Here is a 136,216-nt window from a genome sequence, read left to right on the forward strand (position 1 = left end):
ATGCCCTTATCTAAATCAGCCCCTCGGCTAGCACCTGCGATCCTATCCCTTCATCTACTCAGAGATATAGCGCTAGTATTTTCTCTCTCTGTCTTCTGCATCATCAGTTTTCCGTTCACTACTGGATTACTGCCAACAGGCAGAGAGAGCCACCATCCAGTGGTATACAAGGACGAGGGTGGGGGCAGGCAATTCTGGGTGCAGGTAATAATGGCCTGCGATTTCTGTACAGAATTTAAATACAATAATGGAGCTGACTAAAAGTAAGCTTTCTATAATTGCCATGTGCTGACAGTTCTAAGCCCTGTCTGAAATAAAATGCCAAGCCCACTCCTTAATTAGCATAGCGTTCTAAATAATTGCTGAATTACTTTTGAGTTTTAATAATGCACATATAAGCTTCCAATATCACATTTTAATTTTTCATCATTTAATAGACATTGTCATCTACGTATAAGTTAATTTGGAAACTCTCAGTTATACAGCTGAACCTAGGACATAGGTGGATTCAGGTACATGTGTTCATTTGGGGAATACCTAATGGTCCAGAGTTGTTCAGACTTGTTTCAGCTACCATTCTTCTCCCCATCCCCTTCATTACTACATGTTCCTGGGTTTAAACCATGGATTCAAAATAAACAATTATAAAGATAAGAAATAGAACCTGAGTTACCTCAACTCTGTCATTCTATGTTGCCATTTGGAGTTGTTATTTGTGTCTGTAAATTTTTAAAAAGTGAAATAGGATGTGAAGGGCAAGATGTAATACTTTTGCTTGGTAAGTTTTGTTTGGTTACTTTACACATGAAATATTTGTTGTATTTGAGTAATAATATCTTTAAAATTAAAGCATATTCTTCTATTTTAATCATTTTTTAAACCTAAAGGAGGAATCAAGAATATAAAACATTACCTTAGCAATTGCTAAAATTGTACCTTTTACATGTTATTTTATTAAAATTCACTTGTTACTGTGCAACTATTTATATAGAATGTGATTACAACAAACCATAACAACCAAAGTACAAACTGTTAGGTAAATATAAAGCTATTGAATAAATAATTGTGGTTTTCTCTTTATCCTGCAAAAACTAGGAGGAATTTGCAGGTGTCTGCAAGATTGTGAAACCAGCAACTATTTCATAATTATTCTAAATTTCATGACGAAATCTAAAGTGAGACTTTCCCACCAACAGGAAATGACATTGACCGGTGGAGCTCAACCAAGAAAAAATTTAAGAGCAAAACAAAAGGTGGTTGAAGCATTGGCTAAATTTGTAGTTAATGAAAACTCTGAAGATAAATACAAGTTGGCACATCCAAAGCACCTATGATAGAAACAACACAATATTCAGACAACTTGGGACAGAAAGATGACAAGGTCCCATTTTCTGTAATCGATGACAATGAGGAAGAGAAGGAAATGTTAGCAGGAGTCAACATCAATAAGATTAAAAGGAGAAAAGTGAAGGAGAGACACTAGTAAAGACCAAGACTAAGACTTGGGTCTTAAGCAGGAGAGGGTTGTTAAAAAAGATCTCATCTTCACCAGCTATTGTCCCAATGTTCATATTTACAATAAAGCTCCTCAAAAATACCATCTACTCGCTATCTCTACACCCACTTGAGTTGCCTGTCAAGGTCACTGATTCCCATGTCGCTGAATTCAACAGCCAATTTTTAATCCTCCTCTTACCCTATCAGCAACAGTTGAGACAGCTGATTGCACTTACTCTAGCTAGTTGTACTTACTCATCGTCAGTCTCCTTTATTGAATCATCCTCCTTTTTCTTGAGTCCAAAAACTCAGTTCTCAGACCACTTCTACTTTTTATAAGCACTCAGGTGAGCTCATAGATTCTCACAGTTTTTAGTACTTATATCTCTAAATGCTTCATCTCCAGCCAGGCCCTCTTTTCAATTATACACCAAATTGCTACGGCCGTCTTCCCTTGAATGTCTAATAGGCATCTTAAAATTAACATATCCAAACCTGAATTTCTGATCTTTCTCCAAAAAACCTGCTCCTACAACAGCCTTCCTCATCTCCATAAAAGACAGCTTGACTTTTTACTCGTTCAGGCCAAAAATCTTAGTCATTTTTGTTTCTCAAACCATTTTTCATCTCCCATCACAGTTCCTAGCTACCATCTCTTCTCACCTGAATGATTGCAATTGTTTGCTATCTGCCCTCTCTGCCTCTGGCATCGCACCCCTCCTATGTCCATAGGATCATCTCAACATGTAATTCAGTTCATGTCACTCCTTTGCATAAAACCTTATAGTGGCTCCCATCTCACTCGGAATAGAATCTAAAGTCCTTACCATAACCTACAGAACCTACATGGTCTGCTTCCCTCACCTACCTCTCTAATGCCCCCTGCAACCATCCTCTTTGTTCACTCTCTGCTCCTGCCACCCAGTTGCCAATCTGCCCACCTTGCTTTTCCTCTGACAGACGAAGTGCACTCCAATTCCAGCACTTTTGCATTAGCAGTTCCCTCAGGGAACCACTCTTCTTTGTGTGTCCTTGGTGGCTTGCTCCCTCACTTCTTTCAGGTCTCTGCTGGAATGTCATCTCATCAGAGAGGACTTCCCTGGCCACCCTATCTAGAATAGCACTCTTCTGCCATTCCCCCTGCACTGCAATGATCACAACTTGACATCTGTCTATTGTTTGACTCCCTCCACTAACATATCCTCAACAAGAACAGGAATTCACTGTTTTGTGATTGCTTAAACTGAGTGCCTAGAAAAATGTGGGTGCATAGTTGGCACTCGATGAACATTAGAATAAGCAAGACAATTTCAACAATGTACTTTAAGGTGATTCAAATTGATCAAATAAGGCAGCTAGTGTCTTAAACAACTCTATTCTTCAGGGTATGGAAGACACGTTTGGGAGTGCCTCAGATGTTTAGCCACGTTCAGACTTATTCATGCTATAACATTTTGGGAAATATATTGTTCTAACGGGCTTTATAAAAGAGGACAACATCCACGTAGAAATATTTCTGAGGAGAAGATAGTGCCCGTCTTTAGAAGACAATGCCCATTACTGATTTCTAAGGACTAAATAGGGTGAGAAGGCTCATTCCTGAGTCAAGGTCACATGGAATATTCTCCTGAAAGCATGTATTTGCTTGTTCTTACCTAAAAATCTGAAAGTACAATCCTAGGCTGAAGTTTTTTAGAGACCACATTGACCCTGATACATGCAACTGAAGCTCAGAAGTCAAACGGGATGGATTTATTATAATATTTTATCAATCTTTTAAAGTAAGCAGATTTAAAGTTTATTATCCTCATTTTAAAAAGTTTGTTTGAAATCTTTTAAGGAAGGAACTATTTTCCTGTTCCTAGTACTTAGAAATATTTAGAGATAAGCAAGGTTATTTAAATCTCTGGGATGTGTAAAATTGTAGTCAACAGCATTTTTAGACAAAGCATTAAGAATACTTTAAAATGTTTGTCTAGTGCATTAATTTTAATTATACTCCACTGAACTCACAACGCTTTGAGATGCTTTACACAATGCCCCTAAGATCTTGTATTACTCATAATATAAGCACCACCAAATTCAAATGCAGTTTCTAAAGCGAAGTAGCAGCAGCTTGCATGTGAGTGCCCTCTTCTGTTTCCAAAGTATACCGCGAAATGCCTTATGTGGAATTCACAGCAATTTTAGGGTAGTACAAAATGGGCTTCTCAGGATTATGCCCACACACACAATCAAATTCTTTAAATAAGTTGTCCTCCCATGTGAGGTTTGGATGGCTGTTCTGGAGCAGATACAGGAGGGGAAGATGATGGAAAAGTTGCAGTCTCAGAAGTCTAATGGCAATTTGCATTTCTTCCCCAGGAAATCTCATAGAATTTAACTTCAATCTTTTAAAACATAGATTTTGGGTGGTGAGCAAGAAACAGAATATACTGGCGATTTTCAAACAGTGGGCTGCAAGACATACACTGGTGTACAGTGAGAATTTTTACAAGATGCAACACCTGACTATTTAGTCAGGGGCACTGACCTCTTTTCCTTTAGATTGTCAAATAAAAACAAAAACAACAACAGCCAACACAATAGCCATCTGTTGTAAATGAACCAGATCAGCAAAAAATGCATTTTTTGGTGTGCCACAGAATTTTAGTAATTAGTTTATGTGTGCCATGAGATGAAAAAGGTTGAAAATTGCTGGAGTACACAGATTTTGTATTATAATGTCAGATCCCTGAAATTTCTAGTTACTGACCAATGCTATAGCAATAAATTTTTTTTTAAATGGGGCAACTAGCCTAATCTGTTTTCCTTTTCCTTACAAGGAAAAGGAAATAATATTTCCTTTTAATATTACCCGCAACTTTTATCTAAGTTATTTTTTGTAACTCAACTATTTGCTTTCTGACCAGCAATTCTGCTTTGCTTTAAAAATTAATTTACAGTCAAATTCATATTTAGATGCCAGTTCGAACTAGGAACTTTTAAATGCAATTGTAACAAGAAAAATCTTTTGTTTTATATACACTGGGGAAATATGCAGGTAATTGGGTTGTACCCCATCAAACTGCCATCAAAAGGTTCAGTCCAACACACCCAGCCCTGTGCTTTAGGACCCAGGTTAAGGACATAAAAGATCCTTGGAGTAGCTCCAGAGTGAGGAGGGTCAGGGAGAGAGCAAAACCTAGTGGAAACATCGTGTGCACAAAGAATGTGAAGTCAAGACAAAATAGAAAAGAACTGGTGGATGAGAATTTGAGGAATTTTATTACACATATGATCATTTGACACCTAATCCTTTACTGTTCCTTAGGAATTAGAGCCAAGCCCTGTTAATTCCAGTAGTGGCTAAAACAATGCTTAATGACCTGGACTTCTATGAAGTTTTATTTCCTGCTGTGGTTTTGAAATTTAACTTTAACAGTTTGGTAAAAGTTGAATTTCAATACTTGGCACTGAGACGAGCAGAGTTTGCCACCCCAAAACATGCCTTTTGAGGGGATGCTGATTATTTTAAGCTGGTTATTTTTAAGGCATAAAAGACTCAGGAACAACCTTTGACCTTCCCCCTACCTAAAATAATTTAAATAGAGGACCTGCTCCAAGAAGGAAACTATCATCACGGATAGCTACAGCTTGATTGACCTGAGTGTGATGGAGAGGGAGGAACCCAGCAAGGCCCATTTGATCCAAGTCCTCTGTCCACCATTAAAGACGGTCTAGCCAATATGTTTACAAACATTTGCTTTTCGTCTCCATGTGAATTACCTTCCTCCAGTTTGGAGTTACAAACCGCCACCTACCAGCACAACCCCCTCTTATGGAACCCCAGTATGCACATATGTAATAAATTTGGCTGTTTTCTCCTGTTAATCTGTCTCATGTCAATTTGATTAGAACTTAGAAGAGTAGAAAAAAATTATTCTCTCCCGTCTCCCCACAGCAGCTTTCTCATAAAAACAGTGGTTAGAGAGGTTGTTAGGTTGGTTTATATTAGAACTGATTTATCTTCATATCTTTTATGGCCTTTCCCCTCAACACATACCTTATCTGAAATATATTCTGTACAATTATATAAAAACAGTCTTCTAAACTTTAAAAAATTGTTTTAAATGCATATCATATCTATAAAACTGGTTGCCAAAATTTGAAAATTCCTTAAAATTCTCCTGCAGTTTGTTCTGTTGTCCAAAAAAAAAAAAATTGTTAAAACTTTAAGTAGTACGCATCCCATCTAGCTCATTTGTCCAGGTTATCAACACCTCTCATTGTCTTCACTTTATTTTACAACTCTGTAAGATTTAGAAAACTGATAATACACATAATACAAGTCCACACAAATGAAAATTAATAGTGGGGTGGTATGGGAAATTGATTACTGACTATTGCCCTATGGATGGACCCATTTCATATGTATTTGTAAATTAACTTCAGAATTCCCTATTTCCTACAATGTCTCTCTGCTCTTTGAATTTCCTTGGAACCAGCTGTAACATCTTAACGGTTCCCTCATTAGCTAATGAGTTAAGTAAAAGGTTGGGAACATACCACATTATTCCTTTTGGTGAGTAATGATTATGTCCTCTTTTAAAAGTCATCTTTTAACACACAAATTATAGTTTGGTGGTGTTATTCTTCCAGGACGTGTCAAGATGCCATGTTCACTGACTCAATAGTAAAGCAGTATACATTTGCCTGACAGAGAGTCAATTGTTTAAGGTTATTGAAATTGATTTCACACCTTTAAAAAATAGCCCCAGACCTTGCAAAAGAAGATATAAGTCCATCGCACAGCAAGAATCATTTGAAATACATCTTTAATTTTGAAAAACCAATAGGCAATCTACCAAATACTTTGTTACACGATTATTAAGGCTCAATCTGTTTTATATTTGTGTTGCTATGACATAAAGTAATATTTTAAGTAAGATATAATACTTCATCATTATTAAGGAAGGCCTTTCTAACTGAATTTATAAGAAAAGGGCATTCTCATAAGCACAGCTTCAGGATGAAGGGACTAAACCCTAGAACTGTCTAATATATGTCAGATTTTTTAAAAAAAATCCAGCCTTTATGTGCTGAAAAGTATTTTTTCATACCTTTTTAAATGAATAAACTATTTCTATTTCCATACAAAAAGGAAATGTCCTTAAATTCTGATCTGTACAATTGATCAAGTAATTAATCAGCAAGCCATGAATTCATTTACACAGTTAATATGATCCTTTGACTGGCAAGACAACCAGACTTGAACAATTAGAGCAGGACAGCTAGTCAGAAACTGGTCAAGTCCTTGGAAGCATGCCATGTGTCAATCAAATGACTGGTCCCTAAATGGTCAAACTCAGAAACGGTTTATCTAAATTACCTAAACTAAAATACTAGATGGAGTAGTTTGTCCTTCACTCACTTCCATCTTTCCTAACCTTAAAAGCAGGGGGTTATGTTATTGTAGTTTTTGTCTCTGAGATCGTTTACTTTCCAGCAAAGGAGAGTCTACTTCTTAATTTGTAAGTCTAAGTGGACCCTACCTGATTTTTCACTTACAGCACATTTGACCTTCTGCCATTTCTGAGGTCAGAAGAATTGTATTAAAAAGCCTCTCCATCCTCCACAGAATGTTAATTTAAAGCTAAGTAATGAATATTTAAGGATCCTAATAGATGTGCAAATTAACAATTATGCAATAGCACCCCGCTGTTAATGCTATCAACCTCTGCATTGCAGCAGAAACTTAATTCGGGCTTTAGTCAGTGGTTTATTACTGTGTTTCCAACAGTGAATCTTAAGATACTCCTGAAAACTGGATGGCTGGGAGGTAAGTGAACCCAGCGGTGAGGCAGCCACAGGTACTGGACAACCTGTGAAGCATGAGGGGCAATTAATGGAATCCTTTGCTGAAGTTATTCTGAGGTGTAAATATTCATTAAGTTCAAATGAATCAGGCTCTGAGTTGTTTATGGACAGGATGCCATATAAGGATTAGAAAGCAATGGCAGTAACTAACCCTACTGACTTCCCTGGGAGCTGAAGCAGCATCACCTACAGCCGCCTCCACATTTGTGTTGAGCAGACTGAAGTCACTCCAGAATGTGCTGCACCAGGTGATGCAGAAAGATGGTAGATTTTTTTTCTTAAGTAACGAACACACAGATGCGCCCTCCTGTACATCAACAGGGAGTCTCAAGCATATGATATTACGAGCAATGCATCAAGTGGCATTAAAAAGAGCAATAACAATTCATTTTAACAGTCAACTTTTGCATTCCTTGCTGTTACAGCAAAATAATGAAAAGCAATAAAATCTGCTGATTGATACAAACCATCATACATGTTCATTTTAATCTGGTTTTGGAACACAGTACAATGAATGTAACCCAATATTAAATAAAACATAAGACATAAACTCCAGGCCGACAAATAAATGTTGTTTGGAAGAACATTATTATATCGGTTTGATTCAAAACAAATCTGGTAAATGGAGAAAAATACCTCCTAATAATATTTTAGAGTCAACATAAATTGAAGGTGTATTAATACCAACGGGAGGACTTTGTTTCTCAGACTAAAAAATATCTAGAATATAGATTTCATAAATTTTTAAATTTGACCTTTTGCTGTAAATATTGAAAGGAAATTATAAACAGAAGTGTAACTGCTAATGCCATTGCATTTTCATTAGAAACCATTTAGCTGACTGAAGAATAAAAATGTCATTTCTTAAAAACCTAGGGAAAATAATCTAGTGTCTTTCATTTTGCCCATCTTTTAAAAAAAATACTCTAAATTTAGTATAACTAGCATAAAATAATCATAGTATGAGTTAGACTTCTAGTCAAGAGAGGCTTGTGTTAATCGCAAATAATAGTTTTTCAAAATACATTCTTAAGAGTCTGTACTTTGGGGAAAGATATTCATGAACTTTAAAAATTCATTGTTAATGTACATAAATATTTTAACTAGTGTCCAATACTGGAATTCCATCTTAAAAGAAATCTCTCTCAGCAAAAGGCAGTAGGTCTTAGTGACTTGTACTAAAATATATATATATAGATATATCTATATATATATATATCTCTCTCAACAGAAATAGCTTCTTTGCAACACACACTAGAATACAAATACATTTTTGAAAACAATAATACCATGGGGGAAAGACAGGTACCAAATACAGCCAATCATCACTCGCAATGCAGTAAGAGGACAGGAAGAAAAATAATTCGAAATCACAGATCCTGCCACATCTCCATTTTAGCCTGTGGTCTCATCATAATTCTACACCCAGCCACATTTCAGAGACGAGCAAGGCAGAAAATTAAGTATTTTGGTGTATGTTTCCTTTGATTGCCTCACCCTCCAGTACAGGTGCTGACATAGAAAGAAGAAAAAGGCACTGGAGGCTAATAAATACGACACCTGGGTAATCCAGAGCACAAAACAATCAGTGACTGAGTAATCAAAAATCAAAAACCCTTTAGCCAAACTGGCTGTTGGGTCACACATCGAATAATAGCACCTTTGAGTTTTAATAGGAAGCAGAAACATCACGCAAATTATAGACACAGTTTAGATCAAACCCTTGAGCACAAACATATCAAAAGCATAAAATGTAGATTGTTTGGTTTCTCTAAACACACACTGGACCTGTCCTAAGCCCTCTATTCAGAAGTCATTTCCACTCTACAGGAGCAGAACCGTGTGCGGTTTCTATAAATTACATATATGAAAAGGGGGTCGTCATCATTCACTCTTGCTACTACTACTGAGTTATGCAGTCACCGGCTTTATCTGGGTCTTCTCCATCAATTTTAATCCACTTCTTTTCTATTTCAACCTGTTAAGCAAAAGCAAAACATGGGCAGCATTAACAAATGTGACACAGCACTGGCCCCTGCTCAGTCCCGTTTCATATGAGGCAAGGCCTGTAGCCACACCGCCCTCTGCACACAGCCCTTCTTCCTTCTCATGCTAGGTCTACAGTGAGCCACTCTCCTCTACTTCTGGGCAACAGAGACCCCCGCAAATCCTTCCCTCTAGGGTCAAATCTTGAAAAGGACTAAAGCTCTCCTCTCTTCTAAGTCAAATACAGTATTTATAAAATGTATACAGAATACATGCATTGGTAAGACAGAGACCCGGCCAGGGATGCGATCAATGCCACATCACAGATGCAGGCTTTGACCCACCTGAGATTTGTAACACTCCCCAAATCATCTCTCTAATGAACGAAAACAAACTAGTAGTTTACAAACTAGTAAAGCAGCTGGGCCAAACCATCTGCCTGCTACTTATCTTTTCCATCTCACCTCAGCTATTACTCCCCAGGGAGGCCCTCCTGGGCCACTCTCAGTAAGGAAGCCCCCCAACACTCTCTATCCCATTTCCCCATTTTGTTCTCTCCTTAGAATCTGTCACTATTTCAGATTATATTACTTAACTGTTTACTAATTATTTTTTGTGCCCCCACTAAAAGGTGAGCTGCAGGAGGACAGAGACCTATCTCTTATCCACTTTTGTGTCCCCAGCATCTAGAACAGCACCTGGCACTTTGAACTTGCTCAATAAATACTTATTAAATGTAAGGTGACTTTGAAACTGACTGCCACCAAGTGCAGGTCAATCCGTAAATGCTATGAAAGCTAGAGACTTTGTTACATAATTTTAATCTGTCCTCAAAAACTATGAAACTGGCACATCCCATGAATAGGAAACTAGGTATAAATGAAGACTCCGTGTGCACTTGACCCACATTTCAGTCACACATAATACTTATATACCCAGTGATACAGGCAGGTTCCCCAAAATGCAAACTCTGAGATGGAGACCGGCATGCGGAAAGTTTACTGGGGGGTGCTGTTGGGGTCAACACTCATTGGGGAGGGGAAGGGAAAGAAGGAAACAGGAAAGGGGAGAAGATGGGCTGCAATGTGGTCACAATAAAGGCTTTGGCTGATCCCCAGGGACCCCTGAAGCTAGCTAGCTAGGATGGCTCTGCAGAATTGCCCAAGCTGAAGCAAAAAGGTCTTTATTCCCCTGCATCCACCAATCACTGGACAAAAGCCACCCCAGGAACGGGGCAGGACCTGGAGGTTTCTTCAGCCAGGACAGTTCCCAGCTGCTGGGGGAGCAAGTGCGTAAGTCCCCAAGGGGCTGCACAGGACAGACACCCATCATTAATTTTATCAATAGAAAAAAAAATCACTGGATCCAAACACACACACTTCTAAACAGACAGTCCAAAATAAAGAAAAATCCTCATATATGACTATATTATAGAACCACCAGTTGGTGTTTATGATATCGTGTATGATTACACTATTCTTGATAGGAATAAATGAGTAGAAAATCAGAATGGCATTAATCACAGCTGAGAATCAAGCAATTCAGATTTTAAAATGATATTGGAAAGTATAAAATGCTACTCATGTGCAAGACAAAAATATAAAGTCTGAACTGAACTGCCTCCTTGTTATTTGCTGTTTAATTGTTTGACTTTGGAAATATTTTCTAATGAAATAATATATTTGTAAACAAAACCACTGACATTTCACCATTTCAATATACTGTGGGAAATTTATGGCAGAGGTTAACTCTGTATCTACTAACTTTGAAGGTGACAAGGAAAACCAGTTTAGAAATAGGTACAAATGGATATTACTCTTAATTCACCTGGCCAAAAAATGTAGAAGCAATGATGGTGAACATTCAAAATTGTTGCAATAGAATAACTCAGCATTTCCAAGGGGTGCTTGACAGAATAAAACTCCAGAAGTTACTGACACATGTTTAACCTAATCAATAAGTTGGAAAAAAATGGGTTAAGGTTAACAAGTTTTTTTTATTGCAGGACTTCTCAGAGCCTTCATTTAAGATTAATTTTGTGTATAGCATTGTCAAACTTATTTTTTTCTTGGACACATGTTCCACAGAACACATATTGGGAAATATTATTCTAACATAATTTTTATTATAAATATGCTTCTGAAATATGAGTTCATTCTTAATACCCTCTTTTTCATTGAGAGATGAATTAGGTAGGTGGCACTGTGTGCTCAGGCCCCTAACAAACGAGGCTCACTAGTGACCATCAAGTTTCCATGGTCAAGCTCTTTTCTAGGTCAAATACTTACACACACACACATTTTCTCTCTCTCTCTCTCTCTCTCTCTCTCTCTCTCTCTCTCTTTCATATGCATACATAGTCATATAAGAGGACCATGTATTCAAAATATTCAAAAGCAAATATTCAAAATCAAATCAGGTCACAACTCTAGAAGCCCCAACACGAGCCAAAGGGGTTTGGGACACACCTGGATGTTGTAGCAAGCTCGCTGATGAACATGTTTTTGTGGCTGGACATCACTCTCTACCCCCAGAGACCTGACCTCTGTCTTTGAGGCACAGGTGTCAAGCATCCCGAACTGAACAGTAGCAAATGGGTACCAATCAGAGGGAATTTCTTGGTCTGATCCAAGTTCTAGTTTGTATGACAAACAATGGGGATGATCAGGACCTTGAAGGAAAAAATCACATTGTCAGTTGAAGTATTTCAATAGCCATTGAACATTTCTCTTTAATGTAAGAGGCACTCATCTCTGTCTTTAATAAGCAATTCTATTAGCACTATGGCAGTGCAAATTCCATTTGAACAAAATACCATCAAAACTCACAATCTGCACTAACTGGGGAAAATCTGAGATTTTTAAGTACTAGCTTTAAAATAAATACATCTTTATTACTATAAACATGCATATATTAACTCCTAAAAATATTTTGTTAGAAATATGCTAAGTCTCTTTTTAAAAGCTAAGTAATATTTATGTTAAGTATCATTATTTGGCTACAGTGTGTGTAGGATCTGCAAAAAAAAAAAAACAACCCCTCTTAGACGTAGACTGAATAAGCACTTACAATAATTCTTAATTTATTCATTTTCTTACCACTCTTCTATTGATAAGTTAATGCAAATATAAACTTCAGCCTAAATCAGGTCATATTATAAAAAAATTCTTATTTTTTAAAAGTTAAACATAATAAAATTTTTATGACATTTCAGAAAATATTCTAGGCCAGGAATTCCTTTTTCAGTAGGACAGATTATATTTTAATACATTCATTTCCACTCACCCATCTTAAAGCTTTAATGGAAACAGATGGACAGTGTAGAAGAGATGAGCATATTAGTTTTCAATGTTTTGATCTAATATTTGTTTTCACTTAATTCAATCTGTCATTTATTGAGCATCTACTCTGGCAGGCCAGGCTCTGTGCCAGACCTAGGGATATTAGATAAATGCAAAAATTTTAAGTGTGCTCATGTAAAGCGTGTGTGTGTGTTATAATGGAGTAAAAAATGTATGTGATTATTTTCACTGTTATCAATGTAGTAACTCTTTAAACATCCCATGATTCTATTGCAATTTTCACAGCATCTACATATCCAATGAAGCTATCTTTACTTCAATAAATGTATGAGGTGACAGTAATTTCAAAGCCAGATTAAATTACTGTAGTACTGACATAGCTTCAGAAAGAACATTTCCATCAGAATATAGCTTTAGGCACAAAAACAAGAGTTTAAAGGATTTCACTTAATTCTTAAAAGATAAATTGCCTTTCATTCCTTACAACCTGTTTCTTGTAGAGAGACTAATAGAATTCTAAGACTGTAAAAGGCCTTGAAAAGTCATCAATCAATTAACCAACAGAGGCTCATTACCATCTCCACTACTTGCAAGTAGGGTAGGAAAACAGCAGCCTCTGAGGTGCTGTAAGCTACCCAGATCACTGCAGGCCAGCGATAACTTTATTCACACACACCCCTCTGGGGGACATTCCACAATCCGTTACCATTTCTAGTCTTCTGCCTGCAGTGAGGATACAGTAAGTTCATTTACACTTAATTCAGAAACTCTTTTAACATGTCCTGTGTTAACAATACACAGTGTTAACAAGAATGCAAACAGTGGACCCAGGTTGCCCAGAGTCGAGTCCCAGCTGTGCTACTTAATAGCTGTGTAATCTCAGGCAAGTTACTTGATCTCTCTGAGCTTCCATTTCCCCATCTGAAAATGGGGGTGATGGTGCTGATAATAACAACAAAAACCTTACAGATCTGTTGAGAGGATTAAACAAAGCAATTGGCTGACCTAGAGCACTAGAGCCATGGTATACCGTAGAAGTGGTATAGACAAAAGTGGGGAATACATATGATTACTTTGCAAAGTACTATTAGATGATAAATCCAATTTATTATTTAATTACTATAATTTTGCTAATGAAGTGACTGTGAATTGTACATCTTTAGAACTGAAAATTATATTGGAGATGATTTAATTTGATATTCACATCTTAAAGGCAAGAACTTTTGGAATCTTTTGCAATCAAAATTACCCAAGTTGAAGACCTAGTATTCTGAAAAATATTAGAAACAAAACCCTTCTACTTGCTTTTTTAAAACAACTGTTCCTTTAAATTTTCTGGCATTTTTTTCCTGGCTTTTAAAAACTCTGAATACTCTAAAATGTTTGCTAACATACTCTCCCTTAAGACTCTGATCTCCATGAGGACAGCTATCATGTCTGTTCCTAGGACAATGTCTAGGATGTTTGGAGCTCAACCGATATTTGACAAATTTACAAGTAAATGAATAAACGACAGAGGAAAATCATGTAATTTATCTCAGTACTGACCAGCAGGGGGCAATCTCGGGCTTTGGTAATTGTCACTCTCTCACCGTAAACTTTCTCAAGACTGGGAATGCATGCATCTACTTTAGGTCTACAACAGTAGTTATCTGGTCCCTCTTGAACCAAAATATTTCACGTCTGAAACAACTGTTGAGAGCTGGAGGGTATGAATGGGAGAAGAATGATAAAAGTAGAGGAGGAGAAAGCAACCAGTATGCTAGTGACAGCAAAGAGAAAAAGTAAAGGCAAATTATAATAAAAATTGGTAAAATTGGGGAGGTAGAGATAGATATGTTAATTGACCCTCCACCACTCCCACTCCCCTAATTCTATGCCACCATCTGCACCTTCTTTGGCTAACGATGTTCTCATTCATTCCCTTGTTTTCTTCTCCTTCCTTTCTTTCCCCATCCACCTTTCTTTCCCAACCTCCCACTCCTCCCTAACCCCCACCAATGCCTGCCCTCTGGAAAGGCTCCTCTGATCGTTTTGCTGTCCTTACACCTTAGTCTGAATGAACTATCTGAGCTACCTGCCTAAGCCAACCTTTGCTGAAAAATGAAAGACCTGCCCACTGTTAAAGGAACATTATGCCAGGAGAAGAGACATTTAAGGGGCCAGGAGCCCTTCCCACTTTCCTTGAAATCACATGTAAGTGAAAAAGAAGTCAATCCTGATCTTAAAATTCTACAAGAAGAAAGGAATTTCTTTTTTTTAATTAGGGCCTATTAGACTAGCTCTTATACTCTCTTTCATTTTCCATGTTTAAATATTTTTTCTAAGAGTATAGGTTTTTCAGAAACTAACTTGGTAAGCGTAATATTTTAAAGACTTTTTAAAAATGCTCTGTTCTCTAAACACCCAATTGATTTAAAAATCATATAGAAAAATAGAGATGTATTCTAAGACCCTGTTATTTTATGCGTGGTCTGTGGGCGAACAGCATTGGCATCACCTTGAGAACATGCGGAGAAAACAGCTATCTGGGTCCCACATGTTGAATCACAATCGACATTTTAGCAAGTGATTCAAGTACACACAAAAGTTTGAGAAGCACTGCCTTCCGACAAAGATTTCCCCTCCACCCCAACCTATTTCTATGCTTCTCCAGAGGCAAGTTGCCAGGTACCCTCTCATTTTTTGCATTCACTCCCCCACCCGCACAATGGTGAATCCACAAGACGGGACCTCAAGGTCCCACCCACCCCAGAGCCACGCTGTGCCCTCCAGACTCTACCTGACACTGTCCACTTGCCTTTTCCCTGAGCCTCCTCTTTGCACACAGGCCTGACCTGAACAAAGCAGCTTTGATCCCAAAGGACATGTTCAGTAAATTATCATTGGAATGCTTGTAAAATGTTGTTCTGTGCGGGCCTGGTGCTATGCAAGTCTTCAAAAAGAATCCTGAAGACCAAGATCAAGGCCAGCTGCTTCTCTGGGAATACCCACTGTTGTAATTGTTCTTAGTGAGCTCAACTGCTAGTAAATACAGGTATGAGGGTAAAAACAGCTCCAGGAAATGGACAGACAGCACCAGGTGGGATGATCTCTGCCTAGGGGACCGTAATAGATTCCACAGGAGAGGCCCTCAGCCAGCAGTTCTCAACCCTGGCTGCCTGGGGGAGCCTTTTATTAGCGCCCATACCTGCGCCTCCCTCTACCAGACAGTCAGGGTTGGGAGGGAGCCTGAATATGGGTATGAGGTTTTTAAAGTTCTAACGATTCTATGGATTCTGACAGGCAGCCAGGGCTGGGAAACAGAGAGATTTTAAAAGAGTGATGACAAGGATCCCAGGCCACCCAAGCTAATGGTACCATTGAGCACCAATTCCCCAAAGCCAGAGAGCCTGCCTCCTCTCAGGCGCTCCCTTTCCCCTAGACCCACAGGTTATCTGTCGCTGTCCTGAGGGCACCTCCTCTGAATTTCCTCACCCATCCCTCACCTCCCCAGTGAAAGGCAGTCTTATTTCAAACAGCTTGGAGCAAACCCTAAGGAAGAAGTGGTACTGGCTAAGAATATGGATGACAGATCTTTAAAGGTTAATTAGGAAATCTGATGTCAAGAAGTCAACTACAAATTTTCCCTTGGTGCCACCACTGGCAACAAAACCCTAGCCTAGGATATTTATGATATTAAAAAAAATTTAAAGTTAACTTATCTGGTAGAAACAGGCACAAGAGGATGCAATAAGCCAGCTGTTTAACTAAATGTTCCACCTCCCACCCAGCAATGTGTATGTCCTCAGCTGACTGAAGTTACCATCTGTCTCAGCCTGGTTGCAATCCAAGGATGAGGGTGAAAACAATGAAGTTATTTCACATAAAAATCAACTTGGGGTGTTGAATATTTACTTGAATGTTTATCAGGAAGCCGGTCTATCTTCCATACCACGGCCCGGTAGGCACTCTCGTATTTTGCTGACCCCACAGTGACCTGGATGACAGGTTCAGATTCAGGTTCATGCAAACTCCCCAGACATGCCCGGCGGTTCATTTTGGCTTTCAGAGACTTCTGCCTCTGGAGGTTCATGGTCCAGAGAGCCTTGATCCACTGTGATGGGACAGGAAAGTGTATCATTATGTTGTCACAGGATCTCAAGGAACTGGCCTGGGATGATCTCTGAAGCAATGGGGCCATGTTGACAAAGGCCTGAAGCTCCACATATGCCCCTTGGACAACCACTACAGACTTCAGGGAAAAAGGGAGATCCTCCCCATGGTACAAGGTCTTGAAACGCATCAGCTCAAACCGGCAGGCATCCAGGGGCACAAACTTAATGATTCTCGATTGCTCAAATTCTTGTGCTTTCACACACTTATGAAAATGATACTCAAGAATATCAATCCCCTTCTTTTCTGGGTCTGTTTCAAAATAGTGTTCATTTCGTTTCTGCAGCTCAAGATCATTCAATGTTAAAAAGCATTCCGTGTTCCCATTCACAAAGCAGAGGCAAGAGATTTGAGTTATCACAGCACTTTCAACCAATTTTCCTTCTTCTTTGGTGATTTTACCCCAAAAATTGTCCACAATTTCAAGGGAAATTTCTTGTTCCTCATAATTCTTTTTTGGTTTTGAAACAGTTGGCAGCTTCACCAGCTCCTCCTCCACAGTAGTCAGAAAGTCAAGGAAGTCATGGTACTCTGTGGACCCCAACTTTAGCATCTGTTCTACGTCTGACTCATGAACTAGTTCTGTCTTAGAATGGTATTTTCTTTTTTCTGTGTAAGACACATGTTCAATCTTCACAGTATGGATTTTTCCTGTTACACTGAAGTTTTCAATTTTGGGTTCAGAAAGCCTGCATTGTGGATCAAGCTGTAACTCTTTAAATGGTTTTTCTAACCCTTTCTCATAATACATTTGCAAAATTCCTCCAGGTAAGACTTTTAAAAAAATTGGACCCCACTGACGGGAGGACATCATGTTCTTCTTCTCAGGAATTCTCAACATGAAAGACCATCCAGGTTTGGGCTGACTCCTGAAGAGAGTGTGGGGAACAAAGGAAGAGCCAGTGTCTTCAGCATAGAGACATTGCATAGACAAATTTCCAAATGAATCTTGGTTCTCAGCTGATTGGAGATGTTCAAGCTTCTTACAGATGTAGTTGAGTGAACACTGATTTAAGCTTTTCTGGTCAATTGGCATTTCTTTGTCTCTTGATGGGAACCCCTTTCTGCTCCCTGGAGGATCAAAGGTGAACTGGGAAACACTACTTTCTTCCTTCCAAAATGGACTTGAAAAGGCACAGTCCTCCCGAAAATACTGAAACTGGAGAGCATCACTTTGGAACCCTAGGCTTTCAGCCTGTGGAGAACTAACTTCATCTGGAAGACCCACTTTGGGAGCTGGACGTGTACATGAGTGGTCACTGGGTAAGGAAGCATGGGATAAACAGGTTGGTTGAGTAGGCAATAAGGAAGAATCTGCTCCAGGTATTGTGAGTGGACTGTTGAAAGATAATTCTGGAATAGGATAGAGCACATGAGTCCCTGCTTTGGGGATGCCAGAAATTCCTGGGAAGTCTTTAGTAGGTGTAGAAAGAGGAGAGTTACTTGGAGGTCCTGGACTGAAGTAAAAGTCTATGATGGGAGAAGGGAGAGGGGTACTACTGGTGGAGGAAGATCCACTGGGAAATTCTTTAGTACCAGAAAGGTTCAGCTTAAGTCCATTTGGCCTACAGATGCCTTGATTTTCCAGAGGAAAATTCTTTGACCTTTGAGAAGACTGAAACTCGGGGTCATCATCAAATGTAACCCAGCTGCCTGGGTTCGTAGAACACATCTTTGAAATCAGATTGTGATCTTGTCAATGAGTCAGATGTGTTTTCTCTGTGAAAGGAGAAAAAGAAAATAAGAATGTAAAATGAGGGAAATAATTCAATTAACTGGAGGTCTCAAGTAACCAGAGCAGTTAGGCAAGAAAAATAGTAAGTTCTGAGAAATACCTGTATTTAAAAGCACCGAGATTTACAGATTAACTGAGTTTAAAAAATGATTTAAAATAACACTTTTGATGACTGAATGAATTTAAAAATATAAGTTCTAACCACATACTGTCGCAAGAGACTCATTTTAGATTAAAGACACATGTAGGCTGAAAGTGAAAGGATGGAAAAACACTTTTTATGCAAACAGAAATCAAAAGAGAACAGGGGTAGCTATACTAACATCAGACAAAATAACTCTAAGTCGAAAACTGTCACCAAAAAAAACCACAGACATTATATAATAATAATAGGGTCCATAAAGATATAACTCACCAGAAAGATACAATGATTGCAAGTATATATAAACTCAACACCAGAGCACCCAAATATATAAAGCAAACATTAAAAAACTAAATGGAAAAATAGATAGGGACACAGTAATAGTAGAAGATTTCAATACCCTACTTTCAATAATTGATAGGACATCCAGACAGAATATCATATAAGAAAATAGAGAACTTGAACACTATAGATCATATTGATGTACCAGACATATACAGAACATTCCACATAACAGCAGTAAAACACACGTTCTTCTCAAGCACACACAAAACAGTCTCTAGGATAGATCACAGGTGAGACCATAAAATAAGTCTTAACAAATTTAAGATTGAAATCATACCAGGAAACTTTTCCATCATAATAGGGGGAAAAAAAGAAAAACGACTACAGGTTAATAGCAGAAGGAAAACTGGAAAACTCATAACTATGTAGAAATTAAACAATACAAAATGTGTCAAAAAGAAATCAAAACAAAATTAGAAAATATCTTGAGACAAACAAAAATTAAAACACAATATACCAAAACTTAGAGGATACAGTAAAAGTGATTCTAAGACGGAAGTTTATAGTGGCAAATGCTTACTTTTTTTTTTTTAATCTCAAAAATAAACACACTAACTTTTATTGCTCAAAGACCTAGGAAAGAAAACACTAAAGCCAAAATAGGCTGGAAGGAAAGAATAAAGATTAGAGCAGAAACAAATGCTACAGGCAATAGAAAATAGGAATAATATCAGTAAAACTAAGAGTTGAATTTTTGAAACAAAATTAACAAACTTTTAGCTGGATTGAGGAGAAAAATAGTCAAAATCGGAAATGAAAGGAGACATCACAACTGATATCACAGAAATTTTAAAAATATCATTATGAGACTACATGAACAATTATATATTCAAACAGATTGATTAACCCAGAAAAATTGGATATAAATTCCTAGAAACATAACATCTACCAAGATCCAACCATAAAGAAATAGAATATATGAACAGATCTATACCCATTATTAGTAAGGAGACTGAACTGGTACTCAAAAACCTCCCAAAAAAGAAAAGCCAAGCACCAGATGGCTTCACTAGAGAATTGTACTTAAACATTTAAAGAATTCTTAACACCAATCCTCCTCAAACTCTTCCAAAATATTGCAGAGGAGGGAACATTTCCAAACTCATTTTATGAGGTCAATATTATTCTGATAGTAAAGCCAAAGACACTACACAAAAAATTTTGAATATAAATGCAAAAATACTCAATACTAGCAAACAAATTCAGCAGCAGATTAAAAAGATCATATACCATAATCCAGTTGGATTTATCTCTGGGATGTTCACCATATGAAAAACCAATCAATGTGATGTATCACATTAACAGAACAAAAGACAAGTATCACACGATGCAGAAAAAGCCTTCGACAAATTTCAACACCTTTTCATGATAAGAAACCACTCAACAAGGTAGGAATAGAAGGAAATTATCTCAACATAATAAAAATCATATATGTAAAGCCCACAACTAATATAATATGCAATATTGAAAAACTGAAAGCTTTTCCTCTAAGACCAAGAACAAGGTACACAATGTCCACCCTTGCTACTTCAACATAGTACTAGAAGTCTTAACCAGAGCAGTGAGGCAAGAAAAATAAAATTAAAGGCACCCAAATCAGAAAAGAATTTACATTGTGTCTGCTTGCAGATGATATACCCTTATACATAGAAAACTCTAAAGAATTCACACACACAGACACACACACACATACACACACTGTCCACAAAGCTGTAGAATATAAAATCAATATGTATTACTTGCATTTCTATACACAAGCAATTAACAATCCAAAAAAGAAAATAATAAAATAACCCCATTTACAATAGCATCAAAGAATAAAATACTTAGGATTAAACATTACTGAAGAGGCAAAGGACTTGTACACTGAAAACTACAAACTATTATTTCTAAAAGAAATTAAAAACACAAATAAATGGAAATACATCCCATGTTCATGGATTGGAAGACTTAATATTGTTAAGATACCCATTTACCCACAGCAACTAGAGATTCAATGCAATCTCTATAAAAACCCCAATGACTTTTTTTTGTGTGTGGAAATAGGAAAGACAATCCTTAAATTCATATGGAATCTCAAAGGATTTTGAATAGCCAAAACAATCTTGAGAAAGAATAACAAAGCCGGGGGCCTTCTACATTCCCAGAAGAAAACATAGGGGAAAAGCTTCATGACATTGGTCTCGGCAATGATTTCTTAAATTTGACACCAAAAGTACAGGCAACAAAAGCAAAAACAGACAAGTGAAACTACATCAAATTGAAAATCTTCTGCATACCAAAGAAAACAATCAACAGACTGAAAAGGCAACTTATGTACTGGGAGAAAATATTTGCAAATCATCTATCTGATTAGGGGTTTAATATCCAAAATACATAATGAACTCCTACAATTCAATAAAAATAAAAATAAACAAATACCCAACTTAAAAATGGGCAACAGACTTGAATAGACATTCCTCCAAAGAAGACACACAAATGGAGAAAAAGTATATAAAGAGATACTCAACATTACTAATCACCAGGGAAATGCAAATCAAAACTCTCCTTACATCTATTAGGATGGTCATTACTGGGGAAAAAAAAAGAGAGAGAGAGAGAAAGCATGAAACAAACAAACAAAAAAATAACAAGTTATTGGCAAAGATGTGGAGCAACTGGAACTCTTGTGCACTGCTGGTAGAAATGTAAAATGAAAAATGGTATAGAGGTTCCTCAAAATTTTTCAAATAGAATTATCCATATGATCCAGCAATCCTGCTTCTGGGTATTTACCCAAAAGAATTGAAACAGGATCTCAGAGAGATATGTGCACTCCCATGTTCACTGCAGCATTACCCACAATAGCCAAGAGGTGGAAACAACCTAGATGACCATCATCCAATGCATGGATGAAGAAAATGTGGTATATATGTGTACAATGGATATTATTCAGACTTTAAAAGGAAGGAAATTCTGACAGATGCAACAACAGGGATGAACCTTCAGGACATTATGTAAAATATGTGATGTAAGCCAATCACAAAAAAACAAATGTCACATGAGTCCACTTACATGAGGTATCTAAAATATAGTCATGCAGCACGTAATAATGTTTCGGTCAACGACAGGTGGCACATATGACCGTGGTCCTACAATGGAGCTAAAAAATGCCTATTGCCCAGTGACTTTGTAGCTGTTGTAACAGATTATAACAGATCACTCATGTGTTTGTGGCGATGCTGGGATAAACAAACCCACTGTGTTGCCAGGTATACAGCACATACAGTTACAGAGAATAGGACATAATACTTAATAATAACAATAAACAACATTACTGGTTTATGTATTTATTACACTATACTTTTTATTATTTTAGAGTGTACTTTATACTTATCAAAACAAATTTTTATTGTAAAACATGCCAGCAGCAGCCTCATACATCTCATATTTACCATAACACTTGACTGCATCATTTTCTTTTGTGCTTGATTTAATCTTGTGTTGTTGTGTGCAGAAACGTGCCATACAGACTTGCAGCCTAGGAGTAATAGGCTGTACCATATAGTCTAGGTGTGTAGTAGGCTAAATCATCTAGGTATTTATAAGTACACTTTATGATGTTCACACAACAATGAAACCGCCTAATGATATTCCTCAGAACATGTCCCCATTGTTAAGCAGTACAGTACTGTATTCAAATTTATAGAACAGAGAGTAGAATGATGGTTTTCAAGGGCTGCGAGGAGTGGAAAAAGGGGTGTTGCCGTTCAGTGAATATGAACTTTTAGTCATGTCAATATAAAAATTTAGAGATCTGTTGTACAACAATATGCATATAGCTAACAATACTCTACCATACACATAAAAATCTGTTAAAATATTGTCTTGATTAACTGCAACACTTCGGAATTGCTTAAAAATCTTTATTTGAATGATTATCATGGAGCCAGACTGTGTTAGTGCTCTAGAAAATACAGGAGGAATAGATAAAACCCAATGTATGTGGAACTTCAAGCCATTGCCAGCCTCATAATATGTGATGTTTATATTTTAAAAGCATTTTCAAATTCATGACCTCATTCATCAAAACAGTCCTGAGAGGTGTACATCATTACTCCCATTTCATAGCAGAGCCTACTTGAATTTAGAGTCATTACCTAAAGTTGCCCAACTTGTTAAAAAGGCAGAACTAAGATTTTTTAAAAATAAGAGCTTTATTGACATACAATTCACATACATAAAATTCACTTAGAAAAGGACAATTCAGTGGTATTCAGATTCACAGAGTTGTGTGACCATCACCACTAATTCCAGAACATTTTTTATCATACCCTCTATAAACCTTGTAACTATAAGCAGTCACTCCCCATTTTCTCTCTCCCCTAGGCCCTGGAAACCACTAATCTACTTTGTTTTTCTGAATTTGCCTAGTCTGGACATTTCATATAAAGAGAATCTCTACAACATGTGGCCTTTTGTGTCTGGCTTCTTTCACTTAGCATAACGTTTTCAAAGTTCATCCATGTTGTAGCACATATCAAACAGTACTCCATTCCTTTTTGTGGCTGAATATTTCATTGTGAGGATATCCTGTATTTTGTTCATCAGTTGCTGGGCATTTGGCTTGTTTCTGTTTTTTTGGCTATTATAATACTGTTATGAACATTTGTTTATGTTTTCTTTTTGTGTATTGTTTCTATTGGGTATATACCTAGGTTTGGAGAGAACCCGAATTTGAACACAGGTCACTTCATACAAATCTAATACAACATAAATTACGGAAATTATTCTAATGACATCAGAGGTGATGAGCTGTACAGAACCCAGCACTGACCTGGGGTTGGGTATAACCGGAACACTGGGCAGGGCCCTGCCACTCACTCTAGACATTCAGTAATTAGACTAGAATCATCTCTGAGTTTCTCTCCAAATCCAAAATAACTCTGGTAATTAATATACAGTTGAATTTTCTTTAAAAAACAGAAATTGTGTTTCCACTGGGATTTTTTACCAAACTTACAAACTGGCAGGAAGCAAATCTCCGTAAGATCTACTGGTGTGAAAACTCAAAACCTGCTGGAATAAAGGCCATGAGAAAGGCTATTTTTCTCCCTCCAGCCTGCCTTCTCACCTCCCCTTGTGGATAATGAAGGCTCAACCAAGGCAATCATTCAAGCTTGGAAAAGAGCCAACACAAAGGGAGGGCTGGGGACAGGGCTCCCTCAGTGTTGTCATTTGCTAAATCCGCACATTCCTGAGGGCACAAAAACACACAGTGGAGAAGCAGCCCAGGCCAGCTGGCTCTCTGGAGGGCATTTCACTGTCACTGCCCTGGAGCTGGAGCTGCCATAAAGCACCTTCCCTTCAGGGCAGGAACAGCAGTGACTGAGGAGACTCCGCCAGCAGCCTCAGAGGCACGAAAGCAGCAGCAGCGTTTATTAACCCATCCCATCTCAACCTCTTCAGAAGGAATCAGCCAAAATAATTCTTCATACAGGGTGAAAGACCATGTAAATGTTTTCTTTAGTTGGGTTTATTAAAAAGAAAAAAAAAAAGAAAAAACCAAGAGAAGAAATAATTCAACTTCAGAATGACTCCTATTCTGATCCATACCAAAATTTGCCTCATCCGTTTTCCATTGGTAGCTTCAAAATTTGGGTTAGAAATATCGGTTTCTTCAGAGCTCTTGCTTATAATGGGGAAAAAAATGATTTCCATAAACCAGATAAATAAACCAATCTCATTACTTTTTAAGTGACCCCTGAACTTTGAAAAGCACAACTTGCAAAAATATCTCCTACCTTGAGTGCAAAAACCTATGCAAAGCACTCTTCCCCCTATGCAAGGCTTCCATAGAAGGCACCCAGCCAGTGTAATGTGAGTTAAATGCAACCGAACAGAATTCTGTATTGAGCCCAAGAGCCCAGACCTTTGTCCCTATTTAAAAGGCAGGACTTAGATGCTGCTCTGGAGTAAATGGCTCAGACTCCAGCTCCAAGGTTGAGGGCAGGGATATTTCTTGCTGTGCTACCTTTTCTCCTCTTCTCTTTCCCTCTTGCTGCCCACTCAAAAATGAGTGTCAATCCTTTTTACACTCATTTCCATTTCTCTTACTTCTTTTGCCCCTTTCCTTTCTATGACCTCCTCTTTCTAGTCTAGTCTCCAAACAGCAACCAGTCAGTTTTCCCAAAGTGAACAACTAGAATCAACTGTATCCAACATGGACAGGAATGTCCAGAGCCTTGGTCATCCAAGGCCCATTGGGTCTCAGGGAGGTAGGAGAAAGCTCAGAGTCAGTGGACTAGAATGTGTCTTCTTTTAGTCATCTGCAAATTCAACCCATCTACTTTAAGACTTTGGAATCTAAAAGTATTCAAGCAGCAGCATCTATTTAACAGCAGCATTTATTTTTTTTTCTGCACTGCAAATGGGGTAAGATCTAAATATGTATCTGTGCCTCCCAGGGGACCCCAAGTCCTACCAGATAGAAAAGAAAAATGTTGTATGGTAGAAATTTTTAGAAATCAGTCTCTGAGGTTTGAAGGTTTCTAGAGGTGTGTTTGCTTCCCCTTAAGACTATTAGACATTCTTTTTGCCTCCCTATTTTCAAAGCAGCAGCAGAATACATGAACTCAAGATCAAATTGAAAGTAAATGCAAATGCCTACTCACACTGGGAATAACAAGGATACAGGCAGACCATGATTTTCAATCTCTTACCTCAACACATGCAGCAGATGGCATCCCTAAGCTTAGCAACTCCCTTGGGTGTACCCAGAGTTTAACAGCCCCCGAAATGTTTAGGGAAACCTTAAAATAATTAATTATCCCCACATGCTAACTGTAAGGAGGGGCCCAGGCCACAGCCAACATGAGAAAGGCTGCACTTACATACAATCACTGCATTCCACCCCTTTTCTCCACTTAAGAAATCATACTGGAACTCTTTAAAAGTATTATGGAGATTATAATAAACTTTATTCTAAATTGTTTTAAAAATGAAATCTTTCACAAATAGCAACACCACAAATATTAATAATACTGCAGATTACTTGCAATAAACCTTGTGAATAAGAAGCACTGGTATGAAAAAAATGATCTCACCAAAGAGAATTTGGGGATAAAAATTTTCAAGTTACCACAGAAAAAAATTCATGTATTTCTTGAGAGTGAGAGTTTTTCAGGGTGGGATCATGTCTCACTTTAAGACATTTTCCACACTGCCTACAAATGCCTGACATGAGTATGCGGCTCAATAAATTTTTGATTGAATAATTTTAAATGGTCTATGTCTATTCAGTTTTCCATAAAGTAACTCATACTGCCCTCCGCAGTTCAAAGAATCACTGAACTTGAGAGTTAGGCAGAAACTGGAGGTATTCTGTTCTGTTAATCACACCAACAAACACTTACCAAGTACTATGTGTTCATGGTATGCTAAGTGCCATATGTGTTATGATCTCATTTAATTCTCACAACTCCATCAGGTAATAATATCACCATTTTGTAGAAGAAAGGCTCAGAGAGGTTAAGCTACTTGACTTAAGTCACCCATTCGTAAGGCAAACTTGGACCCCAACCAGGTCTGTCTGACCCCAAAACCCACATTCCACACCATTCATCACCCCAAAGATCCCAAAAGTTCTGATGATAGACTGTGTCAGCGCCCTAACTGCCACTTCGAAGTCCTTTTTACCCCTTCACCCTTCACTATGGAGGAAGCTCCAGGATGTAAGCCACCACTTTCTGTGCTGGAAACTTCTAAACTGGAAGGATTCTGTTCTCATCTGAGAAGAAACTGTTTCTCCACAAAACCTACCACATGTACCTGCCACTTGGACACCTCAGACTGTGGGAAAGACAAACTCTGAGACAGTGTTCCCCATGGCTGCTCAAGAAAAACAGCTCATTATCAATTTGGGTCAATTCTAAGACTGGCTTTCATCACTCAGCCTGCCCTATTTCCTGTTCCTTCTTGTTCGCATCCATTGGCCAGCCCACCCTTAGTGATGAACAATTTTTCAGACTTGCTGCCCAACAAATGCATTTCGGCACCACCTGCTCTTCGAGTGGCAGTTTTGGTAGACTCATTCCCCAAACTTTGTGTCTCTCCCTGCACTGTCCCTCATCCCATGCCAACCCCCAACCCACTCTATTCTCAAGTGTCTACTTCTGCTGTTTTTTTGCAGTTTTCCTTTGCTTTTTCTCCAGAAACCATTCAAATAAAGTATAAATATGAAGTTCTACCTTATCCTGCAGATTGTCAAAATCAGATTAGATGCACTTGGTTGCTGAATCAGCATTCCAGATTATCTGCAGCTGAAGACTGTCCCTCCTCATCATGTTCCCCGTGGAAAACACCACCCTGTAGGATGACCCCAGGGTCTGGCTTCTCTGCATCTGCTAGGCTGGGGAGACCCCGTGCTAAAGGGGTCTTCAGCAGACAGAGGTCAGGGAAGCACCATCACGCTTGGCGGTAGCCTCCTGTTATCAGCCCCACCCGGGCTGTCATTGTCGAGCTGACTCCTACTCAAGCCTCATGAACACATCTGGACCCTCAGCAACTCCCTCGCCTTTGCAGAGGCTGAATTTAGTCCTTTATGCCTGTGACTTTTTTGCTGTGTAACAATGCTGCATAATCTAAAGAAAGAATGTTTTCATGTCAGTGTCTGTGTAGTTTCCTTGGCTGTCCCCCAAATAAGGAATTCTCCGATTCTCCCCAGGGCTGGACCCCTTAACCAGCACATTCAAACTAGACTGAGCTGCATTTACAAAGCCTCCCTGTTGCTTTGTATGGTTAGAGGTCTGCAAAAGTTACCCTCTTTGTTATTATGGGATGTATACCTCAGAAACAAAGCCAAAGTCAGGACAGCCCAGTGTATACAATCCATCCATGAAGAATTTTCTTAAAGGTTTGCTATGAAAGTATTTAAACTATCATACCTATAGAGTGTTTTCCTTTAAAGGGGAAACTAAAAGTTTGAAACAGAAACAAATCATAAGGCAATACAAAACCCTAAATAAAGTGAAAACGCTTGCAAAGTATACACTCTTACCCAAGCTCATAGGAGAAGTGCCCACTACATGTACTGGATGTATTATTAACACATATGTCCTGCAATCCATAATATTTAATCACAAACATGTGTGGTATTTAGTTCAGCTATGCATCAGGAAATATCATTTGTAAAATATTAAACTACAGCAAAACCTACTCATGCCTTCAAATATTATCTCTGCTGGTTCTAGTGAGCTCCCCAATCTCTCTCCTCCCATGTGACATTTAACCTCCATTTTTCCAGGATGAATTTGTTTCCCAGCTATTATTGTAATTTTCTTTTAATAATCTGCTCATTTCCTCTTCATAACAGGTATTCAGTAGATAATTTTCCTTCCTCTTTCTCCCTCCTGTTTCCCCTCTCCCATTCTAGCCTTCCTTTCTCTGGTGAGAAAGAAAATAATGAGATTTAATTTAACTTATGGAAAGAAAAAAAGCAGATTCTGGAGTCTGCTTTTGCATCTGTCAACTTTTACAAATCCATTTCTAGAACTCTGTCTCCATTCTGCCTGGCGCATGACCATGCCTCTACTCCGCCCTCCAGATGTGATCTGTTCCTATGTAGTCCCATCCCTTGCCTCAATCCATGCTCAGCGCTTCTCCTTGAAGAAAGCATCTCCCAAAGTGGTGAGAAGTTAAGAGTATAGGAAAAAAGACCCATGGTCAAAGGCGTTTGAGAAATTCTGGTTAAACAAGGGTTTTACAGGACTCTTCGTGGCAGTCCTTCCCAAGGCTGCTAATGTTTTTATGGGCTCCAGATAAGAGAACAGGCAGCTTTTCTTATAGAAAAGTCCCAGATGGAGTATGCTTCAGAACATTCTGGAACATGCTATTCTAAAATAAAGTACCTGGGGCTAGAGAACACATAGTTCACCTTTAACTCTGGATATCTTGGTCTTTTCATTCTGTTGCCAGCTTCTCTGCTCTGACCATGAAGACTGGGCCAGACCTATAGGGGATGCTGGTGAGAGTCCTGCGGTGCCTGTCCAACCATGAATTGCTCTCATTCTCCAGCAAGAGAAAATCAAGGTGCAAGCCCTGTGTGCATTGAATTGAGATATGAAATGAAAGGCAATACTTAAGCAAGTCAGCACACCACCTGGAGATTTCAAAGGTAATCAGAAGAAAAGATGGATCAAAAGTGACATTGTCCCAAAACACAGTTTGCCCCCCAACACAATCACATTAAAATTACAACTAAACTATAAAGCAACCATCATTCATAATCATCAGCAACCAAGCTGGATAAAAGTCCTACAACTATAGAATTAAAGAAGAAACCACATCGAGACTGGTAGGAGGGGCGGAAACGTTGAATGAGCTGGTCCCACGAGCAGCGGACAAAAATTGTGAGGGATATCTTAGGAGCAAGGGGTCCAGCTACACATCAGGCTATCAGTGCCAGGAAAATAAGCCTCCATAACTTCTAGCTGTAAAATTCAGTGGGGATTGAGGCTGTATGTGGAGAGCAGGACTGAACTAAGATGGTTTCAGTCCAGTCAACTGAGATAGCATCAAGGGAAGCCATGTTTACAGCATCTGCATTAGAGCAATGACTCAAAGGGATGCCACAGTACAATGTGGTAGACAACACGTACCTACCTGAAGGGCACCCTCTTTGAGCATGCGCAGTAGAGCAGCGTACACCACATGTGCCTTTCAAGGTTGTACAAAACAACATGTGTTAATCAGAGGCTGATGCAACATTGCATCACACAAGAGTAGGAAAGCAAAGGTCTTTGAACAGACTGCTAAGACAGCTGAGAGGAGGTGAGAAGACTGAGAGATGCTCCGCAGCTCTGACTGACCCTCCTCTAGCTGACTCTGAAGCCACTATATAGACTTGCAAGACACTGACCAACTGTCTTCCGGACCTGTACCTGATTTGGATTCTTAAGACTCAGGTTTGTTAGATTGTTAGTGGATTATTATAGATTTCGATTGAATCTGCATTCATAAAAGTAGAGTGAATATGTAATCACCTGTGTTGACTCACTATTATTCCTTGATCGTGATGTTGCCTATAGAGCTGGTGGCTGTAGAGGCAGCCCGACACCTCTGGTCTGTGACAAAGGCTGGAGGTTGAATTATAGGAAACTGTATTATGAAACATTTGCTAGTGACACTGTATAAGACAGAAACTTCTGGAATCCCAGGCAGTTCCTCTTAATGGGCACAGGGACAGACTTACTCGGACTCACTCCCTCTGAGCTCCAGCACCAGGGCAGCATATGGAAATGCATCAGAGACATACGAGGAAGAAATAGATTGTCAGGCATCAGGGCAAGAGATGGGAGGACAGCTTTCTCCCAGACTGAAGTACTAACAGAGGCCATTGTTCCTTTTCTGATCTCTCCCCCAACAGAGCCACAGAGCCAGCAAACGGGCATCATATCTGAGACTCCATCAACCTGGTTCACACTGTTTACCCTAGTGATTCCCTGAGGCCTGGCCCTCCCTCCAACTTTCAAGCCCACCCAAGCTGTTTCTGGTGGCTTTTCCATACAAATGGCTTGCCTTGGCCTACACTTCAGATTTTCCTAACTTCTTTCAAACAAGCAGCATCTGGCTTCAGTGAGCCCTGTACATCTCACTAAGTTGCCCCAGGCCCAGCACTACCAATGGCCAGCCTTGGTTCACAGCTTGGCCTTGCCCAGGCACCTCCAAGCCAAGCATAAGAGGCAGCCTTCTGCAGATCACTTTGTAGCTTATGCTGTGAGACCCTGAACAGAACATAGGCAGTGGCGAACCTTGCCAATGGCAATCAAGGCTGAACTACAAAGGACGATGTACACAGCTCACATAGTGGCCACACCTTGAATACCCAGTTTGAGTGATAGGGGAGGCTGTACCACTGAACCCTACAGGACACTACTACATCAGGCCACTCTATCAAATCTGGGAGATGTAGCAGCACTACCTAATACATAGAAACAAACACAGGGAGACTGCCAGAATGAGGAGACAAAGAAATATGACCCAGATGAGAGAATAGGACTAAACTCCAGAGAAAGAACTAAACAAAATGGACACAAGAAATCTACTAGATGCAGAGTTCAAAACACAGGTTATAACAATGCTTAATGAACTTAGTGAGAACCTCAACAGCATAAAAAAACATCTGGCCAGAAACAAGGTATACACTATTGAAATAAAGAACAATTTATAGGTAATCAATAGCAAAGTGGACAAAGCCAAAAATCAAATCAACAATCTGGAATATAACAACCAATCAGAGCAGCGAGAAGACCAGAATAAGAAATCCTGTTTGTGGAACAGCAGTTTCAGCCCATCAGAGAGAGTTCCAGACTGCTCTGCCTGGCAGCCTTCCCAACAGATTCTACACTTGCCTAACTGGCTTCCGGAATCAGAGATACATTCTTGGAGAATCTCAGAAGTTTCCGTGACAGCAAAATAATAAAAGAGGCAGAAACACTGCCTACTGAGGACCCAGAAAGAAAAAAAATTATTCAGGGTCTATATTACATGTTAAAACATTGCATACCGACTTCTGGCCAAGATGGAGGTGTAGGTAGATACACTTTACCTCCTCACACAACCAATAGAGGGACAACAAATTTAAAAACAAAAAATAACCAGAACTGCCAGAAAATTGAACTGTATCAAAGTCTGACAACAAAGGAATTAAAGGAGAAACATTCACCCAGACCAATAGGAGAGGCAGAGGCAGGCAGCTGGGGCAGAGAGGATGCCCAGCAAGGCCGCGGCTGGAGGACTGGGCAGGTGAGGTGGCAGCTAGTGGACCAGGCGGTCCCACTCTTGTGTGCAGATAAACTGTGAGGAACAGCTGGAGAGCGAGACAGAATACGCAATCCAGGGTTCTAGTGCAGGAAAAAAAGCCTCACAACCTCTGGCTGTAAAAATGTGTGGAGGATACAGCAATGGGAGTAACTCCCAGCCTCATAGGAGAGTTCCACTAGAGAGACCCAGAGAGTACTAGAACATATATAAACCCACCCACCTGGGAATCCGCATTATAAGGGCCCAATTTGCTTGTGGGTATGGGGGGGAAGTGACAGAAAGTCGGCTGAAAGCCCAGCAAGTGGCACTGTTCCCTCTCGGACCCCTCCCCAACACAGTGTCAGAACAGAGCAATGTGAGTTGCCCCACTCTGGCAAATACCTAAGGCTCTGACCCTCCCAATGTAAAAGGTGTGCTGAGACAAAGAAATATGGCCCAAAGAAAGAATAGATCAAAGCTCCAAAAACAGAACTAAGCAATGAACAGATAGCCAACCCATCAGATGCTGAGTTCAAAACACTGGTAATCAGGATCTTCACTGCATTGGTTGAGTAAGGTTGCAAATGGAGGGAAAAGCGAAGGCTACACAAAGTGAAATAAAGAAAAATATACAGGGAACCAAGAGTACAGGGAAGGCAACCAGGACTCAAATCAATGACTGGGAGCAGAAGGAAGAGATAAACATTCAACTAGAACAGAATGAAGAAACAAGAATTCAAAAAAAAATGAGAGGAGGCTGAGGAACCTCTGGGACAACTTTAAATGTCCAACATCTGAATCATAGGGATGCCAGAAGGAGAAGAAGAACAAGAAATTGAAAACTTATTTGGAAAAATTATGATGGAAACTTCCCTAATTTGGCAAAGGAAATAGACTTTCAGGAGATCCAGGAAGCTCAGAGAGTACCAAAGAAGTTGGATCCAAGGAAGCACACACCAAGTCACATCAAAACTGTATTACCCAAGATTAAAGATAGGGAGAAAATCTTAAAAGCAGCAAGAGAAAAGTAAACAGTTACCTACAAAGGAGTTCCCGTGAGACTATCAGCTGATTTCTCAAAAGAAACTTTGCTGGCAAGAAATATTCAAAGGCATAAAAGACAAGGACCTACATCCAAGATTACTCTATCCAGCAATGCTATCATTTAGAATGGAAGGGCAGATAAAGGGCTTCCCTGATAAGGTAAAGTTTAAGAAGTTCATCATCACCAAGTCCTTATTATATGAAATGTTAAAGGAACTTATCTAAGGAAAAGAAGGTCAAAAACTATGAACAGTAAAATGACAACAAACTGACAACTATCAACAACTGAACCTAAAAAACAAAAACAAAAAGAAATTAAGCAAACAACTAGAGCAGGAACAGAATCATAGCAATGGAGATCTTATGGAGGGTTATCAGTGGAGAGGTGGAGGTGGAAGAATTGGGGGAAAACGTACAGGGAATAAGCAGCAACAATAGTAGGCACAAAATAGGCAGGGGTGGGGGTGAGGTTAAGAATAGCATAGGAAAGGGAGAAGCCAAAGAACTTATATGTACAACCCATGGACATGAACTAAGGGGGGAGAATGCTGGTGGGAGGAGGGGTACAGGGAGGAGGGGAATAAAAGGGAGGAAAAAAAGGGATAACTGTACTAGCATATTCAATAAAATATAAATATATTAAAAAGAAAAAGAAAACATTGCATACTGGAGTAAAACAAGCAAAAAAATATAGAACTACTTTTCTCTACTTACTAGTCCTTAGCAAGAACATTTGAGATCTTGCTTCCTGACCATGTCGTCAGGTTGGCTCTAATAAATTCATAAATATTAAAATCATCAAGAAGAAAAAAGAATTTAAAAAATGAGAATAGTGTAAGGACCCTCTGGGATAACTTCAAGTGACCAACATTTGCATCATGCAGGTGCCAGAAGTAGAAGAGACAGAGCAAGAAACTGAAAACCTATTTGAAAAAATAATCACAGAAAACTTCCCTAACTTGAAGGAAACAGACGTACAGGTCCAGGAAGTGTAGAGTCCCAAACATGATGAACCCAAAGAGGCCCAAGATGAACCAAGACACATTATAATTACATGCCAAAAGTCAAATACAAAGAATCTCAAAAGCAGCAAGAGAAAAGGGAAACTCAAAAAAACCCAGAATTTATTTATTAAAAATGTGTGTTTAACCTTCAGTCACCTTCAAAGTACTATCCATTTGATGCAATACACCTATCAAGGTGATTTTTCCACTGCTGAAAACAGTTTTAGAACTTGTTGATTTTGATGTCTTTTAGTGCTTCTGCCAGTTTTTGTTTCACCTCTTCCACACTAACAAAACGTTTCCCTTTGAGGACTTTTTTCATCCAGGGAAACAAAAAATAAGTCACTCAGGGAGAGCTTGGGTGAATAGGGAGGGTGGGGCCTGGGGGTCATGCTGTTTTTGGTCAAAATCTGCTGAGCACTCAGAGTAGTGTGAGCAGGTACGCTTGTAAATCACCCATCATGAAATGGGTAAATGCATTGAAATAGTCTTCAAAAAAATTCACTGAAGTTGAATGCAGCCTTTCACAACAATTCCAGCTGGTATGCTGACACAGATGGGTTCCTAGAACACTATCTAGTGGGGAGAGCCTGTACTCCAAGTGGCCTGCCCTCCAGAAGATAATTCTGGTTTTCTCGGGGGAACCCTCATAGTTACCTATAAGGGAGCTCCCATAAGACTGTCAACTGATTTCTGAAAAGAAACTTTGCAGGCTAGAAGGTATTGGCAAGAAATATCCAAAGTGGTGAAAAGCCAGGAGCTACAACCAAGATTATTTTACCAAGCAAAGCTATCATTTAGAATCAAAAGACAGAGAAAGAGCCTCTGAGACAAGAAAAGCTAAAGGAGTTCACCACCACCAAACCGCTATTATTTGAAATGTTAAAGGGTCTTCTTAAGAAGAAAAGCAACAACAAAAATATGAACAACAAAGTGGCAATAAATACGTATCTATCAACAATTGAATCTGAAAAACAAAATAAACAAGAACAGAAACAGAATCATAGATAGAGAGAACATTTTGATGGTTACCAGATGGGAGGGAGGTTGGGGGTGAGGGGCGTGGGCAAAAAAGGTGAAGGGAAAGGTGAAGAAGTACAAATTGGTAGTTACAGAATAGTTATGGGGATATAGAGTACAGTATAGGGAACAGAGTAACCAAAAAGCATATATACATGACCCATTATCTCTACCACTGGCTCTCAACTGGAGTGATTTCACTCCCAGGAGACATTTGGCTGTGTTTGGACACATTTTTAGTTTTCACAGTTGAGGGTAGGGAGTGCTACTGGCATCCAGTGCATAGAGACTAGGATACTGCTAAACATCCTACAATGTACAAGACAGCCACCACACAAGGAATTATTCAGCCCAAAATATCTCTGGCACCAAGGATGAGAAATCCTGCTCTCTGTTGAGATCAGTGAGCTGAGCGTGCCAAGCCGAGTGTCCACCTGAAACTGGAAAAGTCGGTGTTCAATCACTACCAGAACCAGTAAGTAGAGACAAGGATTGAATTTTTACAGGACTTCATTCAGATGGCTGGCGATCTGAGAATACAGTGGGTTATATGTACCCTCAAAAAACCATCTTAACATCTCATTTCAAGCCAACCTTTATATAAGGAGAAGGAAGGGTAGGTCAGGGGTTAGGGAAAAAAGGTTAACTGGATAAGAGCTGCAGTCCAGGTGGAGATTTTCCTCATACTTCTTTATCTATTGATCAACAATTCTTTATCTACATCACTAGTTTCCCTCCCTAGAACACAATGGCTCAGATACCATCTCCATTACTTGCAGACCTCCTGGGGCACAAAGGCTGAATTGCTCGTATACCTCCTGGAGTCACAGGGTCATACATTCCAGTTCCTGGAATAACAGCTTTCCACAAGCAGTAATCATGTAAGCCTATCAACTAAGGCTAAAATCTTTAACGCTTGAGTTCCCTGTCACACTCTTATGCATGGATCTACTTTATCAACAATAAATTGGAGGCACAAAATCAGCAATTTTCCTGAGGTAGCACACCCAGAAAAAGGTACTGACAGAGTTGGGCCTGTCTTAGGCCCAAATCTCATGTTCTCCCCCACTAAACCACAATAACCACCAGGGTGGGAATCACAAAAGGAGAGAGTGCAGATAAAGGAATATTTTACAAGATTTGACAGGACTTGGGACACCAAAAGTGATCTAGAAAACATGGGAAAAAGGGGCTTCTGGCACTTAGAAAAGTACAGACAGAGGAGAGGCAGGAAGAAGAGCAGGTCAGTAACAGGTTGGTCAGGTCTGAGGTACATCCCAGTGAAAACATCTAGCAAGAAGCTACAACACGAAACCATGCCTGAAGAAAAAACCGTAGGCTACACATGTAGAGCTGAGGGTCTTTATCAGCTAGATGAGAGCTGAATCCAGGAGAGAATGGGAGAGGCCACAAGGCACCCAAAGCTAAGGACCCTGCTATTTTACATGAGGAAGAAAAGGAGAAAGTAAGCCAAACCAAAAAGGCCAAGGGAAAACCAGGAGGTACAGGGACCCCCAAGGCACGAAGGAGTGTCCTCACGGGCCCTTGAAGCACTGAGGAGGGTGAAGACAGTAGACAGATGACTTTAGGGTTGAGTGATTAGGTTAAGTGACAGGGTTGGGGGCAGCTTGAGCAGAGGGTGAGGATGAGGCAAGGCTGCCAGTCTGGAAACAGGATGTAGGGATGCTGGGGCCCACTTGGCTGACCACATCTTGGCAACTCCATTCTTACCCCCAGTTCCTGGGTGTCTGCTGCTCTGGGGCTGTGTTGTCTCCCACTGGGCCAGTCTCTGGCAGCCCAAGTAACAGCCTGCCTCTTATCTTCTGGTCTCAGGAGCACAGAAGGGCCCCAGGGCTTCCCACTCTTGGAAAAATCCAGCCCACCCCCCAGGGGGCGGGGGTGGGGGGGAAACAGACAAGTGAGCCTTCGTGCAGGCTGAGGGGCTGCAAACAAGGCCTGCTTTCAGAGCTGCCTTCTGGTATTTATATTCCCGTGGGCTCTCCTGTGGGAAGAGCAGGCGCTCAGAGAAAGAAGTAAGAACACATTATCTCCTTAGGGGCCCCTAAGGCTGGGCTGGGGTGCAGGGCCCTGAGGTTATTAGATGTCAGCTCCTGGATTTTGATTCCAAAATCTCAGAGGAAACTATCAAAAAGATGTGGAATAGTTAGATGAAACGGTTGGGTTCAAATCACACATCTTAAATATGTAGATCTCCTCCTTCTCTTCTTCTCCGCAGGCCCAGGGCCCTCCTGAAGATAAGCAGCAGAAAGTCCTGGAAATTTAAAGAACTAGAAAGACCTCTCTCTGGATTTAAATATTTAGTAGGAGGAAACCAAAATTGGCCACTTTTCTACGAAAATTGGCCAAGTAATTTATCTTAATTACCATGTAATTGCTTTTCGTGTTTTGAGAGGAGGCAGTAGCTAAATGGCCCACAAAGAATATTTAACATTTTAAAATGTGATTCCTACTCACACATTAATGGTGCTGTGTTGAAACTGGAATGGTCTGTATGAGAAGTTAAGGACCAGCATCCTGGGAAAGACCAGAGGATCTTCACAACTGGATGCTGGGCTTTGGGGAATGTCTTCCAAATGTTCTGGTACAAAGTCTTGTATTACACACTTGCTGCTCATTCACTCAGCGAATAGTTACATTGTCTTCTATGTGCTGGGTCCTGAACCAAGCACCATGAAGACCACATGAAAAAGAAAGACCTGATTCACTGGTCATGTTGTGGTGAAAGAAGGGTTGAGAAGTTAGACTGTATAAATCCCAGCCCTGCCTCCAACTTACTGAGCAACATGGGAGCAAGTTACTTTAATTCCACGAGCCTCAGTTTCTTCAGGTGTGAAACAAGGACAATAATAGTTAACTATTAGAGTCTGTCATGTGTTGAATTGTGTACCCCGAAATTCAGCCCCAGTTCCCAGTGCCTCAGAATGTGACTATATTTAGAGGTAGGGCCTCTGAAGAGTTGTTTTTTAAAATGGGGCCACAGACTAGACCTGAGCCAATCTGACTGGTGTCCTTATAAGAAGGGGTTAAAACACACAGAGAGACACCAGGGAGGTAAATACACAGAGAAAAGGCTGTGCCAAGTGAGAAGGCAACCAACTGCAAGCCCAGCAGAGGCCCCAGAAGAAACCAGACCTGCCAACACCTTGATCTTGGACTTCTAGACTCCAGACCTGTGAGAAACATGGTTCTGTTGTGTGAGTCACCCAGTCTGGTATCCTATCATGGGGCCCAAGCAAACTGAGACAGGGTTGTTGCATGTACTAAAGTAGTATCTGTAAAAATACAGATGCAGGGGGAGATCATAAATAGAAGCTGTTGTTACTACAAAGTCCTGTTCCTAAGGTGCTTAAAATCTGGTAGAAGAGACCACAGAAAACAACACTTGACAGACAAATGTGCTGTCTCTTGTGCAAAAGTGCCCTGGGAGGTTCAGAGAGGACAGTCCAGCTCAGGGGCAGGGAGGCTACCTGGGGAGGGGGCAGGCATCTGCTTGGGCAAAGGCATGGGGCAGCAGATGAAACATTAGTGATCACACCCTATGCTCCTGTTTCTGTGCATTTGGGTCATGTGCCAGGTAACACCAGCAGAAGGGAAATTCTCCTGTCTGACTTTATTCCCTGCACTAAGAACATGATATCCAGTTATGCACACATTGGTCACCGATAAACAGGTATCCTCTCTGGCTGCCCAAACTTGGTGACAAGCCACAGAGACAACCTCAGATAGGACTGTGTGCATATCCCCAATCAAATGCATTTTGGTTCATCCGTTGCCAGTCCTTAGCTGTTGCTGAACACCAAGCTCACCTGGAAATGTTCACATCATTTTGAATACAGAGACAGGAACCACTGACTTAACAGAGAACGAAAACACTGGCTTTGATCCTAGCCATTCCTAGAAATTCCATGAACGTACATGCGTATAAAAGTAAAACAACTTGAGCAATTCCAAAAATATGGAAAGATTTTTAAAGCCACTTATGCAGGTCCTGTTTACAAACCAAGTATAGAATATCAACATTTACATGGACTCTTAGTCTCAAATGTAGACATCACACACAAAAATATATTTGTATCTCTAAGTCCACAAGGAGTGAATGTAAAATTCTTGTGAATTTCATTGCCTTTCAAAAGCCACTAAAGGCTTTAACAAAGAATTTTGTACTTAGAGCAAAGTCTGATTAGAAATATGTTTAAGTAGATGCAAATGAATGGATTTGCCAACTGATTTTCTCAGCAATGGGCATTAATTAGTTTATATGTAAACATAGAGTTCTCTAAGTCTCACCCTGGGGCAATTGAGCCTATGGCAGATTATCCCAACTCTGAGTGCATATTTAAATGAATAAATTCTTAGCCTCCTCACGGCACCACAGGTGCCTCTGCAGAGCCCTGCCCTACTGAGCATAAAGCCCGTGAGCTCTGAGCTCAGACAGACCCAGCCCAGCATCTAAAATGCTGGCAGGTCCCCACTGGATACCACCCAGGACTCTGCTCTCTCACTACACCCATCTTGCCACTAGACTTTCGTACTACTGCTCACAACACACAGAAGTCCCTCTGGGTGAGGTCCCACAGCTGTTTGCCCAGCCTGGGAGCCAGACGGTTGGTGTTTGGGAGGTTTTGTTCCAGCTCTTTGACTCTGTATGTTAAAAAAAAGTCACCGCTAGCAAGTTTCCAAGGGCCCTTCAAACTCTATCAAGGTAGGAAGAATTCTCCTAAAGGGGTCTGCAGAGAAGTATGCGCCTGCCTGAAGGCTTTCCTACTTAAACTCTTTAGGACTACTGCAACCATGCTTCAGGCTGGAAGTCTTCTGAAATATTACCGTGTCCCTCCTCCACTGAGCGAGAGGCTCCACTTCCCCTCCCCTTGAACCTGGGTGGGCCTGTCCCTGCTCTGATGGCTACAATGTGGCAGGAATGACACTGTGACAATTCTGGGCATGTGCCTGAACTGACCTAGAAGCTGCCATTTCCTGCTTGTCAGAGCCCTGAGCCACCAAAAAATGCCAGGTTGGACAAAGAAGCCACGTGGAAAAGCCACCTGGGGGCACCATTGAGCTTTCAGTGATTCCGATTCCAGTGGCCATCTGACTAACATGACACGAGAGACCCTGAGCAAGAACCACCCAACTGACACCAGTCAACCCACAGAACCAACAAAGATAATACTAAGTTGTGGTTTTAAGCCTCTACATTTTTTTGTGCCTGTGATAAAATATACCAAAAGATAAAATTTACCCTTTCAACAATTTTTAAGTGCACAGGTCTATGGCATTAAGTACATCCACATTATTGTGTAACCACTACCACCCTCCTCCATCTCCAGAACTTTCATCTTCCCAAACTGAAACTCTGTCCCCATTAAACACTAACTCTCCATGCCCCTCCTCTCCCCCCTGGCAACCACCACTCTACTCTGTGTTTCTATAAATCTGACTACTCTACCTCCGATAAGTGGAATCATGCAATATTTGAGCCTTTCTGACCTGCTTATTTCTCTTAGCATAATGTCGCCAAGGTTCATCCACACTGAAACATGTGTCAGAATTTCCTTCCTTTCTAAGGCTGAAATGTTCCATTGTATATGTATACCGTATTGTTTATTCATTCACCCATCGATGAAAACCTCTACATCTGGAGATGCTGTTCTAGAGCAATGCCTAATTGGAGCAGTGGGCAATCTGGTGCTGAGATAGCAGAGCAAGGCCTCCAAAGCAGATATCAGGACCTGGTGAGTCTGGCAGAAACACAGAGCATCAGCGCACTAACCCCCAAGACAGTAACTGGCCAGGGATCCAGTCTGGAGTTCCCAAGAGCAGTTGTGACACAGGCTGGGTCTCCATTCTAGACTGGGAGCAACCCCAGGACAGGCACTGGCAAAGTCTTATTCACGCCTGGGTGCCCTGCCCTGGCACAAGCACACAGGCCCCAAAAATGTTCGATTAATGAGTGAAAAATGTATCTGACACCAATGCCATGTTCTGACTTATCTCTGAGTTTATTACAGGCTCCTCCTTGTAGGACAAAACCTGTGCCAAGGGAAGCACAGAAGAGCAGCTGCTTTTGGCCGGAAAGGAAGCAGCAGCAGCATGACAGCCTAACAGGGAAAAATTCATGGCCAGGCCCAGGCTGCCCAGGGAGCTCAGAATCTCTCCCGAAGCGCCTACCCCAACTGAGGCAGCCAGCACAGGCCTCATCTGGAGGTGAGGAAGTCCCACTAGGAAGGGTGTGCCAGGCATCAGGCTAAGCCAACAGGATAAGGCCTCTTGGGGATCCGCCTTACTCAGCCTGCCCAGTTCCCTGTGCTCAGGGTGACAGAGCCTCATGCCCCCATTTCAGGGGCACGGGCAGGGCTTGGAGGGGATCAACCCATGTCATAGTCAAAGCTGTGGGACATAAGAAAGGGAACTTGAGCTGGGAGCTGAGTTACATATTTGAGCCCTGGGAGCTTTGGGACAGCACCCTTCCTTCACTGCATGAGGAACCAGGTTGGTCGCCCTATGATGCCAGCCCTCTTACCCATAACCACTTCACCAGGAAAACCAACCCATTCTTCCTGCTGCTCCGCTCCACCTGGCCACATAACTAGGGTGCCCGACAGAGGTCAGGATGCACCAGAGCACAGATATTAATTCCACATCTACAAAGAGGACTTCTTCCTGGTTGACTTAAAGAGTGAATGCCAACCATACAAATGCCCACTTGGGAGTTTAACAAAAAGCGTTCACGTTGTGTTTCAATTTTACATTTAGGTTTCCCAGCCTCTAAAGATGAAGTAAAACCTTAAGTAATGACCCCAAAGGAGTTTTCCTCTGTTTCTCTTCAAAGCATATACCTTGACAGTTAGGGACTGCTTGCCATATGGGAAGCAGTTAAAAGCACCAGTGAAAGAACTCAGAAAACATAGATTTAGAACTTGGCTCAGCTTCTAAGCAACTGTGGGACTTTGAGCAGACTAATTACTCTCTTTGGGCCTCAGTTTCCTAATCCATAAATGGAGGAAAATACTTTGTATTCCCACCGGTTATGCACATTAGTAAGAATAAATATATGTGAGATGATATAAGAAAACCTCTATGTTAGAGATTGACTTATGCTAATATTTGCTGAATAAATGGACGGATAACCCAAGACAATAACGAGACTCACATTATAACAAGTGTCCCTCTCCACACTTCAGAATCCCCAACTACTGTATCTACGAGATCTTAGAATGCCATCTCTCTCCGTAGGAGGCTGAAACCAACTTGCCCATGTCGTAACAACCAACTCACCAAGCCTGTACACTTCTCTCCCATCTTGCCTTATATTCTCCCAACGTGACTTCCAGGGCCAAAACCTGCCTCACTGTCCCCTGACCCGGCTTCCACCTTCAAACACGGTATGAGACCGCCTCTTGGGCCAACTGCCAAGCCCAGAATGCTAGGTCTCCATTTCCTTTGATGCCAGATGGAAACAACCATTCCCCTTTCCTGGTTTTCCTGAAGCACAGGCAAAACGGAAGACTTATGGACTAGGGGTTAGTATGTCTGCTGAGGGCCTCCTCCACCCATGACCTTCACCTGCAAAATGAAGCTCACATGGGCTCTTCCACCTCAAATGGCTCTGGGGAACATCATATAAAGTGATGAACTTAAAAGTTTCTTTGAAAAATAGGACGCACTCCATAAATTCCTTTGCTCTCATCATTCTTGTTAGTTTATTTCAGTGTTATTTCAGACTATGATCTCTAGAGGCCTTGTATGGCCCCTGGGTAAATTCTTTCAGGACACAATGACCCCACACACAGAGAAAAGCTTCATGATCTTTGTGACACCAGTGTTACGTGCAAATGCATGTGATCTCCAGGACCAGAGCTGGGAGGGGAGTCAGGAAACCTTGGCTCTGCCAGTAAATGAAGCGCATCACTTAACCTCTGGGCATTTTTCTTCATAAACACAATGGAGCTGACAAACCACCCGCATTCCTAGTCACCAGGATACCAGAAAGGCAAAGTATTTGAAAAGAAAAACATTGAAAAGAAAAAACAAGTAGAAATGTAGTATTCAGTCAGCATGAAGAGTTTAGAAAGAACAGATGAACAAGAAAAATGAAAGGGGAAAAGAGACAAATAAAAGAGAGACAGAGAGCACTTGGGGTGAAATGTGACACTCTTGAGAAAGCAAGGATGGAATGCCATGGAAGTTCCCAGTACAGAAAAAGTCCCCCAAGCCAGAAAGACAGTCTAAATTAGATTATTTACCGCAAAGGCTTCAGAAGTTCAACTCCAGTGGAACAAAGTAGATAAAAGGAAATAAAGTCTGTCCATCACCTGAGGTGGCACAAGCACATACCAGAGGAACCAAGAAAGCACACTGTCCAGCTCCCTTGCATGCTCCTTTCCTGGGTATCTCTGGACAGCCCTGATTTCGGATTGACAGGGGACACTGACTGCTGCTCCTGCCTGGCTCAGGGCATCTCGCCCTGTGCTTGCTTTCCAACTAGGCCCTGGCCTCCTGCCATAGCTTGGGAAAATTCTGGTCCATCAGTTGGTCTCAGCTTTGCTGCTCTGCCCAGTGCTGGAGGGCTTGTCATGAACATGCTCCATGATGAGGTTGAAAAATGAGTCCCACATGCATGCCACTTAATGGAAAACAGCTGGTTGTTTGACTTGAGGCCATCTAATAAAAATGGCATCTAGACTATTCAACAGGCATTAAATACCTTTACTAACACTTCATATGACAGATGAGGAAAAAGAGATACAAAGAGGTAAAATGATTCACTCAGGAAAACGTAGCTGAGAAGATGAGCATGAACTCTAACCTTTGATTTTCCAGTCCACATCCTTTCTACGGTAGTTCACAGGAAGTAGGGGGTGGGGGAGGATAAGGAAGCAGGGCTACACAGTGATCCTCTTCTTAAGACATTTTGGAGTAAATTTTCCATAGTTTGTATGTACGTGCACTTAATCTTTCTTTGGCTCAATAGACATTCACTAAGCACCTACGATGTGCTTTGTAAATACTCTCAGTAAGATTTAAAGTGAGCCCTTAGGAATCTACATCTTGACGTGTGTGAGCACACAGTTTGTGTGTGTGAATTAATTAACTCAGGCATGCGAACATTCACCTGCCAATGATGACTGAACACCCTTAACAGTCTGCCACACACTGGAGCAAGTGAAAACCAGGCACAGTCCATTAGCCCAGGCACTCTCTGTCTAGCAGGGACAATTTTCAAAAGTTATGTTAATGTCCAAAGCCAAATGCAGGTTATTGCGGCACTTCATTAATAAGCCAGCTCCATAATTAAGATGGGTGAGAGTGACGGTGGCAGTGTCCGTAATTGTGGCAGGGGAAATAAAACCGCTGGTCCCGGTGGTTTGAAAGGATTCAGGAAGAGCGGGCTTCCAAGCTGCATCTTGAAGGCCGATATGAATTGATTAGGCAGAGCAGAGTGGGGAGAGGTGTGTGTGCAAAGACAAGGAGGCAGGACAGAGCCTGAACCTGCAGGTGGAGGGCGTGGCTGGAGCCAGGAGTGAACATAGATAATACAGGAAAAGGGGCAGATACATGCATAAGGTACAGAAGCCCTTCTGCATCACGTTAAGGAGTTGGATTTTATCCTAAAGGCAACAGGACTGAATGAAAGAATTTAGAGAATACACAGAATCAGATAGGAATTTTAGAAGGAAAGCTCTGACGGTGGGGGATGAACCGGAAGGTGGGGAGGCCAAAGGCAAGGAAGAAACCAGGGCTGAGCCTGAACGTCCCTGCCCACACACACTTGGTTTTTAAGTCTGAAATATAAAGGGAGAAGAGATGTTTCATGCACATCTCTCATGGCAAGAGACAATTTCTTCAAAGGTTTGCAGATCACCATCACTCTCCTCAATGACGTGACGGCACCAGAGTGATGTCAGCTGTGGCATCATGACCAATGATGATGCGCAGGAACCTCAAACAGGGCAGCCATTTGGTAGGTGGTGGCTGATTGCTTGAGTCCCATATATCAAAAGGGGATGGGGGTAGACGAGTCCTAATCAAAGTAAGGTCAGGGCCCCAGAAGCACGGATAAGTCAAGTCCAAACAAAGCAACAAGTGAGAAGCAAGACAAGCCAAAGTTCCAGGACAGAAGGAGTTAAAGACACCAGTTCTCCATGGGAATGGAGGGTTAGAAGCAGACAGACTAGGAAACCAGTAAGAGAGCCAGCACCTGTCTCAGTTGGGATAGTCCACACAGTGCTCTTATGAGGATCAAAGAAAGACACTCCCTCTGGCCAGACCAGGCCACAAGCAGTGGAGTTTGCAGCAGGGGTCCCAACCATGACTGGCCAAAGCCTGTATGCATGCGTGGAAGGGCATGTGTGAGCAGTTAAGGAGTAACATCTGATGGGAGAGGGGAAATGCGTGGGTGGGGAGGCGGCAGATCCTGACAAGCAAGGGCTGTTTAAAGATGGGCAAATCCCACCACAGGTGCTACAGAGCCATTCCTGCTGGGAGTTTATGATCCAGAGATTGATAAAGAGAATGAGGTCGGAAGTCTGAAATACTCTCCTTCCTTAAGGGGAAAAATGCTCATCTAGGCAAGCCTGAGCCTTCTTAGAACTGAAGGATTCTGACATTATCCCTCAGTTCCCAGGAAAGCCTGATCTTTCTTCCTCCACCATGATAAGTTTTCTAAAAATCAAGAGCACCTGACCGCCAGCATGCTACTTAGAATGACCCCAACGAGGTACCTTCCACTGAATCCACGACCGGCAGAGGAACTGGCAATTTCCACAAAATTTATGAGGTTCTGCTTCAGGCCACAAACGAGCAATAGGCTTGCAGCCACATTCGGGGAGGCTCTCAGTTGCAAAGACGTAAAATTAAAACATTTCTCTACATTTGTATTAACACTAAACTGAGGCCAACAAAAGCAAGGTTTGTAGTATCAATTATCAACTTCTAGGCCCTCCAAATTGGCCTTGAATATGAATTACCATGAACTAGGAAAAAAACGTTCAAAGGGATGAACAGAGGCCAACGTGTCAGCTCCGACTCTGAATTTCTGGGCCACGGCTGTTTTAAATTAGATTCTCAGTGCAGATTCCATGAAGCTCTTGGCTTAGCTCTCCAATGGAAAAGTTATTCTTGTGCTCCGAGCCACAGATATTTATATGGATACATCCATAATTCCAATTATGTTTTGTTTTCATGATGCTCTTTTCCTCTACGTAAACGCAGTGATAGCTACTGTTACCATTTCTAATAAGACACTTGCAAAAAGCTCTGGGCCAAGTTCAGAGTCCCTAGAACCCAGATAAATGATTATAGAATAGGCAGACTTAGGTGTTGGGAAATCCTCAAGGAATACTTTCAGTTCTTCTACCCATTAAGGCTGCTTCTTCCTTGTCAATTCTCTACTCCCACCTACCCCTCAATTGCTCAGGGACTTCATGATCCTTCCTGGGAAAACCTAGTCCCAGTAGTTCTGTTATTTACTCCTTCTATTTGCTCTCTGGTGTCTTTACACTTCACACCTCATCTTCAAAAACAAAAAGTTTTTATCTTCTTAAAGGAAGGAGCACCAACAAATAAAGCAAAGAGATATTTCTGGTTAAAAGGAGCATAATTCTTAAGTAACAACGTAGTTATTCTATACAACATTTGATCAATAGTCTAGGAGGGCTACTAAAAGGTGGTATAGACAGAAAACCAAACAGACAGTCCCTAGCTTTCAGGAAATTCATCCAAGAGAAATCTAACTTGATTACCAAGAAAACATAAGATATTAGGAGGTGCACCCATGGCCTCTTCCTAGAAGTCTCTCTGAAGCACAATCCTAGTTTGAAAGAAAGAGCGAGGGAGGGGAAATGATGGAAGGAAACTAACATTTGTAAACATTAACATATGCCAAGTATTTGGTCCATATTATTTACAGTTATCTCATTTAATCTTCAAAACAATTTGGGGGATAGGTTTTATTATTACTGTTTTATAGAGAAGGAAATCTGGCCTCAGAGATGTGAAGTAACTTACCCAAGGCCACTTGCTGTACTCTGAATGTTTGTGTCCCCCTAAAACACATGTTGAAATCCTAACCCCCAAGGGGAAGTGCTTAGGTCATGAGAGTAGCGCCCTCATGAATGGGATTAGTACCTTTATAAGAAGAGGCCAGAGAATGCTAGCTCACCCATTCCACCATGTGAGCACATAGAGAGTGTTGGGAAACGCCCCGCCTGGTTTCAGGGACTGCCACCTCGCCGAAAGGCCAGAGGGCCCCAAGGCTGGAGCTAATCAAGGAGGCCTTGGGAAAACAGGCCACTACAGAGACAAAACCTATGCCCCTGGGGCGCAGTCCCTACCCCACTAGCATCACCCTGCTTGGCCCTGTGATGGTTGATTGTTGATGACGGGTAAGTTCTCTCAAGAGGAGGGACAACCTAAGCCAGACATCGGCCGGTATGGGCAACAGACAAGGACTTGGGGGACACAGAGAGAGGGCAAAAAGGCCCACACCTCTCATATCTTATCTCTTGGTGGCTCTGCCCTGCCTGCCTGGCTCAGGCTTGAAGCAATACTAAAGGCAGGTACAACCCTAAACTGGATCGGGCAGTTCCCGAGGACAATCAGGCCTGGAAGTAAGTTCCTCTAAGCATGCTTTGTTCTTCCCTCAAAAGCAATGATAACCAGCTCATACTGGGAAGGAAATTACATTATTCATAGACCCTGACCTGAGGCAGATCTCTTGTGTTCTTCCAATTGTTATCTATTATCTGTCTGTTTTCTGTAAACATAGCCTTTTGACATTGATCGATGAGCTTTGCTCCATACCCCTGTGCATATGGTTCTCAATAAAAGCTTTTGGACACAGGGGCTCCTTCTCTCCCCTAGACCGAAGGGCCATGTCCCCTCTCCTGGCAAACAGATAAGTGTTTACGATAACTTGTGTTTATTTCCCCCATCCATGACAACCCCAGGACGGGCTCTGTGGGGTTCAGAGCCCCGCTCTCTCCTAAGCTGGCTCCAGACAGTAACCCTCATATCCAGGAGCGCCAGCGCCGCACACTCCTCTGTGACAAGAGAGAAGATGGCTGTCCGTAAGAAATGTCCTCACCAGAACCATGCGAGTACCCTCATCTTGAACTTCCAGTCTCCAGAACTGTGAAAAGTCAATGTTTGTTGTTTATAAGCTACCCAGTCTGTGGTACTTTCTTACAGCACCTCAAACACACCAAGATGGCCACACATCTGGTTAGTGGCAAAGCTTGCATTCAAACCCAGACCTACCAGACTCCAAAGTCCATTTCTTTTCCATTATCACATAGGGCTGATGTGAGGGCCAGAGGGAAAAACCAAGGATGATTGCTGATTTGGTTTCCTTAAAAGGATGGGGTTTATTGGGAGGGTATGGGACAGATATATGTCTGTGTAGATTTCTTTATATATTATAAACAGGCTTTGCTGATATCAATCAACATTCCCAGAGATGCTGTCAGCCACAAGTGAAAAATCAAGTGTTGAACGTAAACCTCTCTGCACTGTTAGGAACACATGTAGACACACATGCAAGTGGAAAGAACATCATCTCCATGACCAAAGGGAACAGGAACCTCTCCACAGAGGCTTTTCTTTCCAATATGAATGTCAGTTAGGATACTGGCTGATCATGAGGTTTAATCTGCTACAGAGAATCTAAAAGACAGCATTTGGGGGTTGGAGCAGTGTGTTTTAGATAGTCAGGACTTTCCTGAACTGCGAACAGAAACCCAAATTCATTAATAATCATTAATAAAATTGAGTTATCAAAAACCTGACACATATATCCTTTATAAGCCATTCAGATGATTTCACAATAAATTGTTCCAAATTTTTAAGGAATAGATAGTCTTTATCTCTTACAAAGTATTTAAGAAAAATATACATGAAAGAGGAAAAGCTACCCAACTTCTTTAATGAGGTTAATATAAACGACACAAAATGATATAAAGATGTTTTTAAGAGAAAATTAAAAAATAGACCAATTGTTTCACTTAACATTTACAAAACTCCTCAATAAAGTACTAGTGAATTATTGGGTTGGCCAAAAAGTCCATTTAGTTTTTTCTGTAAAATAAGACACACTTTTCATTTTCACTAATAACTTTATTGATTTGGATATTTTGAGTATATTGGCTATCTCCCACATGGTAGAACATTGATTGTTCTCAATTATTGTTCTCTCTTGATTTGACCGCTACCAACTTCACCAAGTCTACCTGACTGTAGAGCATTGTCCAACAAGAAGTCTCCAACACAAAACTTTGCAAACTATTTTGACATGTTTAATCAGTCACAGCACCTTCTCCATATACTGCATAAATCTTTTTTGGCATGTCAGTTGCCTTTCTTGAAATAATATATATGCCAAAAATGTTGCATATTTTTTTACATCTTCAATATTAACATAGCTACACAAAAATTCACCAATTTTGATGTTTTTTTAAAATGCGCACTGATATGACAGCTATATATTTAAACTGTATGGCAATACAATTTAACAAAAGTGTTTTGAATAAAGTTACAGAAAACTAAGTGCTACTAGAGCCATCTTATGGATAAAAACAAACAAAACTAACTTTTTGGCCAATCCAATATAACCCATAAAATAAAAGAATATATATGTATATGTATATATATGTGAGTGTGTTCCAACATAATTAAATATGTTCATGTTAATTATCACATTTTAATATTAAGAAAGAAAGATATATGATCACCTCATATAATTCATATAAAAACATTAAGGTATTACATAAAATCAATAGTCATGATAAAATTTTTAACTTGTTAAACAATATTAATACAAGAAACACCCTTAATCTAATAAAGAACCAAAACCTTAAGCAAACTTCATACTTAATGGAGAAACTTTACGAGCACTCATTAAAGACAGTAAGAAGGATGCCCACTGTTATTATAGAACATTGTACTGTAGAATCTATCCAATGTAATAATGCAAGAAAAAGATATGAGTAAGAAGGAATAGAAAAAAAAAAGACAAATCATTATTTTCTGATTGTCTACATAGAGAATTCAAGAATATCTACATATAGGTTCTTAGATCTATCTAGTAAGAGAAATCAGCTGGGATGCTGGATATAAGGTCAAAATTCAAAAATCACGAAATGTCTCTATGGGCCAGTAAATAACAATTTGAAAATATAATAAGAAAAAAACGACATCATGTAAAATATCAACAAATCTATAGGAAATAAATACAGCAAAAGTTGTATAAGACATTTATATGGGAAATCACTAGTCACTCACCTGAATAAAAGAAGGCCCAATATTGTGAAGGTATCAGTTCTCCTGTAATATAAATTGAAATCAATTTTAATAACATTCCCCAAAAGTGTCCATGTGTGTGCATGGATGCACACAAGTAGATAACCTAACATTTAGATGAACTAATAAAACCCAAGAAAGCCAAGATATTCTGAAAAAATAGAAAAGCATAATAGTTAACAATTATTGTGTGCTTCCTTAAATGGTAGGCACTATTCTAATATTCTGTACACATTATCTCTTCACAGTTATCCCAGAAGTGGGTACTATGATCTATTTTATAGACCAGGAGACTGAGACATTAGGTAACTTGCCCAGAGTTACCCGATACTCAGGAGTAGCAATAGGGAGAAAATAATCAAGTCCAGAATTCTACATTCAGTCAAACTCTCATTTGTAAGAGCAAAATAGAGACGTTGCCAGAAAAATACTTTGAAGTTTACCAAATACCTTTTATGAAAGAACTTCTTTCTGTTGGCATGAAGAAAACTGAACTCAGAAGGAGTGAGGTGTTAGAGTAGGAGCCTCCAAAATGCATTGAATAAAACAAAGTAAAGAAAATTGGGGCTCAAGGAAAAGTATAGGTAGGAAATAAAAGGTGTATAACATTATTAGTTATTGAAAAATAGAGGCCACAAAGTCCTCTATTTATGCTAGAAGTGGGCTACTGAGGTGACTCTGTGCTTCCTTTTGGCCAAATAAGAAATGTGAAATGTTACCTAAGGAGTCACATTATCCACAAGACAAGACACGCAAGTTGCTCATAAGAACTTTTCTTGACACTGACCAGAAAGACATTTCTCATTTGGTTAAATGTCTACAAGATCTGGGACGCTGGTCCAAGTATGACAACTTGGGAAAGAAGTACTGACTCTTACAATTTTTTTCACCAAGGAGGTGACTTGATGCATCAGCCTTCCAGATATCTCTTCCTTATAGAACGGAAAAAATAAAACCTCCTTCTGAAGGTGTGTTAGTTGGATGACCATGTGTCCTAGAAAAGCCCAGAAAAGCCCATCCTTCTGGGATATTCAGGTGTATTTCTGGAAAAGGATGGATAAGGTGACCTCTGGGGGCTGGCTGCCTGTGAGGGCACATGGTGATGTGGGCACTTTTTCCCCAGGGCTACCACCAGAATCACTCACACTGACTGTTTCCACCTCCACTAAGCCAGTTCACCTTGCCAACGTATGGGATCGCCCATGCAGCCAGTCTTCTAACAAAGTAGTTTATTATTGTACTTTCAAAGTAATAAATACCAAGAAGCAATTAGCTTTCCTTTCTCCTTGTTGTGTGGTAAACCCTTGACCTTCCTACCCTGACATCCCACGTACCATGTACGTAACGGGAGCCTGGGAGTTTTCCCTGGGTCTTCCTACCCATCACACTCTGCTGACATGCCAAGAACTTCGTGAGCCCATACTGGCAGAGCTCTGAAACATAATTTGCCTGATCTACTTAAAAATCCTGCCTTTAACTAGGACTGCCCAAAAATCCCATGGAGTTCCTCAGACTGCAGGCTGGCTGGGAAGCCTCCAAGGAATGCTGGATACTTTTCGGTACAGCTGGCTCCCAAGGGAAGGTGACTTACCTCTGGTTAAGTCTGGAGCAATTCCCAAGGACTTCCAAGGAGAAGTGACATAGAAAAAGACAGAGAAGTGGCAGTGGAAGATGGGAGAGATGGGAGACAGGCATTTTATAATTAATTAAAATATCTGTTATTAAAGCAGAAAATACTCTCCCCCTTCCTTTTTCTGTATTTTTTTAATAAGTAAAATAATAACACATGCACAGGGAGATTGTAGACAATAAGACTGAGATACATAGACTTTGGAGACTGACCTGAATTCAACGAGCACATAGTGGCTACGCAAACTTGGTGAGTTACCCCTCTGATTCTAGTTTCTGAAAATTCTATTGTGAGACTAACAATGGTACATACTTCAAAGAGTTTATAAATGCAATACCATATCCATGTGTTTTATACTCAATAAACCTTAGCTATTACTATTGTGAAAAAGTTGAGAAATGCAGGCTAGCACAAAAAAAATCAAAAACACTTATACTTCCACCATCCATTTCAATGCATATAATTCCAATATTGTTGAATGTATTTTCAAAGAGTGAGATTACAGTACTTTCTATTTCATAGCCTGCTTTTAACATTTAACACCATACCCAAAGTATGTCCTATGTAACTTGGGATACTTGTACAATATGATTTTAAAAGGCCACATCCTTTTCTTTTGGGTTATTCTACTTTTTAATGACCCCTGCCCTCCTTTCTCTCTGCAGGCCCCACACTTCATGTATTTATAGCTCATCTGACCCATCCAGATGACCATCGGGGCTGCAGCCTTCATCTCTCCATCCAGAACACCTGCTCCTTAGGTAAGAGTCACATTGCCCGCACTCATTATACCCACAGAGTCCAGAGCAGCCTATCGGGGACTGCACAGCAAACTTTGTGACTGATGGCAAACCTTACAGTTGAACAAGATTCCGTGAAGTGTTGGTGCAAAAGCTGAACAAGGCAGGCGAGTTCTCTCCAAAAAGCACAAGGTTGATTTCTGGGTCATTAAATACACTATTAAAAATTCTCAGGAAGAGGAAAAGACTGAAGATTTTTATCTGAGTGCATTGTTTTTCTAAATAACAGAGCCAAACAAGTTCAAAACTTCAGGGCTTTTTGAATGGACGTCACAACACCTCCTTTATCAATGACACTTTCGACCACAGTAAAACTTTACTAATTCATACAAATGGGGAAAGGTCAAACTGAATCAGCAGAGAAAAATGAATTATGTCCTTTTTAAAATAAAGGAGTTTATTTCCTGTGAAATTCATTTTTTTTTAATCTTTATTTCCAAATAGTTCAATACCTTGACCTGCTCTGATGGGTTGGTAAGAACCTGATCTATTACTACATATTTTACAACCACACTGTTTGTCTAGAAATGGGAATGGCTAAAGTTCTTCAGAAGTGCGTGCTCCCTAAAACCAAAAAGTTTAGTATCCCCCAGATCCTGCTCCCAGCTCACTCCTTAGGGAAGCTTTTCCTTCCCAGGTCATGTGGAAGCCGGCCCCAGCCCCAGCCCCAGCTGCCCCCTTGCCGCTCCAGTTCTGAGTGGGCAATGCACACAGTATCAACCCAGATCAATCCCCTCCCCGCCCCCCGTCCCCAAAATATCTCCAGATTCCAGACTTGACCTGTCCAGACCCATCGGAGAATTAACAAGCTCCTTCTAAGCACCCAGAGAACTAGGCTTGTCATGGAAACACTGATTCAACCTTAATGAGAACCGACATAAAACCACACAATGAACTAAACATTCTTCCACCCAATGTGGAGTCAAGTTGAAGCAATAGCCTCAGGAGTGAAAGCGAGGCTGTTTGGGTTTTTTTTTTTTTTTTTTTTTTTTTGGTTGTTTGTTTTTTTTGTTTCTGGGGTTTTTTGTTTGTTTTTTTTTTTTTTTTTTTTTTTTTTTGTAGCCCCGCTCATTTTAGCCTATTCCACTGCCTTATTTTCACAACTCCTGTTTATGAGAAAGTGGGAATGGGGGAGTTGGGAGAGAGGCGGAGAGCAGCAGGAGGGGAGAGAAATGCAGAGGGAACATGCCAGGGAGAGGACTGCCAACAAACACTGCGGTTTCTGTCAGACCAATTAAAACTTGTAGCCTCCAGGAGGCCATACTGGTGTGTTTGGGGGAGTCTCCGCACAAGCTGCCCTGAACTCCCATCTCCCACTAAAACGGTTCAGTGTGGAACGAAGTCTTCGCCTTCCGAAGAACGCTTCTTCACAGCAAGCATTCTTTTTATCCTTCTCTTTCTTCTTTTCTTTATTACTTTTTTCTTGGGTTCCCTTTTTTTTTTTTTTTCCAGAATTATAGAGGCTAATTACATGAAGTACCATTATTACTGGCAAAAAAAGCAGAGTTGAAGGTTTTTAAAAAGATGCTCAACCAATAGAAATAGTAAAATCCTGTGAAGGAGGATACAGGATTTCACTTCTCCTTGGACCCCAAAGGTATACAGCCCGTGGGTCCAAGGGGGCCAACACCAAATCCCGCTGCCGGTCATTCCTGCAGGAAATGGCCTGTGGCTGTGGCCCCTTGGCCTGGGTCATCGTCTTCTTCGATTGTAGAGGACACGGAGGTGGAGACAGCGGTTGTGGCGGGAGCCTGGGAGACGGGAGCCTCCCACGGAAAGGAGGGACGGGGCGGCTGCCGCGCAGCGCCCAGGAGCCCGAGGAAAGGAGCGGAGGGTCCTGGAGCCCCCGAGAGAGGATGCGGGACAGAGGCTGCCGGCCCAGGACGGAAAGGCCGGACCGCGCGCGGGGTTCCGCACAAGCCCCCAACTCCGCCCTCAGAACCGAGTCTGGAGTCTTTGCTCTGCAGTTTCTTTCTCTTTAGAGCCGGACCCAGGTCACGGCAGCCCCAGAGCTTGAGTGCGGAGGGGAAGCCTCGTCGGGGCCACCCCGCGGGCCCTGGGCAGCGCTCGGCTGCGACGGCGGTGGGGGGCGGCGGCCAGCCGCCAGGGGATGCCCGATTCCTGGGGCACCCGCGCTCCCCACCCGCAAACTTTCCCCACCCGGGAAAGGGGGCTCCCTGTGCCTCTCCGCCTGTCCCCTGGGGCTGGTCACTCACCAACAGTGCCGCCGGGTTCCGAGTCCAGCCGCCGTCCACACCAGGAGGAGGGGTGGGGGAGGAAGAGGGAGAGAGGCGGAGAAGGGGGCGGGGGAGGCGGGGGCGGAGGGGGAGGGCCCGGAGCCTACTGGAGGGGAGCGGAGGGGAGGGGAGAGGGACGGAGGGGAGGAGCAGCCACATCTCGGAGACGCTCCTGCCCCCCCTCCATCCCCCGCCGGACTCCCCCCTCTCTCCTCACTCTCTTCCTCCCTTGGATCCCCCAAAGTTTTGGGGGTATCTGATTCTCCATTCTCTTCCTTCTCCCAAGTCTCCAGCCCCTAAGCGGGGAGAGGGTGCTCCCTCCAGCAAAAGAGAGGTGTAAGGGGTGCAGGACGCGTTACCTTCGCAGGTCTCCCGGACGCAGGTGGCTGAGACCCCCGGCAGGTCTGGAGCCAACCTGCACTCCGCTAGCAAGGAACTGGGCGTCATCCCTGAGTGGTGAGGTATTGGGGGGGAGGGGGCGCCTTGTAGTCGTGCTTTCTGCTTGGCTTCGAGGTTTTTTTTTGTTTGAATGGTTTTGTTTTGTCTTGTGATGAAGAGAACTAAAGAATTCTTTTTGAAGCTTCTGGATGTTTCTTTTTCTTCCAGAAGTGGGACCGGCCCTGGTCACAGGGTAAGATAGATGTAAAGATGAACCCTCACCTTCCTGGGCGCGAACCAGTGCTCAGGAGGAGGAGGAGGTCACAGGATGGCTTGGCGACGAGCCGGGCTGCGCGCTGCGGGCCGAGTGCAGAGGGGAGGGACAGTCCTCTGGGGAGAGGTTACAGGGTGGCCTTTAGTTCCTACTTCACCTGTTGGCAGGTGATTCTGGGCAAAACACTTGGCATCTCGGCCTCTTCCAAAAGTGGGGCTGCCTCCCCGGTAGCGAGTCAGAGTTAAGAGATCTGCCTGTGCCTTTTACCCTGGAAGGGCACCCAAGCCCAGGATGGGAAGCCTGAACCTACTCAGGGAAGAAAGGAGTGCATTCTGGGCCCTGCCTGGATCATGGGCCGCTTTCGAGGCTGGCAAGACTGGAAGCCTTAGGAGATGTGTTGATGGTAATGTGAGAGTGGACATGAAGCAGAAAAAAGGAAATCCATGAAAGTTTTTAAGCAAGAGAATATTTTGACCCAAGTGGTTGTGCTGTGCTATTCACTTTTGTATTCCCAGAGCCTGGCATACAGTAGGCTCCAGGAAATCCTTGTGGCCTCAACATGGTGATTGGGGAATATTGGTGTTAACAGTCTGAAAGATGAACTATCTGGGAAGACAGGGCTTGGGCCCAAGAAGGGGTCAGGACGCCCTAGCGAACATCTCAAGTTGACATGCTGTGCTTGGATGGTAGAAAGAAAATGAGGGAATTCTGAATGAACGCTTCCTTGTATTTGCATAACAGTGTGATTCTCTTTTAAATGCTCTTTCAGGTGTAGTCTTATTTTTGGCTTTGGAGTCCCTCGCTGAAATGGAAAAGACACCCAGTCTCCTATGCAAACTGCAGCCAGAGTTAAGAACCTGAGCTGAGGGCTAGGAGAAAGGAAACATTCTGAGCGGGCACAGGAGTGCCTGAAGTCACACAGCCAGGATCCATCGTATTTTGCCGTGTATAATGTGCTCCCATGTATAATGCACGCCCATGTTTTTGGCCCAAACTTACAGGAAAAAAAATCTTTCGTTTTAATTTTTAATTCAATTTTTTATTTGTATATATTTAGATACTTGTTTTTTGTATTATAAAGGAATTTTAGTATTTATTTTGAACATACGAATATTGTTACTGCTTTCTAGAGTTACACTTTCAACATATAAGCATAAATAATTTAAAACAGGTATATATATATATATATATATATATGGAATTAGTACTACCCATGTATAATGCACACCCTTATTTTTCCCTCAAAAATTTGGGCAAAAAAAGTGTGCATTACACACAGCAAAATACAGTGTGTAGTATACTTTTATTCTCAGATAAAACTTCTAATTGTGTGTATCCTTAAGATACCCTAAACAAACAGTAAAAGGCACCAGGTCTGCCTCCCTTCCTCATTTCCTCCAGTTACCTTTCTGGTGATGGTCATGGGTTGAGGAAGGGCGGGAGGGAAACTAGAAAACAAAGTCAACTGACTGTTAACTTTTCAAAGACTCTTCTGAGGAACCAGACAGGTACTGGGGGGCCGATTCAGGCTTCTTGTAAGGTGAGAGGTGCAAATCAAGAAGGACAAAGGTAGAGGAAGGGAAGAAAAAGAGGTGCCTCGGCCCCAGGCCTTCAGGTTGAAGCTCCAAATTCAACTTCCTATATCCTGTGTCCAGCCAGTGGGCCTCCTAGGGAGCCCAACCCATCTCAGAAAATGCCACAGGTAACAACTGAAGAGGCTGACTCATACAAGAAACAGTACACTTGTCAAATAGCAATCATCATTGCATTTATATAGAGTAGGAGGGCACCTTTTTAATTCTATCATCTTTAAACAGTGTGGCCTTGATTAGTAGGTCCCACCTAGTTAACAAGTTTCTTTTGGAAACTTTGACACTACTGCATAGCAAATAGGCCCATAATTTTCTAAATACCAAATAATTGGTCAAAAACCACTTACCTCTTTCAAGGGAAGCACCGCCCCACCACCACCCCCTTCTGTATGACTCAGCATTGCCCCAAAGGTTGTTATTTTCATGAATGCAGGTTTATTTCTTGTAACTCCATCACCTATCTCCAAAGGACCCTTTTTGGGCACTGCTTCTTTTGTGTCAAAATCTGCTGGTAAACAGCTCGGCCTGGCCTCAATTTGCTAAGCCACCATAGTCATTCATCGTCAGCTGTGACCTTGTTTTACTCTAGTCCCTGCTCTTCCCCTTAGATGACATCATTCTTTTTATTAACAAGTCCCTTTCCTGGCAGCCTTTTTATGGAAATGATTTAGAACTTTCACACTGTTTAACAAGGGGTCCCCAAAGTGTCTATAGACAGGATCGAGCAGATTAATGTGGAATTCCTCAAAACTGAAATCAACAATCTGTTGGGAATCAATTAAGAGAAATTCAAACCAGTTTGCAGAAATGCCGCTTTGACCGCTTTGAAAGGGGACATGGTTGGGGAAAGTGAGGACTTCAGAGTCAGGACAAGCTTAGCTCTAAAGGCTTAAGAACATTCCTCTCTAAAAACTGTACAACAATTAAGTCTTTCTCTATATTGCAACATTGATTCAAAAGAGTGAAGGCTTTTGGAAAGCCATACTCAAAAAAAGATTACAGTGTATGTGGATGGCTTTTACAAAAGTGAAAATGAAACAGGAAAAAAAAATTACCATTTTAGGTGCATGATACATTCTGATCTAATGTCTGAAGCACACACTGATTTTAAACCACCTTTTACCACAAGGAAACCTGAATACTCTCTGGATAGAAATTTCCTGACATAAATAAAAAGCCCGAATCTTCACTGAGCATGACAACTGAAATCAATGATATTTAGGGGGATGATCACCTCATTTAGAACAGTCCATGATTGGCTATTCTTTGTCCTAAAAATGGACATTCTTGGGTGTGACTTGAGCTACACTGACCATTGCTACTGGCTAGTCCCTTGGCCTGTTCCCTAAAATGTATCCAATTAGTATTTACTGAACACCTACTATGTACAAGACCTTCTGCTAGGCACTGAGGAGGAGTGAGTATAAGGCATGGTTCCTGCCTCACACATCTGTAGTTGATTAGGGAGACAGCAGGCGTGAAAATGACTACCTGAGGTATGTTGACAGTTTAACACAACAGGAGAAGTATCTTAAAATACAGAAAAGCTTAAGAGAGAGAGAAAATTCTTTATTATCTGAACAAGATGTGACTGATATTTTTTTCCTGGCTAATTAACTGAACTGTGTTGATTCTATTTTTGGTCCAATGTGGTGTCACCACTTGGCTATCGCTCTGGTGTTTCGGGAGCAGTGGGGTTGAGTTCAGAGATCATTAAAGCTCCTGAAAAAACAAACACGAAGGTTCCAAGTGGGGAAGTTGACTTTTGAGGCCTCTACACCAGCAAAGCAGAAAATAACTTCCACCATGTTTTCACCTAGGAGTCAATTCTCCTAATCCTCTCCTTATGAAAAGTTATTCTAATGCTCCATTACCTTTTCTTTCAAAGCTTTGGAAGAGCTATAATGGGTTTTCCTGCTCTAAAGCTTTGACTGCCAGTTAATTTCCTAATTTGGACCTAATTACTAAACTGCTTAAAAATTTAAGGCATGGGCAACGGCTTACTGACAAGCTTTCCATTTATCACCATGGTGTCTGAGGACGTGGCCCTTAGCCAAGAACAGAAGTTTCCTCTTCTATCACAGAACAAACTAGTCCTTGTCAGTGTGGCTCTTCCAGATGCTTTCTTAGCCACCATCAACCAAGTTGTTATCTTGACATGCTAATGTTACAGATTTTGAAGGCTTTCAAGAACTGCGAGCAACTTCCAGGGTTAATGCTTCTAAAAACAAAACTATAAACTGCACATTTTTCTCTCTGAGGATTTTAATTATAAAGAAGGCTTTGATTCATGGTCATTTGGAAAAGAGCCTTTTGCTCCAACTTTTCAGTCACTTTAGCTAATTTGTTCCTCATTTTACTTATTTTATCTAACATTTTTGTTTGGAAATAGTGCAGCTGCATTTTGTTTTTTTAAATGGATAATAAATTGGGGAAGTGGTCACATTGTTAAAAAGTATGTTAGTTGAACGTGATAAGAATTAGTTTCTTACCAAAACCAATGAAAAATCCCAGTTTCTCAGCTATGAAAAGTGAGCAGTATTCCCTGTAACAACATAATGGGGGGGAGCGTTTAATAATGGTATCGCAAGGCACAGGCTATTTCTCCGAGCTTCTCAACTTGTGCCTGGAGGGCCTTAGCCCTTCACCCAGTCCTGTTTTATAACCTAATGAAAATAGCGCCCCCTGGAGTTGTGCAGCCAGCTAACCATTACCCCCATCCTATTACAGAACTCCTTTTTTTCCCTCATTTGGAATTTCTTATAAATCGCAATTTTGATTAAAAATAAATATATATGCATGAAAAAAGCAGGAACAAAAATGTTAATAGTTGAATCTCTACAAAGAAAGATGTATGCTCTTTATGCTTTTCCTCATTTCCCAAACTGTCAACAAGCCTGTAGTATATGAAAAAAGAAAAAAGTAGGAAATGTCATTTCAACAAAGATGGATAATTCCATCTTCTCCAGGAAGCAGCGCATGATTACTTAAAAGTCCTTTTATCATTTTTTTTTTGTTCCCCTTTCACTCCTACATGGACTTCAGACAACGTCCCTACTCTGTGCCTAGACTGAGAATGACGCTCATTTTTCCTGTCCATGTCACAGAGGACTAGACAGAATAGAAAAATCCTTGTGAGGTGGGCTGCAATGGCAAGCTGAGGACAGGAGAGCCACTGGAAGGGCTCGTGGAGTGCAAGAGCGTTATTTTAGGAGTGGGAGACACTTGATGGCCAGGATGATGAGGAAGGGAGCCAGGACAGTGGCAGTACTGACAGCCTAGAGCATTCGAAGCAGCTTGGAGCAGGTCAAAGGGCTCAGGAGAGACTTCTTGAAGATGATGAGGTTGGCTGAACACTCAATTGAATCTGACCACACTAAGAGGAGACTTACACACCTGGGAGAGAATTTAGAAACAAAGTAACATAGAAAACACAGTAAGCAAATTTTTTTAAAAGGCAACTATTAACTCCAGGGAAAAACAAAGAGTTGTACAGGAAAGGAAAAGTAATCATAGCACATCATATGACTCAGCTAGGAACAGCACTTGAATGATAAAGTATATACTGAATAATGACCTAATCAAAATATTGCTATAACTAGTTTAAGTTTAAAGACAGGAAAAGACCAAGTATATATGTATATATAAGTGGTACAGAGTGGGAGGTAGTTGAAACACAGGCAAAAATCCCCATCTTTCAAGTGTGAAGTCAGCTGATAATGCCCAACAAGAAAACACGACGAGAAACATGCTATTTGGAACGAGGGAGATAGACATGAAAACAGTGAGTGCAAGTGTTCTCTCGCGGGAGCACGAAATGGCTGGGGGGTGGGGGCGGAGAAAGGGTTTGGAGGGCAGAGATCAGGGGACTATTTTTCTGGGTTTGTTTTGCCCTGTTTTATTTTTTTTCTTTATAATAAATACTTTAGAACAGCTTGAAATAGAGGCATTTAATTTTTTAAAACTATAGCCTTTATGTATTCTCTCTCACTGGCTGCTGTGAGACAATCCCAGGGCAGGGTGGACAGCATGGGACAGTTTGTAAGTGTGCATTTACGTGAGCACTTTGTTGTCTCACTGGCAGGCTACATGCCCTCAGAGGCAGCCGGCATGTGTTTTGCTCATCAGTCTCCTTAGGACTGAGCACAGAGCAGGCACTCTACACGTATTTCTTGAGTGAATGATGAAATGGATAAGGCAGATTTAGAAGTCAGCGCTCACCATTTTTACAAAGATATGCAAAACTGAAGTATTTACAGGCAAAATGGGCTGATATCTGGGAATTGCCTTAAAATACTCCAGGAAAAAAAGTAATGTGGAAACAAGATAAAACAAGGTTGACAAATGTTCATAACAAGTAGTGGGAAGATAAGGGTTTGCATTTATCTCTCTACTTTTATATATGTTAGAAAATTCCTTTAAAGAAAAGAGAAATAACATTTGTAAAGAAAGAGGACTATAAGGAAGGGGCAACATCATGACACGAATATATTAAATTCAGAGTTCAATAACTAGGAAGATTTGTATAACAGTGAATATGTAAATAAAAATGAAGCATTGAGGAAGGAAAAAAAAGAAAAGCATGTCAAAGGCAGACACTGTGCCAGGCCATTATTGGCCCAAGCAGCTAACCAAAAGCTGATTGAAAGAAGGGATAAGGGGCACTTAATGAAGACATGGAAAGGGAGTTGAATGCAGTAGTGGAGTTACTGAGAAATTAAATATCTTTTATCCTACAAATATCATATACTATAGGAACAAAACTGAATACCCCAACTGAAAGGCTCACATGTACTACAGTTAGATAATCCAGGCTCTGGAATCAGACTAACCTAGGTGACTGTGGACAACTTGCATAGCCTCTCAAAGCCTTAGTTTTCTGTCTATAAAATGGGGACATTAACAGCACCAGTGAGAAAGTTATTGGAGGTTGAAATTAAATAATACATGTCAAGTCTTACCCATGCTTGATATATGATAAATGGTTAACAAATGGTGGTGGTTATATGCCTTGGGAAGGGGTTCTGCTAAGCCAGCAAAGATCTTACCAAATAAGTTAAAAAGGGACAATTTTGCCAGGAAATCAACCGCACCCTTTAAGGTCCTGCCCTGTCCTTCAGACTTAGGAAACCCCCCAGGGGGCACTGACCCTCTCAGAGCGGCCAACTAGTCCACAAGTCCTGCCTGCGAGTCTATGGGGCCAGACGCCACCCAGGTGGCTGGTCTGGGAGCTCTGGCAGCGCACAGCTGGAGGGAGACACAAATCTCAGCCACAAAAGCAGAGAAACAATCCCAAGATTCACAGTGTTTCTGAAAGAAAAAGACACACATCGTGCAGGAGAAGACTTTTCCGGACCTAGATATCTGAGAGTTTTCCTCACAGTGGAGGGACAGTACACTGGATGCATGGCGAAAAATGAAGAAAAAGGGAGAGGAGGTCAGCTGTACATGTCTCACACGCACACCACACTGCTAGACGGTGCCCAGCAGGCAATGGGGAACCATGTGAAGGCTTTCCAGCAGGTTCTGCAGAGATTAAGCTGTATAAAGATGCTCTGGTGAAAGGGACGGGAGGTCTGGAGTACAAGAAAGAGGAGTCCAGATATTAGGTAGCCAGGGCTCGATTTAAGGTATGAAGTGAACAGCAGCGAGGATTGAGAGCTACTGCAAAGGCAGGAGGGTTCAGTAGGACAAGATAACCAGTGAGATGTGCAGAGGAATCAAAGGTGATGATTCCCAGGTATTCGGCTGAGGTTACAAAGTAGGTAGCTAGTTGCTCCTCCCTCATTCTTTTCTCAGTCAAGTTTGTTCAGGCCAAAATCCTTGTCTTCATTTTTTATTCCTCGCTTTCTCTTACACGCCACATCCCATCCAATCAACATTCATTCAACAAATATTCACAGAATGCCAGGCAATGTTCTAGGTACAGGGAATACAGCAGGAAAAAACCCAACCAAAATTCCTGCCTTCATGGAGCTTTACGTTCTAGAGGTTGAAACATGCAATAAATACAATAACCAGGCAAAACATATTGTCTGTTAGATTATGGTAAGACTTAAGAAGTAAAGCAGGTAATAGAAATAGAGGGAAGGAGCTGTAATTTTACATGAATCTGTCAGCAAATCCTATCAACCATTTTTTCAAAAGAAATCCAGAAACAGACTTCACATAACCTTCACTGCCATCAGCATGGTCCAGGCCACCATCATCTCTCAGCAGCCTCCCATTCTTGTGACAGCCTCCTAACTGGACTCTGCTTCTACCATTGCTCCCCTACAATCTATCATAGCAGCTAACAATTCCATTAATACATGAGTCATATGACATCCCTTCTTTGTCCCAAACCCTCCAAAGGTGGAATAGGAATAGACTAAAAATGCCAGAAGGATTATCAGGAATCAATGAAAGCCTGACAGGGGCTGGAAACCCTAAGTTTACGATGGAGCTAATCAGCGAGGTTATTTGATGTTTCCCTTACCACTGGGGCCCTAGGCACAGTTGCCGTGAAAACAGCTGGTTCAGTTGATAGAGAGCTGGAAATGGGAAAGTCACAGAACACGAAAAGAGCAAAGGGGCTAAGGACTTGAAGGGCTAGGAAGAATGGGACTGAGCTGACTCACCGAAGATCCCCAAGGCAGGATCCAAACACACTTCATTACTGTGAAGACTGGGCATAACAACCAGCCTCTCTCTGACAGGCAGCAGAGGATTCGGGGCAGAGACCATGCAGTTGGCTTATGTGCTGAGCTAAGAGAAAAGCCAGTGGTGAGCTCTCAGGCCAACCATAATGAAGCATTTTGGAGGGTGATCAGCAACCACCTAGAGAAGAGGCTCAAGGGAGATGGAACTGCAAGCAGGGAGGGAGGGAGGCAGGGAGGCAGGGAGGCAGGAAGAGGTTTCCATACCATCCCAGCTAATCTGGAGTCTTGGACACGGTGAAATGGGCCTGTGCAAGCAACTCAGGAGAGAGGAGCAATCACTATATTTAGGGTAGGGGAATGGGGGTCCTGGGAGAGATACCCCTGAAGTGTATGCTGAAGTGATACAATGTTTACAAAATAAACCAAGGGGAGCCCAAAAGGCCTCAGGCTCCTAGCTTGAGGTATGGGCCCTCTAAACTACCTCTCAAGGCAAAACTCAAAGCCTTACTAAAGGATTAACTACACATTTATTCCAATTTGGGGGATTAAAAAGATTATATCTTAGTCAACTGGGATTTGGTATTTTGTAAAGCATACTCTATTAGGTTTCAGTTTCCTTTCTCAAATTTTCAGAGAGACTGAAGTTTTGATATAAATACGAATTTATTGACATCAATTTCCTTAAGCTATTATTCCAACACAGAGAGGGTCCTGAAGAACTGAAGACAATGATAATAAACTCACAAGATCTGAAGTTTGCAAGGCCCATTCCCTCCGAGAGAGAGAGAGAGAGAGAGAGAGAGAGAGAGAGAGAGAGAGAGAGAGAGAGAGAGAGAGAAGGGTGGGGGGAGAGCGCGCACACACAAGAGAAGGGAAAAAGTCTTCAAAAAGAATCTGGAAACTGCTTTCAATTATAGCAAGAAGTAACGAGTTTGACAATGTAAGCATTTTATCCAGAAACATATATCTATTCCATAGATACCAAATCAATTACCATATAATTGAGTTTGAAAATATACAAAATATTTTTGTTCTTACATACTGAAATTAAAACCTAATTTTAAAAAGTGCACAGTAAAAACAGCGTAAAGAAACCTACAATATCCATGGTATGTGTATAGTTTTCCATTTTACTGTCAACATCAAATTCTGTATTTGCCTTACTGGTTACAAATATATTTTAAATGTTTCAAGGCCATTTACAACACTGACTAGTTTACTAGGTCCAACAACACTCCAGCTTCCTGGTCGTGGAGTCTCGGCCCTGCAGCTCCCTGCAGCAGTAGCAGCTCTGGAAAGAAGTCACCAACCAGCCATGTGTAAACTATCGACTCTTGTTCTTTTTTGAATTTCCCTGTGCAAAGAAAAATATCAACAATAAGAACACAAACTTAAAAGAAAAATATTTCACATAGTTTATAGACCATGCTGTCTAGAAGCCATATTCCACTTTGGGCTTTAGCTTCCAAGAGCAGAAAAGCGGATAACTTTGCATTGCTAACTTTTATTCAGTAATCACATAGCCGTTTGTTACTTTTAACTCTCCCCTTCTCTAAGTTCATGGGCCCTTACACCCCTGGGGGCTGAGGACAGGCAATAAAGAAAGAAGTTTTAGCCTAAACATGTTTCTTTGCTATTTAAATAAATTCCTTTTAAAGGTCTTAATAGATACTACTTTTGCCTATGTGCCAACTAACACCCAAGTGAGAATGATTATTTTCAAAAGGACGCTCAGATACTGGTTGAAAACAAGCTGGAGGGGAAGATGTCTTGCCTTATTCCCAATTCCCTCATATACAGACATTTGGACTTTCCAGTTTTGTGTAACTTTTTTCGTTCTGGAGTTCACTTTTTAGAAAAACATCCATACTAGATTCCTATACTTAACTATTAGATACAAATGCATTCTTTTCGTGTAAGTGGGGAAAGTTTGCAGAATACAAACATTAAGAGCAAGATAATAGCAAGCAGCAGTTTCAGGATGTTTACTTGGTATCCAGTGGAGACAATGTCAACTCAGCCATAAGATAATGCTTTGGCAATATGAATTATTAATGGGCAGGGAGAGGAAAAAAGCAATAGGGATCACAGCATAATCAAAGAAAGGTTAACAATATACAGTACAAAAAGAAGAAGGATCTCTAACTCAGTCTTTTATTAATGACAGGTATTTTGAGGACTAGATTAAAAAGTTCTGAGAGGGCCTGAAAATTCTCTAACTTCTGAAGTAGCTGCAATGAGCTCTGCTGTACTCAACACTGACCCTGTTCCATTCAGAACCCAATGCATTCTGCAGCTCTGGAGCCTGAGATTTTCCTGCTACTTTCCTTCATATGTTAGGCGCTAAAATAGGCTCTCTCATACTGCTCAGACTAATGTATGTACTTTCTACATGAGTTAGCTATTGCCCTGCTAGAATATCAGGAGGCCAAAAGGATTAAAGGACGCATTCTTCAAGAGAACCAATCCCCACCCCCTACCTCCAAGCTCAAGTTTCCTGAAGCACAAGTAACTGGAGAACCATAATCAAAACCACATTGGCTGGTTACAATCATCACAAGATGTCCCAGAAAAGCATCACAAACACTACAATGTAGCCAGGGGCCAATCAATATCATGAAACTACCCTGAGACACAAAACTATATAATGCAGATTCCAATACATTAATATGATATATTTTCCAAGGAGACACCAATTAAACAGAATGCTGCCCTGCACCACCACTAGCAGATGACAAATAAAGCTCTGGTTTGTTTACCTCTATTTCCTTCCCACTGCCAGCACGTAGCAGGAACTCTACTCCTGCTCAATCAATAAGGGGCAACAGTGGATGTCAAGAAGCACAGGCTGGGGACAGTAAATCCAAGCTGGTGGGGGTACAGTGTTGTCTGAGTTACCAAAATGTGCTAGACATCTGAGACAATGTATGGAACCAAGTCCTGGGCCCCCTGAAGCCTACTTTGCATGATATGTGGATATGCATTTCAACATAAAAATAATGCCAATATCTACTGACCCCAACCTGGAGGCTTTGTGTGAAATGAAATTAAAGGAAAATTTTGGAATTAAAAGGACAAGACATTCTTAGGTTATATGGATATATATGGGAATAAATTTGCTAAAGAGGGTTACTCTTCAACAGCACCATTTTAGATTCATATAAAAAAGAGCAAACCCCATTATAAACTTCCTAAGAATCCCCCAAACTTACACAACAGCAGCAGAAATGCCAAAAAGCAAAGGACACAGTAGTAGGTCCTTAGAGGTCAGACCTTCTCTCAACTTGTACCTCAACCACAGAAACTTAATTTTACTTTTGGATAATAGGACAAATTATATATATAAAACAATTTATAAACACTTTAAATCCCTCAGCCCTTTGGTCCTGAAACACACAGCAACGAAATATCTTATATTAAATACATTAAATATTATATTGTAGAGAGACTACCCCCCGCTTACCTTACTGGACATCTTTAGTGTGTCAATCTCTTCTCTCTGTTTAGATAATGTCTCATTCATGCTGCACAGGTGGTCACTCATCATACTTAACTGATCCTCATAGCTTCTTTTGGTAGTTGTCAGTTCATCCTAAATGGCAAAGGAAAAGAGAGAGTAAAGGAAAAAGAAGGTCAAAACCCCACTAGTTATACCACTCTAAAGCTTTTTAAATTTATATTTTTAAAAATTGGAAAAGCAGCTTATCTAAATGACCTACATGACCAATTAACATGAAGGTTAAGCCAAAGGCTTAACAAGAGAACAAAGTTTAAAGACATGAGGAAAACGTTTTTCTCAGCCTTCAAAAAGTTCTAAATGTCTTGCAAAAATATAAGCATTTTCTTCTATGCGATGTATACAACTGTCACAAAATAAACAAGAGCTACTCGATCTTTCCAAATCCCCTCAGGTTTTCCCAGGCCTTTGGTGAGGTGGAGAAGTCTGCCACCAGTACCATGCCACACCTGGATGGCCCACGGCCCTCCAGGCAGGGCCACCCCTAAAAGAAGCACCTTCCTAGCTCTTCCCATCTCTAGGCTCTCGTCAGCCCCTTAAACCAATCCTGTGCTCCCAGCAACTCTAACACACTAATCTGAAACCAGAAAGAAGTGAGTGTTGCTGTGCTAATGTGTTTTTTTCTTTGCACGTGTCATGTTTATATTTAATAAGAACTTTCTGGAAACAAGGCTTTAAAACAGTTAGTAAGGAGAAATATATTGCAGCCCTACCTTTCAGTTTAAGTCAGTTTTGTGAAACAGTAAAGAGAAGGAACAGAGTAAAAGTAATGGGACAGGGATTAACAGGGAGGAGGAGGGAAAGAAAAGACTATGGGTAAATAAGTGTTATTTTATAAAATGCGTTCACATTAACATTGTTGTGGATCATACTACTATATATGGAATGAGAACATTTTACAGAAGCTCAGTGGTTCTGTAAAATGCAGTAGTTACTGGTATTTTAACCCATAATTGGCAATTTTGACATAAGCAGATAAACATTCTGGTGACTCAGCAATGTTGACACTTTGTGATTACAATATTTATCATAATCTTTGAAATAGTGTTGAAAATTTTGGGAAGTTGAGAAATGTAGAGAAGGTACATGAAGGGTACAAAGAGAACTATTTGCTTTAACTACTGCATACATTTCATAATTCATTTAAAGTAGATAATGAAAGCTAGCACTCCGATAAAAGTGTTGTTTGTATAATGAATTATCTTTTCATTTATTAAAAAAAGTTTTACTTACAAAAAAAGAAATGCTGATTACAAAACTATTTAAAATTAAAATCAAGTTAGAGAAACAAACAATATAACCACTTTTTGTCTTACATAAGTGAGATGTTACATTAAAATGAGTTAGAGCCCTGGCTGGTGTGGCTCAGGGTATTGAACTCAAGCCTCAAACTGAAGGGTCATCAGTTCAATTCCCAGTCAGAGCACATGCCTGGGTTGCAGGCTAGGTCCCTGGTTGGGAGCATGAGAAAGGCAATTGATTGATGTTTCTCTCTCACATCAATGTTTCTCTCCCCCTCTTTCTCCCTGCCTTCCCCTCTCTCTAAAAATAAATATATAAAATCATATAAATAAATAAATAAATAAATAAATAAATACATAAATACAATGAGTTAGAAATAAAGTGGTTAGAAAGATGTTTATCTCATCTAGAGGTCAAATGCCACTACTTTATTTTTTCCTAAACAAAATAGACCTCATCTTTTTTACTTTTTAGAGGTATCTTTCATTTTATTGTGCTTTACAGATATTATTTTTACACACAGAAGGTTTGTAGCAACCCTGCATCAAACAAGTTTATCATCAAATGCCACTACTTCATAAAGAAAATGCTGACTTTGCTGCCCAAGAACTTTGAATGAAAAAAACATACGAAAACTGCTTAGATAACACTTATGAACTCACCTGAAGTCTGCTGATATTCTGACTGGCTACTTTCATTTCTTCTGCCAGCGTCTCTTTGGACTTTTCAGCCAAGGCCAGTCTTTTAGAGAGTGCTCGGCACTGTTAAATCAGAAAGTGTTCCATTATCACAGGGAGCATTTCCCAAAAGCAAATTTACTTCAGAGAAGATTATTAGAAAACAATCCCCCAAACCAAAGTCTTCCCTCCCTCCCTCCTTCCCTCCTTTCCCTCCCAAATATTTGCAGAAAACCTACAGGCCTTGTACCAGACACTAGAGCACACAGGAGGAAGATGAGGTCCCACTCTGATTGTTTTAATAAGGAAACAAACTGCCTACTAACCCAAGCTCATTCTTTGTTTTTTTCTCCTAGTTCTTGTCCAATGACCAGTGATAACAAAAAATATAAAAAGTTTTTATATTTACCCAGGATTCATTTATACACACACTGGACAAAAAGGAAGTAGTTCTTTCAAACATCGTCAATAGCGTCTGACCAGGCTATATGGATCCTAAAATAATTTTCTCGTGTTTTAAGTCCTTTTTTAAAGATCACATTACAGGAATAATAAAAAAGCTTTACAGTTCTACTCTACAGATTATGCTCTATCTACATAGGGAAAACAGAAGTGAGGGAAAGACTGCAAATATCCCTGCTGCTTTCTTTGGGGGTTTTACCAAACTTAGGCTGTCCAGAGACAGAAGAAAAAAGAAAAATAGTCTATCTCACACTCTTGTTTAAAGAGGATGTGCCATTGAAAGGATCACTGAACTTTCTGATGAGGCCCAGAGACAGACAAGGAGAATCTGCTGAAACACATCTGAATGCTGTGTCAACAGCAGATGCTCAAACTAATCATTCCAGTAAAGTCATACAGGCGGGTTACCACTTCCTGTTTACAGATGAGGAAAAGACTTGGACAATTTGATAATTCTTGTATCACGATTGTGCTGAAGGCATTTACTAAGGTAAGCAAATAAAACAGCCTCAAAAATCCCCACTCATTTCAGGAAAGCTCAGCCAACCAAATCAACCACCCTCTACCAACCAAACATCTATGTGCTCAGTACTAAACCTGAAAAAAAGGGAGAGTGTTTTACAAGGCACAGATCCTCCTAAAGATGATAATCACACTTAGAACACTAACGCAGAAGGCCATTAGGGATCCAAATAAGGACGTGATTTTGTACCGCATTATGTGGCTCAGACACTTAAGTACTCCAGCAGTTGTGTTGTAAGTCATCCAGTCTGTTGTCCTCCCTATTTTTCTAGAGCCCTGCAAGCTGTCACTGTTGATCCCCTCATCAAACAGGTATGTAATGGTTGCTTATAAACAACACTGAGCTAGGCACATCATTTACTTTAGCAGGGAAAAAAAAGCAAAGCCCCTCTCCACTTCTAGCAACAGGCCACCTCCCTGCATCTCTGTAGTTATTGGACAAAACCACAAAGTCAGGTCCCAATAAAGGATGTTGTCTTTAAAAAAAAAAAATCTTTAAAAATTACAGCATTGTAATTCTGACATCTACAGCTGACCTTTTCATGTAAAGTTTCAAATCAGACCTACAGGGATTCTTAGATATTCCATCTTATTTGTTTCTTACTCTTTGATTCTGTACTTCCTTCATTTTCTTCCCTTCTAATCAATGAATTGTATATAATTTTATTGATTATCTTGCACAGTGTTTTTCCAGTTCTCTCAAGACAATGAATTTAGTGAGAAAAGAAGAAAATGTAACAAAAAGTAAGATTTTTTAATCTTTTAATGGTTCAAAAAGGTTTTTTTCTTTTAAAGATTTTATTTCTTCTCAGAGGGGAAGGAAGAAGAGAGAAACATCAATGTGCAAGAGAAACACTGATCAGTTGCCTCTCACATGCCTCTACCAGGGACCCAGCCCCCAACCCAGGCATGTGTCCTGACCAGGAATTGACTCTACAACCCTTCAGTTCACAGGCCAGCGCTCAATCCACTTAGCCAGGGCAAAAAAGTTTATTTTTATCACTTACAGTAACTCATTTTGACAAAAATGTCATTTAGAAACTGGAAAGTATTATTTAAAAAATGAAAAAGGCATATTTTGTTTTTTAATTTCCCTATATGAAAATTCCTTGGCCTATCATTGTTACCTGCCTATAACTCTCTGTAAGTACTGTATAATAATAATGTTCTAAAATATTCAGGAGCATAAGAAAAGCTACCTATAAGTCTCAACTATTTTTCATTAACTTAGAAATGACAAATCAATGCTATATTTATTGAAATGAAAAATTCTAGTTGGTATAGAAATCACTGACTTGTCTCCTAGTGAACAGCAGATCAGGACAGCGACCCAATCCCTGAAGGGGTTAGGGAACCACCACCAAATCTAATTACCTCTCCACTCACCTCAGCATAAAAATGCACTGACTTACTGTCAGCCAGCTGCAGCTGAGACGTCAGTTCCACTATCCTTGCCATGTAGTGATTTTTAATTAAGTCTTCACGAGATTCCACATCTGGAACCTAAATAGAGCACACACAGCTAAATAAATGAACACCAGTGAGATGCAGCGTTCTAGGGGAAAAAAAGTAACTCACTTCAGGAAAAAAAAGAAGACAATATTTTATATGCTTTCATTTGAAATTTGATGAGGAATCATCGTTTTCCTACCCTTCAAAGGAACTTCAGACAGGGCAGGGAAATGAATACTCTACATTTCTTGATTTTTCAACATCTGCCTATCTCAAAATGAAGCTGTGGCTTCAGGAGAACAGGCAGAAGTGAGGAACTGGGAAGCCCTGGTGCCATGTCCCTCCACCAGCTTTCATAAGCCACAAACCTGGCTTTTTAAAATTTCCATCTGACTCCTGTGTCCTTCTGTAACTGCAAGAGGGCAAGTAGAAGGGAGTATGTACTGGAATCCTAAAATCTGAACATTCATTTGTCTCCAACATTATCTTAAGACAGCTTTAATGCTCTTAAATATATTAACCAATTAAACTATTGCTATAGTGAATAGTTATAATCCTTGTCCCAGACTAGTGTTTCTTCTAGTTATTCTAGCAATGACACACCATTGAATTTAGTTAAAAAAAAAATATATATATATATGCAGAAGTTCAAGATTACCTGAAGGATGAAGCCAATATGGAAATAAAAGAATTTATCAACCATGCTGAACTATACTTACCAGCTCACTATACTGAGTGATAAGCTAAATGACTTCAATGTCCTTTTAATGGTTATTTATAAAGTTACATCTCATAATATTTCAAAACAAATGTACAACCCTGTGTGACATGCCAAATCTGACCTGGGTTCACTCACTAAGGGCTAGAAACAACTAGCAAGCACACTATTCATAAGACCCTGAAAGCCCTGCTTTCCCAGCCTGCTCAATGGTCAGGCTAAGGGCTCTCAGCCTCACCCAACGTGCCAGCAAGCTGATGGCCAGCTCGAGCCACACCTTGTCAAACTGCCAAGTCAAGTCATTGAACAAGGCATTTACAAAACAGGTTATAATTTGTTCGGATAGTTAAAATAGAACCAGAGGGAAAAGCAACAGGGACCCACTGATGAAGGGGGGAAACACTGGCTCCACAGCTGCTAGGATGGTCAGAAAACACAGTTAGACAAAGCTGACCTTTTAAAGACTTTCTCAACAAACATGCAGCCAGATATTTACTAACAAATAACATGATGCCAAACACACATTACCTCACTGTCACATGTCCTGGTTAAAATCCCAATCTGGAACATAAGGAAAAAAAATTCTTTAGAATAGACTGTTTCCATTTCAAATACAATAGTGTAAGCACATAATATCTTCTCTTCTTGGTTCATACTTTTAAAGAGCACTGGGGCTGGATACTAGAGTATCCCCCTGGGATTGTGTTTTACTACAAAAAAGCAGTACCTGTGGATAGGTAACTGCATTTGCAATTTCTTCCATGAGGCAGTAATGGATAATGATCATCACTATTTCCTCTATCAAAATCCTGTTAGTCATTTTCATCACTGAAACCAACAAACTGGGAAGAAAGAAGAACAGCTTTTGACTTGCCTTGTCATTTCTGTGCTTAAGCAGTAGCCAAGATGGGGACCATGATAACAGAATATTCCAAACAGAGGAAAAAAACAAAATAAAAAAACCCCACAAACCAAAAAAAACCCTCACTGACTGAACATTCAAAAGGAGACAGAAGAAATATATTTTCGATACATGTTATTATGACATCAATAAATATTCATTTCAGATTTAAATCAATGAAAATATAATTTTAGACACATTAAAGTGCTGCCAGGTTTTTAAAGCTTGGTTTTGTGGATTAAGACTTCAAAAACAGATAAATTATGATTACTAGATTCAGGTTACTGTTTATGTGCTTGGGTACAATAACTTAAAAAGGCTATTGGAAACTCAGTTTCAATGGATTCAATGGACACCCAATAAAGTTTTCACAGATTCTAACTAATATCCTCAAGGGTATTACTCTGAACAGTGAGCAGTGGATCAACTGAATGTGTACTAAAGAATGCTCACTCTGGTTTCTCTTCAGATCATATAAATCTTTCATCTTTTACTAAAGAATGTTATGCCCACCAAGCTATGAAGGGTCTTTTATAATTATAAGACTTCTTTTTTTAAAAAAAGAGGAGCCATAATTTTCTACTCACTGGAGGAGCAGCAATTAGTCTTTCCCTTTCAGTTAAAAACTGTGCATGATGACCAGTTGTTTAATTGTATGTATTCAAATATGACTGCTTTGGTATCCTTTCTGCCTCCTCACCCTCACCCACTCGCCCCCATGTTACGGTTCGAGAAGGTGGGACAGCACATAGCTCCTCTGTACAGATGTCTATCCAAGACCATCAAAAACCATGCCCAGAACTGGGGTTCATGGAAAATGTGATAAATGTGGCAATCTTATCTATACCTTAAATGAGAAGGAATAAAAAGAAACTGTGAAAAGCAGAAACACCAAGGAAGACAGAAAACGTCTCTCTTTATCTCTATCGTCTTCAGGTCATTTTTGGCAGGGCTCTGCCATGGGCAGAAGGCCAGAGTGTTCTGTGGTGAGCTCCTTCTCGGCCTCAAGTACTTTTCTCCTGCCTTGGGCTCCTCCTCACTCATGAAGGACACTCATGTTACCTTTCTGTGATGTGCTGCCTGAGCCTCCAGAGACCTTCTCTGTAATCCCACAGCACCTGCACAGGGCTCAGTATGGGATTCTTCTGTGGCCATGGCATCCATTCAAGTCCAAACACTGAGAAGTTTGGTTATGTTTTTTGTTTTTCTAAAACTTTTCTTTTTCTCTCCCTTATATTTTATAATAAAAATTTTCAAATATACAGAAAGTTGCAGGGGGTGAGGGGGAGCATAAAAAAAATCTGCATAGCCACCATCTATACTCAATGAACATTTTGCTACATTTGCTTTGTTTATCTGTATGTATATATTTATTCTGAACAATCTGAAAATAAACTACAGACATTATGATACCTTACCCTAAGTACAGTGGTACTGCAGTACTCATCGTTAATTGGTTCCGAACTCATGACGAGTACCAAGCAAGTGACAGGTGCTGAAACACTTTCTCTTGCAGGGTAGCGTTGTGACTCATACAAGATCTACCAAGCGCCATGAGCCCTGAGCTAGCGCCAAGTGTTGAAACATTTTTTTCTTGTCAAAATGCAACGAGTACAGGGTTTGATGAGTTCTGAAGCCAACAGATACTGAGGTATGATTGTACTTTGGTATTTAGCTCCCAAAAATTAAGATATTCTCCTAAATAATCATACTACCATGATCACACCCTAGGGAAATTAACATTAATTCGAGTTTCCGATATTGTTAAGGTACAGTGAGGTCAGTATATATCTTGAAAATTAAGTTGGTTTGCATATTTTACTATTAGGTATACTCTGAATCAGATGCAAGGTAAATGTGAGAAGGGCCAGGACTTGTTCTTCAATAGCATCAGTGAGCTATTACATAAAGTCACATATCTTAGGATGAAGATGTCAAGTAGCACTAAAGCGCTCCTCAACTTCCTTAAGAAATGCTTGTAAAAATACACTTAATGAGACCTTTCTGATTATAAAGGGGTTTTTTCCCCTTCCTGATTTCTCTTTTCCTAGATTTTCTACTTTTACATTAGGCAGGATATTATAATCAGAAAACTTCTCTCAAGGTAACTTTGAATTCTATATCTCCAAAAGAGATGTCTCTTCACTTTCTAAATCAATTCAATTAAATATAAAGTTGCAAGATGACCTGCCAGTCTATTGCCTTATGAAATAAAATTACCATGATGGGGCTCTGTAGTAACTGTATGTCATAAAGCTTTACGATATCAAGAAATATACCATGTAATTGGTTAAAAATTGTATTTGTGGTCATTTCTATAAAGACCTAACATTTAGCCTTTGGTCAGAAATATAATTCCATTTTATAAATGTTTCTATGGAAAAACAGAATCATCTTAAATTTGACTTGCTATCTCTTTTCCAGGAACACAGCCCTCATGATGGGGAAAGTCTCATGTAAATTCAAAGGGAATTTAATGGAGATGCTTTTTGAAAGGCATCTGCTTACCAGCCTGCTTTTTCTAAAGCACATGGATTGTTCCTGTCATAAAATGACATGTTTGTATAGTTAGTTAACCTAACTAACATTACTTAAATTCCTACCAATTAACATAAAAAAAAAAAAAAAAGACACTTCTTACCAGACTAGTGCTGTGAACTGGCTCCTGCGAGGCTTTAGCTGAGGCTTCTTCCTGGCCCGAAGCATTTGCCATGGAGGGATTTTCCTGCCCAACCGCCTGCCCACTACTTGTACTCTTCAGCTTATCTGCAATCCTCTGGTTTTCTTTCTCCAGCTTGATTTTGGCTAATTGTGCTTCCAACATCCAATGTTCTTTTTCCTGCTCCAGTTTAGAAATCTTCTCTAAACTCTGCTGAACCTTGAAAGCAACAGAGAGTTCTGCACCTTAGAGGATGATGAAGATAAAACTTAGTGGCCAAAATAATACTTTCTAGAATGTAAAACAAAACTATCTCACACAGGCAAAACCAAAAAAGCTTGACCATGGAATAGGGAACGATTTATTCAGCACAATGCAAAAAGCATATCCAATAAAATAAGCAATTGAGCTATAGTAAAATCAAATCTCTATTTATTGAAAGGTATCATTGAGAGAGTAAAAAGGAAAGCCAAAAAGTGGAAGAACAAACATGTATCCAGTAGAGGACTAATATCCAGAACATATAAAAGCATTCTACAAATCAAGAAAAAGATAGACAACAGAGAAATAAAAAAAAGAAAAAAAGGACTGAATAGACACTTGAACAAGATTATAAACATTAAAAAGAAGGTGCTCAATGTCACCTTCACTATTTATCAAGGAAAAGCAATTCAAAATAACCCAAATGACTAAATTAAAAAAAACAAAACAGGTGAAGAGATTAAAAAGTACAAATTGGCTATTACAGAATAATCATAGAGATATAAATTATAGCATAAGGAATATAGTCAAGAATATTGCAGTAACTATGTACAAGGCCAGGTGGGTAGTTGAGATATCAGGGGACCACTTTATAAAGTATATGATTATCTAACCACTATGCTGTACATTTGAAATTAATATAGAATAATACTGAATGTAAACTGTAATAGAAAAAAACAGAAAATAGAAAGGTGGGCATGTTTGTGGAGTAATTATAATAATCATAGTATAGTGCTGAGAGGAGTAGAATTTGGGACAAATGCTGGAAAACTGTTTGGCAGGAGGATCTTTTAAAACTGAGCATACAATATCCTATGACCCAATAATTCCTCTTCCAGGTATATACTCAATAGAATTGCATACATGCTTACCAAAAGACATGTATGATAGACAAACACTTAAACTACACAAATACTCATAAGCAGTAAGAATAAGTAAATAATGTACACTTATACAATAAAATGCTCAACAGCAATGAAAATGAACAGATTACAACTATATATAATACAGATGAATATTATAAATGCAATGTTCAATGAAAAAAGCCAGACCTGAAAGAGTATACACTGCATAATCTCATTTAATAAAAAGTTCAGTATCAGGCAACAAACCTCATCTCGGGTGTTAGAATGCAGGATAATGGTTTTCTTTGGGGGAGAGGACAAGAACAACTGCAAAGGGGCATGAGGAAGGCTTCTGGGATCCTAGTAACTGGTTACACGAATTCATTAGATATCATATATTAATGATTTGTATACTTTTCTTTAAGTACATTACACTTCAATAAGTTTAAAAAGCTAATTTTCTCAGAGTAAATAAAGGCCTGAGAAACACATAAAGTAAAATCTTATAGTGAATTTCAAAAGCTTTACCAACTATCACGGTTGAGCAATCACTGAGGACCAGGCACTATTTCTGGTACTTTCCTCCCGTTATCCCACCGAGGCCTCCTAACAGTCCTACAGTTCTCATTTCTCAAAGAGATCTAAAGCTCCCAGCAGCTGAACCACCTGCTAAGCTAACAAATGGCAGAGCCCAGATTTGGGACCCCATCTGTCTAGCTCACAAGTCTGAGTCTTTTCACTATATCACACTGCCTCCCATTGGCTCAATTAATCCTTACAAGACCTTGAAAGGAAGATATTATCCTCTCTTTAGAGAGGCAGGAAGTGAGACCCAGAGTATTTATCACACTAGCCTGCAGCTGGTCAATGGCAGAGGGAGGAAAGCAATAGCTTTGAAGTCAGACAGTTCTGCCACTTATTAGCTACTTTGGGTAAAAGCTGCTTCCCTTCTTTGAGCCTTACTTTCTTCACATAAAAATAAGAAAAAAATCCAAAATCATTTTTTTAGCTATTCCACATGTTGTTATTGTTTGTCTCAGGAATTCTGTTTTTCAGAAATTATTCTGTGGATGCAATTTTTAGTTCCAACATCACAGCATACTAATAATGAAAAGATAAGTGATTACGTGTCTGTGTTTGGGTCAAATGAAAATAAGGTCAGCATAGACAAAATATTGTCTCAGGTTAATGTATTTGTGGTAAATTAAACATTTCCAAAACTAAAAGCTAGCCAGTGTTAAAGTGAATACATCTCTGACAAAAACTAAATTAGTATCAGTTTGTACCAACTTGTATAAAGAGAGTGCCCTCCTACCTATTGCCCCTAAATTCAAGTAACCAACTGAATATTAACATTTTTTCATTCCTGCTCATTTAAGAAATAAAATAACTGAGTCTCTAGCCCCTCCCCCCTGGCCTTGTTATTCCAGATATTGAAATCTAGTGCCTAACGAAAGAATTAGTCATCAAGGCCAAAGTGTGTTGATATTACTTTACTGGCAATTATAACATGAATTGAATCAAGAGGACTTTAAATTTAGAATACAAAGAAATGTTTTTCAATGAATTATGCTTATGGTCACTTTTCAGCATGGGTTAAACAATTAACTTTACATGTTTATTTATATAGTCTTTTAAATCACCCTATGTACATTAAAAGCCTTTTCCTGGGGGCTTAACATATATGCTCTTAACAAGTACCATGATTTTCCAGGTGCCATACCTGTTGAGCAAGGCCTTCCCGACTCTCAGTAGAGCTGAGAAGGACCCGGCGGTTCGCCAGTGCTTCTTCATAAGGCACAGACTCCGAGAGGGGCTATGGGAAAAGCATCATAAAAATTAAAGAAAAGATTGTATCATCTTCCCGATCCTATGTATACAAATTAGAATGCTAAAAAGGATTTGATAATAAATTCAGTTATATGCCAAAATAGACTATTTCTGTTAATACATTTGAAAAAAAACTTCATAAGAAAACAAAAATAATGAAGATGAACTTGTCATCCAAATGACAAGCTACACTAATTAAAAACATACTGACTTGCACCAAAGTAGAGAGATAGAGGAACAGAATAGAAAATCTAGAAACAGACAAAAGCACATACAAAAATGTATAATGTGACAAATGTTGCATTTTTCAGTCAATGGAGAAAAGTACCCTGGATAAATGGTATAAGAACAAGCAGCCAGTAACAGAAAAATTAATATTTAGATCCCTATTTTTACACCTTTTTCAGAATAAATAAATTCAAGAGGGATTAACAATCTCAAGCTAAAAATTTAGACCACAAAAATACTGGGAAAAAATATGTGACCATGTCTGTAATTTCTGGAAGTGCCTCAACTTTCCAAGATTCCCCTGAGAATCACCACCAATAAGTGAAAGACTGGTTTGATGATATAAAAATTAAAACTTCTATTTTGGAAATTCACTACAGCACTGTACACCACTACAGTGTGTTTCCCTCAGTTGTAGTGGTGTACATTGGTGTAGAGGTGTACATTTTCTGATAAAGATACCCACTGTTTTATGAGGGAAAAACAGATTCTAAAACAGTATATGTACCCACATACAATGCTTTTTATAGCATGTGTGCCTGTCTGTGTGTGTGTGTGTGTGTGTGTGTGCATACATGCATTACATTTTTTTGGGGGGGATGCAGATATACTCCTACAAAGTTAAGAATAGCTAGCTTTGGGTGGTAGCATTTGGGATGACCATAACTGTCTCCTTCATGTTCTGGTGCTGTATCTTCTGGTTTCTTTTTGCAATGATTGTGTATTCTTACTATATTTAGATAAAAACTATATATATATATATATATATATATATATATGTATACCTCTAAGTATAAGTTGTCCTTTAATGCCTTTACAGTATTTTATTCTCTAAATGTGTAATAATTTAATTAACTAATCCATTTCTAGTGAATTTTTAGATTGTTTCATTCATATATATATATATATAATCCCCCCTCCCCGTTTCTACAAGTTAAAGATTTTCTGAAGTTTGACACTCATTGGCTGCCTGGCTGCCTCACCCTAAACAGTTTACCAAGCACTGGGGACAGGAGTCCAGCATGACCTATATCATATGTTAGGTGAGGTTTGGGTCTCTATCACCGCCTCCTCTCCAAGGAACCCCAATACCCACCTACCACCCACGCCTCAAAATTGGGTAAAACCTAAATAATATGAATCGTGGAAAAATTCTTGCCATTTTCTAAATTACTCCTGGTTTTTCCTCTGATTTAAATGTTAACAGAAGTTCACAAACCTTTCGCAAAGCCTTCATATAGGCAGCAGCTTTTTTCTTGTACTGTAACATGCATTCGGCTGAAAGAGGACTAATGAATCCACTTGCTGCCTTAGGCCCATAGCTCAGTGAAGCAATGAAGTAGTCCACATTGTTGCTGAAGAAAGAGGCAATCTAAATGAAGTGTGACAAGAAGACAGATTTTGTTTTCCAATAATATATCTAAAATATATATCTAATGGCTTTTAAAGCAAAGTTAAAGATACTGAGAATGGAAATGAAATTCCAGCACCTGCCCAAAGCCCACATTTATTTATTTGAGAATGCCTAGGCAATGATTTATAATAAAAAGACAATGCCAGTATAAATATTCAGAATATACTTCTGACAGGTCTTAATTTAGACAGTTTTTATTCTTCCTGAAAACCAAAACTGTTTCTGATGTATTCAGAATATTCCTAGATGATGTTCATGAGCTCTTGACCTCATTAATTCTGCCACTGCTCTCAAAATACACATATTTGGGTTATATAGTCCATACGAATTTTAACTTTAAATGTTTCAAATTCCAACATAAGATATGGCATAGGCATCTTGACTATGCAAACTCTACTTAAATTCAATTCTGTAAAGCTCAACCTGTATGTCACAAATATACTGGGTTGGCCAAAAAAGTCTGTTATGTTTTTTCCTTACGATGGCTCTGGTAGTGCTTAGTTGTCTTCAGCCTCATTCTAAACAATTTTGTTAGATTGTATGTACTATGACAGCTGTCATATCAATGTGCATTTAGAAAAAATTATCAAAATTGGTGAATTTTTGTGTAGCCATTTTAATATTGAAGACAGAAGAAGATATGCAACATTTTTGGTGTATTATGCTTTACTATTTCAAGAAAGGTAAAAATGCAACTGAAATGCAAAAAAAGATTTGTACAGTATATGGAGAAGGTGTTGTGACTGATCAAATGTGTCAAAAGTAGTTTGAGAAGTTTCTTGATACTACTGATATTTTAGCCAAATAATTCTTTGCTGTGGGGTGGTCTTACGCATTAGATGTTAAGCAACGCCCCTGACCTCTATCTACTAAAAGCCAATAGCAGGAGATAGCCAACATATTCACAATATCCAAATCAATAAAGTTATTGGTGAAAATGAAAATCATGTCTTTTATTTTACGGAAATGATGTAACGAACTTTTTGGCCAACCCAATAATAGAAAAGACTGAAAATTAATGCTTGTTGTTTTCTGATTTAACCTTTATTAAATCTACATAAGCAGCCACGAAGATCCATAACTGTACTTTGCTGAGCCATGATTTGGAGTCTACAGTAATATATGAAATGGTGGTATAAATAAAAATGTCTAAGAAAGTACTTAGGCCCTGGCTGGTGTGGCTCAGTGGATTGAGCGCCAGCATGGGAACCAAAGGGTCGCCCGTTCCATCCCAGTCTCAGGCACATGCCTGGGTTGCAGGCCAGGTCCCCAGTAACAGGCGTGCGAGAGGTAACCACACATTGATGTTTCCCTCTTTCTCCCTCCCTCCCCCTCTCTAAAAATAGATGAATGAAATGTTTAAAAAAAAAAAAAAGGAAAAGTAATTAGCCAGAAAAAGCAGTCTTAGAGACCTTAAAGAGTATTCTACTTTGGTAGGTAAAAAAATGTGACTTATGAAACAGTATCCTACATTGGCAAAAATTGCTCAAAAAGTAGGCAATTAATTACTAGTGGTCTGAAAAGTTATATTTTTCGTTAATACTTTACTTTGTCAAATGAAATTCTGTTAGGTAGTATTCAAGAAAATGAGGATCTAGAACTCTTGAGCTATACATTCGTTATATATGACATGGACAATCATATACCCAGTGTTTGAATTTAGGTCATGTTAGTATACAGTGAAGTTTATTTTCTTTCCTCTTTCTAATATGTCTACATTTTCCAAATGTACTTTCATATGCATGTTATACTTTCCTACTGGGTTTTTTAAAATTACAAAAAATAAAATTTATTTAAAAATATCTAAGTATTAAGCTACCGCTAACATTAGTTCAGACCCTTATTTTAGTTAAAAACCATTTACAAAAAGTTTAGACTGAAGATCAAATACCTTAAGACAATATTTTAAGGTTTCAGGCAGAGCTAATCTAAAATAAATTATGAGTATACAGTATTTTAATATTCCAGAGTTCTCATAAATAGTGGCAAATGCAGAGACTCCAGTAAAATGCAAACATTCTCTTTTTCTGGAATTTGTCTTAATTGAATCAAAGTTAGAATTATCCTCAGAAAGCTTCTTTAGGAATGCCTGTAGATAAAAGCATTGAAGAGGAAGCAGTGGGTATGGTTTTCTGGCTAAGAAATCCTGCAGGCGATCTGTGAATTGACAGAAACTAACAAAAACACCTTTTAATTATGCCCCAAACTATAGCAAACTGACACAAAGGCCAGTTTAGTCTGTCTGGGAAAGACAACACTGAATATTTGACATAATCTATGATCATTTCTGATTAACTTAAACCACTGGAAAATATTTGTTTCTATTATGGTCATCCTGTCAGAAAAATAATGGTATAAAACATGGATAGAAATTAACCTTTCCTTGAGAAATTATGTTGAGTCTGTTGAAATAAATGGGCTAAGATAGTCCTGAATATAGTCTTTTCAGTTTTATACATATAGGCAATTCTCAGAGAAATTTTAACCTCTAAAGGCAGTGATGATAACCAAATGAACATGCATTCTTGGAATGTGACTTCGGCTGAAACTAGATATCCAAAATAACATGAGTTTTAAAGAAACTACACTTTTGTCATTTGATAATAATAATAAAGTACTTAATGTTCCAAATGATCATTATCCAATATTAAGAGTTTAATGAAAAGACATATGTTAAAGGCACTTTAAAAGTACTTGTTATGGCGCAAAACCACACAGGTAGCATTACCACAAATATTACCAAAACACACACAAAAAAACTTGGAGAAAAAAAACAAAATCTTAACAGATCTTTTTTCTCTTTTTGTATCCCAATTTCTAAATAGCAGACCTTTAATATATACAAGGATATATACTGAGACCATCTAGAATCTTCAAACCATCAAATAACTCATTAAAACAAGAGTTGACTGATCCCCTTACTCATCACTAATGCTTAACAGCAACTACCACATTGTTTTAAATACTGGGCAGGAAGAAGGAAAAAGGAGTCAACTTTACAGAAAGCCTGATATTCCAAAATCCTTTCACAGATCAATTTTCCTATATCATTCAAGGAAGAAAACAAAAGAGCATATTTAAAAATTGAATTTAATGTCAATATAAACCAGAGAAAAATTACCTTTCCTGCTCCATTTGTTAATGCCACTACTGATGATAGGATACAGTCATTCGTTGTTATGAGCTTCTGTGTGGCTATTGGAAGTTCATGCTCTATTGTAGCTTTTTGACTATAATGTTTGGAAATATCTGTAAAAGCAATTGAATGAAAACTCATTACTACCTAAACACAAGTGGCATATAAATAACCAGCCTGTTAACTTCTCATATCTATTCTTAAAAATTTATTCAAAAAATAGTCCTAAATTTCAAGATTGTACTGATTATCAATTAGGTCACAAATACACATGCAAAGAATAGAGAGAAGTGAGGGTCTCCTAATATTATCCTGGCGTCTCTATGATAGCCACCAGCTTGTAGGCCCCTCATCTGAATGTTAGCCTTTAATCTAGTGTTGAATAAATAACCCTGACCAGTACTTACCAGTTAAAAACCCTGACTGATAGTCCAGTAGGCACAAATGAGAATTTATCTTGTACTTACATAAGCAAACCATGAGGCTGGAACAAAACAGCCAACAGAGGCAAAATGTCCCACAACCCTTAATGGACCTTAGCTAGTTAGCTAGTACACACTCTAAAAATGAGAAATGTCTACACAGCCAAATAAGGATTAGATACTCCAGAGTCTGGCTTCACATGCTATTGCCTCCAGTCCAAGAATATCACAACCAAGGTCTGTGGTTAGAAAAGCAGAGCAGAAAGGCTTAGGTATAAACAAGTTCAGACAAATTACAGTAGGTGAAACTGACAAATGGCTAAGCTTGGGGTTTTCTGGGTCTTGGAGAAATAATTTTGTCTTGGAAGTGAAAACAGGAGAATTATTAAGACACTGATTTACAAGGAAGGATAATTATATTTTTATATAATAAAGCATTTATCATACAGCCTTCTTTGAATATTTTTAGAGTATTTTCATTACACGGCATTATCATTACGAACAAAGCTAAAAATAAATAACACACCCTGAAAATTAACTTTCATAGCAGGTATATATGCAGAGAATTTCATTTACTGAGAATCCAGAAATTCAGCTGATTTTAGACAGTAAATAATTAAGAGGAAATAAGAATATTTAGAAAAAAATGGTATTTGAGATCTAACCTATGGTTCTATTTTCATACCAAATTACTGTAAATTTTATGATTAAGATTATTTTTGCTAAAAGTTTAAAACTAGGGTATTATTTTATTTATATAAACATACATTTTTAATTTAATATAGTTTTATTTTAAAATTATATTTTATTGTTTATGCTATTACAGTTGTCCCAATTTTTCCCTCTTTGCCCCCCTACATCCAGCACCACCCCCACTCTCTCAGGTGATCCCGACACCATTGTTCATGTACATGGGTTATGCGTATAAGTTCTTTGGCCGCTCCCTTTCCTATACTGTATTTTATATCCTCATGACTATTTTGCAACGACCAATTTGTACTTCTTAATCCCTTTGCCTTTTCATCCATGTCCCAGAGCCCCTCCTCTGGCAACCATCAAAACACTTTCTGTATGTATGCTTCTGCTTCTGTTCTGCTTGTTTGCTTAGTTTGTTTTTTTTTAGATTCAATTATTGATAAGTATTTATCGCCATTTTATTCTTCAAAGTTTTGATCTTTTTTAAATTAAGTCCCTTTAACATGTCATATAATAATGGTTTGGTGGCGACAAACTCCTTTAGTTTTTCTCTTGTCTGGGAAGCTCTTCATTTGCACTTTGATTCTAAATGATAATCTTGCTGGGTAGAGTAATCTTAGTTGTAGTTCCTTGCTTTTCATCACTTTGAATATTTCTTGACAATTCCTTCTATCTTGCAAAGTTTCTTTTGAGAAATCAGCCAACAGTCTTATGGGAACTCCTTTGTAGGTAGCTCTCTGCTTTTCTCTCTTTATCTTTAACCTTTTGCATTTTATTTATCATGTGTCTTGGTGTGGGCCTCTTTGCATTCATCTTGTTTGGGACTCTCTGTGCTTCCAAGATTTGCATGTCTATTTCCTTCACCAAATTAGGGAAGTTTTCTTTCTTTCTTTTGTTTTTAAATAGATTTCCAATTTCTTGTTCTTTCTCTTCTCCTTCAAACACCCCTAGGATACAAATGTTGGTGCATCTGAAGTTGTCCCTAAGGGTTCTTACACTATCATCGTTTTGTTTTTGTTTTTTAATTCTTTTTTCTTCTTGTTCTGATTGGTTGTTTTTTGCTTCCTTATGTTCCAAATCATTTATTTGATTCTCCATTTCATCCACTCTACTGTTAATTCCCTGTAAATTTTCTTTATTTCATTGGTGTATCCTTGTTTCTGTCTGGGTCTTTTTTATGCTGTTGAGGTCTTCACTAAGTTCCTTGAGCATCCTTATAACCGGAGTTTTGAACTCTGCATCTAGTAGATTGCTTCTCTCCATTTTGTTTAGTTCTTTTTCTGGAGTTTTGTTCTGTTCTTTCATTTGGGCCCTGCTTCTTTTTATTTTTCATTTTTTTATTGTTTGGGCCCTGTTTCTTTGTCTGCTCATTTTGGCAGCCTCCCTGTGTTTGTTTCTATGTATTAGGTAGAGCTGCAACGACTCCCTCTCTTGGTAGCATGACCTAATATAGTAAATGTCCTGTAGGGTTCAGTGGCACAGCCTCCCCTATCACCCAAGCTGGGGATTCGAGGTGCACCCTTCCATGTGGGCTGAGTACACCCTCCTCTTGTAGTTGAGACTTCATTGCTTTTGGCAGGTCAACAGGAGGGATTTACCCAGACCAGTCAGCTGCAAGTCAGCTGTCTGTGACTACTGACCACCAAGCTCCACCCTCTGTGGTAGATCAGTTGTGTCGGGGCCTACTCCACAGTATAGGACTTACTTCAGCAGGGCTCTGGGGAACACTGAGTCAGCCCCTAAGCGTGTCATTTGTGGACGTTGTTGGGTAGTGGTGGTCCAATGTGGCCTGCAGCTGTCCACTGTGTGTGCCGGTTCTGGGGTTCCCCAGGAGTTGCAGGCCAAGGTCAGCCACTGCCTGCATTCTATCTGGGGCCACTTGGCATAAGCTATAAAGTGATCTGCAGATGGCTGCTACTTGTGCTAGGCTGGGAGGTACCTAAATGTGGCCAGGCTGAGAGCCTGGGGCCACTTAGCAAAAGGTATGGGGGCCCGCTGAAGCCAGCTGCTGCTTGTTTGAGAGGATTTATGAAGATCTGAAGCATGAGACAAGACAAGCCATTTGTATGGAAAAGCCACTGTGGACAGCTTGGGTAAGCCCATTAGTTGGGTTGGCAGAGCCTCAGGGAATCACTACAACGGAGCAAATAATGCAAGCCAGGTTGATGGAGTCTCAGATATGGTGCCTGCTGCTCTGTTGCTCTGTGGGCAGAGGGCTCAGAAAAGGAACAATGGCCTCTCCCAGCAGTTCTGTCTGGGAGAAAGCTGTCCCCCAGCTCTTGCCCTGATGCCAAGCACTTCAGTTCCTTCCCGTATGCCATTGGTGCCTTTCATGCTGCTGCCCCGTTGCTGGAGCTCAGAGAGAGTGAGTCTGAGTAACTCCGTGAGTGGGCCCTTTAAGAGGAACTGCTTGGAAATCCAGCAGTTTCTTCCACCAGCTCAATCCCCACTGGTTTTTACAGCCAGTAGTTATGGGGACTTAACTTTCTGGCGTGGAATTCTGGGCTACAGGGCCTAGCATGTGGCTGGGACCCCTTGCTTCCAAGATATCCCTCCCAACTTTTATCCACATAGGTGTGGGACCATCCCCATGTTTCTGCCTATCCTACCAGTCTGGATGAATGTGCTTTCTTTTTTAATTCCATAGTTGTGGGAGTTCTACTCAGCTTGATTTCTGATAGTTCTGAGTGATGGATGTTGTATAGTTCAGTTGTAATTTTGATATGGTTGTGTGAGGAGGCAAGGCGTGTTTACCTAGGCTGCCATCTTGGAGAATCTCCCTCATTTAATATAGTTTTAGACTTACAGAAAAGGTACAGGCAGTTTTCTCTATTGTTAACATCTTACGTTACTAGAGTATAGTTGTCACAGCAAAGGAACCAACTAACTGGTACATTACTATTATGTTTAACATATTTTTAAAAATAAACAATTATTTTCTATATATTCATAAGATATCCAAGTGAATAAAAATTCTACTGGAATGCCAAACAGTTTTTGTATACTGAACTTGCTAACTTTAACACAGACATTTTCTTTCTATACATCACAGAAAGATTCATTTAACATTTTACAGGAAATATACAATGCTATAATACAACCTGGCTGGTAGGCAATCCTGGTCGATTGGCAGGTGACTGAGATACTTAGGAAAGACGTACAATACTTAGAACACTTATGTGGCCTCTACTGGATCAATGCTACCACAGTTTGACAACAATTCTCCCAATCCAATTGTTTACTTTTTATTCAGTCCAAATATTTTAAATATTTAGGGTGTTCCTTGACATTAAATTTTAACTCTAAAAGAACAAAGAAATCATTTGACCTATACCAGAGATTTATTTTTCTTTTATGTTTCCTATGAGACTACCTGCTTTAGACCTGAGATTAAAGATGAACAGTTCTCACTTAGAATGGCCCTTTTTAAAAGTTTAATTCACTATTTTAATCCACACAGGATACACTTTTTAATTAACTTTTCTCTCTCTTTTTGCAGCCTGCCTGCCTGCCTTCCTTCTTTCCTTCCAACTTGGATCAAGCAACAACTCGGGGCAAAGCAGGAAGGAAGAGGTTTGAAAAACAAGAGTTATCTTAAACACAAAGCTTCTTCTCTTAAAGCCAGTTAATGCTCACCACGAGTTTTTATGAGAGATACACAATAGTCTCCCAAACAAGGTAAAAAGAACTGAACTATAAACCTAACAACTGGACCCCATAATCTTGTCAACCATCCTTCTTGTTTCCCAATATTCTCTCTTTATATTATGTTCACTTTCAAGGACAGAAACAAATGGAGGCACAAAGAGGTCTTAAAGAGCCTCTGATTCTCCCATAATCTATATTAGCTCATGCCAAGTAATAACAGTAACATTCTTGGATTTGGACTACTTGGTACCTTCTCAGTTTTATGTATTATATGAACAAGACTATTTAAAAAACCTTGAATATTAGAGATTAATTAAGATAGAAATAGAAATAAAATCAAGATTTTTTATTGTAAATAAAGCTTTAAGACCCCTCTCATTGGATAGCTACCTTCCACTGTTCTAGTCCCTCATTTATAGGAATGCTGGAGGAAATAACTAGCAGAAACAAATCATAATATCAGCATAGGAAAATTTAGAAAAAAAACCAACAAAACCCTAGCCACAGAGCCACTTGTGGTTTCAGTGGCCTAATTCTGGGTTCAGTAGAATTCTTGAACACAGGACTACAGCTAAATCTGAGCTTCCCAAACCAAAGCTGCACAAGAAAAAGGGACCGGTCCTTTAGGTTTTCTACAAACCAGACTAGGTTCTGCAGGATTGGGCTGACTACCCACAGTTGCCACGAAGGCTGTCTATTCAAGCTCCGTTTCCTGCATCTAGGGCCAGCTCCAGAAGTAGGGTGACTTTTAAAGTTCCTTATAACTGAAAACAAGCCATAGGAAGGACTATTCTCCACACTAAATGGTAAGGTGGTACTGGATGATACAGTGGAGACTAAGAATGATGGCCAGTGTCACAGCTTATAAGCCAATCTATAGAAGGGTTCCAAACATACCCATTTTATGCATGCTAACTAACACAATGTTAAGTTTTAAAAAATTATTTTCTGTAAAACTAGCAATTGGTCACTGGTTGTTAACTAAACACCACAATGAATAATCTAGGCACCTGGGCTATTTCCAATAGTCCTTAATAATTGCTTCCTCCCTCTTCACCTTTCCCTACCCCCAACAGTCTACAAAATGAACAGAAAAAAGAAAAAAACCTAGAAGTCACACAGTTGCACGTTAAAAATTTTCAGGACTCTGAAGAAGTATATGAAATGCTTTTCAGCAGACTATAGACAGAAGCATGCAAGCAAATGAAAAGTGACCAAAGCTTAAAAAAAGAAATTCATTTCTTAAGGCTCTGCTGAACAAAATAGGACTTGATATGGGCACTTTACACATAAAAGTGCACAGGTTGGTGCATTCTTTCTGTGAACTTTAAACCTTGGTTTCCTCAATTCCTTCATGCATGGGCTCTAACAAGTGCAATGTATTTTGCTAAATGCCTCTGAATAGCATGTCTGGTTTGATAAAATTCACACACCTGCCTAAGTCAGTGTAACGTATTTTTGGCTAAAGTGCTGTGCACAAGGGTTTCTCTTCAACACTTTGTTTACCTTCAGAAATGAAGCAGATGGGAAAAGCAGAAGGCAGTGAGCTATGCACTTCAATGTAAGCCAAATGCGACTAAGCCTCTATCTGGGGTCTATTAGCCTCGGCAGTATTTGTTTAAATCTCATTCAGGCAGATCTGAGAAAGTGGGATGAAGGTTTTAAGCTTATTTATGTTCTTTTTCAAGACTCACCTTTCATGACATCATGAAATCCATGCAGAGCAGCACCAACATTTGTTAAGATGGAACTGTAGTTTGTCCGAAGGAGTCCATCTGGCTCTGTACCTAGGAAACCAAAATCACAAACCTAAGCATTTTCTCAGAAGACTTGGCCTGAAAAAATTGACAGCCCACCATCTCCCTCTACTTTAGGGAAAAGAAAGAATGAAGACTGTGATATGTTGAAAACAATGGCTCTTAAAAATCATTGCAGACATATTCAGACATAAAAGTGATAAATATAAACACATCCAAATGATCTCCATCCCCGATGTCTACAAATATTTTTAATGATTAAGAATCAAAATTAAATTGCTAAGCAGAATTATATCATGATTCTTTTGGAAATAAAAGTCTTTGTGAATTTTCACCTTGCTACTATTTAACACATTTTTCATTTTATTATTTCCCTGCACATTACTTTTTGATAAGCATCACTAAAAACACTATTATTCAAATATCACAGAGTTCCACTTCTGGATGACAAAATGAACAGCTAGCTGTACAGATCCACTCTCCAGCACAACTGGAGAAAATTATTTAAAAAGCAACCATTTAAAACTCTGGAAATGGTCCTAAAAACATACAGCAAATGAGGAAACATTTACTCAAGAAAATCTATAATTATAAATGCATAAGAACAATGAGAGTCTGTCATATGTGAACCAAGACCCACTCCCTTCCCTCCTCCATCCCTCCCTCCCTCTACCAGCTCATAAAGTAGAAACCCCACTCCAGACGGGTACAGCCAAGAATACAGGACTCCCTTTCCCTAACTCCAAGCTGGAGAATTGCAGCTCTCATCTTGGCCCCAGGTACCTGTTGCTGAGCAAAACTGAGAGATGGGAGTTCCCTTCTTTCACAGCCCAGATTAATGAGATGCAGGCTCCACCTGGGCACAGTGCTGCTGAGAATCTGGGGCCCTGGTCACCTGTGCCCAGCTCAGCAATGGGAGTTCCATGCCGTAAGAGGCAAGCCAAGGAGACTTGGAACTGCTGCCCTACCCCCTCTACCAAGTGCTCAGCTACTAAATGCAGGGTGTCACTCTGAGAGAAGGACATCCCTGTTCCTTCGCCCAGCACCAGAACCATGGCTCAGAGATTTAGCCCAAATGGGAAGCAGGCCTTCAAACAGAAAGCTCTAAATCTCTTCTGAAGAACTGACTTAATTTGCAAGAGTGTGGCGGGGTTCATGCCTAAGGATACGTGCTCAAAAAGTGAAGCTGGCAGCAAAAGCAATTAAGAGGAAATTGGTAATTCATTAAAGATACAAGCTAAGCTTTAGGCTGGTTGGTTTACCGGACAGAACCGGAGAAAGGGACAGCTAAGAGCTCTCCTGGGTTCAGAACAAATTTCAAACACTATCTCAAAAGTTATACCGACTAGGTCTATAAGTAACTATACCTACAAAGGAGCCCAAATTTAATTAGACCAGTCTTTGGGAGCAATTTATGCTCCACAAGGCATTGTTGAAAACAAGAGAGCCATTAGCCAGAAATCCATGGAGCTTAAACCTGTGGTGGTTATGGAAGGAGGCAATGAAAGGGAGTCCTGTCAAAACCACTGTCCTCCCAGGGTGACTCCATGTGTGTCCAAGTGTGAGCCTACTGAGAAGCAAATCAGGGTGCAAAAATTATACTCTGAAAACTACAAAATAATGTTGAAAAAATTAAAGAAAACCTATATAGATTAAAAAAAAATACCATGTTCATGGATCAGAAAAGATCAGAAAACAACACTGTTAAGATGGCAACTCCACGTTAGTTTCCTAGGGCTGCTGTAACCAAGTACCGCAAATGGAGAGGCTTAAAACAACAGAAATTCATTGTCTCGCAGTGTTGACAGTCCCATACTCCCCCCAAAGTATGGGCCTAGAGAGGAATCCTTCTTTATCTCTTCCAGATTCTGTTGGTTCCAAATGTTCCCTGACTTGTGGTAGGATAACTCCAACCCCTGTTTCTTCCCTAATGGCTTTCTCCCCTGTGTCTCCATCTTTCTTCAAAGGTCTCCTTAAAAGGACATCAGTCATTGGACTGGGAGGACTCTTCCTAAGCTATTATGACCTCAACTTGATTACATCTGCAGAGATCCTATTACCAAATACGGTCCCACACACAGGTCCTGGAAGTTAGAACTTCAGATATCTTTTTGAGAGACACAGTATAACCCAAAAATCTCTGCAAAGTGATCTACAGGTTCAACGCAATCCTTATCAGAATCCCAGCTGACTTCTTTGTAAAAACTGACAAGCTGATTTTAAAATTCATATGGAGCTGCAAGGGACTCATAACAGTCAAGACAATCTTGAAAAAGAAGAACAAAGTAGGGCTCCTCTCACTTCTGATCTCGAAACTTACCACACAGCAACAGTCATCAAGACAGTGTGGTACCAGCATAGGATAGATAGAAATCAATGAATTAGACCAGAAATAAATCAATACATCTGTGGTCAACTGAGCCTTACCAAGGGTGCTAGGACCATTCAATAGGAAAAGAATAGTCTTTTTAATTAATGGTGCTGACACAAGCAGATGGCCACATGCAAAAGGTAAGTTGTACCCCTACCTCTCACCATATACAAAAATTAACTCAAATGGATCAAAGACCTAAATGTAAAAGCTAAAACTATAAAACTCTGAAGAAAACAGGGGGTAAGTCTTCAGGACCTCAGATCTGACAACGGGTTCTTAGATATGATAACACAAGCACAAGCAACAAAGAGTAAATAAACTTGACTTCACCAAAATTAAAAACTTTCGTGCTTCAAAGGACTCTATCAAGAAAATGAAAAAATAGCCCTGGCTGGTATGAATCAGTGGATTAAGTGCCACCTGTGAACCAAAGGGTTGCCAGTTTGATTCCCAGTCTGGGCACGTGCCTGGGTTGCAGGTCAGGTCCCCTGTAGGGGGCACATGACAGGCAACCACACATTGATGATTCTCTCCCTCTCTTTCTCCCTCCCTTACCCTCTCTCTAAAAATAAATAAAATCTTTAAAAAAAAAAATAACTCACAAAATGGAAGAAAATACTGCAAATAATATATCCAATAAGGGACTTTTATCTAGAATATACAAAGAACACTAATAAAAAGACAACGTAATTGAAAAACAGAGAAAAGAGCTGAATAGACTTGTCTCCAAAGAATACATACAAATGGTTGATAAGGAAATGAAAAGATGCTTGACATCATTAGAAATAACAGAAATGCAAATCAAAACTACAATAAGATACCACTTCAAAAAGTCAGATAACACTAGACAGCTAAAATAAAAAGGTCAAATAATAAGAATTGGTAAGGATGTGGAGAAATTTTACGTTGCTGGTGGGAATGTAGATGATGCAGCCACCTCAGAAAACAGTCTGGCAGTTCCAACAGTCACACACAGAGTTACCATATGCCCCAGTAGTTCCACTCCCAGGTATATGTAATACCCAAGAGAGTGAAAAACTATGTCCACTCAAAAATTTGTTCATAAATGTCTATGGCATCATTATCAGTAACAGCCACAAAGGTGAAAACAACACAAATATCCATCAACTGATGGGTAAATAAATAAAACGTGGTATATCCACATGATGAAATATTAGCCTTCAATAAGAAGAAATGAAATACTGATACATGCTACAACTTGGATGAATCTCGAAAAGATTACGTTACATGAAAGAAAGCAGTCACAGAAGATCATATATGATTCCATTTATATAAAATGTTTAGAATAGGCAAATCTAAAGACAAAAGTAATTAGTTATTGCTTAGTGCTGAGGAGGGGCAACAGGGGAAATAAGGGGGGACAGCTAAAGTATACAGGTTTCTTCTTGAGGCAATGAAAATATTGATTGTAGCCATGGTGTACATATCTGTGAATATAATATAAGCAATTGAATTGTACACTTTAAAGGGATAAGTCGTTTGGTATGTTAATTGTATCGCATTAAAGCTATTACAAAAGAAAAAAATCACAACAGGAAAATTACAGCATTTTTTAAAAAAACATCATTTAAACTGAGGTCCATTCAATCCCTCAAATATACTTTTTTTGAAATTAGACCATAGAGAAATGAATGTCATTTTTACTCCCCTACGCTACTTGTTGGGAAGTTATTACAGTTATTTTCCCCCCATTTCCATCTAAAAAAAAAAAAGAAATGAAAGGGAATTAATATTTCATGCATGTCTTCAATGCCTGATATTGTACGTTCTTAATTTAACTTAATAATCACATTTACCTCCATTTTATAAATGGGAAAACAGGTACAGTACAGTTGCTTGCCCAAGTTCATGAATATGTAAGAGGCTGGAAGATTTGAATTTGAGTTTTTCTGACTACAGATCGTATGCTGGTCTCATTCACCCAAGCTAAACCATTCCTTTTCTCTGACTTCTTGTTCTCCAAGTTATTCGAGTTGAACCGTGAACAACAAACAATACTCACTTGGCAAGGCAAGAAGGCTGACGTAAGTCTGCAGCTTCTCAAACACAGCTGTCATCTTTTTCATGTCCTGAGACAGTTCTAGATTCCTGGCTCTTAACGCAGATGTACAAAGAGAAGATTCACATTCTTCTTCTAAACTAGGAATGGGCAGATATTTTAAAAGTGAACATCCTGAACAATTTTCAATTAGGTCTAAGAAACCATCTAAATTCTCATACAACTCTATTCAAAGACAGATTTTACAAAAAAAAATTGATCTCACTTAAAAGGCTTTATTGTTTATAGCATGATATATCCATCTGCTTGCTGCAATATCACTGGAGTAACAGAGGACTAAATGGAAAAAAGATAAAAGCATGTGTCCATTATCTTTTCATCCTGAGCAGCACAAAAAAGCATCCCTAAAAAATATTTTCAGGAGGAAAATACTTGATGGACTGAAGTCCTAAGGAGAATTAGTTAAATAGAAACCAGCAGAGAGAATCAAGAACTCCTTTTAGTACATTAAGTTCCAAAAGCCATGCAGATTGGAAAAAAACAATCTATAGGCTCAAATCTAAAAGTAAATGGTTAACATTCATAAAATATACTGTATCATTTTCAACTTTATATGGTTACTGTGGAAAACTCAATTATTAGTTTGTAAAAATCCATGTGGACTCAACACTAAAAAAATGTTGCAGGTGATCAAGTAAAATGCTTTTACACACAACTAGAGAAGTGATTAGCATAGGAATGATAATCATATCCTTTTCCTTGACCTTGTAACTTCTCTTCTTCTCCTCTATTTATGACAGAGAGCTTCATTCAATGAAAGCCCATTTACTACTAAAGAACATGTCATCTTGTCAATTTAAGTGGCATTTAAACTGATGACCAAAAAATTGCCTAAAAACTCAAATACCTGATGAGGTAGGGCTGAAAGCATATGAGACAGAACATTCCAAGAACAGAAATCTTAGATCAAAAAAGGATATATCCAGTCTTTCTAAGAATGTAATAGTGAATAAATGAGAGAAAATAAAAATATGTAACTGTTTCAAGTAGTAAATATCATTTTACGATGGTTCTTTAACAGATCCTTCTTAAAAATAAGCCAAATCAATAAGGTTATATATTTGTTTTAGTGTTAAAATTTAATTCATAATTCCCTGACTTCCTAAAATTCAGTCATATACATGAATCATAGAATTTAGTTACTGAAAAACCTTGGTAGGTTAGAATTAGGAAATAAGATGGCAATGAAATTTTATATTTTTGAGAAGCTAAAACCTACTGCCTTAGTTTTATAAGAACTTATAAACTATAATTACTTGTATATTTTCAAAACCTGTAAGTAACTCATTTACATAGTTTCTAAACCTCATTTGGCAATATATTATTATACATGTATATTCTTATTTCTCTTATGTTACATTATTCTTTGGTATCTTTTTCCTTTTTCACAGAAGCCCAAACTGATTATGGTGCAGAAAAGTCAGGCAGATCACAAGAGGCCATGTCACTATTTTATTAATTCCTGTGCAGATCAGGTGACAGCCCACCATTCCCCAAGCTCCCTGGCCTCCAGGTGTAAGTACCTTTTTAACTGATAAGGAAGAATCTTCCTAAGAAAACATATGTAAGAGGTTAAATGCTCTGAGAAAGTTTTCAATTTCACAGTTGTCTCCTGGAAAAGAAAAACAATTTCAAGATTAACAGTGTTATTTGACAAAGGAGCTCCCACTTCCAACAGTAAAACAGAAGAAAATTACCAGGACAGTCACAGTATCTTCAGTAATGCTATCAAATAAATGAAGCATTCCTTCCTCAAGAGGGCGGACATAGGACGCATTTTCATGAAGGTATTGTGAGAACTAAATAAAAGGGAAGGAACTTAGTTAGATCACTGGAAAATAACAAATGCCAACATATTGGAAAATGGACTCACTGAGTTATAAACCTAAATTCTTTTAGAAACTTTTTTGGGGAAATTTGGTTTTTATACAGAGGTTCTCCCTTCTAACAGTCCCAGCTACTATCCCCAGGTCCCCATCCCAACACAGAGGAAGGAGAAGAGGGGTGACATAGTTAACAACCAGGCAGGGGAGGAGGTACTCCTTTACAACCCAGCACCAGCAGACCTTCTTCCCTAAACACCTGCTTCTCTCCATAGGGACCCCAGCTCTCAAAAAAAAAAAAAAAGATCTGAAAATCAAAACTCTGTGACATATTTTTGTGTTCTAAACTTCATTTTTTAACAAGTCTTATTGAGGACAGCTTCTTATTTTTACTGTATACAATGTTCAGGGCTACAAATTCCAGGAATGTAATTATCATTTAAAAACTTTCTTAATTGTCACTGATATTTTAGTATTTACAAAGAATTAATTCAGTAGGAAGAATAGATTCAGAGACAATCCTTCAGGCATTTAAACAATTTAGAAGCAAAGAGTTCATTTTCACCTATGAAATACTTCAATTACCTAAGTATTGTATAATGGCTTAAATTTTGATTTCTTGGTATAAAAATATAGGGTCTCATTCTGCAGAAGTGTGATCCCATCAGCCCTACCACAAACTACTCAAACATATGGCCCTGGACAGTTCACTTCGACCTCTTTGGCCTTTGATCTTTAAAGCTGTAAAAGATGAACTCTAAGCTTACGGGTGTAAACGTCTACTTTAAGATTCTACAAACAAGTCCAAAAACTCTCGTCATCTTTTTAACAAATGGTTTCTGAATCTCCTTCAATATTACAGACTTACTAGAAAATCACATAGGGCCCTTCAGAGGCCAAAGTACCAAAGGTAAAATATTGAGAAATACATACATTTTTCAAAGTAATGAAGTATTTCAGACTAAGATAAAATTCCAATGATGGACAAAGAACCAGTACTGAGTAGATAATATTTGTGATATTATAGGAAGTATAAAAGAAAATATATTAAAATGTTGCAGTACTGTTTTCCAGGTCTTCTGATAGCTTTTTCCAACAAGTGATATTAAAGAGCATTTCAAAGACCCAAAAATTTGTATGAACTTCAATAGTTTTGTAGAGTCACACCAAAACTGATGAAAACCAAGCACCTACTGAAGCTTCCTATATGTATGACATAATGAGAAGAGGGATGACTGCTAACCTTTATTAAATGCTATTCTTAGTGTTTGACATGTATTATCTCACGTAATTTTTATATTCAAACGCATACCTGTGAGGTACTCCTATCCCCCATTTTAAAGATGAGGAAACTAAAGCACAGAGAGGTTAAATCAATTGCCCAAGGGGATGCAGAAAGCAGCAGAGCTAGACTGGAACCCCAGAAGTCAAAGTGCAGAGGCCAGGCCTTTGCTATGCTAATGTAAATGGCACTCAGGGGATCCCTGGATATAAACACAATTCAAACCCTGTGATGCACAAAAACAAGCTGGGATGAACAATCAGGTAAGTAGGGAAAATGCATGACTCACTTCAGGCTGGCACTTAGAGGACATTTATAGCAAGATCCCTCCACTTCTTCCCTGTGGGGATCGCCTCCCAGAGGAGCCCGATGATCTCACCTCCTGCTCTTCATGGGTTTGTGCAGTAGCCTCGGGTAATGTCTCAGGGTTGGTCTGAGTGACCAATACAATACAGCAAACGTGCGGGTATGGGAAGACACGCATACTCCATACGCTTTTCTACCCTGTGATTTGCTTACATCCTTCCCTTTTCTAGGGGGAAAAATACCTATCCCACTTTTCTCCTCCTGTTCAAATCATGCTCATTTTTCAAAGCACATTCAAATCACCACAGACTCTTCCCCAGGCACTACCGCTGACAGCAATCTCCCCTTCTTAATGACCTCACATTGCTACTGGCCATGGCCACTCACTCACACACTAAGGTCTTGTACCAACTCCCCTAGTGTTTAACTTAAGAATCTCCATGTTTGCCATACTTCCTCTTGAAGGTAAAGACTATTAACTTACAGTTTTTTCCCAAGCTTTCCATAGTATTTGGCTGATGCACAGAAGTGGTATAAAAATAAGTAAGTTTGTTTCCCTACTTGTTTAGGGCAGACAAAAGGTATCTTGAGTTAAGTTTACCCTCTGATTCAATGGAGTTATAGTGTCAATGGCAGAATCAACAGGAAAAATCTGAATTCTCTGTTCTGTATAGGTGTGGAAGTTCAGAAGAGCCGTCACAAGATCTTGAACAAAAGCCAGGGCCTGCCCAGCAATGTCCCGCATCTTCAGCTTTAAAATGAAAAATACATAGTTAAAGACAACTATCAAAATATCTTTCTCAAACTACTTTATCAAGTCTGCCTTTGGAAAAAAACATTTGAATTCTAGTATAATTATTCACTAATTTAAATTTATTCACTCCTACCTGGATTTTAATATTCCCATCTAAGTAAATTATATTAGAAAGTCACCAATTTTGGCAAACACGCCTCCCCCACTTAACCTAAACCATTTAATAGCAAGGCCCACTAACCTAGGAGAAAGGTATGCCTCATGAAATTACTGAATCCCATAATTCAGTTCTAATGTTATCAGACAAAAGAGATAGCAAAAATCTACATCTGTTATAAATTCAATAAACAGTAAGTTACAGAATTTCTTTTTTAATGTATGAGAGCCCTGGCCAAGTAGTTCAGTTGGTTAGAGCACCATCTCAGTTCACCAAGATTGCAGGTCTGATCCTCGGTCAGTGCACATACAAGAATCAACCAATGAATGCACAAATAAGTGGAACAACAAATTGGTATTTCCCTCTCTCTCTCTCTCCTCCCTCTCTAAAATCAATAAATGAAAAAATTATTTTTTGCTGTAGGAGAAAGTAAAGCAAAAGTTAAATACGTTGGTTCAATGGTTTAGTGCACTAAACAGAGGCCCACATAAGTAATCCTTGTTTCTGAAAACTTTGACATGCACATCGCTGAAAAGAAAAACATGTATTTCATCTTTACCTGATGTCTCCTATTGTGGAGTGGAACATTCAAAGCATTATACTGGCTATATTCTACAAAACAAAAATAAAGGTACATTAAATCTCTCATTTTACATTTACAGGAAAACAGGTGAACTGCAAAATAATGAATGATCTGCAGCAACATCAGCTTTATGTAAGAATTTAAAATGATCAAAGTCACAATCACAAAGAGAATAATGAAATTTACAGTCAGTTGTTTCTCAAATAAAGTAATACATCAAATATTTTTTTACCTTTAGGATTTAAAAAAATATTTTTAAAAACCCTGTTTTTTTGGTTCTAAAAAATCCTTTCAAAAACTGCTTTGGGACCTATCATGATTACTTGGAAAGATTCATGACATTCACGTTATCTTCAGCAATTCTTCTAAAATAGCCTGCATACAGCTGCCACACTAATCTTCCAAAAATACCACAGTTTTCATGACACCGTAATATTTGAAAATCTATCCCTGTTTGCTACAACTGATCCCAGTGGCTCAATCCTAACTTTTCTGGGGCAGTTTCCATCTCTTTCTCATGGTGCTTCTCTCTACCTTAGAATCTGTCAACCTCTGAACCGCTTCCTAACACCTGGCCTCACGCTTCTTAGACCCCTGCAATTTAATGACCTTCATCTCCCCTCATTTCTGTGCACCGTTTCAGCCACTCAAACCTTCCCTCCTCTGTCTATTTCCTCAGTCAGAATGACCCTGGTGCCAAAATCCGATTCAAAAACTCCTGATCCCACTCACATCCAATTCTCTCCCACGTCCCCATTTCTATTAAATCAGCTTGGTCTCCCAGGCACAACCACAGCCTCTATTCTCCTGTTACATCCTCTCTGAACCTTGCTTGTTTTCCTTCCCAGCCTGGCCCATCATTTTCAACAATGCTCTTGCTAACTCAAAACTAGATCAGGGTCCACAATGATATAGTCTAAGTAACTTAAGGGGGGCTTCAACACTACTCAACAATCTGTGATTTCATGGCTGTGTCCCTATTATACTTGCCATGATTTCTACTCCAAATCTTTTCCACTTTAAGCCCCTAGTAACATTCCTCTCTTCCTCTGCCTCATGGATGGCTTGGCCTCCCCCTTTGATGCCAAGAAGACCAAAGCCAACGCACAAGGGGTTCTTACACTCGTCACCTGCCACCTCAGTCTATGGCTTCACATATTCTTTCCTCAGTTAACCTTCCCCCCAGCCCCTGGCAGTAGCTCCCTCTGACCCCATCAGGGTTTACTCCATCACCTCCTTCTTTCATCTTCAAAATTACCTCATTACAAAACAAACGATTTGCTGCAGCTCATTCGACTCTATCTCCACTGTGACTTCTTCCCCTTTACTTACATCATTCTTTATTCTCTGCCCTTGCTCATCCCCTGCACACACAACATTCCTTTTACTCTGCCATAGTGATAAGCTCTCATTCTGTCCCGTCTCCTCCGTTCCCACTGCCCCCAAAACAGCATGTCTCTGCCTGTTTCCTCAGCATCCGCTCTCCTCTAACTCTTGTGGTAGCAATCTGGTGTCTCCCCTGCATGGGAGCACTTCTCTCCAAGGCAACACTAGCCCTCTCAAAGTCACCAAACCTTTTACTGCCTTTACCCTCCCTGACCTGTCACAGCAATGTGCAGACCTGGCCAGCACCACCAGGTGGAGCACTCCCTTCTCTGCTTCCATTTCAGGGCCTCTCCAGCTCCTCTTCACCTCTGCCCCTCCCCTTCCCATCACTGTGCTGGAGAACTCTCCAAGGACGCTGCACAGCTCTCTCTCTGCACTTTGTACCCCTCATCCCCACCACTCCCAATAGGGGTGAGGGGCTCATCCATCCATCTGGAGAGCAGGTCAACATCATTTGCTCTCCAGAGGTCTAGGCTTTTATTTATAAATACATACACCAACAGGTAACAGATACACATCAATCTATCTGTCAGAATATTAAACCACAAAGTTACCTTATCATCTCCCCCATAAACCTGTTCCTCATCTGCTTTTTGATTTCTATCAACGGCACCACACCTTTCCATCAAACTACCTCCTCCTGCCCTCCCGCCTCCTTGCACCTCCCTGATCAAGCCTCCGTAACAGGGCACACCAGGACTATTATCATTCCATTCCAGGGTGGTCTACACTCTAGCCAGATTAACTCTGTGAGTACACAAGTCTTATCTTGACATTTCCTGGGTCAAAAACCTCTCCAACAATCCCACTGCCTTGTGAATTAAGTCACAACTCCTTTGCCCAAACCTCTGCGTCCAGTCCCACCCACCCTTTCAGCGCTTATCTGTCACTCTCCTCTTTACTTTATTAACTACTGCTCAGTAGGCCATGACAGCACCTTTTGTCCTTCGTACCACACTCCATGCACTTCCCTGGCTCATTCTCCCTCGGCTCTGCACAATAAAACCTACTCGCATATCCAGGTCCAGCTCAAAGCACCCTTCTTCCCAAAGGTCCCCCAAACAACCCCACCAGCAGTAATCTGTCCTTCCTCTGACGCCCCAGGAGTTCCTCTATGGAATAGTTTAACCTATATTTTGGACATTTCTACAATATATATTATCTCTCCCCTACTAAACTATAAATTCTTTGATGGTGAAGATTTTTATACTATAAAACTCTACATCTCCCCTATGCTCCCTACCTTTCTGGACACTCAGCAAATGATCTCTAGACACTTTAGAACTGAAAGAAATTACCTACAATGACATAACGATCTACAGTAGGGTAACAACTAATATTGGAAAAGAAAGGATAAACCCAAAAGAGATTCAAAAGGAAATTATTAGAACCTGATGACTAATTCATACAAAAATTAAAGGGAAAACAAAATGCCAAGGTTTCAAGTCTTATGTGTCAAAGTATGCTCGTGCTATTTATATTAATGTAGAAACAGAAACAGGTGTTGTTTTCAGAGGAATTTAGGTTTTTCATGCAATAATGACATAATGCTGATTAGAGTGTTGGATAAAACTGCTGTTTTTCTTTGGTGTCTTTTCCTTCCTCTTTTTTTAGGTCTTCCCTTAGAAATATTTAGGGGAAGTTACACACACACACACACACAGATTTCAATCATGTGATTATAAAAAAGGAAATGTGCACTTTTTGAACGTAAATTTCAAGCTCCAATTAAACATTTACTTTGTGTTCCAGGTTCTGATTTAATTCTTGTCTAAAGGTTACAAAATCAGCACCTATTATATATGTAAGTTGAATTTTTTTAAAAGTCCTTTTTGTTGCTCTTGGCTAAATAAATTACCATGCCATTCTCAGAAGCAGGAAGCAGGACTTAGCTGAAACAGCTCCCTAACTGCCACTGGGGATTGTCCAAGAAGTGGGAGATACCAGGCTGAGATCTACCTCCTACCCCCACCCCTCTCCATCATGAACAACAATCTTCCTTGGACAAACTTTTGGGTACTTTATATGTAGGCTGGTTTTTAACCTGGGATATAATGAATACACACAATTTTAAAATGTGTATTTGGGCTTTTACTGAAAAGGCTGGATTTGGAGTAGTTACATGACAATTTAAAAACCTCCCTATGAAGAAGGAAAAAAAAAATAGAAAAAAATGAACAAAAATTTAAAAATAAATAAAATAAATTTCCTTATGAAATATGAGGGTCAAGCCTGATCAAAAGAACAAAAAAAGCTCCCTTCTGCCGGACCAATGAAGCTTCTTGCCAAATAGATTAGAAATTATTTTACTTAGTTGGCTACCACAGAGAGGTTTAAAGCTGCAAATAATGAAAAGCTGTACATAATACCTACTTGTATCATTAAAAGGTACTTTTTCATTGATGATTGATAAGGATTCCTCTAATCTACCTGACAAATCTTCATGAAGATTCTTTAACTGTAATTGACTGAAAGAAAAAAATACAAAAGCACATTATCACCCATCAGACAGTGGATCCTCATTTGCTTGTTACCTCAATGGCTGGTATCGGGCTTTCAGAGAATTTTGTCTGGCATCTAGGATACTCTTGGTAGTAGACAATTATTAAAAGATAAGGATAAGAGAAATACTAAACCTTGACTCTAAAGTCCCTGGGACTTCTGTTCAATAATGCTGAAGTTTAGAAGAATTTATCAGTCTCAGTGTCCTAGACAATTTAAAGTTTATTTCCCAAGCACAAAGTAATCTTAGAGTCATTTCAACATTATACATTTTCTCTTCACAGCACATAAGTATTTGTTCATGTATGAGGGGTAAATTCTTTTTTAGGTATTACATCTTTTTTCCTTTGGCTCAAAATCTGATAACTTTTCTGATTATGTTATGAGGCATACATCTAAACCAAGCATGTAATTCTACCAAAGCAACTATTAAAGAAACCCACTTGACTGATTCTATTGAATAAAACCAAAACTATTATGTCTTTTAGCAAATAAATGTTGGAGAATGCTTTTATCACGCATCAATATGTGATATTTTAAGATTTAGATATCTCCAAATTAGATCATATAACCTCTACTTTATTCAAAATGGACTATTAAAAGGTTGACATAGTGATTACAGTCAGTTTTCCTGCCTGGGACTACCAAAAGGCTCTCTCTTTACTGTAGCCTGAAACAGAAAGTATCTAGTCCTTAGTCAAGGAGCCCCAGAACGCTATCTGTCATGACCCAAAATATCTGCAGGCTGAGGACTAATGCACCCCCACTCCACCAAGAATGCAGAAGGTCACAGAGATAACAGAACTGAAAAGGACCCTGGAGATTTCCTACTCCCATCTCATTTCAATTGTGAGAAAATAAAGACACAGGAGCTGCTAAATCAAAACTCAGGTCTTCTGGTTCTTACTCCAGGGCCCTTTGGAATTCTCGTTTTCACATACCATTCTTCCGTTCGAAGCCGACATTCCTTGGCCTCCTTTTCTAGAGCCTGAGATATTACCTGAATTTTAGAAGACAAAGAAAAGCAGATGGCTCAGGCTATAGATGGGAACACACTTAGGAGATACTGCAGGCAACAATCGCACGTTAAATGACTAACTTTATGTTCTATAATGTACACAATTTATAATAGCCTGACTATTTCTTAAAGTACTCTCACTTTAAGTTGGGCTTACTTCTAGTTTGGCCTTGTCATTCTGCAGTTTCTCAATGGTTTCCATGTACTTCCGCGTCAGGCCATCAACCACAGCCTGGTGCTGGGCTGCCTCCGTCTCCAGAGTGGCCAGCCGACTCCTCAGCTCTGCTTCCACATGCTTGTGCTGCTCATCGGCTTCAAAAAACTGAAAATAAAAAATCATTTTCTCTTCTCATGATATCCTCATATATACAAATGAAGATAAAAACAACAGCAATCACTATCCATTGAGGAACTTCCATATGGTTCCATATACTCACTATGCAAAATCTGCACATGCGTGATCTCATTGAATCCTCAGTATGTCAGAGAAAGTGTTATTGTTAGCCCTCCTATACAGATGGGGAAACTGCGGCTTAACGGGGCTTTATAACTTGTCAGATGTCTCACAGTGAAAATGTGGTAGGAGTAAGATTGCGACAGAAAAGATCTACTTCAAAGGCTACACCTCCTTTCTCTCAGTCTCATGAATTTCTATTTCCATTTCTGGCACACAGATAATTCAACTGCCCAGTGTATAACTTTTCTACTGGGTTAACTTCCATAATTAAATAATCAAAACGTAAACAGATGTCATTCCTAAAACAGATAAAGCTCTTTTCCTTAATGAGAATCCAATACTTGACACAAATGCACTAAAGTTAAAAGTCCATTTTTTTAATAGTCAAAGACTGAGAATTAATGCATATTTACTTTCCATTGTTTGACTATGTTCACCATTTCACATATACACAAAAATCAGCATAGTTGGATACACTACACTCTGACTCGTACAACATGCTGACTGTTTGGAAGCAAACATTGAATACCTACCTGAGAGCCTGCCATGAGCGTGACCCAGTTCTGGCCCAGGACATACAAACCCACATCATCTATACCCTAATAGTCATTACAAACTAACAAGTGAACAGTAACAAATTAAAAGGCATACACTACTTATTCATAAGTCCCCATCTAAATGATCCATCAAATTATTTCCTATATAAAATAAGTAGTGCTCAGTATATTTCTACATTGTTAAGTTATAAAGTTATTCTACTGTCCTCTAAACAAATGTATACTTCAAAACACATGCCCATATTAAGACATGAATGAGATTTAAGAAATGAATGACAGTGACATATTACCTAGCAACCACAGGAAAGATTAAAACACCAATATATACACAGAACACTCTATCTTGCATTGGTTTTTCCACTTTCCAGATCATATCACCCATTTTTAAATTCATACGGAAAAAACAGAAAGATCTTCTCACTTGTATGTGCAACCGTTCATTCTCTTCTATCTTCTTTTGCAGATCTTCATCAAAGACACTCTTCTGCTCTTGACTCAACTGAGAAGAAGAGTCTCCACTTTTCTGATGGAAAGAATAAGTTATGTCCACATAACTTTCATCCTTTAGAGAAACATCCTAAGGTACACAGATTCTCTATCACCTTAGTAGCTTGTCTCTTCTACGTGTTCATCATTCTCACACAATCCTGCAAAAGGTATACAGTCCATCATTTAACTTTTCCTACGTGACAAGTTGGAACTGCAAATTTTGCAATGGGCAGGAAAGCTTAAAAAAAGAGAGAGAAAAAAACAGATAAGACTTGCTATTCTTTGCAGACGAATTCAGGAGTAGTTCTGTGGGAAGACAGAGAAGACCCCAAAAGCTTGTGATATAAAAATATGCTAGTTTCAATTTGACTTTTTGGTTTGGGAAATGACAGTTTTAGCAATTCCATGAGTCTGAGTTGTTAAATTCCTCTGAGATAAATTACTTAGAATTTACAAAGATAAGATACAAAAGTTCACATAAATTTCTAATATTAAAAAAACATAAAATAAAGCTGTTATACACAGAAGGAAAAAAGCTCAAAGATTATGAAAAATACCTTTCACTTGCTCTTTTTTTAACCAGTATCAACTTTCCTAAATAGAAGAATAGCACTATTTAAAAGAGCTAGTAATGAACATTTGTTTTCATGGAATGTAAGAACTGAGACTATTCAAGTGACAGCCTCACAATAAAACTGTGTTCAGACATCAGTCACCACCCTTCTCTGCCTTTCTTGTGCCCTCACTCCTCACTTCAAATGAAGTCACTTACTGATCCAATATAAACCAATGATTAGAAAACTCTGTGAAAATAAGAGTAGCTATATTAAAAAATATATATATGCATTAAATATCCATCCTGTTTGGGACACAAGAAGAACACAAGGAACTGCTGAATTGCATACTGTGTCCTCAGTGCTTCCAAATTTGGATAGCTTTAATTACCATGATTTCAGAAGTGTTACGCCCAAAGCTCTGCTAAAACAGCCCTGTGAGGGATCTCACTAACCTATGGAGCCCTTTTTAAGTACAGATGGCTATTCCTTCCCCAAGGATCTTTTGAATTTCCAGAGCATGTGTATTTTGACAGTTTCTCAAGTGATTCTAATACATACCTGTTTTGCCAACTCTGTTCCCATTTGAAAATTACCACTCTCAAGAATTATTCCATGTAAGGGAAATGCATATGGGAAGGTACTAACATATAATTATGTGGATTGCCCATCATGTGGCAAATAAGAGTCCTGAGCCCTTTTACATAATCCCATGATCACAAAAAGAGTATCATTCTTATTTAGCTGATAGATAAATGAGGTTGCAAGGCTTAAAAATTTGCCTACAGTCACAGAACTGTAAGTGGCAGACAAAGAATCTAACCCTGGGCTTTACTCCAAAGCCTACAACTCCTGCCAAGACACTGTGCTGCTAAAGAGTTACTGTGGGTCTTCCTCTCCCCTTTTACAACTCTATTGTGACTGCCTCATATCTGCAACTTTGGGGATGCTGTTCTATATGCACATACAGACTTAAAGATTCAAGCACTAGCCCTTATACTTGAAAAAAAAAAAAATTCAACTTCTTAAAGTACCACATCATCCATATCAGAGCAGTAAGAATCTTGCCTCACTACATTAACCATAAGGGGAAAAGTTTATTTTTACATTTTTGGACAAGAATACCAAAATGGCCTAAGAATAAATACTAAAAAAAACATCTAGCTCTGTTTGATGTAGCTCAGTGGGTTGGGGCACCATCCCACAATCCAAAAGGTCACCAGTTGATTCCCTGTCAGGACAAATGCCTGGGCTGTGGGCGGTTCCTGGTTGAGCCATGTGAGAAGCCACCAACAAATGTTTCTCTCACACTTTGAAAGTTTCTCTCCCTCTCTTTCTCCCTCCCTTCCCCTATCTCTAAACGTAAATAAATAAAACCTCTAAAAAAAAAAGGAGAAATATTTACAGCAAACTTACACACAAGGATGTGTAAAAGGAAGTCTTTTTAATACACTTAATTTTAATTACACAAGGATGTGTAAGTTTGACAATGTTTCTCTTTGTATTTACCCTACCTTGAGTTAACAGCTACTTGGTATACCTGAACAATATCAATAATTTTAACCAATATGAGATATTCCTTCCTCTTTTCTCAGTCACTAAATCAAATATGTGTATGCTCTTAATAAATTCTTTAAAACTCACATTCATATGAAAATGCCTCTAATACCTAGTGTATACAAATAGTAAATATCTGTTTTCTTGACCCCAATATCCAGGTGTAATAAAGGAACCTAAGAAAATTTGGAGGTAGGGTCTTCTGTTACTAGCAGGATGGCCCATACATGTCTGTACCTAACGACAAGGTCACACTACCTTGCTTTTATTTGACCTACCTTGTTCTTCTTGCCTCGGGGCTCACTTAGAGCCAGTTCATCTTGAAGTAGTTCTACCCTCTTGGCAAGCTGCAGATTTCGAAATGTCAAACTGTCCATTTCCTGCTGTAGCTTTCTCAGTGACTGATCCTTCATTTTCAGTTGTTCCTACATCAAAGCGAAAACAAACCATTCTTTATAATTTAGCCTGAAGGTTTAAAAATAATTAAAAAAATTATTCTTGTTTCACCAAAATATAATCAAAACCTCTTGCCTTAAGAAATTCAAATTGTACGGTTTATCATTCCAGTTCCTATGGTTTTAGCTCTTTTGTGAAAAAATCATTTTTGATCAAGCCAAGTGAACTTAAAAATAAAGGGTATATATACTAAAGAAACAAGATAGTTATCAACTTAAAGTAAAATATCCACAACAGTTTGTTGTTATATAATGTTGCTGTATGTGTGTCTGGCAGTGAGGATACAGGGCCTGAAGCTACAATTTTATAAACTTGAATTTTTAAAGAGATCTCAGACTCAACTGATGATGCCCTTCAGTAAGCAAGAACAGCTAGAAACATACTTGTATTTATTTTTTCTATGAATCGTCCCTAAATTTAAGTCAGTAAAATGAAGTCTTTTTAATACACTTAATTTTAAACTACTGTATTCTGATTTGTCAGAGATAAAAATCATTGTTATCCTAACATAAAAATATTTCAACTACTGTTCTACATCAATTCCCTTTAAAGTTAAGTGAAAATAGAAACAAAATCTAAAATCTAAACAACCTAACTTCTGCTGACCATTCTGTACTGTTTATACAATAACGGGATAAGAAAATAGGAAACTAGAGAAATATTTAATTTCACTCTATTACTAAAAAATATTATTCTAACAACATTTCATTTATGATGTTCTGACAACTTTGTATTCACTGGTAATCAAACAGAGATGGCCACATGCTACTGTATATTTAAAGAATTGTACTTTTATTACTTTCACTTTAAAACCACTATAAAGCTAAGAGGTCAAGTTTTAATGAATAAGTGATTTAAATGTATTGAAACAGCAACTAAAAACCACAGGCTGATGTCTGCAATCTACTGGCATTATTTTTATGTTGAGAGTAGAGCTAGAGTGATAGAATAGTATGTTTCCATTAAGTAGAAAAACATTGTTCTTTTTATTGTTTGTTTAGTAGCCCCTGATTTTCACTTGAAGTTCAATGGTCAACTTAGTTCTACCCCATGTCCAAATTATCACATTTCATCAAATTAAAGAAATTCAAATCAATGAATGCTTATTGTATCCACAGCTCATTGAAGAGGGAAACCTAATATAATCAAAAGCCTACTATAACAGAAGACATCCTAACATTCCTATTGACTCTCATTCTTAACTGTCATTATAATGACTACTTCAATGAATGGTAAAACAAAAGTAATTTCTTTACATCCTTATAATTAGTTAATCACTAGCTGACAAATGCTCCAACTCCATTAACTAAGCATTAATTTCAGATGACATCTTTCCCAACCTCTCTGTAAATCCTAGTTTGTGCAATGGGGATAATAATAATGTTACCTGCCCTCATACAGTTACTATTAAGACTGAGATCATGGACCTAATGTATTTAGCACAATGCCTGACACACAGCAAGTGCACAATAAACAGCACCCGCTGTCCACATCAGCACTGTCACGGCCATGACCACTCTCACAGAGCTAATCAAACACGACCAGCAACGGGAGGGGGTCAAACCAAGAGGGGGCTGCAAAGACGAGATAGGAAATACATTCCCCAGCAACAGGTTTTAAACAACATTAGGAGAGCTAATGATCATTTCTTTGATGATTTAGTCCAAATAATGACTTGACTAACAATTCCTCACTATAAAGCTTAATTTGTCATCATCTTGGCTTGGGCACAATATAACAAATTGTTAGATTATATTGTGACAGCTGTCATATCAACATGCATTAAAAAGATCCTTATTAGCTTGCTCTCTTGTTCTTGCCTTTCCCCCCTCCCCAGCAAGGCCTGTTCTCTTCCATAAGAACATATCACCAATAAACTCTGCTTGCACTAAAAAATTGTCTTTAAACTTATCAAAATTGGTGAATTTTTGTGTAGCCATTTTAATTTTGAAGGTAGAAGAAGATATGCAACATTTTCGAAACAATGCTTTATTATTTCAAGAAAGGTAAAAGCGCAACTAAAATGCAAAAAAAGATTTGCACAGTGTATGGAGAAGGTGCTGTGATTGACTGAATGTGTCAAAACTAGTTTTCGAAGTTTCATGCTGGAGATTTCTTGCTGGACGATGTTCTACAGTCAGGTAGACCATTTGAAGTTGATAGCAATCAAATCAAGACACTAACTGAGAACCATTGACAGTATACCACTCAGGAGAGAGCCAACATACTCAAAATATCCAAATCAATAAAGTCACTGGTGAAAATGAAAAATGTCTTTTATTTTACAGGAAAAACTAAACAGGCTTTTTGGCCAACCCAATAATACAATAATTTGGACTAAATGATCCACACTTTCCAATCCATTTATTAGGGCACAGCCATCTGGCTGAATACTGGGAATATAAATATGAACATGACATTGCCCTCCTCAGAGTACTGTCTAGTGATCCAGATGACTTTAACTAAATAAAACATTCTTTAAAAATTTTAGCCAAGAAAATCAAAGCATTTAAGAGTCATACTGAAGGAAGTAAGAAAGTAAAACACAAAAAACTACATACTCATCGCTATTGCTCCTGAATTAGCATTAGAGTTGGGACTTTAACCCAGAAAACCAGCTGAATTCCCTGTTTTAAGCATCACCAAACACTCAGTTAACCTCACCATACAAATACCCTTCTGCATACCTTTAAAGCAGCAGAATTTGCTTGTTCATCCACAACACCTTTTTTCAGGACCTGATTCTGAGCCCGAAGCTGAAAACAGAATAAGTGATAATTAATTTTTAATTTAAAGCAATCACTTATAGCAAGAAAATCACTTACCATTACCTTACAGGAATCATAACACTAAGTAACTATCTATCTATCTATCTATCTATCTATATATATATATATATGAGAACAAGAATATTAACCCAGAGGAGGGTAGAAAGTATCATTATTCTGCCACTTTACAGTTGAATACACAGTGCCTTACCTCCCCTGTGACATAAAACACATAATCTGTGGCAAAACTGAGACTGAAATCCACACCTCTCAACTTCTGGTACATGGTTCCTTCTATGAAACTAAGTCCTCCCTACATAAAAACTACTATTTTCCTTGAGCACACCATTCACCTGTAAAATATATACAATTGGACCAATTATAGAGTAACAATTCAAAATGTAAGGCATCCACATACCCAGCAGGACACTGTGCCTAGTATTAGTTGTGCAAACGTCATCAGGAACAGTAAACCAGCTATCGGGCATCAGCTGAGACAGTGTACCAAAAGCAACGAAGAAGCAGGCTCAATTTAGAAATAATAGCAGCTAACATCCTAGTGCTCATTACATACCAGCACTGTCCTAAATGTTTTATTATATATTAGTTCACGAAACTTCACAGTCCTAGGAAGTTGGTACTATATTACCTCCATTTTACAGGGAATGCTGATATCCAACCAGCAGTTTTATTTTCAAAGATTTTATTTATTTTCAGAGAGAAAGGAAGGGAGGGAGAGAGAGAAGGAGAGAAACATCAATGTGAGAGAGACGTATTGATAAATTGCCTCTCGTACATGTCCCGAACAGGGACCAAAACCTCATTCCAGGCCTGTGCCCTGACCAGGAATCGAACTGGCAACCCTTTGCCTTTCAGAATGATGCCCAACCAAGTGAGTCACTGGTCAGGGCTTGCTCTACCATGTTATTAAACAATATAAACTTAGCCTTTCTGAGCCTCAGTTATATGATCTGTAACATAGAGAAATACATCTACCCTATCTTCCTTTTTTTTGAGATTGTTGTAAGACCAAGATCAAAAACATGAAAAACATTTTCTAAACTATAAAGTGTTCCATAAATGGAAATAGAGCTCTTACTTTAGAATAGACTATAAAGGAGAATATATTTATTATAGTTTGCCTGGTATAAGGCATTGCAATAAATGACATGAGGGAGAGAAAGAAGTAAAAGAAGCGGTCCCTGTCTTCAAAGAGCTTACCATTTAAAAGGGAAGATGAAAGATAGCTAGCAATCATAGTATTTTCTGCTTAAAAAAAAAAGCAGTAAAGACATTAAATTCTCTAGAACAGGAGTTGGCAAGCTAAGAGCTAAGGACCAAACTGGCCTGCAACCTATTTTAAAGTGTTACTGGAACACAGCCACACTCATTATTTACATATTGTCCATGGTTGCTTTTGAGCTACAATGACACAGTCAAGCAGTTAAAAACTGTCTGGCCCCAAGCCTGAAATATTTACAATTAGATTTGTTACAGAAAAAATTTGGAGACCTCTGCTCTAGAAGTTCAGAAGAAAGAAATAACACTTTAATGTTGACTTCCATCATATAATGTTCTACTTTTCATGCAATATCAGCATACTCTTGGATAATGTATTACCCAGATAGCAAAATTCAATAAATACTTTCAAACCCATTTAGCCAAAAGGCAGCAAAACCACTTATCTAGGTTTCCAGGTTTCATTTCATACCCCTGTCCTAACTTTGATCTACGATGTCTTCTTGGGGTGGTATTTAGAAGCTCCTAGTGCCTGCCTCAAGAACTAGAGATGAGGCTTGAAATCTGCTGAACTGTAAGTTTTCTGTAGGACTAGAACTACAGCAATAAAAAAAAAACAACCCTCATCTTTCATTTCTAAGGCAAATATTTTAAAAGCTACCTACAGCAAACTGAACAGCCTACTTTGTTAAAAAGGGAAAATAAACCTTTCAAATTACCATTGTTTGGAATTTAATCTGATTATAATGAAAAATGATTTGGATTTTCCTTTTGAAAATACTGTTTGTTAAATTAGTAACAATTCAAATATGGTTTCAATGAAACTGTGTAACAGAAAATGCAGCTTTTAGAAATATACTTCTAAAACACCTTTCTAATATTCAGTAGGTACAAAAGGATGACAATGGGATACTCCACTGCCATGTTACTTACACGCGGTGGCATTTGGCATTTTCCTGCATTTCAGCAGCACCACTGCCACACTTGTGCATTACTGATCTAGCAGCTTGTCAAATGCTGACACTGCTGTGATCAGCCTGGTCTTTTAAAATCTATTTCTCCTCCCCAGCATTTACCACAGTAGGGAGGCAAATGCACATTATTCCTGTTTTAGAAATAGATGTAAGATCACCGAATGGTCCCTAATGCCTCTGAAATAAGTGTGGAGACTCCACATGGATGTAACTGAAGCCTCCATTAGGACAGGAAAACTCTCCGGAAGATGACATTGCCTGGTTCCAGCAGCTGGGCACCAAGCTCTTCCATTCAATAGAGGAGCAGTACCTCTGAATCCCAACTCTCAGACCTTCTTAGTCCTTTTACACCCCATTTTTAACTGTCTTGTAATTTTCAGATCATGTAATTTTCGGATTAGCTCTACCTTTACTCTGCAAAGCACAACCCTTCCTCTTTTTTACCATCCAAACCCCAACAGTTCTTCCACAAGCTTATTTCCTACCTCTGGTCCTACTTCCTCCATAAGTCTTCCCTAACCACTCCCTGTGGTCCCCTATGGTCCACAGTGAGCTTGCTCCTAGGTCCTCTTGGCATTTACTAGTATAATAACAACACGCCTCTTACTAAACTGTTCAGTGTCAATTTTACTTTTAAAGTAGTAAATTTTACATTTACTAAGTCATGCATGACTTATGATGGATTTATGATTTCTCTACTCATCTGCCATATGTCAACTAAGCTGTCCTTCATGGAAGAGACTACAGGGTAATTCCTTGTATCTTCTGCCTACAACGAAAGATCAATGCTATGGACAGAGAAGGCACTCAATAAATTTTTAGATAATCAAATTAAATACTGTACGCAAAAGGTGTTTAAATCTAATGCAATATATAACTATAAGCGACTATAACAGCAACTGTACAGTCCCTACGACCCATCTCCAAATGATTTAAACCTCCAGGTCCTATTGGACACCATGCATCCTCAAAAGCCCTGAGCCTAACTCTCTAATGACCAGTACCCTGACCTGTTCTATGTAACTCTGGTTCTGGGACAGCCCAGCCTCAGTCAGGCATATTGCAAAGCTGCCCCTCCAAATTCAGAGAGTGTAATGATGAGCCAACTTTGATCTCTCTAATGCCACTCTGACAATCTGTGGTGGGATAACTGGCCCAAGATTAGGGATTTACTACCTTTGATCACAAACTGTTGGAAGTTTGGGGGGAGAAATGAATCATCTATATGCATTTTCTCATCTAATCCTCAACAATCTTCTGTGTTAAAACCACTCTCACATTGTTATTTCACACAATGGACACTTTAAGATTTGTACGTGTTTTACAACTCTATAAAACCAATCTTTACACATATAGCTTTTTTCCATTACAAATCAATGTAACAGACAACCCAGAGCCCATTCCTACGCTTTAACAAAACCCCAACTTGCAGCTTCAGGATACTGAAGTCATCTGCAGACCCTAGCTACGCATCTCTGGCCTCGATGATCCCTAAAACTCCTTTCAGATCTAACACTTAAGTATTCCAAAGTGCTGCGAATACCACTTGGTCTTTCTACCTACTCACTTGTTCCTCCCCTTGGAAGGGAATACAGAATCTGTGGCTGTATAGTCTATGCATTAGTGGCTGAGGTTATTTGATCACTGAGGCAGGGAAAAAACCTTCTCCTCTCAGACCTGCCCTCAAGTAGAACCCTTTCTCCGGCTCCTGCTACCATGCAGGGAAACTCATTACAAAACCCCCAACCCCAACCCTCGTGGTCTAGCTGCCCCATCAGTCACGGGATGGGTAGGTCGAGTGAACTGTTGGAAGAGTAAGACAACCCTTGTCTTTCTAAAGCCTTACTATTCAAAGTGTGGTCCGTGGACAGCTGCAACAGCATCACCTAGGAGCAGAATCGGAGGCCCCACCCGACCTACCAAACCAGAATCTGCAGTTTCACAAAGTCTTCAGGTGAATCACATACATTTACATGTGTGATGCGTCGCTCTAAGGGCTAAGCTAGCACTGTCCAGCATGTCCCTACTTAAATTATTTGAAATTAAATAAAATCTAAAATTGAGTTCCTCGGTGGCACTAGCCACTACCTTGCAAGTGCTCGACAGACCCACATGGCTAGTGGTTACCCTGTTGGCCAGCACAGATACTGGACATCTTGAACACCTTCATTCTCATGGTATGCTCCAACTTTAGCAGTCAACTCTACACATCGGGGTAAAAAATTTAAAAATAATATTAATGTAATAATACTGTTTCTCTTACAGAAGGGGGCAATTAATCAAGTTTCCAGGCCTCACTATCTGGAAAACAAACACACAGAATCACAACTGACCTTTTCCCAGTATCAGGAGCTCTATACTAAGAACACAAGTCTGGCACATTCCCAAATGCAATATCCTTTGTAACTAAAAGAAGCATCAATTGCAAAATAAACTGCTAGAAAAGGAATAGATGTTTGGTTTTCCCATTGGCTGCTACTGCCTCAAAAGAGTTTTTAAAAGATAATGCTTGAGCAAAAGCTCCTATACTGATATCATCCCTTGAGTAAAGTTCCCAAAACTCTGTTGTGCATTCAAATCATTGGAAAGGTTTGTTATAACACGGACTGCTGGATCTGAACACCAGTTTTAGTTTCCATAAGGCCAGGGTGGACCCAAGAATTTGTATTTCCAACCCATCCCCAGATCTAATGATGCTGACCCAGGACAGCGCTGTGAGAACCAATGACCCAGTTAGAACTTAACTTGCTTACACATATAACATGGTGCTAGGCAAGAATGCAGGAGCCCCTGCAAAGAAAGCAGGCTGAACCAAATGAGCCAGGACTGAATGCACTTAGACTCTCTTCTCCATAATGAGGTATACCAGAGCCTCAGAAGCAGAGCAGGCCAGGGAAGAAACAAGTAAGAAATGGTCTTTCATTCTTCATCAATGGTATAGTAACTGAGGCCTTGATTAGCTTTCCCTCACATCTCAAAGAGATAGCCTCCATCTATTAACTATTACCTTAATGAACCTCTGAATATCAGCTTTCTCCTCCTCTAAACCTTATTAAACCTGAAATTTTAAAAGCCTCCAGGGATGACCTCTTAATTGCCACAAACCACCGGAGTCTTACTCTCCATTTTGACTTTATGTTTTAGCAACCTGTCTGCCTTAGCAATTTTCACCTGCTTTAGCCTCCATGGTTCATCTTTTCCTTAACTAAACTCTCAATCTCTTTAACAGGAGCTCCTCAGACTTTTTTCTTTCTCAAGAAGAACGACAGTTATGACCGTGGTTCTTAAGCAAGCAATGCGTTCCTTCCTAGAATACAGGTTGATATCTCATTTATACAAGAATGAGACAAGCCCTCACCAGTGTGGCTCAGTTGGTTGGAGCATCATCCTGTACACCAAAAGGCTGGGCATTCAATTCCCGGTCAGGGCACATACCTAGGATGCAGGTTAAATCCCTGGTTGGAGTGAGTATGAAAGGCAACCAAACAATCTTTCTCCCTCACATCAATGTTTCTTTCACTATCTTTCCCTTCCTCTCTAAGGTCAATAAACATATTTTAAAGATTAAAAAAAATGAGAAGATTCTATAAATGTTCTTGGTTTAGGAATCATGTTTGGTCCTCTCTTGATATGCAGGCCTCCTTCTACAGAGGAAATCTTTTTTCTTTGTATCCTAACTGGATTTCAACATCAGCACACAATTTCTCCACCAAGCAAGCTAATAAAAAGCAGACTTCCCCTTCCAATGAAACAGAGTTGAAGGTAGCCTATATCTTATCTAGAAACTGCTTGACACTAGAATTTGCAAGAAATGAAATACACGTGAGGCCCTGGCCAGGTAGCTCAGTTGGTTAGAGTGTCGTTCCAATATGCCAAGGTTGCAGATTCGATCCCCCGTAAAGGGACATACAGGGATCAACCAATGAATCCATAAATAAAGTGGAACAACAAACCGATGTTTCTCTCTCTCTCCTCCTCCTCTCTCTAAATTCAATAAATAAAAATTACTTTTAAAAAAGCACATGAAATCTTTTGACCAATCTTTGTACCTCTTGTGTTCTGAGATTTCTAGCACATTAAAATTAAAAAGATGAAAAATGGTCTGGCCCAACAGGAAATAACCTCAAACCTGGCAGACCTGCTACAGCCTCCTGAGGATCTCCTGCTGCTCTTGACACATCCTTCTCACAGTGTTCCCCAAAGAGTCTATCTAAGTGTGCTAGCCCAATTCACTCGGAAAGTTCAACTATCATCTTTATGGGAATTATCCCAAAAGTTCTGACCTTTGTCCTGACTTTTAGCCAGTCCATCTCCACTAGAAGTTTTCAGCAATTACTCCAACATCAATTGCCTGAAGCTATTACTATGTGAGTAACTTTAACATGCCTTCAAATCCCAAAATTCTATGATAGCACCTCAACTTTAATTCACCCCTTCACTTCGAATTGGCTCGCCTTTCTGCTCACCCTCCATTATCAGTGGCAGTCATGTTCCCTCATCTCAGAGTTTCAAGGTCAACTCTCAGTCTTCTTCCCTCACTCACCATGTCCCTCAGAATGAATGAGACACAAGGATAGGCACCTTACACACTCCATATGTCTATCCTAAGTGTAGTGCTATGCAAAACGCAGGCATCAGCAAAGAAACTAAAAAGTATTTTTTTAACCATAACTCCTAAATCTAGAGCCCTTCTCCATCTCACTGTCACTTTATTTAACCTATATTATTCTCCCCCAAACTATTCCAACAACCTACAATCTGGTCTTCTTTTCACCAATCTTTTCCTACTTTAATCCATCCTCCAAATAGTTACCATCCTCTTTCCTAAAAGTAGTGTTACATCATGTTTAAAAACGTTTACTGTTTCTCCATTACTCAAAACCTAAGTTCAAATTTCGTATTTGACATCCACAACCCCTCATGATCAGGTCTAAATTACCTCTGCAACCATATCTCACCACTCTCCGCCGTGCATCTTAATGTGCTTTCCTGTCAGTGAATAAACTCCTCTTCCTTTGCCTGGAATGCTACCATCCTTCCTTCCCCAATTTGAGTAACTTCTACCCTTACCCTCCATCTCTTCTGTGCTTCCACTGAACTAGTACTCATCAATAGTATATTACAATTACGTACAACATTTGAACATTCTATTAAATGGGTCTCCTTTAGGTGGAACTCTGCCTCTCTCAACCAATTTTGGCAGATTGTTTACAGGGGGCACATAACAAGTGTCTGTTGAACAAAAGAGCTTAAATATAAAAAAAAAAAACCCAAAATATTTCCAAGTGTGTATTACTTTGGGAGATTATTCAATTTTTTAGCAACTGCAGTCACTGCTCATTTTTTAAACATTCCTTTGCCATTTGGAATTGCCCCCTGAGCTTGTTTACTGTCTGGAGAAGAAAGTCAGTCCTCCTACTTTATTCTCATGAAATGTTTTCACACCAAAATAGTAGAGCCAAGTTTGGGCACTACTGCCACTCTCCACCCACGCCACCCCATCATATGTATTTGTTCCAGCTTCTGGTCCTTTCAAACAAAATACTCCTCCAAAGGATGAAAACTGTCATCACTGACATTGTGCTCTTACGACTATTTCAAACGTAAATGCAAGACGCTGTGCCAATGGTAGTACCCACTGTGTCTGTCTCAAAAGGCTCCCATTCGATAGTGAAAAGACTAAAGTGCATGTTTAAACACGGGTTTTACTATTTCACTTCATCTTGCTGTTTGTTAAATGAAATCATAAGAAAAAAAAGTCTCAGTTTCTCCAAATTGTAAAGAGGGGGCTAAGTTTTTCTACTGCCCTCATGAATGTCACTTTCATTGAAAACTAAGGTTAATGACTGCTAAACCGATATTCGTAGTTTTAAGATCTCGCTATTATAACTTCATTAGGATATTCTTAAGACAGAAACACCCTCCCCAGAAGCAGCCCTTTGCAAAGGGAAGAGGACCATCATTTAAAAGACTGATACCATACATACGACAAACGGGCCTAATTCAACATGTACTGAACACCTGCTAGGTGCCCTGCCCCACTCCAGGTGACCAAGGGGAAAAAAAGAGAGAAGGGCACAAGCGTTAAGATTCACGCTTTCAAAATCATTTCCAGACATCTTGCTTATCACTGAACACATCGTAACCACCACGCCTGGTGAAGCAGTTTACACGCATGACTCTATTTACCCTTCCTAATTGAATGGGAGCAGATAAATCTCTTTATGCTAGTATCATCCCTGTGGGAAGGAAGAAAGCTTGATCTTCATCACTGGGCTGGGAAAACTGAGGAAACAGCACCTTCCCGACCAGCACAGCACCAGAGGCAGAAGCCAGGATTTCTGACATCCCAGTTCCACGCCCGCTAGTTCAGTGAGAAGGAAGAATCAAACTCCTGCTCCTTCCTGCAGAAACGCACACGAACCTAGACACCGCCCGGCTCCATCTCCAGGGAGCTGCAGGTGGAGTATCGGTAATTGTGAGCAAGGAAGAAGGAAAGAGGTGCAGTGCCTTGCGTGCTCCCTCCGCGGTACCCCACCGTCCGACAAGTCAAGGCAACCCGAGGCCGCAGGGCCGGGGACCCCCTAATCCCCGCCCACGATGGGTACCTTCGAGTACTCCTGAGCCAGCTTCTGGTACTTCCCCTGCAACTCTGCCGAGGCCATGGCCTCTCCCGCCCCGTCCAGGCCAGGCTACCCAGGCCGCTCAGCCCCGCCCCCCGCCCCCAACCCGAGACACGCTCCCCGATACGGCTCCGCCAGCGCCTGCCCGCTTCGCCACCGCCGCCGCCGCGCCTCCTCCTCCACTTCCGGGTTCGCCCAGAGGAGGAGCGACTGCCGGGGGCGGGGCGACGCCTTAACGTCACCGCCCCACCCTCCTGCGCCCAACACGTGCGCGCGCAGCTTAGCTGGTTCGCCTGGGTTCAGCCTCTGGGAGCAGAGGGCGCCATCTTGACGCATGGTCCAAGATGGCAACTTAGAACGAAGAAGGAAAATCAAGAGGAGAAGAGAATGGTGAGAGTCCACAGAACGGGCGGGAAACCAGGAAAGGGGCGGTGGTTGCGAATAGCCGAGGACCGGAAGACGAAACATTCTAAGCGTATCAAGAATTCTGGTCGACCCCCCTCTGCCCGCCCCCGCTGGTTCCCATGGCAACCGTCTGGGATTTGATGGTTACATCTTTCAGAACGTACACGCAGAAAAAGACTTCTGTATTCCGCTATCTCTTTATCCGGATGTAATAGCACCGGTCATGCCCTGAATTGTAAACTCTCAGACGTCCCCTAAATTTATAACACTGCTCCTCACCAGACAAACCTTTGTTGTTTTATATTTTGGCATTGAGATTTCTTTGTGTTCTTTCTCTACCCAGTCCATCCGCTGCCCTTATATGCACAACACATAAGAGCCTTTTTCAGTGGATTGGTTAAAAAGCCCTTAGAAATTTTCAGGAATGATTCCTGCCATGCATGCAAATAGGGTGGATGTTAACGACAAATAACTGGAGATTTGAAACAAAAAGTATTCTGCCTGAGATATTTTATACCACTTTTGCTTCATTTAAAAGCCTACCTCTACTCACTTATTAAATAAGTTTTGAGGACCTGTTATATGTTTGGTGTTCTCAGCATTGCATTTATTGCACACAGAAGTGTTCATTGATAGAGGGATGAAATAAATTCATCATATATGTTTGCCATAAATTACAGCACAGCAGTTAAAACTAATGACCAACAATAGATCTGCAAATATCAACATGATAAAGCACTAAGTTTAAAATCAAATTTCAGTATACTATAGCATGGAAAGATACATTTAAAAAACACGAAGCAATATTCATGAACACATGAACATGTACTAAAAATAGAAAAGAGCTGTCAAATCTGGATACTGGCTTCCTCTAGTGAGAAAAGGAGAAAAAGGAATGAAACAGGAGAACAAAGGAGCATAAACTCTATTTTTATTTAATTTTTAAAATAAATTTGACAGGATGTTAACATTTATTATCTAGGTAGTAGGTACAGGGATGTTAGTTACATTGGCACTTTAGAATGCTTGAAATTTTCCATGACAAAAAAAAAAATGTTTGTGCTCTCCCAGTTTCTTGTTTGGCTATGAATAAGCCTGGGATTTTACAGTGAAAGGCTGAAACTGTATGTACTTTTCAGCCACTGTAATGTGTAAAAGGGGGGGATTACAAACTTTTTAACATGTATATTTTTCAATTTAATAGCCATGTCTTATTGTTCAGCAAACTTTAAGAACAACAATTTTACCACTACTACTACTACTATTATCATTATTATTATTAGTTTTCCATTGCACCACCAAGCAGCAAAACTAAATATTGTATGTGTATTTCTGTGGTTTGTAATGGAATGGAATTTCCAATCACTTAAAAATAAAATGCCATCTCAGAAATTACATTCCAAAGAAAGAGTGTGCAACTTTGGCTATAGGGCCTGTGTAAGTTCATTTTACTGAATTGAGATATTTCTTTTCCATTTCTTTATCTAGTGATTCTGTCAGATGCACTGTTTCAAACCCCAAATGATAAGTCTTGATACATTAAAGTTAAGACTCTCTTCCTCAAAGACACCATTAAGTGAGTGAAAAGGCAAGCCACAGAGTCAGAGATGTTTGCAACATACATATAAAACAGAGGTCTCATCCAAGTATATAAAAAGCTCTTACAAATCAGTAAGGAGAAAGACAAGCAACCAAGTAGAAAAGTGAACAAGAAACTTCAACAGGCATTTCACAAAAGATATACAAACAGTCATTAAAGGTACAAAAAGGTGTTCAGTTTCATTAGTATTCAGAGGAAGTGAAATTAAAACCCCAGTGAGAAACCATGCACACCACACAAATGGCAAAAATTAAAAAGACTGACAAGACTTAGTGAGGATGCAGAACAAGAGAAACTCTTGTAAAATGGTGGTAGGAATATAAACTGGACAAGTCATTTAGGAAAATTATTCGGTGGAGGGTGGGATGGGCAGAGAAGGGCAACGGGGGAAAAATTGGGACAACTGTAATAGAATGACAATTTTTAAAATCTTGAATTTGGTTTTATTGACTCACCTGAAAAAATACATTTTCATGATACTAAACAGCAATTTTTTTAAAAACTGAACTACAGCTACAGTGTACTAAGTAAATCTGAAAAAGTAATTCAAAACAAAAGAAGACATATCCCAAAACAATTATATTGTATGACTTCATTTACATAACATTTTAAAAAAGGCAGATTCAACTATAGGGTTCAGGGATGCATGCTTCTGTAATAAGACTAGATAGAAAAATAAGGAAATTAGGACCATAAAAGTCAGGACCTTGATTACTTTTTGGAGGGAAGAAAAAGGTAATTATTGGATTTCAGAGAAGTTGGCAATGTTCTAATTCTGTGTAATAGCTACACAGGTATTAACTTTGTGATAATTCCTCATGAGATACATTTTTGTTTTGTGCACTTCTTTGTATGAGTGTTACATTTCACAGTAACAAAAAATTTTTAAAACCTTGATTGTCTCAAATGCTTTCCAGCAATAGTTCCCAGCCTATTAACATAGTATATTTGTAGGGAGTGGTGTAAATTAAGGTGGCTTGGTACTGTTGAAAATGTGCAAGTTCTGTGATGATCATTAAAAGCATTTAAAAACGTACTGTCTTAGGCTTTTCTTTTTCAGGTGCAGGTGTCAGAAACTGACACCAGATTTCTCCCAAAGGAGGAAATTTACTAAAAGGATGTATGGATAAATCACAGAACAATAAGAAGAGGAACTGCAGGACCTCAAGTACAACTTCTGGGGGAGGGATGGAGTGGGGGTTGCCGATACTAATACTTCTGCAACTTTCATTCTCTCTCTCTATGCTCCATCCTGCCGGGCTACCTCTGCTTCGGCTGGGTCACGAGCTTAGCTGCCCTCGGGTCTTGGGCCTCATCTCACAATTCTCCCTCCAGAGATGAACTATGTTGCTTAGTTTCAGTTTGAAAACACACGAGGAAAATCTCTGCTGGCCCACCTTGGGTGAGGTAGATGTCTGAATCAACCAGCTCTGGCATGAGGTCTCAGTCACATAACACAAGCAGTTCAGCTGGGAAAATCCCTAGGCGATAAACAAACCAAGAGAGACTGGATTGCGCTTTCCTCAAATGAAGGCTTCTGGGACAGGTTAAGCAAGAGACCATCACTAGGAGAGGTCGTGAGGCCCAGAAACTTGCCTGATGCAGATCTAAGATCCCCTGCCCTGACTTCAAAGGCACCCTAGCATCCAAGATGACTCCAAGTCATCTTGGAGGTGAGAGGGAGGGGACAACGCTCAGAACAAAGGAGCATTTTGTGAAAGGAGGGACCATTGTACACGAAAAGAAAACTGTTTTGACTGAAAAGACTGGGAAATTATTAACTGATGAATTAGGCTTTCCTCTCCCAGTGGAGAGGAGATTGAGGAAGATCAGATCTGTCGTAGAAAAAGAACAGGCTCCATTTTCTCTGCACATCTAAGCATAGTTTGAGTCAATTATGGTCACACAGCAGGAGCAAGAGAAAGTTTTTGTTTTTATCATTCATACTCCATCCTTAAGAACAATAAAAGATCTGGCCTAAAACAAGACTTTAGGACTTCCTTACCCATGGTGAAGGAATAATGATGGAGAACAGAGCTGCTGACCATTAGTTCGATGTTGATTATTCAACAATATATGTTAAATAAAGTGTCTTTAAACAGAAACACACCTGAAGTAAGGTATTGACCAGTTGAGTGAGGCTCACAGGAACCTAACCCTTTATTTTCCCTAGGAGATATGTTCTTCAGTAGTTGAGTGTTTGTGGTGATTTTACAGAACACAGTGGGAATCACCTGTATCTAGAAGAACAGTGTGGAACTTCTGTTGGTCATAGAAACAGTGTTAGGTTATGCCATTGGATTACTTAGATGATATTGTCAGTCTGAGAGTGAACATTATTTCATGGTGCAGTAAAGACGTGTTTTCCATCTTCGTATACATCAGAAAATCAAAATTTCTTTCAAGCTTCAAAGCTCCATGTTCTGAAGTCATGCATTCTACTTCATAATAACCTGTGGGTATGTAGTAGATACGACAGTGACATTGAAATGCCAGCCAGCCCCCCCCCCCCCCCCAGAATCTCCCCACCCAGTCACTGAGATAACTAAGTTAAGATTTTCTCTAACTTGGTTTCACAATCCTCAAGGCTGGTCACCACTCTTGATTACTGAGATAAGGGACAACAGTATTTATATAAGAAAAGGATTAAAGAAGGCCACTTATAGGCCTTCTATTATGAAATATTGTCCTTGTTGTCATTTATATTTTTTAACCCAGTCGGAAATGCCTATCCATCTATCATGAAATTAAAATGAGACGGAGGGGGGTGGGGGTGGGGGTGGGGGGCGGGGAGGAACTTTCCTCCGCATGACTTTCTCTTGAGCAGCCAGCTCCAAAGTTCGGGTTTTTGCAATGAGTACTCAGTGAAGAAAAAAATCTGTAGATTTGCTACTTTGAGGAACTCTACTAAAAATAGAAATTCTAGGCTTTGAGGTTTTGCAGCTCCTTCCTTTGGCCATGCTTTGCCTGTCTCAGTCTCAGCAGGAAAGAAGAATAATAGGTTAGGCACAGAGTCCTGGCATACCTTGTCCAAAGTCACATGGCAGACAATGGCAGAAGCAAAATTAGAACCCAGGTCCTTCGCCTCAACGGCAGACTATATTTTCCCTGTTAAGTGCCACAGGTGAGAAACCCTTGACCATTCAGCTTAAAGGATCAGAAGGTGAATGAGCTGTGGTTAGGAGGGAGGGTGCCAAAGGGTGGGTTATACTCCTTGATGTTTGTTCAGATTTGGTCCTTCATGAAATAGATACCATTAGAACTGTTTAAGGAGAAAGGGACAGGGGCAACATGTTAATACTGGTCATCTTAATAACCTATTAGATGTTAATCTTGATAATCTCTTATATTTTGGTATTAAAGAGTTGCATTTTCTTAAGCATGAAGCCTTCTCTTTTCTCCTCCATTCTGCCTGTAAATCCTGATTTTGCCTTTCTATGGGAGAGTTGGCTTGTAAACTGGCTGTAAAACAAAGGATGTGTATTGCAGGACAATGGGTGATAAAACTAGGTATGGGAAGACAGGGTGTACTGACCTGTTTTAAAATAGTTTATTTCTTATTTTATTTTTTCCATTAACATTTGTCCCCCTTACACTCTCTCCCACATCCACCCCTCTCCCCACATCACCACACTGTTGACACTGTTGTCCGGTCCATGAGTTCATTTTCTTTTTTGCTCAATCCCTCCACTTCCCACCCTTACACCCCCCCCCCCCCCAGGATGTACTGGTTTTTTAAGTCTGGCCTTTTGGCAGGAGATGGGGTGGGGTAGAAGAGGTGGAGAGGAAAGATTTACTTCCACATTTCTAGAAGTCCACTGTGCATTCTAAAATGTGGGGATCCTCAGGGCGTTCATGAGGGGTGGAGCATGCCTAACATAAAAGTCACCATTTTTGCCATTTTTTTTTTTTTAGTGGCATTAAGTAGATTCACATCGTTGTACAATAATCACCACCATCCTTCTCCAGAACTTTTCACCTTTTCACACTGAATCTCCCTATTATTAAAACTTACTTTTTATTCCCCAGCCCCTGGCACCTATCATTTGTTTTCTATTTCTATCAGTTTCATTATTCTAGTAACTCATACAGACAGAATCATACAATCTTTGCCCTTTTGTGCTTGGCTTATTTCATTTAGCATAACGTCTTCAAGTTTCCCCCGTGTTGTAGAATGTGTCAGAATTTCATTACATTTTGAAGTTGAATAATACACCACATTTTATTCATTCATGCATATGGGGCCATTCTTTAAAACAACAGTAGTCATAATGGGTGCAAAGTAGTATCTCATTGTGGTTCTGATTTGCGTTTCCCTAATGATTTGTGATGTTGAACATCCTTTCATGTGCTTATTGAGGTCCTTAATTTTTAAAGATGCTTTACCAATACCCACGGTTTATTTGCTTTCTCTATGGCAAATTTCACCATCTTATTCCATACCAATATCACACAGAGGAGCAGAGTAAGGGCACAGACCTCTCTGACTCTGTAAGAGGACAGGTTTTTTTGCCGTGCTCCACAACTCTACAAATAGTACCTAGTATCAGGCCTCACCTGAGGCAACTGGTCTACTGAAAAACAGACTCCCAACTGTCCTCCATGACTCCAGGCAACTCTCCTTCTTGCCACTGATTCCTAGCTGCATAGACTAAAAATAGCTTCTTAGGTCCATAGGAAAACACCAGGCCCATTTATCTTTCCCACACTCGGCTTCACTGGTCGTGATTTTCAGTCAGCTTCCCCAGCATGCCTCTGTTTCTGTGCACAGCTCCCCTCTTGCTTTAAATGGCTTCCCTGCTCCCCACTGCCTGGACAAATGCTTATTTACATTAATTCCTTCTCCTCTCTCTGTTATCCTTTTTCTGATGTCCTTCAGCATTTAAAAAATCAGAACCGTTATTGACGCTTCTTTTCTTTAAATTGTGACTTGCCTGTTACGCCATATTTAGGCATGTGCCCTCAACTAAACTGCAAGATCTTTAGAATGAGAACTGTGTCATATCCAGCCCTCCAAGGCCAAAGTCATTTGAAACCATTAGACGAAGGGTTGATAGGGAAGTTTATACTGCAGGGGATGAGGCTGCCACCCCCTGGGTCTACAGATCAGTCTTAGCATCTCAACTAAGAGCGGCAACCATGCCACATGTGCCTTCCAATCAGATGTAGGATGAACTACACAGCACCATGTCTGAAGCACTCTTGTCAAAGTATTTAAAATGAATCTCACCCAGGTTTTAGATCAAACTAGCTTATAGGAAACCCAGGGTTAAAGGCACAAACTAAGAGACATCACAAGGAACCGATGGACATATGCAGAACACAGAACTATTAGACAACTGGAAAAGTGGAAGAGCCAGGAGTGCTTATGAGTAGAGGTTTGGGGTTTTCTTACAAAGTTAAACATACACATTTACTCTGAGCAGTTATTCTACTCCAGGGTATTTACCAAAGAGAAATGAAAACACATGACCACATAAAAATTTATACAAAAAATATTCATAGCAGCTTTTTCACAATTCCCCAAATTGGAAACAATTCAGAAGTCCAGCGACGGGACCATACATAAGCAAATTTTGATACACACATACAATGGGATATCACTCAATAAAAGGAACATGCAACAATGTGCATGAACCTCAGAAACACTGTGCTGAACACAAGAAGCTATTCGCAAAAAGGTGCATGCTATATGTTTCCATTTTATATGAATTCTGGGAAAGATAAAAATTATCCATAGGGAAAGAAATCAGAACAGTGGTTGGGGGTGAAGGGAGAGTTGGCAGTGAAGGCACAGGAGGAAAGTTCCTGATGTGATGGGAATGTTCTCTCTCTTGATAAGGATGTGGGTTACCTGGTATATGCATTGATCAAAACTCACCAAACTGTATGCTTAATACCTGTACATTTCACCACATAGGGTGGGGCAAAAGTAAGGTTACAGTTCATATAGAAAGTAATACAATAATTAATAAATAATAATACAAAAATAAACTCTGGGCTTTGTGTACTCACAACTGCAAACTTACTTTTGGCCCACCCTGTTTATAAGGATAAGTTAATTGAGAGGGAAGGAGGAGAGGGAGAGAGATGTCTCCAAGGAATTATACATTTTTAAATGTGATGATGATATGTGGTTATGAGAAATGACCAGCTTTTAGAAATGCATTCTTAATTATAGTACAGTAGTTAGGGCAATGTGACATAATGTCTTGGTTATAAAATTTAAGGGAAAGAGCACCTAAAAAATTAATGGCGTATATAAAGCAAGAGTGACAAAATCTTGACAACTCCAGAACCTGGGTGGTGAGTATATAGAAATCTGATTTTGTGTATATTTGGAAACTTTTGTAGTAAAAAATTGAACTGTCCTATATAAATATAGAGATAATATAATACCCAGAATGTAAAAGCAGAAAGTACATCCAAGTTCTTAAAGTTACAATCTCTTTCCTCATGAGACTAAAAAATCAATTCTCCCTGTGTTTTCTCTGCTTTGGCAGACTTTTCATTGTTGATTAAATTCACACATTCCAAGATCATGGTTACGAATGGATTATACTAATCAGTTTAATTTCATATTTGAATCAACAAATATTTATTGTGAAATAACCATTATTGTGCCCTACTGAGAACGTTCCAAAAACGTCACCGTTTCCCATTAATTTGCTGCTATAGTCTTTTCAGTGATATGAGCAGTTATACGCATGGGATAAAATATCAGTGGACCACTGTCAGTGGAGACGGAATAACCGTTTCGTCTCTCTTGCGTGTGTGGTCTAGACATTGCTAAAAAATAAATAAATAAATAAAAAATAAAATAAAATTTAAAAAAAAAACAAAAAAAAACAAAAACAAAAACGTCACCGATTCTCAATTACCCTTCTACCCAGAGAAATCGCTCACTCAGCAGAACGGTTCTTTCTACTTTGTACAGTTTCATGTTACCAGCAGAGGGCGCACCCTCACCGAATTTGCTTTTGGGAAAGATTAAAAAGCAGACCCACAGTCTGAGTAGCCGGTTACTTCTCGGCCCGCCCATGACCAGTGTCTGTGATTGTTTAGGCACGTCTCTGGTGACCTCATCCCACTACACTTGCGTCTTTTTGAGGAAACAATTAGCTTGTTTGAACAGAACAGGTAAGGCAAATTAGTAACTGGAAAATTACTAAGTCGTTCTACAGGGCCTGTTGGGACATCCTGTGTCTCCTTGAGGCGTACAGTTTGGGTGTGGACCCTTCTTCCTTATTTGATGGTTGAGAAAGGAACGAGTCACCCTTCTCTGCAGGGTGCAGCCCCCCTTTTTTTCTCCTGCATAGGCAGGGCAGGAGTGGAGCAGCCCTTCCTGGAGCTGGGCTTCTCTGGGACAGAAGTGGGGCCCCCCAGCCACCAGCTCTGGGGCCACAAGATACTTTTTTAGAAACCTCCGTGGTGAAGGCTCCAGAGAGGTGGGGACTGCTCCCAGCTGCCAAGTGCCTCACAAACCCCAGGATCTTATTCTCCCCAGCCTTCTGGCTCCATTTGACCATGTGCTGAGAGACCAGTGGGTTCCAGTCCGTGTTCCTGCTACATGAGCGAGGCTTCAGAAGACACAGGGCTTGGGACAGGATGACAGAAGGATCTCTCTTAATTTCGTATTCTTTCTTTGATCCTGCTCCTCACTTCTCAAGTAAACCCTTCAGTGAGAGTGGGAAACTTTTTCTTTTTAATTTAAATTTTTTTTTTATTTTAGAGAGCATGAAACTTTGATGTCTTCCTGTGCCTTTTAGGGTAAGGAACAGATAGATCCTTGTCATGACCTGCAGGGTCCATACAGCCTCCCCATTCCTCCGTCCTCAGTCTCATCCTGACAGCTCTCCCCATGTTCCCCGCAGTTCAGTCAGCATGGACTCTCAGTTCCTGGGCTGCCCTGTGCCTGCCAACATGTTGCGTCCTCTGCCTGACACCTTCCCCTGCCCATCCCTCCTCTACTCTCCCAGCTGACCGCCTCTTAGAAGAATTCTTCCTGGACCTGAGATTTTCCAATAAAGCTTTGCCACAAACTATAATCCCATGCATCTGATTCCCCTACTGGATTCTAGGCAACATATAAAGTATTTCCATAATACTTTTTGAAAAATTAAAAACACTTCACATACACATCTCTATGGCAGTGGTGAACCAGTAAGATACTAAAGGTTCCTGCCTGCCCCTCACCCCAAAGATCTCAAGGAGACATGGAAACAATCTAAGGGTCCATCATCAGATGAATGAAAAGGTGATACACACACATGTATGCACACACAATGAAATTCTGTTCATCCATAAAAAAGGAAATCCTGCCTTTTGTGACAACATGGGTGGACGTTGAAGGCATTTGCTAAGTGAAATAAGTCAGACAAAGACAAATACTGGAAGATCTCACTTATATGTAGAACCAAAAAAAAAAACCTCATAGAAGAAAGATTAAATTTGTGGTTACCAGAGGTAAGGGGTAAGGGTAGGGGAATTGGATGAAGGTTATCAAAAAATAGAAACTTCCAGTTATAAAATAAGTACTAGGGATGCAACATACAATATGATACTATGTTAAATTGTCATATAGTAGTATATGTGAAAGTTGTGAAGAGAGTAAATCTTAAAAGTTCTTATCACAAGGAAGAAAAATTTGTTTTTGTATTTCTATGGGATGCTGGATGTTAACAAAACATATTGTGGTAAAAATTTTATATCATATGTAAATTAAGTCATTATGCTTCATACCCTCCAAAGCCTCAGTGTTTTGGTAAATTGGGTCTCAAAAAAAAGAAGCCCTGGTGTTTTATCATTTGCCAATTTCTGTGGTATAAATACTCCTGCCTATTCCAAGCTCCCCATGTGGCCAGGGTTGTCTGTAACACATCTTTTAACTTAAGTAACACTTTAGTTAAGGTGTGTGTGATGTAATGAGAAAGGGCTATGTGGGTACTTGGTAACTGATACAACACAAGCCACGGGGAGCCCTAATTTGTCTCTTACCAAAGCTGTGTGGGACCTTCCCAAGAGGCTACTATTTATAGTGCCATAAACTCTCTGTTATCAATCCCTAGTCTATCTATCCTGGAGGAAGATGAATTTTGCTTTCCTTCAAATCATTTCCCACCCCACAAATGGCTTTTCTTCTTCTCCAAGTCCAGGGCATATATATACATCTTCCATACAATCCCATTGACTGTTCAGATGGATCATGTAGGCCAAACCCCACCTATACCACAGCATCCAGTTACTACTTACTCAAGTTCAGGCTTGGGTGTATTTCATACTTAAAACGTTTGTGTCCGCAGTTAGCCTGGAAACAGAGTTCAAGGGACACCAGAGCTAGACTCTCAGAGGCTCTAAAGGTATTTGCTGTTCTCAAATGATCCAAAACCAAAACCAAACTGCAAAACCGCAAAAAAAGAGATAACTGTCTTTTGTGCTAGGATTCTGAAGAGAGTATTCATCCATTTCCATTAGAATTGGACTCTCTGTAAGACAGCGGGGCCAAAACAGTGTGTGTGTGTCCGGTTTTAGGTATGTGTCTGTTTTTGAGGATATAAACACATAAGACTATCATTTACTAGCTGCCTTTGGGCACCAAGAACTTGATATTCTCATTAAACCCTCACAACAGCCCAGTGAGGAAAATGTTGCAATGGAATCTGATTAATAAGTCTGCTACAAGCTAGTCGTGGGAATGACATGCGACTTTTTGATTCATGTTCTCTTAGGAGATGTTCAATAATTTTTACAGCTAAGCCAAATTTTTCCACTTTACCACTTTTATGAGATTACACTGCTCTGTAATTCAGACTAAGCTATGCGTGATAACCAAGCTTAATAAGAAAAATACAAATGCTTTACTGTATTGAAACATTTTTAATGAATAATAATATTGGCTATGAACAGCTCTAAATCAAAAGAGATTACAAAAAGAAAACGTCCACTTGAGTAACTGTTGATCATAAAAAATAAATTTTGAGCAAAAAACAAAAAAATAATAATACTATCTGTTTTAAATGGGTGTGGGTGTACTTTGGTAACTAGTACTAAACTTTCCTTTAAGAACACATGTTACACATGCTACACTGGTACTCAGCGAAGCAAAGAGACTTGCCCAGGGCCACAGAAGCTTGGTCTCTTGATTCCCTTTGTCCACCTGTTGCAGGGCAGAGAAAGTCATGCAAGAAATACAGCCATCTCTGCCCTCCATGTGGGCATGAGCTGGGGCCTGGGGTCCTTGCATTTCAGGTTGGAAATCCCCAGGAAACAGTCACCATACGTCAACCTTAAGCCAGGAACAAATGAGGATGAATCTTTCCAAAGGAGCCATTGTTCCGGAGCTCACTGACCCTCACTTCCTTTCTGGACCAGAGCACATTTCACAGCTGATTTCAAAAAGTAGCTGGGAAAGGGCCCCTGACAGTCACAGGGTGGCCATCAAGCTAACACTTCACTTGCAACATCCTCAGAAATGATGATACCTTCACTGGTGTTTGGTTTCTGTTGTCTTGGAATGGCCATCTCCAAGAAGCCCCTCTCCCCTGCATCACTTAAAGATGGGCAAAGGGCTGAGGCAGGAGGGCTAACCAAGATAGTTCCTAACCTGAAGTGGAAGTTGCTTGTGATTTATCTGGGGAGAAGGTGAAGATTTAAAACACCCTGCGAGGATTGTTTATATTTGTTTATTTTATACCCATCTTACCCCCGCAGGGACCCAAGGAAGCAGGCATAGCTCCTGACAGAGTTCTACCCACAGAGTACCATTCAAGCAATGTCTGTGGATTGGATAGAATAGAGTGACAGGATTATAAGGGGGCTGTAAAATCCCGCCCCCCTCGATTGTTTTACAGATGAAGAAACAGACAGAGAGAGGTTAAATTCCTAGCCCCAAGCCCTGAAGCAGCTTAACCACTGAGCCCAGCCCAGAGCTCCAGACTGTCATCTGCCCCAGCTCTCTTTCCAGGAGGATCCCACTGGCCTGCGGGTGTGCACAGGGCTCTCCATTCCCGTGCTTTGCTGGGCCGGGCTCCATAAGGGACACTGCCTCTTTGTGTTGCCCTCCTTGGCACAGGAGGGAATCAGGTGGTCCCCATTCTTCCTGTTCCACTCTGCCAAATCTATCTGAACACATTTCCTGTGCACAGAGCCAGCTCGCCAATTATCTGCTCCAATTAAAGAGTGTGAGATGTGGTTAATTCAGTCACTCCAGTGGGGTGGCCAATGCGAATGGCGGACTGGCCCCGCCGCTGCAGGTCCCCTTGGAAGCCTGGGCTGTGCTGTCTCCCCTGGCACTCTTCCCCCACCCCCAGATGGCCACGGTGGTTTCTTCACCTCCCTTCTCCTTCCTTTCTGAGTCCCTGGAGTCCAGAACTGTGCCTTGCTCTGCCTTCCCCTCTATCAACAGACCATTCTGTCCTAATTCTGTGTCCTCTGATAAAATAATGTACAGAGTTGTCAGTTGCAGATCACAGACTAATACTCAAATCTCTCAGAGATAATTAGCTCGCAAATGACACTGCACAAGGCATCTTCTGCATTGATGCCCAAAGCCAGCCTTGACACAAATAAATGTAAAAATCATGCCTGTTTTGCTTTCACAGGCAGACCCCAGACATTCAGCTCTCTATTGCCAGGCCTTCCTGCCTCTCGGCACCAGAGCGAAAAGGCAGACAAAGACCGAGTGTTAGTCTAATCAGTTAGGACAATGGGCACTGTCAAGACCAATGGTAGCTCTCCTCCCCACTTTATAGAGCAAATATTATGATGCTATGATGAAATATATGGATAATAAGCCTACACATATATACCTTAGCAAAAAGAAAATCAGCACAATGCCTTAACTGGAAAAAGTCAAGGGAGAATTAAAAGAAAGGTAATTTATAATAAAGTAATATGTATTTCAATATGAAAACACTTGAGTCCAACTACCTTAGAAGATAAAATGAAGGATTCAAATACTGCAATTATTCATACATTCACCATGAATGGGACAACTATAAACATAGATCAATACAGGTGTGTTATATTGCATACAGTTAGTGTTAACATTGGTGATAAAATTTTGTAAATGGTGAATAATCTCAGTAAGTTCCAAAAAACAAAGTACAAGATTTCTTTGTTTTACATAGCAGTTATATTCCTGAAATATTGTTTGTATGTTAGATTCAAGACACAGGTAATTATAAACATTTTATTGTTGTTTCTTTATTGAATAAATCTACATGAACATCTGGAACAGTGCCTCTGAGGCTCTTGTCTACTAAATACAAGTAGTTCTCCCATTTATTGTAATAACAAAAAATACATCCCCCTCCCCCCTAAAAAAGAATTTCCAAAATGCTCCCAGATGGTAATGCTATCCCCTTAATACCACAGAAAGTCATTCCATTAACAATTACCTTTGGCTTCTACTAAAAGAGTCATCAAATGACAGTAGCTTAAACAAGACAGGGACTTGTTTTTCTCTCAAGTAAAATAAATCTGGAAGCAGGCAGTTTTGGGCTGGTTTGTACAATGCTGCTATTTTTCTGCTGTAACATCCCTAGTATTGATTTCTATCCTCAAGTTCATGGTCACAAAATGGCTGTTGGAACTCCAGTTAGTGTGTCTATGATCTAGGTAAGAAGAAGAAAGAAGGGTGGAAGTCAGAAAGAATTGATAAATAAGGCTTCTTTAAGAGTGTTCCTGAAAGTTTCATTCACGAACTCTGTTTATATCTCATCGGCTATCCCATCCTCAAAGCAAGCCTGGAAACATTTTTTTAGTTAGGTGCTCTGCTAGCTCCAATAACATGGGTTCTCTAGTGTACGAGCAGAGTGAATGAACATTGGGCAGGCAGCTAGCTCTCTCTACCATATTGTTTCACCTACTGACAATGTCCAGCAAACCTGCTGAAGCCCAAATGCAGATTCAACACGTAGGTCATCAGAGAAGTACTCAATCTTTTGGGTTGTTTGGCTCAGGGCCTCTAGTTTTATATGGGCTTCAGTTTTTTGTCTGCTATTTTGTGCCAGGGAGCAGAGTGAAGCCTCATCACAATGATCTGTTCTGACTAAATCCTGGTATTGGACAAATCTGGGCTAGCAGACCCATCTGAGAACAGACACAAAATCCTAAGTCTACCTGAGCTTCTAGTGTGAGGGATCAAGGCAACCGTGGTTTAGCTTCTCACATTTGACGTTAGTCATTCAAATGTATGTATATGTGTGCCTTCCAGAGTTTGTGCCAAACCCTCTGGTATTTTCCTAGGGGAATTCTGTTCAGTTTCACAAATACGTATTGTATCTACAGCATTTCTCCCGCTGAGTGCCAGGGATGCAAGATGAAGCCAACAGAGGTTCTTCCCTGGAAAGTCTGGGCAGGGAAAGGCGGGTGGCAGGGGGTGTGAGGGGGCAGAGAAGAGGAGGGGCAGAGACAAGCCCTTGCACTCTGAAGTGGTCAATGCAGTGGAAGGGGATATGCAGACGTTGTCTGCCCACGGCAGCCAACAAAGTGCCATACTTTTTAGATGCTCAATAAATAGCTGCTTCTTTGACTTACAGTTCTTCTCCGTGATGCTTGGAGAGGAATCTGTTCTATTCCAAGCAGAGGCTTCCTGGGCTGAGGAGTTTCTCACTGCTGCTTCTGTTGCTGAATGCTCTGTGTTTTCTTCTGTTTCAGTCAACTATGCCCTAGAAACAGTTTCTGAAATATGTTTTTATTTTCAACCTTGCAGAAATCCTTCTTGGGCTGAAACCATGCCAAAACTCTTGGAACTGGGAAATATCCAGAGATATGCAAAGATGATAAAATAATCTCTGTACTTGGAAATTCCTAATTCTTCCTTAGCCTCAAAATCCATCCAGAAGGAAATCTGACAAGTTTTTAGAGTTTTAATGAAAGATTCACACCCTTTGGCCTAGCAATTCCTCTTCTAAGAACTCATACCAGGAAAATAGTGAAGGAGACACATAAGGATGCAAAAGTAAAGATATTTGTTAGAGCCTGTTTTATAATTATGAAAGATTGGAAAGCACCTAGACGTGGTTGTTTTCAATGTATTCTAACCAATAACAGGATATCAATGAATAAATGTAGCACATTCTATACAGTAACACGTTTCATCCACTTGAAAATGATTCATTTAACAATTGTGTATTGATTACCTGCT

At 39.7% G+C, this 136,216-nt stretch overlaps 2 protein-coding genes and 1 non-coding gene across 4 annotated transcripts; 1 reads left to right on the forward strand and 2 right to left on the reverse strand.

Moving 5' to 3' along the window:
* Positions 1–6,358: 6,358 nt before the first annotated feature.
* STON1 (stonin 1) lies at positions 6,359–54,884 on the reverse strand. 2 transcript variants are annotated; one of them, XM_054575467.1, is made up of 5 exons: positions 54,831–54,884; positions 50,167–50,208; positions 16,542–18,518; positions 11,811–12,013; positions 6,359–9,334 (listed from the first exon to the last, which is right to left on the reverse strand). In XM_054575467.1, the coding sequence occupies exons 3-5, from the start codon at positions 18,469–18,471 to the stop codon at positions 9,260–9,262; spliced, it is 2,208 nt and encodes a 735-aa protein (XP_054431442.1). In that variant the 5' UTR covers positions 18,472–18,518; positions 50,167–50,208; positions 54,831–54,884; the 3' UTR covers positions 6,359–9,259. The 2 variants fall into 2 exon arrangements, with proteins under 2 accessions (XP_054431442.1, XP_054431443.1); XM_054575468.1 differs by lacking the exons at positions 50,167–50,208; positions 54,831–54,884 and adding an exon at positions 27,250–27,301.
* A 9,162-nt stretch (positions 54,885–64,046) lies between these two features.
* On the reverse strand, positions 64,047–120,112 carry PPP1R21 (protein phosphatase 1 regulatory subunit 21). Its single transcript, XM_054575471.1, has 22 exons — positions 120,048–120,112; positions 111,146–111,214; positions 108,281–108,427; positions 105,824–105,925; positions 104,546–104,710; positions 104,312–104,370; positions 103,242–103,336; positions 99,459–99,511; positions 98,590–98,739; positions 96,275–96,376; positions 96,101–96,189; positions 94,521–94,657; positions 90,061–90,153; positions 83,586–83,713; positions 80,270–80,422; positions 78,716–78,808; positions 75,869–76,105; positions 72,855–72,887; positions 71,543–71,659; positions 69,158–69,256; positions 67,200–67,328; positions 64,047–65,090 (listed from the first exon to the last, which is right to left on the reverse strand). Exons 1-22 carry the CDS (start codon positions 120,102–120,104, stop codon positions 65,061–65,063), a joined length of 2,337 nt encoding a protein of 778 aa, XP_054431446.1. The 5' UTR covers positions 120,105–120,112; the 3' UTR covers positions 64,047–65,060.
* An 8,609-nt stretch (positions 120,113–128,721) lies between these two features.
* LOC129072070 (small nucleolar RNA SNORA20) lies at positions 128,722–128,856 on the forward strand. The gene has a single exon (XR_008529335.1). It is a non-coding gene; the product is annotated as a small nucleolar RNA SNORA20 (small nucleolar RNA).
* The last annotated feature ends 7,360 nt before the right edge of the window (positions 128,857–136,216 follow it).

This window comes from Pteronotus mesoamericanus, unplaced genomic scaffold (assembly GCF_021234165.1).
Source record: "Pteronotus mesoamericanus isolate MK-2021 breed Mesoamerican mustached bat unplaced genomic scaffold, CSHL_Meso_final contig_291, whole genome shotgun sequence".
Taxonomy (NCBI): Eukaryota; Metazoa; Chordata; class Mammalia; order Chiroptera; family Mormoopidae; genus Pteronotus; species Pteronotus mesoamericanus.

Coding starts and splice junctions, on each gene's coding strand:
- STON1 (XM_054575467.1), bottom strand. CDS start 18,471: ATGTGTTCTACGAACCCAGGCAGCTGGGTTACATTTGATGATGACCCC. Junction 12,014..16,541: donor GCTTCCTGATAAACATTCAA/GTAAATATTCAA, acceptor TTTTCCTTCAAG/GTCCTGATCATCCCCATTGT. Junction 9,335..11,810: donor GAGCTTGCTACAACATCCAG/GTGTGTCCCAAA, acceptor TTTGCTTAACAG/GTTGAAATAGAAAAGAAGTG.
- PPP1R21 (XM_054575471.1), bottom strand. CDS start 120,104: ATGGCCTCGGCAGAGTTGCAGGGGAAGTACCAGAAGCTGGCTCAGGAG. Junction 96,377..98,589: donor TAACTCCATTGAATCAGAGG/GTAAACTTAACT, acceptor CCTTTTATTTAG/TTCTCACAATACCTTCATGA. Junction 83,714..90,060: donor ATTTCATGATGTCATGAAAG/GTGAGTCTTGAA, acceptor TTGCTTTTACAG/ATATTTCCAAACATTATAGT.